We start from the raw sequence: 139,602 nt of genomic DNA on the forward strand, positions 1-139,602 counted from the left end.
CAGGCTTCATGTGTAGGGGTGGGGAAACCAACCCGATTCACCGGGTTCACCGATTCACCCCATCTTCCTCAGGCTCCACCCCAAAAACCTCCCGCCGGTTGTGAAGAGGTTCCTGGCTACCCTACACATTGTGGAACACTGCTCAGAAGAGCTACCAGTCACATGTCAAACATAAGAACATAAGAAAGGCCCTGCTGGATCAGACCAAGGCCCATCAAGCCCAGCAGTCTGTTCACACAGTGGCCAACCAGGGGCCTCTAGGAAGCCCCCAAACAAGACGACTTGGAGCTCCCAAGCCACTGAATCAGTACCTCTGTTCCAGGGGGACTGATTGCTGGAGATCAGCTACAATTCTGGGAGAGCCCTAGGTGCCAACTGGAGGTTGGCAACCCTCTATTGTGCTCCTGTCACAGAACCTGAGTGTATTGCAAAAGATTCTGGGGCAGATTCTGGGAGGCGTGTTCACTTCTTACTGAGTCTGCCTTTTGTCCAGTTTTGGGCTCCTCAATTTAAGAAGGATGTTGACAAGTTGGAGCGTGTCCAGAGGAGGGCGACCAGAATGATCAAAGGTCTGGAATCTATGCCCTATGAGGAGAGACTTAAGGAGCTGGGTTTGTTTAGTCAGGAGAAGAGAAGGTTAAGGGGTGCTATTATAGCCATGTTTAAATTTGAAGGGATGCCATGTTAATGAGGGAACTAGCTTGTTCTCGGCTACTTCAGAGACTAGGACACGGAGTAATGGATTTAAACTAAGAGAAAAACGATTCCACTTAAACATTAGGAAGAACTTTCTGATGGTGAGGGCGGTTCGACAGTGGAATGTGCTGCCTCGGGGTGGAGTCCCCGTCTTTGCAGGTCTTTAAGCAGAGGTTGGACTGGATGGCCCTTGTGGTCTCTTCCAGCCTTGTGTGATTTTGTGATTTGTGACCTAAACCAGGTTTATACATAGAGCAGAATGAGAGGGTGGTGAATTGGTAAAGGTGTGAAGTAACAGAATGGACTGTCAGTTTATTGCTGTCTACAGTTGGGGATTCCACCTTGGGGTTAACCATCCCAAGTAAAGATAAAATTAGCATAAGAGGGAGAAGGGTTCTATCCCCCTCTTTCTTCCCTCTGCAATGATCCTCAGGTCATTCTGTTGTTTGGAAACCATTCTGAAAGCCTTGGAGGAAGGGCCATGTAGCATATCAGATTAGCATTATGAACCCGGTTAGAGCAAAAACCGCTTCACGCCTCGCTTGGGAAAAGAGCCTTCCGCTTGCTCCCAAGAATTCACCTTTATCCTGATTCAAAACTGAGCCTCATGAGGGCCAGAAAGCTGCCCTGAAATGCATAGTTGGAGGAAGCTGGCAAGAGAAGATAAGAGCAGGCCAATTAAACATGATGAGTTTCCACCAAGGGAAAAAATTGGGCGGCGGGGGGGGGGGGGAATAAGAGGAGCTTTCACAAATGCTTGGGGAGGGGAAAAATCACAGAAAGCACTTATTTTAAAAAGTTTTTTTAAAAAGTATTTTAACAAATCACAGAAAGCACTGATTTAAAAAAGTGTAGGGATATTAAATTAATAATGGCTAAACATATCTGCAGCTACGGAAGTGCTTTTAAAAAAAATCTGTTTAAAACGAAAATAAAGTTGGGATAATGAGGGAGCAACAGGAGCCCCGTGGTGCAGAGTGGTAAGCTGCAGTACTGCAGTCCAAGCGTCGGTTTCAGGTAGCCGGCTCAAGGTTGACTCAGCCTTCCATCCTTCCGAGGTCGGTAAAATGAGGACCCAGCTTGCTGGGGGTAAAGGGAAGACGACTGGGGAAGGCACTGGCAAAGTCTGCCTTGGAAACGTCGGGACGTGACGTCACCCCATGGGTCAGGAATGACCCGGTGCTTGCACAGGGGACCTTTACCTTTTTAATGAGGGAGCAAAGAGAACTAGGGTGGTAGTGGTGGTACAGAAGAACCCATACGTACATGCAACATCTTCCATGGGCAATGGGCCATGGGAGCAGCAATCACAGAGAAATCTGCATGACCAGATCATGCGTGGCTCAAGACATGGGGAGGATGAATGAATGAATTCTCCAACAGACTTGCAATTCGCATCAAACAGGAGCAGCAAAGGAGTGGGGAAGAAAACTGTCCTGAGCCAACAATCCAGGCTGCAGCTTTATGACAAGTCCCATTAGGAAACCTATTAAGATAATGGAAAATATTGTAAGGGGAAGGCTTCAGAAGATAATACACATTATTCCAGGCTTATAAAGAGGTAAATCATTGCCTGCTCTGACAATAGCTTTTTGAGAGAGAGCCAGAGCATGCCAGTAGATGGATTACTGGACCAGAACTTAGCCCCTTTATATGGGAGAAGAGGCAGTGTGGGATATATTGTATGCACACAAGCCAAGGTGCAATATAAAGTATGAGGATCCACCAAAACTCAAAGTACATATGTGGCAGGATACAGTCTAGAATTAATATCTTGGGCTAGGCTGGAGTGTGTCAGATTTAAAAAAAAATTGGGATGCTCCTTTTTCTATTTGAATCATAGAGTTAGAAGGGACCATCATGATCATCGTCCAACATCCTGCATAATGCAGGAAATTCATAACTACCTCCCCCCCCACACCCCCAAATGACCCTACTCCATGCTCAGAAGAAGCCCCCCCCCCAAAAAAAAAACCCTTCAGGATCCCTGGCCAATCTGGCCTGGAGGAAAATTGCTTCCTGAACCCAAAGTGGCAATTAGCATTATCTTGGGCATGCAAGAAAGGGACTCCTCATCCAAATTTCAGCCTAAATTTTGGAACGTATGTAACAGAAATCTTATCTTCCATTGTTCCAGGTTGTATTTTTAAGTTTTACACGATCCATATGTATGCACGCTTTGCCACTGCTTAACAATTTCTTTAATTCATTTGCATACCTCCAAGTATAAACCACTGTACCCCCCTCCAAAAAAACCCCCTGTATTGTGAATACACATATAGCAGCATCCTTCAATTTGTTGGTTTACCAATACACAGGAGCAAATATGCACATCAGTAAAACAAGGCACAAAAGATTCTTGATATAACTATATGCACAATCCCATTAAGCGTGCATTTTGACAGTGTTTTACCAATTAACATATTTTGTTAGTCGTGTTTTTTTTAATAAAGACAAGCTGTTGAGGTACCCAGTGCAGCATGGTAAGGAAGATAGCTACAAGTGAACTAGGGTTGCCAACCTCCAGGCACTAGCTGGAGATCTGCTGATATTACGACTGATCTCCTGCCGATAGAGATCGGTTCCCCTGGAGAAAATGGCCACTTTGGCGATTGGACTCTATGGCATTGAAGTCCCTCCCCTCCCCAAACCCCACCCTCCTCAGGCTCCACCCCAAAAACCGCCTGTCGATAGTGAAGAGGGACCTGGCAACCCTCAAGTGAACCAAAGGAAACTGACAATGCGTAGAAGCCCTTTATCTCATCAGATTTTGGAAGATAAGCAGAATCAGCCCTGGTTAGTTCTTGGATGGGAGACCACCAAAGAACTCCAAGGTTGCTATGGGGAGGCAGGCAATGACCCCCCCCCCCAAAAAAAAAGCTGTGAGACTGATTGCGCATGACTGCAACCGTTTCTTTGAGCCTACCCCATCTCAGCTCTACTAGACTTTTAGCTCCTGCCTGTAAATGAGTATCGTTCTTACTCTGGGTTTTGTACCGGGGATTATTTGCCTGTTTGCTTTAGTTCATACAGAATTTGCACTATCGTTCTGCTGTGTGTTTGTTATTTGTGACATTTGAGTTGTTTCTGGTTTTTATTAGAGTGATAGCTAAGTTTCCTTTATATGTGTTTGATTGATATTCCTGAGCTTAACGTGCTGCTTTTTTGCTTTGCCTGTCTCATTTAGCACAGGGTTTTGTATTACTGTTATTGAGTACAGGGAGCCGGCTGGCAACACTATTCATGTGGAGGAGTGGGGAAACCAACCCAGTTCACCAGATTAGAGTTCACCACTCATGTGGAGGAGTGAAGAATCAAACCCGGCTCTCCAGATTACAGTCCACCACTCTTAACCACTACACTATGCTAGCTTTCAAACAGGTGGTTAACCATTGCCTGCCTTCACATAGCACCCCTGGACTTCCTTGGTGGTCTCCCATCCAAGGACTAACCAGGGCTGACCCTCCTTAGCTTCCAAGATCTGATGAGATCAGGCTAGCCTGGGCCATCCAGGTCAGAGCAAAGGTGACTCTAGGTTGCTATCAAAAAGGTTGAGTCATGGGGAAGGAGGAGATGTCCTCAGCCTGCAGCAGGAACCAAGGGTGTCTTCCTTGGACTATTCTGGGAGCTCATTTTAGATGTCAGATCCTTCACAAAGATGTCCAGGAGTCCTTCACTCTGATCAAGAGGGAGCTGTTGCCTGAAATCTCCATTAGTCATCCTCTAGGTGTAACTTTCCCAAATTGTGTAACTTCCTCTAGGTGTAACTTTCCCAACTCACTATTGCTTTCCTTCTGCTAGGTAGGGGAAGGGCTGCCACTAAAAACGCCTTAGATCTGCCGACAGTAAATGCACCTGCCCCAAGGAGGCAAGCAATATTGTGCTGATCTGAGCTGCTGGGTAGATCTATATGGGGAAAGTGGGGTCCCTCAAATAACTGGTTCCCAAGTCACAAGTAGCCAATATGGCATAGTGGTTAGAGTGTTGGGTTAGGATCTGGGAGGCTGTAGTTGGAATCCCCACTCTGCCATCAACACCTTCTGGGTGACCTTGTGCCAATCACACACTCTCATCCTAACCTCTCACAGGGTTGTTGTGAGGATAAAATAGAGAAGGGGAGAAAAGGGCCATGGCTCAGTGGTAGAGCATCTTCTTGGCATGCAGAAGGTCCCAGGTTCAATCCCCGGCATCTCCAGTTAAAGGGACTAGGCAAGTAGGTGATGTGAAAGACCTCTCTGCCTGAGACCCTGGAGAGCCGCTGCCAGTCTGAGTGGACAATACCGACTTCGATGGACCAAGGGTCTGATTCAGTACAAGGCACCTTCATGGGTTCACTTTGGTGCCCCTTTGTGGAGAAAACTGAGGTGTCGATGAAGCAAATTAATTAATTAAAGGACAACCCCTTTAATTGTTTTGGGAAACAAATAGGCAGCAAGGGCAGCTGATACAGAACTGGAGGTATCTGTACACTATGCCTTGTGTGTGTAAAGTGCCGTCAAGTCGCAGCTGACTTATGGTGGCCCCTTATGGGGCACCTTTGGTCATCATCAGATGTGAAATGGGATGACGAAGAAGAAGAGTTTGTTTTTATATGCTGACTTTTTCTACCATTTAAGGCAGAATGAAACCGGCTTACAATCACCTTTATACAGCCAGAAAAATATGTATATTTTCAGTGAGAACAGCTTGGAATTGTATCCTGCAATAAAGCAGACTCTCTCTCTCTCTCTTTTTTTTTGGTGGGTTGCAGCTGTTCTTTTTACAAGCCCCGCCGAAACCCTTCAATTCTGATGACAATTTGGAGGGAAAGCTGTAACTTTTTTTGTGTTTTACTTGGCTCATTTTTTCCCCTTGTTGCTGACACAAAGCAAAACAGAATCCCCATAAATGCCTTGAAAATATGTTATCAGGACCGTCAGGTAGGCAAAGCGGAAAGCCGTTTAATATCCTCAGATGCCCCTAAGTAAAACAGGGCACTTTGAATGATGTGGAGCTACTACAGATTTCCAAAAAGGGCATCTCAACGAGCTGTTACAACAGCCCCAAAGAATTTGTTCATCACTGGTGACTTTTTTTAACAGGAGCATTAATAGACATGACATGCCATTAATGAGCACATCTTAGCTAATTAAAGTGCTACTCTGCCTTTCTACACCCTTTCCTTATGAAGTACTGTTGGAACTGGCCCAGGGCCAATTCACACATTACACTGTTCCTCCTGGGTCTCCCCTGGGTCTTATTGACAGATATGTTCTAGGAGTTCTGTGCTCAGACCTGAATTTCCAGGCACGTGCAAGCCCAATTCAGATTGGAACTACAGTGGGACGGGTAGGGTTGCCAGGTCCCTTTTCGCCACCGGTGGGAGGTTTTGGGGGCTGAGCCTGAGAAGGGCGGGATTTGGAGAGGGGAGGGACTTCAATGCCGTAGAGTCCAGTTGCCAAAGTGGCCATTTTCTCCAGGTGATCTGATCTCTATCGGCTGGAGATCAGTTGTAATATCAGGAGATCTCCAGCTACTACCTGGAGTTTGGCAACCCTAGTGCAGGGAGAGGGGGCGTAAGCCTCCCACTCAGGCCATTTTCCCTACCAGGAGCTACTATTTTCCCCATAGGGGAAACTTGCATGTAGCTCACCCATTCATGTACGTTTCCTCAGTGAGGTAAGTAGTGGCTCTTCCCTGCTGTTTCAGGTTGAGGACATGGTATAAGAGAAAGGCTTGAGCCCTTGTGTCCATGGTCCCAATCCAAATTGAGCCTGTTCATGCCTGGGGATTATGTTCTGAGCCCGGAACCCCAGGGGACGTCTTGCCAACAGGACTGGCGGCAGACCCAGGGAGGGCGAGGCATGAATCAGCACCAAATGTCTTCAGCGATTGCACTTTGTTTTAGCTGAGATGGGGTCAGGGTAGAATTGCCAACCGCCAGGCGGGGGCTGGAGATCCCCCGGAATTACAACTGACTTCCAGACTACGTAAATCACCTATTTATTTATTTAAAGCATTTATTCCACTTCTCCTGGAGAAAATGGCAGCTTAGAAAATGGACTGCATGGCATTATATCCTACCAAGGTCTCTCCCCCCCGTCCCTAAAACCCACTCTGTACCCTCAAATCTCCAGGTGTTTCCAAACCTGGAGTTGGCAATCCTAGATCAGGGGATTCAGAAAGGGTTTTTTGTTGCTGCTGCACCCCTTTGTTGCAAGGGCTGTGGATAAGCAAGTTGGCAATTGAGGAGGAGGTGCCCAGAAAGACCAGCTCTTGCATCTGGTGGCTAAGTAGGCACAAGAGGCAAATCTGCTTGAAAACTACATTGACGTTTTTGGCTAACAGCCAGTTTTGGTTTTGTTTTGTTGTTTTTTGGGGGGATGCTTTGGACTTTGATTATCCAATCTGGACATCTCTATAGCATCTTTTTTTAGAGTCAGGGAGAGCCAAGAGCCAAGCAAGCTGTAATGATGGGATGACTCTTGCGCTACGATGTGGGGTTTTGCCCATTTACTAGAAAGTGGGGAATGGAAGACATCTATAGCCAAGCATGGAGGGGAGGGAAACCCTTCACCTGCCTGTGCTTCCTACCCAAATAGCTCTTCTCCAGGTTTTTTTCCCCTTTTCTTTTGGTAGGCAGCAGAACTAAGGATCCAGGTAGACATGAAAAAATCCTGGATCTCCATAAGATTTTAAAGGGAAATTGCAGGAGTCTGATTCAAATTGGGGCCTGTTGGGAAGGAGAGAGGAGATTCCATTTATTACTACTTTTAATCTTGCCCTCCTTCCAAGAAGATCAGGGTGGTATACTTCAGCCCCCCTTCCTCTGTTTTACCCTCAAAACAACTCTCTGGGTAGGTTAGGCTGAGAGGGAGAGACTCGCTAAGGTCACCCAGTGAGTTTCATGGCAGAGTGGAAATTCAAACCTGGGTCTCCCAGATCCTAGTCTGACTCTCAAACTATGACACCAATCTGATCTAACCCTTCCACCATCACCCTCCATGGGTCATTATGCCATTTAAAGGGGAAATGGGTTTTTTGGGGGTTGTTGTTTTCCTTCAAAGGGCTAGAAAAGCACAGAGATCCTGGTTTCCATCTGCAAAATGATGCAGAGTGAAATATAAACACCCTCGTCCCTTCCTGTGGGGCTGTGATCCAAACTGGCCTCCTGTAATGTCAGTTTAAAAGATCTGCTAGTATCTCATCTGTTTTGATCCCCCAGAGATTGTTCTGACCCCACCAGAACAAAACCAGAATGTGAGGATCTGTTTGGAGGAAAGTGCAGTTGGGGGAACAATTCAGCACACACACCCCTGGGTGCCACTACTTTAAGTAGCCCTTGACACCCTTTATAGGAAATTAGCATGATCCACATGATGACGGAGGGGTTGTGCTATCGTATCTAGGCGGGAGCAATAGCCAGAGGGTGTCTCTTTGCTTATATGCATGACTCTACTTATTGTGTCAGTGGAGATGTCCTGCAGCCACGGCTAAGTTCCAGCTTCCCCAGTGTGTGGGCTGACCCTCTGATGATCAGAAGAGCAGAAACCCTCTCATCCCAACCCTGAGTTTCAATGACTCCCCCCACCCCAATTCTATATATATTGTGCATACTTTTTCTGCATTGGCTCACTTGTCAAAGAACTTCTCTGCGTTGCACAAGATCCTGGGGAATGTTTTAGAGTGCAGTCGGTTCATGCAGGGCTCTGTCTGTGCTTTGAGAGGCAGCGTGGTGTAGTGGTTAAGAGCAATGGACTCTAATCTGGAGAACCAGGTTTGATTCCCTGCTCCTCCACATGAAGGCAGCTGGGCGACCTTGGGTTAGTCACAGCTCTCTTAGAGCTCTCTCGGCCCCACCTACCTCATAGGGTAGGGTAGGAGAAGGGGAGGAGATTGTAAGCCGGTTTGATTCTTCCTTAGGTGGGACAGAAAGTCAGCATATAAAAACAAACTTTTCTACTTCTTCTTCCTCTTCCTTCTCCATCTTCATCAAATTCCCAATATATTTCTGCCCGGACAGCTCAGCCATGGCAACAGGACAAGATGTCTTTCAGCATCCACTGTGATCTGCGGATAATGTTCCCCGCATCTAACTGAGTGGTCCCCGGCCCGCAATGGCTTACGCCATAACAAATTTGTTTGTCTTTAAGTGCCTGCAAGACTCTTCATTGTTTTTGTGGCTACAGACTAACAAGGCGACTCCTCTGGAAGCAACCTTATTACCTTGTAAAAGACCAGGTGTGGCTGTCAGAGAAGGGGAAAGTAATTTTGCTAAATCAATGTAGGGAGCACATAGACGATTCCTGCTTCTTCTTTTTTTGAGAAAAACAAATTCAGAATGACTCAGGTAGACGCTGTGTCGGGCTTTGCCTGCTATTCTATGATTGCTTTTATTTTTAATTGAATTCCCCTGACCATGCTGAGTGCAATGGAAGGGTGACTTTCAAACATGAATCGCAGCCCAGATTCTCATTTAGGCAGAAAATTCGTTGTTTGAGGAGTTATACATTTCCCCAGAATAAACAGTTTCTTTAAAAGGGACTCCCATCTGGTTAAAAATAATAGAATCTTTTAGCATCTTTCTCGTATCCTTAATGACGCCTTTGGGTATTAAAGCTGGAGCAGTGGAATGAATCCAATTCTTGTTCTCTGTGTTGTTTTCTTCATCTCTGCTCCTACAATGGAAACAGGGCAGGCTCCCGGTAAGGTTGCCAGCTGACTCGGGGGAAAAAGGAAAAAGAAGAATTGGTGTTTATATGCTGACTTTCTCTGCCACTTAAGGAAGAATCAAACTGGCTTACAATCACCTTCCCTTCCCCTCCCCACAACAGACACCCTGTGAGGTAGGTGAGGCTGAGTGTGTGTGACTAGCCCAAGGTGACCCAGCTGGGTTTGTGTGTAGGAGTGGGGAAACAAATCCAGTTCTCCAGATTAGCATCTGCTGCTCATGTGGAGGACTGGGGAATCAAACCGGGTTCTCCAGATCAGAGCCCACCGCTCCAAATCACCGCTCTTAACCGCTACACCATACTAACATCCTGACTTCCTCCTACATTTCTAAACAGGAGCTTTGGAAATCAGCAGGTGAAAAACATCACAGCCTGGAGACAAGCAAGATTATCTGATAATGTCTGCAGATCAAGTTGGTGCCAAAAATGGGGACCAACATAGTACAGAGTGGCGACCAAGGATCTGGGAGACACAGGTTCAAATCCAGACTATGCCATGGGAGCTCTGGGTGACCTTGGGCAGTCAGTCTCTCTCAGCCTAACCTACCTTGAAGGGTTGTTGTTCTGAGTGTAAAATGGGGGAGGGGAGAATGACATATATCTCTTTAAGCCCCCATTAAGGAGAAAAGCAAGCAATAAATATGTCCACAGAAACAAACTTTTGCAACCCCTCTCCAGGAGCTGTCTCTCTCTGTGTGTGTCCCCCTCCTCCCTATTTCATGAGATTATTTCTTAACCTCTCCTCAAACTGGAAAAGCTTTGCTTGGTACATTTCTGGATGTTGGGTGCTTGTTGAAATCCAAAGAGCTAGACCAGTAAAAAAAAGGGAAGCAGCCAGTCGCCAATCTGCCAGCACCTGCTCCAAGAGATGATCCTGCCTTCCGGGATGACCAGGCCAAAGGAGGCCAAGGAGGGGCTGTGGCTCAGTGGTAGAGCATGTGCTTGGCATGCAGAAGGTCCCAGGTTCAACCCCCAGAATCTCCAGTTAAAGGGATTAGGCAAGTAGGTGATGTGAGAGACCCCTGCCTCTGACCCTGGAGAGCTGCTGCCGGTCTGAGCAGACAATACTGACTTTGATGGACCAAGGGTCTGATTCAGTATAAGGCAGCTTCATGTGTTGGATCAAGTGTTTTTGATTAATGGGCAACTCCCATTCCCCATTCCCCTTTCCCCTTTACTATATACATCAAGTACTGGTAAATGTTCTAGAGAAATGTAGGGTGACAATTTTTAGTATTTGTTCCTTAAAAAAAAAAAACCAATCTGTAGTACCAGTCAAGAAACTCTTGTATAATAATCAACCTTTATTGCTCAACTAATGTTTTTTTCCCCCAAACACCACATGTACTGAAAAGACCTAGAACAGGCTTAATGAGAGGTGATGTGAAAGACCCCTGCCTGAAACCCTGGAGAGTCGCTGCCTGTCTGAGTAGACCAGTGGTTCCCAACCTTTTTTTGACCAGGGACCACTAGGATTTTTTTGTTTGGTGCAGGGACCCCAAGGCTCAAAATAAAAATTCTGAGAATTTGAAAATATACTTTAATCATAACTGTTAGTTAAACATTAAACTTAGAATAATATTTGCATATATATTTTTATAATAGAGAATGTTTAATTGAAAATATTAATTTATTATGGGTTTATAACTTTGTTTCGCGGACCTTAATTTAGTTCTCGCGGACCCCTGGGGGTCCACGGACCCCCGGTTGGGAACCAGTGGAGTAGACAATACTGACTTGGATGGACCAAGGGTCTGAGTCAGTAGAAGGCAGCTTCATGTGTTCATGTGTTCCTTTTTAGGGGAGGGGCTGTGGCTCAGTGGTAGAGCCTCCGCTTGGCATGCAGAAGATCCCAGGTTCACTCCCCGGCATCTCCAGTTAGGGACTAGGCAAATAGGTGATGTGAAAGACCTCAGCCTGAGTCCCTGGAGAGCCGCTGCCGGTCTGAGTAGACAATACTGACTTAGATGGACCAAGGGCCTGATTCAGTAGAAGGCAGCTTCACCTGTTCATGTGAAGGCAGTGAAAGGGGTGGCGGCTGGGCCATCCAGCAGGAAGGCGGCCGCAATTAATGAACAGCCCGAACAACAAAGTTAAACGAGCAGCGCATTAAATGAACATTAACTAAATGGATGCGAATCACGCGGCAGCCAATTTCTCAGCACCATCAAAGGCAACCCTCCGTGGAGTTTCGCTCTCACAGACAGCAAGAAGGCGGGGGAGCTGGGAAGACAGCCGGGAAGAGGGGGGAGAGAGGCCGGCGGGAAGGGGGGAGCTGCTGGGCCAGAGAAAGGGCTGGAGCGGAGGTCAGCCACTGGAAGCTCCCGGGCCAAATGAGGCCAAAACGTTTGGCGAAAACGCATGCGTTCGATCCTGGCTGAATCCTGGCTGAAACAGGGAAGAAAGGAGGCTAAAGCGACCATGCGTTTTCGCCCACGGCTGCAGAGATGAGGCTCTCTCCCTGCGGCAAAGTTAGAGGCAGTGGCCATTTATGCACGGGAGGTTTGGCCTTGGATTTGCCGCTCCCTGAATGCGCATTTTCCCCATCCGAATCCCCAAATCTCTACATGGGGGCTTCTTGTTGAGTTCTGAGAATTCGGATGGGGAAAATGTGCATCAAAAGAGTGGCAAATCCAAGGCAAAAGAACCCCCATGCATAAATGGCCAGTGGCGGACTGGGTCTAAAAATATTGGTTGCCAGGAGACAAAGGGGGCCCACCCACAACTATAAGGCAATCATTTAATTGTTAGAAGAAATAAATAATTTTTTCAAAAAATACATAAGTGGAAACAAGGTACAATTAAAAATGTTGCGAAATAATTTTTTTAAAAAGTAATTACAGTGAACATATATTGTACATATTGCTGGCAGTATACAGTAGATACTAAATGTAAATATAGATTGTTATAATTGAATTTTTGAAAAAAATAAAATTTTAAAGACATAATTTTAAATAAATCTATTATATTTTCAAACTAGTAAAAGGCCATTAACATTTTTAACATTGTCTAATGTTTAAGGGCCCTGACCTGGATGGCCCAGGCTAGCCTGATCTCGTCAGATCTCAGAAGCTAAGAAGGGTCAGCCCTGGTTAGTATTTGGATGGGAGACCACCAAGGAAGTCCAGGGTTGCTGTGCAGAGGAAGGCACTGGCAAACCACCTCTGTTAGTCTCTTGCCATGAAAACCCCAAAAAGGGATCACCATACGTCGGCTGCGACTTGACGGCACTTTACACGCACAATGTTTAAGGGGGCTCACTTTGTCAGGGGCCCACAGGGCCCACTTGCCATTGGGCAAGCTGACACCCTGGCCAGTCCACCACTGGTCAGAGAGACCTCCGTTCACTTTCCCTCCATCACCACCCCTAAGAGACCCTCTAATGGTCTTAGTTCCAGAGGGTTAGCCCAGTTGGTTTGTAGCGGAAGAGCTGGGTTCGAGTCCAGTGGCACCTTAGAAGAAGAGCTGGTTTTGATGCCCCATTTTCTGTACCTTAAGGAGCCTCAGATCAGTTTACAAGCACCTTCTCCCTCCCCACAACAGACACCTTGTGAGGTAGGTGGGGCTGAGAGAGTTCAGAGAGAACTGTGACTGGCCCAGGGTCACCCAGCAGGCTTCATGCGGAGGAGGAGAAACAAATCCAGTTCACCAGATTAGAGTCTGCCCTCATGTGGAGGGGTGGGGATCTCCAGATTAGAGTCCGACGCTCCTAACCACTACACCATGCTGATCTAGAGACCCACAAGATTTTGGGGATGTGAGCTTTCAAGAGTCAAAGCTCCCTAAGTCAGGTAGGATGAAGAGAGCTGTGACTCTTAAAAACTCATACCCGGCCTGAAACTCTCGTTGGTCTCTAAGATGCTACTGGACTCGGACCAAGCTGTCCTAATAATACTCGTTGCTGAGCTCAGGATGGGTCACAACCCAATCCTGAATAAATAATAATAAGAGCCCTTCTGGGGTGGGGAGCCAATGTGGTGTAACCTCAGAGGTTAGGAACTCGCTGGTTTAAGGAGGAGATGTCATGGCAGCTGAAGTAACTGCTAGCTGGAGTAAAAACATGAGAGCTAGTGACTTGAATCTCAAAGCCATATTCCGTTCCAGGAAGTATACATCTTCTCTAAGAGGAAGAACCGGCTCATCTGTTTACACCCTTATTTACACCCTATCTTGATTCAGCCGGTAGGGGGCAAAAATCCACCTCCCCCCCACCCGTCTCACTATTCCAACTTGAAAATAAAATATGCTCCGTCTACTGTATGGATTCCAACCAAACCTGGAAATCACAGGCACCCTGTTCCACCATAGATGTTCAGTGTCTTTCATAGGTCCAGGACAGGCAGAAATTCAGCTGGGTCAGCTTTCCCAGTTGCTGTATCTCCATGCTAGGGAAAGTGATGGATTTCCACCTGGCGAATTTCTAGCTGTCTGAAGCCCTTAAAGCCTGGGGGCGGGGGGTGAGGTTGCAACAGTATTCCATTGAAACTTTCCAATGGGGTTCAGTGGAACTAAAAGACTTCAGAAACGAAGGGCTTAGTAAGGCAGCGATGACCTACATAAAGGGAAGCCACATACCTATGCGCAGACAGTAGCTAAGGCTAGTTTCATCTCTCTACGTTGTGGCATAAGTCATTTCTATAACTTGCAACTTGGGGCTTGCTTGTGTGTGTGTATACACATCTATTTGCAACTTGCAAGTAACAGACGCAATGCAATGCTTACTCAATGCAGCTCTCTGTCTCCCTCTAGTGGCTGCAGTTTTGAGAGGTCAACCAGTGGGAATTATTTTCTCATTCAATCGGTCTGGTCCTCTCCCGAGAAAGAAAGGGATTCCTTCCCATCCACAACCGTTTCCAGTCATGTTATTTATAGGGGGGGGGGGGGGATGGCTGTTATTTCAAGAGTTCGCTGAATAAGACAAGGGAGGGGTTTTCAAAAAGCATTTAGTCATCAGTGTCACTGGTTTACATCGGTAGAAAAGGGCAAGAGTCCAGTAGCACCTTAAAGACTAACAAAAATATTTTCTGGTAGGGTATGAGCTTTCGTGAGCCACAGCTCACTTCTTCAGATAAGCTCATACCCTACCAGAAAATATTTTTGTTAGTCTTTAAGGTGCTACTGGACTCTTGCCCTTTTCTACTACTGCAGACAGACTAACACGGCTACCCACTGTGAACTGGTTTACATCGTGAGTCAGAGAGTGAGGAAATTATGAATGAAGTGGCAGGGATACATAGCCAGATCCAGCAGGGCACATTTTATGTTCTCATTGCTGCATTTCCAAGAACTGCTTAAATGGAGAGGGAAAATATTTTCAGCAGGTCTGACCAAGATCAGTTTCCATGGTGAAATCCCCTTTGCATGATATATTCCAAGCCAGCCTCTGTCACTCACATGCCTGCAACTGTCTGGGGAATGGAGACTGTGGTCCAGACTCAAGGTATAGCCACAACAAGCTGGTAACAATTTCCACAATCAACATTCCACAAATTGCTGCATTACCGAGGCTGCATTTCTGGACAGTATCCATGGGAATACATCTCCATGTGAATGAGCACAAGAATTACCCACTGGATCAGACCAAAGTCTGTTTAATTCAGTGCCATAATTTCAGTGGAAGCTGGCAAGACGCCTCTGCATCTCTGCAAGCAGGTTATCCCCTGCTGTGTGTTTCCAGTGCTGTGCATTTCCACCATTTAAAGATATAGTGCCTCTTAACATGGAGGTTCCTTTAATTATTATGGATAACAGCCATTTGAATAGATGCATCCTCCATAAATGCCACAGCAGAATTGAGGTGGCAATGGGGATGGAGCGTTTTGGGCAAGAGGACCAAGAAAGGAGATCTGCATCAATGTGGGCTTGCGCAGAGGCAGAGTTAATAGCAGGGAAAGGTATAAGAGGATGAGATCTAAGCTGAGGCAGCTGGGAAAGGATGCAGTGAAAAGCAGAAAAGTGGGTAGGTAAGGATAGCCCAGGCTAGCCTGATCTTGTCAGATCTCAGAAGCTAAGCAGGGTCAGCCCTGGTTAGTATTTGGATGGGAGACCACCAAGGAAGTCCAGGGTTGCTCTGCAGAGGAAGGCATTGGCAAACCACCTCTGTTAGTCTCTTGCCATGAAACCCCAAAAGTTGTCGCCATAAGTCGGCTGTGACTTGAGGGCACTTTACACACACACACAAGCAGAAGGTGGGGAGTAGCAGACTGAGAGGCCAAAGCCCCAGGAGGTGGGTTCCCAAGACTCGTATATTCCTGTTTTATGCTGCTGATCTTATTCACTGCTGGGAGGTGAATTCTTGGGACCATCCCTGCCAGCTATTACTTGGGCTGAGCCTGGTCATGGTCAGAGCCTTTTGCATTGAGTCAAAGGGCAAGTGTCAAAGGGCTCTTAGCCCTTAACTCTTTGCTCATGGCTTGCAGCCTGTTGGTTTGGGTGAGCCAGCCTTGTGGATCTATGATCAGTCCAGAAAGTGGTCCATTATATATTTTTGTAGTTTTCACTATCTTTATTATACTTTTAAATTGTAGTTTGTTGTACCCTTTTTTGTGTGTGCTTTTTTTGTCTTTTTGGTAACACACTTTGGGTCCCCAAGGAGGACAACATTGGGACAAAAAATATACATACTTAAAATTAGACCAGGATTATATATATATTTTAAAGCTGGGGATAAGTTTTAATGTTACTAAGCTGTTTTAGTGATGTATCAGTTTAAATGTGTATTATTTGCTGTACCATCCTAAGCCGTTATACCCTTCTAAGCCCATTAGCATAAACTGATTTAGAAGAGTATAGCTCTGCTTAGGATGACACTGTTATACTTTTAGTTCCGTTTCTTGTTATCCACCTCAGGCATGTATCTGCCAAGGAGGGATAGAATATCCTAAATAAATAAAGACCATGCCAGGCCTAGCACTGCTCTTTGAGAAGGAAGAAGACAACGAGTCGGTTTTTATACCCTGCTTTTCTCTACCTTTAAGGAGTCTCAAAGTGGCTTACAGTCACCTTCCCTTCCTCTCCTCACAACAGACACCTTGTGAGGTAGGTGAGGCTGAGAGAGTTCGGAGGGAACTGTGACTGGCCCAAGGTCACCCCGCAGGTTTCATGTGCAGGAGTGGGGAAACCAACCCGGTTCACCAGATTAGAGTCCGCTGCTCATGTGGAGGAGTGGGAAATCACCACTCTTAACCACTACACCATGCTGGTGTGCTGTCTCTTCTTCCTTCCCTTCCTCTGTGTTCTCAGCTCCTTGGACAGCTCCTTTGGCCCCAGCTTCCCAGCAAGTACGCAGTGCCCTGCCATTGACCTGATGAGCCTGAGATGGTCTTATACAGCAAAGAGGAGTTATTGATTCATAATAAGGATTTCAACAGCCTCCAATACGCCTCTGAGGACAGAAATTCTGTCTCGAAATGGCAGAGTGATGGAGCACCTAAGAGAGACCCGGGTAGGGCGGAAGGCGTGTAGGATCTAGTGGAAAGAACTCCACGCTCAGCAGGACAGAGGGCCAGCCGGCTCCCCCAGCCGAGTCAACACTTCCCGCTGCCCAGCCATAGCAAAGATGATTAATGTTTGCAAAGCACTTTACCTAGGAGAGGCACTGAATGGGGTTAAGACTGTAAGCTGAGGAGTTGGCTGTTGCAGCCCTACCAGCTTCGGGCTTCAGGAAAAGATGGTTAGATCCTTGTTGCATGAAAAATAAATAGGGGAAGGAAAACACTGTGACATTATTTATATCCTAGCTGGAGCATATTTATTTATTTACTTATCAGCTGGATTTCTGCGAGGCTCATTCCTGACCGAGGCAGGCTCTGAGCGGCTCAGAACAATTACAATGCAAATTTAAAACCCATAATTTACAGGATTAAAAAATATATATTATAAATTAAAAACCTGGCGCCCTCAGCTATGAGCAGCATAAAACGATATTGGGAAAAACCATACCGAGGAAGGGACTATATGATAAACAGAATAATTACTGATGGGGCGGAGGGAAGGGAAGGGGGGCCAGCAAGATGGAAACTGTCACTGTCCTCAACCATATGCCTGGTGGAACAGCTCAGTCTTGCAGGCCCTGTGGAACTGTTTCAAGTTCCGCAGGGCCCTGATCTCACTAGGCATGGCGTTCCACCAGGCCGGGGCCACAGCTGAAAAGGCCCTGGCCCTGGTTGAGGACAGCCGACACTCTTCGGACCAGGGATCACCAGTGAGTTCTTGCCAGCTGAGCAAAGTGCTCTTTGAGGGGTGTATTCAGTATAAGGGTTGGATGGCTTCAGTCTTTTGTGATCTACTTTTAACAAAAAACCTAAAATCTCCATGGACAACATAAACTATGTGAGTGACATTGGATTCCCATCATCAGACTTCCTAATAGATATTTGGGACCTAAAAAGCAACTGTGTGCAGGAGGGTAGAAATTGTGACAATTTTGAACAGGGAAACAGTGTGAGGAGGGGAAGTTAACTCCCCTTCCCCAATACTGCAGCCCTGATCCATATCCCTCCCACAGCACTGTGAGGCTAAATTATATCAACCACAGATTCCCTTCTCCACATTTTCTTTGCCATTAAGGGGCACCAAATCTGTGCTGAGTGATCTTGAATATGCATGCTCGGCTAAAAGCTTAAGAAATAGGGTGCTGCATTAGTAGGGTTGCCAACCTCCAGGTGGTGGCTGGAGATCTCCCACTATTACAACTGATCACCAGCCGTTTGAAATCAGTTCACCTGGAGAAAATGGCCACTTTGGCAATTGGACTCTATGGCATTGAAGTCCCTCCCCTCCCCAAACTCTGCCCTCCTCAGGTTCCGCCCCCAAAATCTCCAGGTTTCCCCCCAGCCTGGAGCTGGCAACCCTATGCATTAGATCTACATTCACCTAATCCTGACGATCTTCACAAGAATCCTAGCTAGTAATAGGTACAAGATGGTTTACCAGAAGTTATTTGGTGTTCCCCTGGTACAGCTGCACCATCTTGCTGAAGTTTTGTTTTTGCTCTTCTTGTTCAGTTGTCTACAAAACCTGGCCGAGGCCAGAGATATATGCCCCTAGGGTCTATGCTCTTGGCTTTTGGGATCTTGGCCCTTTGGCTCTTAGCCAGTGGCTTGTAGTCCAGACCTTCAGATAAGCCAGCATATGATTCCAAGCCCACCCCAAGATGTAGAAGAAGAGTTGGTTTTTATATGCCAACTTTCTCTGCCACTTAAGGAAGAATAAAACCATCTTACAATCACCTTCCTTTCCCCTCCCCACAACAGACAGAGGTAGGTGAGGCTGAGAGAGCTCTAAGAGAGCTGTGACTAGCCCAAGGTCACCCAGCTGGCTTCATGTGTAGAACAAATCCACTTCACCAGATTAGCTCTGCCGCTCATGGTGGAGGAGTGGGGAATCTCCAGATCAGAGTCCACCGCTCCAAACCACCGCTCTTAACCACCACACCACGCTGGCTCTCATCATGTAGGATGATGTTGTTCTGCCGTTTTTTTTGGATGTTGGTTTTGTGTATCCCCCCCTTTTTTGGGGGGAGGTTACAAGCTGCTTTTGGCCCCTTCAGAGAAAATAAAAGGATATGGATATTTACATTAAAAAAATTAATTAATTAAACATTCTACCTTTCCCTCAGCCCTGTAAAGGGAGACTTCTTCTGGAGAGGCCATATGGGCCTTGGCCTGTATGTAGAGGTGTGCAAAGAAATTGACTGGATATATTCTGTCTTCAAATGCTCACCTCGTGCACCTGGTGCAGAAGACCGCAGTGTACAGATCTTATTTTCCTTTTTAGATAATAATCAAAGTTAGTCTCTAAGTCCCACTTCATATACGATTGTTATGTTATGGTATGTTTATTTTAAGGCTTCTATCCTGCCTGGCAGCCCAAAGGGCCCTCAAAGCAGCTTGGAGATAAATTAAAAAGTCGTATGGTAAAACCGCAGTAAGCATTTTCCCCAGCCAACTAAAATACAGGCTAATGAAACCCAATCTCCCCAGCAGCCCATCTTACGCAGTGAATGACTGCAGCCTGTCTAAGCAGCCAGCTCTTTGCCGTAGCCTGGTGGGCCTCTTGAGGGAATGAATCTTGAGAGGCAATCCCACCAGACACCGCTTCTCATAGCCATCTACCTCACTTCAGGAGCAAGGGGTGCTTTGAACAAGGCCTTCTTTGGACAATCTTAAATCATTAGGGTTGCCAACTTCCAGGTGGTTGCAAGCAAAAAAAACAGCACAACAAAATATATTATATAAACATGAATAACTATAATTTAAAGCAGTGGTTCCCAACCTTTTTTTGACCAGGGACCACTAGGACTTTTTTGTTCGGTGCAGGGACCCCAAGGTTCAAAATAAAAATTCTGAGAATTTGAAAATAAACTTTAATCATAACTGTTAGTTAAACATTAAACTTAGAATAATATTTGAATATATATTTTTATAATAGAGAACTTTTAATTGAAAATATTAATTTATTATGGGTTTATAACTTTGTTTCGCGGACCTTAATTTAGTTCTCACGGACCCCTGGGGGTCCATGGACCCCTGGTTGGGAACCAGTGATTTAAAGTGACAGAAGTGAACAAGATAACAAGACAAAATACATACAAAGTGATACAATTAGGACTATATATACAATATGCACAAGTATAGAGAAGACAAGGAAAAGTGTCAGCCTGTGTACCAAATAAATAACAATGTATCAATCTTCACAATGATGTGTCAAACTTCACCATAGAAATTGATCAGAGTCAAAATAGTAAAAAGGATAATCCTTTTCTTTTTTTCTTTTTTTATATGTAGAGGATAATCACAGGCTTGAAAGGATATTCTCCAAGTTATACCATAGCCATGCAGAAAAAGGACGTGTCGTCTAGATCATGTGACCACGTCTCGCTGTGGGCCTCATCTGCTATACAATCATAAGAGAAGAAATAAGAATAACCTTAATAGGTGGACCGTATGGTTCCTCTCAGAAACCTTGAAAAGCAGAGTGTGGCTGGAGATCTCCCGCTATTACAACTGATCTCCAGCCAACAGAGATCAGTTCGCCTGGAGAAAATGGCCGCTTTGGCAATTGGACTCTATGGCGTTGACGTCCCTCCCCTCTCCAAACCCTGCCCTCCTCAGGCTCCGCCCCCAAAATCTCCAGGTATTTCCCAACCCGGAGCTGGCAACCCGATAAATCATGCTTGTATGGGAGGTGGGTTAGTCCCAAGCCATTTGGGGCTTTAAAACTCAGAATCAGTCATCCGAACTTCCAGTGTTACGTTTAAACTCTTCTGGAAGTGACTGATCGAGGCATTATGAATTTATCACAGAATCTCTCAGTAGCAGCTGGACCCATTATTGGAGTTACCTTTGACTCTAGTGATTATGGGATGGTTGATTAACGGCCTGTGAACCGCCAAGAAGGATAAACTGCTCAATACAGTTTGTTGAAGGAACGATCTGTCTGTTCCAGAAAATCTAGGAGGGAGATGGATCCTCTGTGTGTACTAGGTTTCTTGTTTTTGGGTTGTAAATATGCAAAGACATTTTTGTGGTAATTTATTTTATTTTTTATTTTGACATTTATATCCTGCTTTCCCCCCACCACCACCATGGGAACCCGAAGTGGCTTACATAATCATTCTCCTTGCCTCCACCCTGTGTGAGAGGTAGGTTAGGCTGAGAGAGAGTGACTGACCCAAGGTCACCCAGCAAGTAGAGCAGATATTTGAATCTGGGTCTCCCAGATCCTAATGCAGCCCTCTAACCACTATACCACGCTGGGAGTTGTAATGTGTAATGATAACATTTTTGTTGTCCCTGCTGCTGGGAGAAATGACACAAAATGTTTCCTCCCTTTGTGACTCTTGATGCAAACACTTGACAATTGCTGGCCGTCTGGGCAGAGAGCAGGGGGTCACTAGGGGAGTAGGTGGGAGGTAGTCATGAATTTCCTGCATTGTGCAGGGGGTTGGACTAGATGACCCTTGAGTTCCCTTCCAGCTCTGTGCATCTATGTTTTTACCAGCCCTTGGGTTTCTCACTTCGTATCAATATCATTTTGTTTTTTTTTCACTGTCTTGAACATGAAAATAGAAACATGGGGTACAATTTGGTAACAAAAAAATAACACCAGGGCCAAAAAGATTCAGCACTTTGTATTGAGCCAGGAAACTAGGGGCTGGCTTACACAACTGTGTTTGTCACTCAGTAATTTGAGATATAGGTACATATTCCTAGAATACACAAAAGAAGACCAGTATGACAGAAACTTAGGCCTAACCTGAAGGACTTTGTAGCCAGATTAAGGGCCAAGAAACATGTTACAAAGTCCTCATTCCCCCACCTTGCATCCAGTTGATGGACATGTTCTGGGAGTTTTCTGTTCAGAACTTAATTCCCAGGCACAAGGGGTCTAGTTTGAATTGGGACTGTGGCACATACAGGAATGGGGATTAGCCCTTTCCCCCTTACTGTCTTTGTGACCTAAAATGGCCTGGGGGAGCTGCTGCTTGCCTCACTTACCTTCAGCTGCCGTACACGGGCAGTTCCAAGGTGGGAAAATGGGGGAGGGCGTTAATCACCCTGCGTTAGGGTTGCCAATCCCACTTGGGGAAATTCCTGGAGATTGGGGGTGGTGCCAGGGAAGAGAAGGGCAGAGTTTGGGAAAAGAGGTCAACTAGGGGTTTACCAGCCTCCAAGTGGGACCTGGGAATCCCTCAGAATTACACCTCATCTCCAGACTACAGAGATCAGTTCCCCTGGAGAAAATAGATGCTTTGGAGGGTGGACTCCCCAGGATCCATCACCAAATCTCCAGGGGTTTCCCAACCAGGATTTGGCAACCCTACACCCCCATCCTCTACCAGTGGCCAGGAGGAACATGGGAACCCTAGGTTAACAGAGACGTGATGTCATAGAGTCTGCCTTCCAAAGCTGCCTTTTTCCTTCCAAAGGAGCTACTCTCTATAGTCTGGAACGCATCTGTAATTTTGGAAGAACTTGAGGTCCCACCTTGAGGTTGGCAACCCTGTTCACCCCTTCGCAACATGAATTAAGGGATTAAACTCCCACATGTACTTCCGATGCACAGGACCCAGAGGGGTGCCTGGATGCAGAGCCATGCTGGGGCTTGGGAAGACAACACCCCCTTGCTCTTCTACTCTGCTGCCTCAGATGGCTCAACAGGAGATGACTGAGAGGTGGTCGAAGAGATTCCTGGCCAATCTGGGCAACAGGCACAATTCTCCACCTGCACGCTCCAGCATCTTGTGTTATGAGGTGCCTCCTTTGAACGGAGGCTGGAATGATGCCGCTAGGGAACATCTACAGCTAAGCCCTTGGTCTGGCGCAGCCCCACCAAATCAGGGCTCCTGAAGAGGTTTAAACAAGGACAGAGAATTGACCACCCTGGCATGCTCTCTCGGGAACAAAAATGAACCAGAAGAGAAGGAAAACGGTGCAAAGCTGGAACAAAAGACACAGCTGTTGTGTTCTTGTCGAATGTAGAACATACAGCTGCAGCTTTTTGCGTTAGGGATGTAGGCGTGTGCAGGATCACAAGTTCCTGCTTTCAAAGCTCACGGCTGTAGACCTGTGAAGCACCTGCCTTTGAGCTAATTCAAGCTCCCTTCATATACAGCACTGTGGGATCCTTTGCCTTATGGTGTGCAAGCTCGAGGGCGGGGGGAGAGTAGTATTTATGTGACTGACAGAACCACATATGCAGGAACATTAATGCCCTCTCAGCCAGCTGCTTTCTGTCAGCATAACCTACCGGTACCTCACAGGGTTATTGTGAAGACCACATGTGGGGGGAAACCATACACCCTCAGCCTCTGCTCTTTGGAGGAAGTGCAAGATAAAAATGTACCGATAGAGCTACTTCTGTTTCTAGAGCTACAGTCTTCTGGTTGACTAAAAAGCCCCTGTGATTAGCTGGGCAACACATTTTCATTTGAATTTTTTTTAAAAAAAATATATAAGAACTTATAACAAGCTGTAGCTAGCTGTCATTTGGAAGGAATGCCTCTTCGTAAATGGCACCTGCTGCGACTCATATGCACATCTTTGGGTTGTTACTGCTGCTGGCCAGATTTCATGTGTATTCATTGCCTTGTTTTTTTAATCTGTTGTTTTATCATTATAGGGCTGTTTGTGTAATTGCATCTCTAGTAAGCTGCCTAGTGTTGTTAACTAAATAGAAAGGCAGGATCTAAATCCCCTAAATAAATAAAACTAAATGAAGTATTTTTTTTCTCTGTCTGGAAAACTATTGTTTTGTTTGCATGCAAATTTATACAAATTAAATCAATTAATGACCCAATCATTCAGTTAAGGTGCATATAAGAACATAAGAAAAGCCATGCTGGATCAGACCAAGGCCCATCAAGTCCAGTAGTCTGTTTACACAGTGGCCAACCAGGTGCCTCTAGGAAGCCCACAAACAAGACGACTGCAGCAGCATTGTCCTGCCTGTGTTCCACAGTGTGGTGTAGTGGTTAAGAGTGGAGGTTCGGAGCAGTGGATTCTGATCTGGAGAACCGGGTTTGATTCCCCACTCCTCCACATGAGTAGTGGATGTTAATCCGGTGAACTGGATTTGTTTCCCCACTCCTACACACGAAGCCAGCTGGGTGACCTTGGGCAAGTGACAGCTCTGTTACAGCTGTCTCAGCCCCACCTACCTCATAGGGTGTATGTTGTGGGGAGAGGAAGGGAAGGTGATTTTAAGCCGGTTTGAGTCTCCCTTAAGTGGCTGAGAAAGTCAGCATATAAAAACCAACTCTTCTTCTTCTTCTATATTCGGCATGCTCCTCTGATCCTGGAGAGAATAGGTATGCATCACGACTAGTATCCATTTTTACTAGTAGCCATGGATACCCCTCTCCTCCATGAACGTGTCCACTCCCCTCTTAAAGCTTTCCAAGTTGGCACCCATTACCACATCCTGGGTGATTGAGTGTATTTCCTAACTATTTCCCATTGGATAGTGTCATGGCTGGATGGTTTCCCACATGATAGCCCCCACCCCCCATGCTTGCGGTTCTGATTTTTATGGAATCATGCCATGGGGAAGTGGCAATTGCAGGCGTGCTCTAGCACAGCTGTTGTTCATGACGGTGAGACTTGCACAGGAGAACCTCCCAGTGGCTTATTGGCTTATTAATTTATGGGGCATCTTTCATGTCTTTCATATCCAGGGCACTTTACAGTGTGACCAAGAGAAAGATGGGTCCCAGCCCTGAAGAGCTGGCATAGGAGAGGCAAAACAGAGGAGGGGAGGGAGGGGATGATAAACTGGCACAGTTACAGTGATTTAGGCTTCGGCCATGAGGACTAGAAGCTTGCACTCCATGTTAATTAATGGAGGGCGAAGAACCTGTGCTTGACAAGGGTCGTCCCACTCTCAGTGATAACCTGTTACTTCCTTTAGGAGGGCTACAGTTGCTGCTTGGCACACCCTGTGAGCAGGATCAACGGGCAACCAGCTCCCCCTCTACTTTCACCAAGGGGCTTTCAAAAAACCTTCTGCTGATTCCTTCCATATGTAACTACACTTTGCTTTTTGCGTCTTAACTCCTCCATTTTTTTTTTAAGTGTTTTAATTCGGATTTTGATGCGACTTCAGTGCAGTAGACCAAGCGCCTGAAGCCTGCTTACATTTCGTTGCCTTGTTTTATGCAAAGTACTCCCAGGGACAACTGAGAGGGTTAAGGTGCAAGCTAAATAAAATAAGAATAATTATTGTTCTTTCAGCTTGTGTGTGTGTGCGTCCACCCTGCCCAGAGGTTAAAATCCCAGATCCTGGATTTGTCCCTTAGGCCCTTAAATAAGCAGCCCTCAGCAACATAGAAATCAAACAGGAATGCCCCCCACACACACACACACACAAAATTCCCCAGCAAAAACAATATTCTACTAGCCACGATCCTTTCCCTGTAGAAATGTGAATGATGGAGCAAAATCTCCCTACCTGAGTCGTGACTCTGCCTCCTGAATAGGAGTTTTCAAACAGGAACAAGATCTATTAGGATCTATCTATATCACTGTGAGGTATTCCTTTGGAAAGTTTTTTTCCCCCTTTCTCTTTACCCTGGCAGCCCAAGAATTACTGGATTAGATAGCAGTCTACTGCCTCCAGCTTTACCACTGAGACTAAATCTGGCAGGATAAAAAATGCTTTACAATAAATACACTAAAAATGTACTTATTCACTATGTTTTATACTGCCTTTCTTCCAAGCAGTTTAAGATAAGATACTCCATTCTCCTCCCTCTCTATTTTACCCACACAACAACCTTGTGGGGTAGGTTAGTCTGACAGAGACTGGCCTAAGGTCACCTAGTGAATTTCATGACAAGCAAGGATATGAACCTGGGTCTCCTCAGGTATAGTCCAACATTCTAACCATTATACCACACTGTCTACACAATCCACAACACATTAGTAATTCTTCCACAACCTACAAGTAAGGGTTTTTAAAAGCTACAAGGAGTGTTTTCTTTGGTTTAGAGATCTACTTGGCCAGCGTGGTGTAGTGGTTGAGAGCGGTGGTTTGGAGCGGTGGAGAACCAGGTTTGACTCCCCACTTCTCCACATGAGCAGTGGAGGCTAATTTAGTGAACTGGATTTGTTTCCCCACTCCTACACAGGAAGCCAGCTGGGTGACATTGGGCTAGTCACAGTTCTCTCAGTCCCACCTACCTCACAGGGTGTCCATTGTGGGGAGGGGGAGGGAAGGTGATTGTAAGTCAGTTTGATTCTTCCTTAAGTGGTAGAGAAAGCTGGCATATAAAACCGACGCTTCTTCTTATAGCTCTGCCAGCTTCTAGTCAGTAACTAGTCATTCCACCCCCAAATGCAGTTCTTAATAACTTGGCTGAAAGGTCAAAAGTATTAATGATAAGCATGTGATAAGCCTTCCAATCTGGGTTTACTTAACCATGAAGTTACGTTTAGACACACAAAACCAAGTTATAACTAGAGAATCTATTTTTAAAGCAAAGCCTTGTATTCAATTTAACAATAGGTGCATGGTTAGTTTACAGTTTGCTTTGACTCTCCAGTAACAAAACAATAGCTTCTGATTTGGAAATCTATGTCCCCCTCTGCCTCCTCAGTAGAAACTGCAGTGTGGGAGCCAGCAAAGGTAGTATTTGCTAAATCTAGATGGAAAGACCCATAACAGAGCAAAGGACCTGAGAGATCCGTAGTCAGTTAGTTCTTCCCAGTCAAATGGTAGCCATGTGGAGCTCCGGTTTGGATCTGGTTCAGATTGGGGCTGTAGGGGTGTCTGTCTATGGCGAGGAGGAGGGTTTAAGAAGAAGAAGAGTTGGTTTTTATATGCCCACTTTTCCTACCACTTAAGGAAGAATCAAACCGGCTTACAATCACCTCCCCTTCCCCTCCCCACAGCAGACACCCTGTGAGGTAGGTGGGGCTGAGAGAGTGTGACTAGCCCAAGGTCACCCAGCTGGCTTCATGTGTAGGAGTGGGGAAACAAATCCAGTTCACCAGATTAGCATCTGCCGGTCATGTGGTGGGGAATCAAACCCGGTTCTCCATATCAGACTCCACTGCTCCACTGCTTAGCCCTAAACACAGTTTTGCCGGTTGAAACCACAATCTCATGCACTGTTAATTTGCCCTCGAAGGGGGAAAGGGACTTTGTGCTTTGTAGCTTCCCAGCCATTCAGCTACACTGAGATTCTCTAGCTACATATTCAGTTAACCCAGGATAACAGCCACCCCCGGAGTCATGGTTTGCTGTCAGCCTAGAGCCCATTTATGTGATCTCTCTGTGAACCGTTTCTTTAGCCTTCCAGCCCTGGCTTACTGATGCCAGCAGAGCCTTTGTGGCTGTTTGGAACGCTACACAACAACTGATCCGTGGTCTGTGCCTGCCAAGAACGCTGCTAGCTTGGCACATGAGCAAAGCCATGCCGGAGCTAATTGTGCCTTTCAGCAGCAAGTCCTCCTTGGTCCCACTCCACATGGCCTGCCAAAGCCAGCCACACAGACTTCTTCCCACGATTGCCACTTCCATCCCAGGCAGGAGACCTTTCATCCTGAATGTCCAGGCCATTGGACTGGTGCTATGCAGAAGTTTCACAATGTCCGGTTTGGGGGTGCAAAAAGTCACCCATTTGAAGGTGCAGAATTTGAGGACAACCCTGGCCTGGATGGCCCCAGGCTAGCCTGAGCTTGTCAGATCCCTGGGTCGGCCCTGGTTAGTACTTGGATAGAAGACCACCAAAGAAGTTCAGGACTGTTTCACAGAGGCAGGCAATGGCAAACCACCTCTATTTGCCTGGTGCCTTGAAAATCCTATGAGATCACTGTAAGTGGAATGCGATTCGATGGCACTTTCCACCATCAATTTGTGGACAAATACATTAAAGGTAAAGGTTCCCTGTGCAAGCACCGGGTCATTCCTGACCCATGGGGTGACGTTACATCCTGACGTTTCCTAGGCAGACTTTGTTTACGGGGTGGTTTGCCAGTGCCTTCTCCAGTCATCTTCCCTTTACCCCCAGCAAGCTAGGTACTCATTTTACCAACCTTGGAAGGATGGAAGGCTGAGTCAACCTTGAGCAGGCTACCTGAAACCAACTTCTGTTGGGATCGAACTCAGGTTGTGAGCAGAGCTTGGACTTCAGTACTGCAGCTTACCACTCTGCACCACAGGGCTCATATGGACAAATAGATTGGGGTCTTTAAAATCATGTGTCAGGTCCAAAATGGTTGTTCTTGGTTCCATTGGTTGGTCCTCTGATTTGGGACCGCAGTTTTCATAATGCCCCAGTGAGTAATTTTTCTTACAAAGAGTGTTATCCAAATATGCCTTCTGTTTAAAGAATGTACAAAGTATGCTTCTTCTTCTTTTGCCCTTTTTGTTCTGTTGTGCATGCTCTAAACTCACATGAGTAATGTCATGTAATATCATTCAGCCGATAAGTTTCCATGCTGGGAATGTTACCTCCTGAAACACGGTACAGCTACATCCCTGGTTTCACTGCTGGCCAATTTCAAATGGACATAGATTCAAATATGCTAGAGGGGATTGTCCGTTACTTGCTCCACTGTGGACTGAATAATCAACTCGAAATTAGATTCTTGTCTTTCATTTGAAATAATGTGACCGAGGGGAAGTGCTAGTGTTGTTATCTGACAACTTCTAACCCGTTTGCTATTGCTGCTGGAAAAAAAATGTGATCAAAATGTTTCAGAGAGACTACAATTTCCTGCAACGGTGATCACTTAACCTAAATGGAAATGCCACCCAGACCATGATAGGAATTTCCACATTCATATCCTGAACTATTTATAATTTCAGGTTAGGAGCTACTCTTTGATCTGTCTAATCATGAAATTTTATGCTCGTGAAATTTGTAACTGCCTGTGATTTGTGATGACCAATGGTTTTTAGCAAAATAAACCTGACAATGTTTTTAAAATGTCCTAGAAGGGACCAGACTATCTTAGGCCGTTGATCTCCAGCTGCCTTGCGGGCATTTGGACTCTGGGCAAATACAGCATGTGAGCAAACGGCTCACTTGTACGAGGGCTGGCGGTGTCCTAGAGCAAGCCCCAGTCCTGCGGGTGTCTCGCTTATTTAGCAAAAAGGCTTACGGAGGGGAGTTGGATGAGAGGTGTTACTCTATCATTGACTAAAGAAACCACTGAAACGGAGAATCTAGAACCCATTTGGAGAGGTGCATCTTTTTATCCACTTCACCTTCTGGTTGGAAAGCCAAGTACTCCAGTATGAGCTGGGGAAGGATCAAACCATGGACATTCCCTTAGACAAGAAGGAAATAGTAGTCCGCTCACAGAATCATCTAAGCCCTGCACAAAAAGGGGCTTTAAGACCCAATGGCAAACTTATTTGTGGGAAATGAGGTTCATTTGTGGACATTCACCAGATAACCTTGTAATCAATCCCTTTTATAGACATAAATAACTAGGGGTGTTGCCTATCTGTAGCACTGCCCCGCCTTGCTCTGCCTGCTGACTCCCCCTTCCTCCTCCAAAGTAGGGTTGCCAGCCTCCAGGTGAGGCCTGGAGATCTCTCAGAATTATAGCTGATCTCCAGATGACAGTGAAATAAGCTGCTTTGGAGGGTGGACTCTAGGGTTGCCAGGTCCCTCTTTGCCACGAGTGGAAGCCTGAGGAAGGCAGGGGAGCCTTTTGGGGAGCCTGAGGAAGGCAGGATTTAGGGAGGGGAGGAACTTCAATGCCATAGAGTCCAATTGCCAAAGCGGCCTTTTTCTCCAGGTGAACTGATCTCTATCGGCTGGAGATCAGTTGTAATAGCAGGAGGTCTCCAGCTAGTACCTGGAGTTTGGCAACCCTAGTGGACTCTATGACCTTATACCTCACTGAGGCCCTCCCCTCTCCAAATGCTGCCCTCCTCAGGCTCCACTCCCAAATCCCCAGGAATTTCCCAACCTGGAGTTGGCAACCCTGCTCCAAACCTCTCCATCCTTGCAGGCCAAATCTCCCCATCACAGCCTCAGGGCCCCGGCATGATCACCTGCATCTCCTTCTGAGTGTGCAGAGCCACTATTAATCAATGGCAAAGTGAGGAATAAGAAGAAAATGTAATCAGTGCTTGGGATGAAGCTGGGAATAACTGAAATAAAAAAGGGTTTCTGAGCTGGGATGGTTTTAATCAGCAGCCCTTTCCTGCTCCTCTGGCTATTTTTCCCCCCACTGAGGATTACTGATTTCTAACAGCGATGCAGATTGGGAGCACAGGGTTGAGAGCCGACTATCTCAGACAGGGAGGAGAGGTTGGGGGAAAGAATTACCCTGCAGATTGAAGTGTTTATTTGGGTGTCTTTTTGCTTTCATAATTGACATGCCCAGCGCTAGTTCCGGCCTTCTTTCCCATGACTGCCATTCAAAAGTAACTCCACTCTCGCCAAGTGCCAATCCCCTTTGTCAAACAGATCCTCGCATTCAGAATTGCGAGGGCGAGATTTTTTAGCTCTGGTATTTCCAGAAAAGCAGGGAAATGGGGTTTCAAGAGACTAGAACGACGGGGCAGGCGGGGAGGAGGGAAGTCAACATTTCCACGTATTTGTGCATCCCTCTTGCCATCTTTGTGCCAACTTCTGGATAGGGTTGCCAACCTCCAGGTACTAGCTGGAGATCTCCTGCTATTACAACTGATCTCCAGTCGATAGAGATCCGTTCTTTGGTAGAAAATGGCTGCTTTGGCAATTGGACTCTATGGCATTGAAGTCCCTCCCCTCCCCAAACCCCACCCTCCTCAGTCCCCACTCCCAAAATTTCCAGATGTTTCCCAACCCGGAGCTGGCACCCTACCTCTGGAACATTGACTTTCTAAGCCATTGACCTACACCAGTTAACAGGGAATCATGTTTATCTCCTGCTATTACAACTGATCTCTAGCCGCTAGAGATCCGTTCACTGGTAGAAAATGGCTGCTTTGGCAATTGGACTCTATGGCATTGAAGTCCCTCCCCTCCCCAGGGGACTGGCAGGTACATTGGCTTCTCCTGCAATGGCCATCTGATGCTAAGTCCTCTACTAAGCAGGGGTCGTTCGAATGAAGTCCCAGCTGTGGTCTGATGTTCTGGAAGAACCTAGTATCTAAAAGCATCTCCTCCTGCTCTTCTTTAACTTCTCTCCCCCCCACCCCCAATCCTCAAGGACAGGAAGATTCAGTGGCCACTATGTTAGACACAGGCACATTTAAAAATACTGTGGCCAGCAAGCCGGATCCCATATGATATGTACTGCAAAAGTAATTCAGGACATAGGTAAAACTGGACTTGATTGGGGTTTGGTGTTTACAAAAAAAAAAAAAAAGTGTATGCATTGATTTACTTCTCTGTGTCCTTTGCATGTAAAGGACATTGAGAAGACCCCTTTATGTCGTCTGGACCAGCTCCTGCTATCTGGCAAGATCCCAAGTGTCCTTAAACATCTGCTGCCTGCAGGTTCCGCAAATGGGACATAAGCACTCACAGGTATTGCTGGGCAGGGAGAGGAACGGCGGCGGCTAATTCCCAGCACTGTGATCCCCACAACTGCCAATGCTGTTGCAGTGCTATTGTGTGTGGCGTGGGAGAAGAGGGAATTGGAGCAGAGGGTAAATGCCGTTCGGTTCTCCTTTCCTCTGCATGTGGCCGAGACATTCTTTCTCTCCTCCTATTGATTTAGATGTTCCGCCGCTCAGATGTTCATTTGGTTGGCAGTGGGGGGAGCATGTGTGTACTGTACGTGTGTGAGTGAGTGAGACCGAGGAAGAGAGGCAGCCAGCACTATACAGATTGGAGAGGCGGAGAGACTGCAAGGAAGAACGAGTCTGGCTCTGGACTCCGACTGGGGAAACTTACCCCCGGGGTGGCAGGAAGCCTCCCCCTTCCCACGGGCGACCTGAGGGAACTGGCCCAGAGCCATGCCGTACAGCAGCTACACGAGGGTCTCTGTTTCCGAATCAGGCTGAAAGATTAAGGAAGGATGCAGACCGATGTTCCCTTGCGTGCCTGAGCTACCAGACAGCCAAGCCAGAGAGACTGAGTTGCTGGAATGAGGAGCAATTGAGTTGGTACCTGGGAATAAGACTGGGGGGAAATATTTTGTCGTCTCCAATTTTGATGCGGAACCCAAACAAAGTCTCGCAGGGTGCAAGATCAAGGGGGACTCTTGCCAATGTGGCCATAGCTTCTTCTCCGGTGCTATCTTGAGACTACAACTGAGCCAGAGTGGCTCGGAATCTGCCATGCAAGGAACCCGTTGCGACTAAAGAAGACAGCCCAAAGCGAGAGGTGCGGAACCCCCTTCGTGGTGGGCAAGGAACGCGCTTTGGGATCGCAGGTAGCTCTGGCAGCAGGTGCCAGTCCCGTCTCACTTTCCTGGGTTCCGGTTCCAGCCAGGTTGCTTCCTATGAAATTGGGGGTTAAAGTTTGGGTTTTCCAGAGCTGCCGAAATGCCTTTCCATCCAGTGACCGCCGCGTTGATGTACCGGGGCATTTATACCATCCCCAACATCCTTGCGGAACAGCATCCTGTTGACATACCTGAAGATGAGCTGGAAGGTGAGTCTGTTTTGGCATCAGATGTCTCTTATGCTCCTAAACGGTCCTGGGAGACGAAGCACATACAGGAAGAGATGGTGCATCTTTGGGCTTGGGGGGTTTCTTCTGCTTCATTTATAACCAGGTTGCAGGAGAATGGAGGCAGGAAGCAGGACCAGATTTCAGTGCTGGGTGGGGGAGCTGAATCACATGCAAAATATATCACAGTGCAAAGTACACAAAATCCAGAGGGGCACAGAAGCATATGCTGGCTTGTGTCTTTGTGTATGTGTGTGTGTGTGTGCTTGTACCAACAGTGTCACTCGAGAGGACAAAGGAAGGAGCCCTGTAGAAGGAAAGGAAGGGAAATGAGGAGAGGTGGGACTGAGGCTGTGGGACAGAAAAAGGAGCAGAAGATTGACCAAGTCAGGACCAGGATAGAAAGTGAGGCAGAAACTACAGCAGCATAAGGGAAGGGGAAGAAGGAATGGGGTCTGAGGGGGGGGGGACGAAGGGGCAGGCAGGCATGATGTGGAACGACAGGGTGGCACAGAGCAGGGCAGGGGCTTCTTTTCCAGCCTCAGTTTGAGTGTTGGCAATGATCTCTCGGGGAAGAGAGATTTCCTGCAGTCTGTGTATGTGGAACAGGTAGTGGCGCGGGATTGCTCCAGGCAGCCATGGATGGTGCTGGGGTCCCCCATGCGTCGGTGAGTAAGAAAAACACCCACTGCAGGTGTCGACCTGGAGTTGTAACTTGGAAAAAAAATCCCCCTTCTCTAATCTCCTCCCCACTCCCGTTCTGAGTGCCCATGATCTTGTATTCCCTAATGGCAGACACACACACACACACACACACCGTGAAAACACCCACAGTTTCCAGAGTGCCTCTGGTACCAGTCTGGTCACGACAGGCGTGATATCAGTGTAGGGCCGGGGGGGGGGGGGACTGGCACAGCCAGGGTTGTGTGCTTGCTGTATCAGAGAGATGTGTGGGCTGAGGATGTGCAGAGGGAATCTCTCCTCAAACCCGCCCCCCACTCCCAAGAGCTTCCGACCATTCACTGCACTCCCCTATTGAAATTCCACTCGTGTCCCTTTAAGAATCCAATCTGTTTGGGTGAATGCGAGGCAGAGGAGATGCTTCTCTTGCTCTCTCTCCCCGACGAGCTGCCTCCCCTTCCGTCTCTCAGTCAATCTATCGATTTGCCAAAGTCATCCGAGAGTTGCATGGAGTGTGTGGCTTTTAGAGACTGTCTGAATAGAGATTGGTGGCATGGAAGGGACAGGGGACCAGTGGTCAACAATGTGGAAGGGGGGGTGCCTGCGTGGCTCGGCAGATCAACAGGTTTGCATCGGGCAAGCTGAAAACTTAGGATCCGTCCTCACAGCTTGTATGCCAGGTCAGTGTCCTGACCCCAGAGCCCAGACAGGGGGGCACTTGCCTCATGCTCAGGAGCGCCACTGAAGCATGACAAGGTCAGCTGTTCCCCCCTCCTGCATGGAAATCTCTGAAATGCTGCCCCTGTCCAGGCTGCCAGGCAGTGTGCTTGGCTGGTGCAAAACCAGTGTGGGCTGGTCATTCTGCACATGGCTAGCCCCCTGGCCTCCCAGCTGAGGTGTATGGAAGAGCTTCTGCTTTTCTCCAGAAATCCCCATGCTCACAGCTGTGGAACGACTGCGCCAAAGCAGCAGCACGAGAAGCCACTTCATGGACAAACCCCCTTCCCATGTGGCTATTGCTTACATGAATATAATTTCCGTGCTGGATATCTGCATGCAGACACCTGGTACCCTGCTGGACACATACATCTGCTTTGCCGCATGTGCGCGCACACTGATTAGCTGTGGCCAGTCAGGGCTTTCCTCGGCATGGACATACATTTATCTGTTAAGCAGGTGTCTATGATTAAGGTGGATGGTTATGTGGAAGAAGGGGTTGTGACTGGCGAGGTCCCCAGGAAAGGCGAACCAGTGGACGTTTTAGGGGGATCCTTGTCAACAAGGCCAACATCTGAGTGGCAGGGGCTGCAAGGCGGACTGTGACTTCGCCCAAGCGCAGGGCGGTACTTTTGCGCCATACGGCTAAACAAGACAACATGCATCCGTAAGTGAAAAAGTAAAAGGCTGTTATTGGGAGCACCACGGTGAGGGGCAAAACTTGCACACTGTCCTGTGGTGAAGCCAGTCAGTTCTTACCTGCATAGCACCATCCTGGTTTGTTTTCCTAGAACACACTAGAGCATGGCAGCATAACAGCAGCATGGGCCGGATGGTCGCGAACTGGGTTGTAGGGATATAGGTTTCATTTGCCAAATTGTCACACGTCACATGCGCTGGAAGAGAAGGGGCTCACTCGTCATGTATGACTTGTGCTTGCATTGAATCCCACACCAAAGTGATATTTGTTTGGGAAATGACAACCTGCATTTTTAAAAAAAACAGTCCGCTACCACACAGTATCTCAGACTCACTACCAAACAAGAGCCCTACCGGATCTGTAAAGCCAGGACCCTTTCCCCCAGAATGGCCAACAAGATGCCCTAGGGCATGAAGGCTCCTGCTTTGCCATTGCCAAGCTTTGTTGTGGGTATTTAGAGGTGTTCTGTCTCAGAGCACAGATGTTCGTAATCATGATGGATAATAGATGCTGACTGGCGTCTCATCCATGGGTTTGTTGAAACCCCTTTACAATCAATCAAACATGACATATCGCCATCCACTGTTGGGCCACTGTATAGGTATGTGTGCACTGAAGTTGCTTCTCCCCCCCCCCCCAAAAAAAAAGATATCAGGAGCCAGCAGGGTGTAGTGGTTAAGAACGGTGGTTTGGAGCAGTGAAGTCTGATCTGGAGAACCGGGTTTGATTCCCCACTCCTCCGTGTGAGCTGCGGATGCTAATCTGGTGAACTGGGTTGGTTTCCCCACTCCTACACATGAAGCCAGCTGCGTGACCTTGGGCTAGTCACACACTCTCAGCCCCACCTACCTCACAGGGGGACTGTTGTGGGGAGAGGAAGGGAAGGAGGTTCTAAGCCGGTTTGATTCTTCCTTAAGTGGCAGAGAAAGTCAGCATATAAAAACCAACTCTTCTTCTTGTTGTTGTTCTTTGTCTAACCCATTCACTTCACAAGCCCTTTTCGCATCCATACACCCATCGTACACCTGTCCACTTAGGATGTTTGGAGGCAAAAGGAGAAAGGAGTGTTGCAGTTGCACAACACTGCACCATACCTTTTCTCCCAGGTACATTTCCCTGCCCTTCCAATTGACTGATCCAGTTACTGGCGCTGACAGCACCCAACCAAGAGTGGTCAACATGTATTATGATGATCGTTTCATCTTTGAAGCACTTGGATGGCCAGATTGTTCACTGGGAGGGGCAGTATGCTTAAGCACTGAGTTGTTTGACGACTGGTGTAGCGATACTTTCCATCTGGGTCACAGACATTCCATGGGAGCCCATGGCTCAGTGTAGGTAGGGGGAGGTTAATCACTCGTAGGGTTGCCAGCTCCGGATTGGGACTTACCTGGAGAATTTGGGGGTGGAGCCTGAGGAAAGAGGGGCTTGGAGGGGGGAGGGACTTCAGTGCCATAGAGTCCAATGGCCAAAGCGGCCATTTTCTCCAGGGGAACTGATCTCTGTCGCCTGGAGATCAGTTGCAATAGCAGGAGATCTCCAGCCACCACCTGGAGGTTGGCAACCCTATTCACTCAGGTTGTTGGGGACAATGAGGTGTCGCTGGAAGGGAGGGAGGCAGGTGAGCAATTTGACAGCATGGTGTAGCTGTTAAGAGTGCCAGACCAGGACCTGGGGGCGGGTGTCCCAGATTCGAATCCCCACTCGGCTGTTGAAGCTCGTTGGGTGACTTTGGGCCAGTCACTCACTCTCAGTCTAAGCTACCTTGTGGGGTTCTTGTGTGAATAAAATGGAGAAGGGAATAATGACGTAAGCCACTTTGGGTCTCCATCAGGGAGAAAAGCAAGGTATAGAGCTGGTTGCTTTTGCTAGGGGAGGGGCCGTGGCTCGGTGGTAGAGCATCTGCTTGGTATGCAGAAGGCCCCATGTTCAATTCCCAGCATCTCCAGTTAAAGGGTTTAGGCAAGTAGGTGATGTGAAGACCTCTGTCTGAGCTGCGGCCAGTCTGAGTAGACAATACTGACTTTGATGGACCAAGGGTTCAGTATAAGGCAGGGTCACGTGTTCAAATATCCAAATAAACAAGTTTCCCTATTAGGGAGCCAATTAAATATTACTCAGAATTCCCCCAAAACTCTTGTGGCTTGGGAAAAGAATGCATCATGGGGCATGGGTTCAGTTCATAGGCAGCCAACAGTCCATGCTTGCCCTATGATAAGGTCACGTCACATGCAGCCACATGGTTGATGCACACTATGGCAGCCATGTGCTCCAAGGTCACAAGCAATGTCACAGGGAATGCTGGGTGGCAGGGCTGCCAAGTAAAGGTTTCTTCTGGCTCTGGTTCACATTCAGAAGCACACATGCACAATGTGTGATTGCTGGCAGGATAATGCTGCTGCAGTCGTCTTGTTTGTGGGCTTTCTAGAAGCACCTGGTTGGCCACTGTGTGAACAGACTGCTGGACTTGATAAGCCTGGGTCTGATCCAGCAGGGCTTTTCCTATGTTCTTATGTGATTAAGACAGGGAAGCTGCTGTTATTCCCCGGCAGCCCCTTAAGTAGTTCTCTGGGCCTTCGGGTGGCCTTCCTAGGGGCACAACTTCCAAGCCGCATGCTGACCGTGTGCCTAGGCGCCCTCTGCAACATCGCCAGAGATCCTGCAGTTCATCTCCAATCAGGCACGGTGTCACTGATACCCCTAAACAACTGTTTGGATTGCTTATGCCACGGGGTCAGGCCTGATCAGGACACAACGTTGACTGCCGCCATCTATGCTCATGCGCCCTTTCTCTGGGTGCAATATGAAGCATTGGTGTGAACTGGCCCCAAGTCGGGGCAGAGTCTGCAGGAAGCTCCCGACACGAAGGTTGCGGAGCCGTCAGCTGTGACTTTGTTGTGGTCTAATGGCAGCAAATAGTTATGCCGTCGCGATATGGAAGCGGGCGTTTTTCTGTCTCCAGCTGCCGGAACAATGCAATACAGGGGCAAGAGTTTCTTTTTCTCACAGTATATTGTTGCAGTCATATGAGGCAGGAGGGAGCTAATAACCTGGGCAATGTTTTGCTGATTGTGGTGCTCTTCTGTGCGGATCGACGTCCCAAGCCAGCGTTTGTGTTTTATGTTATTGTGAGACCCCACGGGAAGATGCGGGGCTTTCCTGGTCTCTGTTCAAGTGGCACCGTTTCTTCTTTCTGGGGGTATGTGTGACTGGAGGGGGAAGACTCTTAGCTAGGTTTATAATCCTGATCTTGGATATATGTAAGATCCAGACTGCAAAAAAAGAGAGTGCCATCTAAGAGCATTTGTTGTGGCTGGTTTTTTTAAATATAAGAACTACCGGACGGTATCAACACTGAGCAGTCAGCCTTGAAAAATGCTTTTGTTTTTGGGGAGGAAGAAAATGGATTTGTGCCCGCAGCATGCATTACTCGTTTGGAAACCCATTTAATTGTTTCTTGGACCCTTAGGGAGCACGCTTAAGCAGGTCTACTCAGAGGTAAGTCCCATTTCACTCAATGGGACTTACTCCAAGGATCTTAGGACTGCAGCCTTGAGGCATAGATCCGAAGAGGTGGAAATTGCAAGGTACATCGTGCACATGTGTGCAATGAAGCCACAGGTTTTTCTTTTCTTTTTAAAAAAATGAAAAGTAGCCCTGAAGCGGCAATTCCAAGAAGTGGGGCAATACAGATAGGGGAGTGCTTATTCCTTTCTCTACCAGGCATTTTTCTGCTAAAAATTCTTCCCCTCCTGATTTTCTGAGTAGGGTTTGTCTCTATAGGCATCTTGAACCCAGAGGGTTGAAGCACTTGGAGTGAGCATTTTGGAGGGGGGAAAGAGCCCCTGGGGGATAAGGTTAAGCATCGCCTGCCCTGCTTGCTCCCTCCCCCCCCCTCTGCTCAGAACAACAGTCTTCTGAGGCTGCTTTTCTTTTTTTTTAAAGGCGCCATGCTTGCTAGAAATATAGATGCCCCTGAGGAATAATCATTTGGGACTGAGACCCGAGAGGGTGTGCAGAAGAGTCGTATCCATTTCTTCTCCAAACGGCAACACTGAGGAGCATTTAATAAGCGTTCCATACTCTGTTGTGCACTAAATGCAAATTCTCCTGCTCCACCATGTGATAAAAGACTTTCCCGTGGCTCTCTATCGTGCCACGACTACATTTTAAGTTTCTATCAAGGTGTGGATGACCTGGCATGGTTTCTCTTCCAAAAGGCCTCCCTCAGACAAAACGAGATGTATCCGATTTCCATTTCTAAAAAATCTTCCCTGTCAATCGGATGTCAGATTTTTGCAGGCAGCGCTGGCTCTACCCACAGGCATTACAGAAAGCAGGCCTGGAGTTCCAGGGCACCAAGTTAATTGGGAAAAACCTGCAGGGGAAACACAATCCCCCTTCTCCCCAGTCATTGCAATAATATGGTCTGAAGAAGTTTGCTCAACTGTGCCCCTGCCTCATGGTTTTCCCCCTTCCTGTTTGTTCCAGACAAATGTCTGGAATTGGAGCCCCTTCTTTTTTTTCTCCATTTATTTTTATGAAACATGGAAAAGAGGCCTGATGATGGGGTGGGTGCAAAATAGTTTGAGCCAGCCCTGTCCATTAGGGTTCCCGTGTCTCTCTTCACCACCGGTGGGGTTTTTTGGGGGGGCGGGGCCTGAGGAGGGCAGGGTTTGGGGAGGGGAGAGACTTCAATGTAGGGTTGCCAGGTCCTTCTTTACCACCGGTGGGAGGTTTTGGGGGCGGAGCCTGAGGAGGGTGGGGTTTGGGGAGGGGAGAGACTTCAATACCATAGAGTCCAATGGCCAAAGCGGCCATTTTCTCCAGGTGAACTGGTGTCTATCGGCTGGAGATCAGTTGTAATAGCAGGAGATCTCCAGCTAGTACCTGGAGGTTTTTTTAAGAAATTGGCAGCACGAAGGCTCACATGTAACTGATAAGCAATGCTAGAAGTTCAAAAAAATATTTTTTTACTGAGAGGCATTAACTTCATGCCGTGGCAAAACAAACCTGCTGCAATACACAATTTAACAAGCAATACTAATACAAACAATACTGTAACAGTCAGGCATCTACAAAGGAAAAAACAAAGGCAGCAGTCCAATTTCAAAGTCTGCCCCAAAGTCATGTAGAATACCCGTAGGTAAAAGTCCAGGGCAGGGTCACTGTCTTGGCAATGTTGAATTGTAAGAACAAAGAAATACACAAGTCATAAGGTCCAAATATAAACAATTAGGAGATAACAAGGAGGACGTGTGACCAGTCTTGCACGTTTCGAAAAGCTTCATCAGCTCATTCCATAATTAATAGGGACCAGCAAACATTGAACCCAGATTGAGTCGTGTATAGCTGGTAAATGACCGTCATGCCAGGGAATTGCGTTCTATGCACCAATTGTTTAGTTACGCATTCCTTCCTTCTAAAGGAATGCGTAACTAAACAATTGGTGCATAGAACGCAATTGGTGCATAGAACCCTACTGTCCATAGGAATCACTGCTGGGATGCAAATTGCCAACACCAGCCTACAGAGCTTCCAGTATCTCATTTCTCTTCTAAAATGAAAGCAAGTTTCTATTTGCGTCTTCTCCTTGCATCTTCAAAAATAGCCATCCAAAACATACTTGTTAGCATATCATGAATATGTCCGGGCAAAGGCCACTGTAGCCCTTTTAGCTCATTCTGACCATGAGATGCTGTCATCCAAAGCAGGAACTGTTCCAGATCTGGCAAGGTGGGGGGCTAGAACAAAATGGCTCTCTTAGCATACCACCCCCTTGCGTGCACATATATAATGCTCTTTCACGCTCTTTTAAACCTGTCGGGGCTGGCAGGGCTCAAAACGAAGCAACGGGGCTTTAAGGAGTGCAGAACGGTTACGTTCTACTCCTTCCTCTAGCCACCACTCAGAACAGGGAAAATGGGCAGTATTCAGAGGCCTCTATGCCATCACAGGGACCTCTGAGCCAAGTGTCCAGTTGGCACTGAACTCCCTGCCAGGCCTTGGACCTAGAATCATAGAATCATTGAGTTGGAAGGGACCACCAGGGTCATCTAGTCCTACCCCCTTGTTAATTTCCAAACCATGCAGTTATTTGATACCAGCCCTGATCCAAAAGCTGCTTGCTTTAGTGCAGTTGCTAGTCATGTGATAACCTGCCTGGCAGACTTGGCAAAAACGCTGGATGGCATGGATACCAAAGAGCTTCTAGAGGGCAAGTGCTGTGTGCCAGCCACTAGCTCAGATTTTGTTTTTTTGCCATCAAGTCACAGCTGACTTATAGCGACCCTATAAGGTTTTCCAGGCAAGAGACGTTCATAGGTGGTTTGCCATTGCCTGCCTCCACATCACAACCCTGGTATTCCTAGGAGGTCTCCCATCCATACTAGCCAGGGCTGACCCTGCTTAGCTTCTGAAATCTGATGAGATCAGGCTAGCCTAGCCTAGTTGAGATACCTACTTCCAAAGGATTCAACAGTTCTGTGAAGGATTGGCCAGTTGACAACTACTAGCCATGATAACTGGAATCCTGGGGATTAGAGGCAGTCTACCTGAAATGCTGGGGAAGGCTGTTGCTTCACATGTTGTTTGCCCAGAGTTATCTGGTGGACCTAGGGTTGCCAGGTCCCTCTTCGCCACCAACGGGAGGTTTTTGGGGCAGAGCCTGAGAAGGGGGGGTTGGGGAGGGGAGGGACTTCAATGCCATAGAGTCCAATTGCCAAAGCAGCCATTTTCTCCAGGTGAACTGATCTCTATTGGCTGGAAATCAGTTGTAATAGCAGAAGATCCCCAGCTAATACCTGGAGGTTGGCAACACTAGGTGGACCACTGTTGCAAACAAAGTGCTGGGTAGGATGAATATTTGTCCTCAAAACGGTAATACAATTCTGGTCTTCATATAGGAGTAGGCTTGCCAGGTCCCTCTTTGCCATTGGCGGGAGGTTTTGGGGGCGGAGCCTGAGAAGGGTGGGGTTTGGGAGGGGCTTCAATGCCATAGATTCCAATGGCCAAAGCAGCCATTTTCTCCAGGTGAACGAATCTCTATTGACAAGAGATCAGTTGTAATAGCAGGAGATCCACAGCTAGTTCCTGGAGGTTGGCAACCCTATATAGGAGCGCTCCTTTCAGTGTGATTTTTATCTGAGGTTGTGTCTTGCATGGCTCCCAGCTGTAGGGCTAATACATTTGCCCTATTGGGTATGCTGTATGTGCAACCCTCAGTGCATGTGCAGCCCTCTCATGGGGCATGTAACACCCCCTGAGCCATTTCGGTTCAGGAAACAATGTAGGGGGGAGGCTAAAGCGCCCCTTCCTCATGCACTGTGTCTCAATGAGAATTGGGCCCTTGCAGCATTTGGGCAATTAGTTCCCTGCAGCTGTCGTTTGGATGCAGGGAATGCGCACTTGGGTAAGGGGAATCCAGACCTTACTTGTTAAAAAAGCAAACAAACCTAGTTTGGCTCTTATTTAGAACCATTCTTTTCCCTTCCTCAATGATTTCCACCCAGCCAAAAATTAAGAAGAATTTTCTAATAGTCAGAGCGGTTCCTCAGTGGAACAGGCTTCCTCGGGAGGTGGTAAGTGCTCCTTCCCTGGAAGTTTTTAAGCAGAGGCTAGATGGCCATCTGTCAGCAATGCTGTGACCTTAGGCAGTTCATGAGAGGGAGGGCATCTTGGCTATCTTCTGGGCATGGAATAGGGTGTGTGGGGGAGGTAGTTTTGAAATTCCTACATTGTGCAGGGGGTTGGACTAGATGACCCTGGTGGTCCCTTCCAACTCTAGGACTCTATGATTCTAATGCACCATCAGAAAATACCACCTGAATGGCAGAAATGGAATCTTGGATCATTTCATTCATCTCAATAATAAAGTTATGGAAGCCACACACACAGGACTACCTCTAACCAACAGTTTTAAAATTTAGGTTTCTAAGCAGATTTAATTCCTAGGCTGTTGTATGGGCTTTTAGTCAGACTATCTTTCCTCCCCAACGTTCAAAAATCTGTGCAAAGAAAGTCCGCTCCTTCCATTACACCAGATGGATGTGCTCAGAATAGCTTCTAAAGGCCTTTCCTGCAAGAAGCACTCACTGGGAAAGTTTTTAAAATTATATTTATGTTTGCCTTTCAGGGTGTAATGGTGGACAAAGTTGTATCTGATAGACTCACATTTTATAGTGTACTGAAGTGGTTCATGATCTTGAAATACCATGCAGCTATTATCAAAAGAAAATCTCTGTTAATACCATCTTATATATTAAGTATATTTCATTTAACAGCATGAGAATTCCCAATTGAATCAGATCAAGAATAAATAAAGAGCCTTCTTAGGGTAGGCATGGCTGTTTCACTCGCCATTGCCCCTCCAACGATTATGCAAGTCGTTTCCGAATGTCAGAGGTCACCTCACTCTCCCCTACCTTTCCCTGCCTTCTGTCCGCATTTTCAAATTCGAAATAAAACAGGTCTCTGAAAACACGGGCAAAATGCGGGGAAATGCAGGGGGAGAGCGAGGCGACATCTGACGGTGGGAAGCGGCAAGCATAATCAACACAAACACTCAAAGTCGTAAAAGGGGTGACGGCGAGTGAAACAGCCATGCATAAAAGACTAAAAGAGCTATGTAGTCCAGTTAGGGTTGCCAACCTCCAGGTACTAGCTGGAGAACTCCCGCTATTACAACTGATCTCCAGCTGATAGAGATCAGTTCCCCTAGAGAATGTTGCCGCTTTGGCAATTGGACTCTATGGCATTGAAATCTCTCCCCACCTCCCTGCCCTCCTCAGGCTTCGCCCTGAAAACCTCCCACCGGTGGCGAAGAGGGACCTGGCAACCCTAAGTCCTGTTTACAACAATGACCAGCAAGATGTGTTTGGGAAGCTGACAGGCAGGGCATTAAAGCAACCGTCATCCCTCCCTGGTTATGTTCAACATCTGCTACTCAGATCCGGAGGCTCCATTTTGCTCTCATGGCCACTGATGGACCTTTCCTCTTCAATAACTTCTCCAAGTACGACATGAAAAACCAATTTGCGGCGGAATATTTGCTAGCTGTATTATTTGACTTTGACATTGATTTAATTACCCCCATTTTTGTTTTTTTGTAAAAAAAAAAAAAAAGTGTCCCTGACACGTAGATATCAAAAGTAAACTCTCGCGGTGTTTGAAATTCAAAAACGGAACCTAGAAATTTCACCACATTTAAAAACACAATCTTTTCTGGCACCATCAAATCCCACTTGCAGAGAAATATTTGTAGGGAAGGCAGTGGTTGCAAAACGGCAGCAGGCAGGTGAACCGGCAGGAGGCCGTTTCTCCTGGCTTGTGTAACGAAGCTTGTGAAAGCCAGCCTCGGCTCTCCCATTTTGCTTTAATCAGCCACCTGTGCGGCAAGATGGGAGACATCTGGCAGCTGTCCCAGGACAGCAGATGTAGTGAGTTTGGGAGGCCTCAGTCTCTCTTCCCCGATATGCCCCTTCCCAAATATAAAATCAGTGGTCACAGACCCTCCAATTGTCTGTATGTACCAGGGACAATCCCTAATTTTCTGGCATTCATCCATGATAAATCGCTATCCCTATATTTTGTATGCTCCAACTGATAATTACCAGGGACAATCTCGGTTTTCTGGTACATGTCCCTAAAAAATCATGTATCTCATGTTCGGGAGGTGCTATGGGTCAGCAAAGGTCTTAGGTTTAGTTCCTGGCACCTCCAGTTAAGGGACTGTTGCGAAAGACCTCCCTTGGCCTGAAGAAGAATAAGAAAAGTTGGTTTTTATATGACAACATTCTCTACCACTTAAGGGAGTCTCAAACCAGCTAACAATCACCTTCCCTTCCGCTCCCCACAACAGACACCCTGTGAGGTGGGTGGGGCTGAGAGAGTGTGACTAGCCCAAGGTTACCCAGCTGGCTTCCTGTGGAGGAGTGGGGAAACAAATCCAGTTCACCAGATTAGCCTCCACCGCTCATGTGGAGGAGTGGGGAATCAAACCCGGTTCTCCAGATCAGACTCCACTGCTCCAAACCACCGCGCTTAACCACAACGCCACTCTGGTTGGTTTTTATACCCCAATTTTCTCCACCTTTAAGGAGTCTCAAACCACCTTACAATCACCTTCACTTCCTCTCCCCACAACAGACACCTTGTGAGGTAGGTGGGGGTGAGAGAGTTTGGAGAGAACTGTGACTAGCCCAAGGCCACCCAGCTGGCTTCATGTGGAGGAGTGGGGAAGCAAACCCGGTACTCCAGGTTAGAGTCCTCTTCTCTTAACCACTAAACTACGCTGGCTGAAATCCTGAAGAGCTGTTGCCGGTAGGAACACTATATTAATAGATATTTTTCTCTATCTGATGGAAAGTCCTCACTAGTCATTCAACAAACATGAGCACCTTGGCCCTGTGAGTGGCCCAAGGTCGCCCAGCAAGCTTCATGGTGGATCAAGGATTTGAACCCAGGTCTCCCCAGTTCAATATGCTAACCAGTGCACCACCATCTTCAAGTACTTGAAGGGCTGTCATATAGAGGATGGTGCCGAGTTGTTTTCTGTTGCCCCAGGAGGTTGGACCAAAACCAGCGGGTTAAAATTAAATCAAAAGAGTTTCCGTCTAGACATTAGGAAGAATTTTCTAACAGTCAGAGCGGTTCCTCAGTGGAACAGGCTTCCTCGGGAGGTGGTAAGCTCTCCTTCCATGGAGGTTTTTAAGCAGAGGCTAAATGGCCATCTGACAGCAATGCTGGTTCTATGACCTTAGGCAGATGATGAGAGGGAGGGCATCTTGGCCCTCTTCTGGGCATGGAGTAGGAGGGGTCACTGGGGGTGTGGGGGGGAGGTAGTTGTGAAATTCCTGCATTGTGCAGGGGGTTGGACTAGATTACCCTGGTGGTGCCTTCAAACTCTATGATTCTATGTCCAAGAGTAGGCACTATTGAGCTTGATGGGTCCATCATATGACTTTGTATAAGGCACCTTTCCCTTACTCGTCTTACATGTTGTTGTTACCCACGCCCCATTTCTCTGAGTGGTGAAAAGTTCCAGGGACTAGCACTTATCTGGGTCAGTTACTTTTGGAAAGGAAAGCACTGGAGACATATTTTATCTTTGTAGTATTTACTTTATTTTCATATATGCAGGTAGAACATAGGTGGAGGCACAGAAGCACTGGTGCAGGGAAGCAGATCCACCACCCAGACAGAGGGAGAGATCCTCCACCCCTAACATGCTTTAGCTAACTTCAATCAGTCTGTCTCCCTATCTGTGGGCCAAACTAGATGTTACGGCATCCACCGGTCAGGCCCATGGACACTGCTGCCATTTTAGAGCTAAACTCGGACCATTTAAAAAGGCCCTGAGGGCCCAATTGGGCCCATAGAGCAGCGGCACCCGGCAACAGCATATCACCCTGCTACAGTTGCCATTGCCAACCTCCATTTGGTGGCTGGAGATCTCTCGCCATTACAACTGATCTCCAGCTAGGGTTACCAGGTCCGGCGGGATATTTTTGGGGTAGAGCCTGAGGAGGGCAGGGTTTGGGGAGGGACTTCAATGCTATAGAGTCCAATTGCCAAAGTGGCCATTTTCCTCAAATGAACTGATCTCTATCGGCTGGAGATCAGTTGTAATAGCGGGAGGTCTCCAGCTAGTACGTGGAGGTTGGCAACCCTATCTCCAGCCGATAGAGATCAGTTCCACTGGGGGAAATGGCTGCTTGGTGATTGGACTCTATGGCATTGAAGTCCCTCCCCTCTCCAAACACCGCCCTCCTCTGGCTTTGCCTTCAAAATCTCCAGGTATTTCCCAACCTAGAGCTGGCAACCTTACACCCTGCCCCCATGTGCCTTTTCAAGTGCTGAAACAGCCCCTCAAATGGTTTGGCATTTGGAAAAGCATGGGGAGGGGAAACAAGCTGGCCTGCTCCTGCTGAAAGCCAGCGTGGTGTAGTGGTTAAGAGCGGTGGTTAGGAGTGGTGGACTCTAATCTGGAGATCTGGGTTTGATTCCCCACTCCTCCACATGAGCGGTGGACGTTAATCTGGTGAACTGGATTTGTTTCCCCACTCCTCCACTTGAAGCCAGCTGGGTGACCTTGGGCTAGCCACAACTCTCTTCGAGCTCTCTCAGCCTCACCTACCTCACAGGATGTCTGTTGTGGGGAGGGGAAGGGAAGGCGATTGTAAGCTGGTTTGATTCTTCCTTAAGTGGTAGAGAAAGTCGGCATATAAAAACCAACTCTTCTTCTTCTGTGCTGCTGCCTCATGAAATTTTTAAATGGCCCGGGTTCAGCTGTGAAATGGCAGCAGCGTCCTTGTTCTAACCCGTGGTGGCTCTACCATCTAGTTTGGCCCTGTTTCTCCCAGCATCAGAACTGCACTTCCTTGTCTCTGTCTCTCCTCACTCACGCGCACACACATGCCCTTCAGCCAAGATGGGGCATCATTTCCCCTAAGTCCTGATGGGCAAGAACAGAAACAAGAATAAAATTCGTGTAATTGCTTTTATTGGACCAACCAAATTAGCACAGAACTTCGAGCATGACCAGAGCCCTTAACGTCCATTGATAGGGATGTAGGCGATTGCTCAGAAGCATCACCATTCCTTTTATCATGGACTCTGATTTCCCCAAGGCATACCTCTTTAGGACAAGCTTATAAGTCAGAATCATTCACAAATTCCAAGCTCATTATAATGTATTTCTAAAACAATTGGCATTACAATATGGTAAAGTTATCATACTTTAGAATCCAGCTGTGTCCCTCAAATTGCTAGAGTATGTATCTTTGAGTGGTGGCAGGATGCATTTTCTCTTTGTTTCACCTATGGGGATTTGTGCACATGTTGCAATTAAGGTTTCAGGCAATCTCCACTGTCTTGTACCATGGAAGCTTGCTGGGTTACCTTGAGCCAGTCAAACACTCTCAGCCCTGACCTTGGCGAGTATTTGCAGGTCCAAAGAACACCAGAGTCATGTCTTGGAGGCGGATAATGGCAAATCGCCTTTGAACATCTCTTGCCTTGAAAACCCAACAGGGTCACCACAAGTCAGCTCTGACTTCATGGCTCAAGAAAAGGATTATCAGGCAATTATGTTTTTCTCGTACATCTTGAAAACCAAAAATAATCACTATATTGGTTTTTTAAATGAGTTGAGGAGAAACCGTTGCAGCGTCAGTGAATACTGAATACTGTTAGAGAGTAGAGAAGTGCAGTCCGACACAGCTATCCTCTGAAACTCATGAATAAGTATGACTGGGTCCATTGTGAGATTAAACATTCCATTTAAGCATCTTTAGGGTGTAAAAAAATTAGGGATTCTTATTTACTTTCCATTTTTTCCATTCCGTCTTTCTCACTGAGACTCGAAGGGGATGACACAATTAAAAATAATGCAATTAGAGCAGTATAATACATGTAACCAACACCACCATAAAACGGAATTACAATACAGACCCAAATAGTGTAATACAGACAACGTGGCCAGTTCACTAGCCCTCCTCTTTCAGAAGTCAGTGCAAGATAGCGTACTGCAGAGAAAATGAATACAGTACGCAGAGTTCAGAATGCAACAAGCATTCAGCAGTGAATACAGGGGAGTTCAGGCAATATCTTTAGTGTGAGAAGTGGGGTATTAATTTACAAGCATACAAAAGGGTCCCTATTTAAGAAAATTCTGGCAGGCAGAAGCTGTTCCTAGGATTCATTTTTAAAATGAGTGGATATATCCTATCGGAACCATAAAAAGACATCTGAATTCTCCATTCAGGCTGCACTCATCTCGCTTGTGCATTTTAACACCAGAAATCAGATTTTTTTTTTACCACTTTATCCTAACAAGCCCCCTTTGATGACCTTCTACCTCTCTATTAGAGAATGAACCAATACATCTGCCATAGAACAACTTCCGCAAAGGAAAGTCCTGCCTCACCAAACTGTTGGGAGTTCTTTGCAAAAGTTAACACGCTAGTAGGGAATGGTGGGAGGAAAGGCAACATGGTATAGCCTGATCTTGTCAGATCTTGGAAGCTAAGCAGGGTCAGCCCCGGTTAGTATTTGGATGGGGGACCACCAAGGAATACCAGGGCTGATATGCAGAGGAAGGCACTGGCAAGCCACCTCTGTTCATCTCTTGCCTTGAAAACCCCATAAGGGGTTGCCATAAATTGGCTGCGACTTGACGGCACTTTACACACACACAGGTAATGGTGACCAGAGTGACTTTCAAAAGGCTTTTGACCAGGTACCTCCCCAAAGACCCCCAGGTAAACTTAGCAGTATGTGATGAGAGCATGGGTTCTCTTATGGGTTAAAAACTGGTTAAACAACAGGAAGCAAAGAGTAGGAATAAATGGACAGTTCTCCGAATGGAGGAAAAGTGGGCTATAAATGTTTTAATTAATAAATTATTATAAAAAGAGAATTAAGTAGTGGGGTACCCCAAGGATTGGTACTGGGGCTGCTACTATTTGCTTTGTGCATAAATTGTTTATTTTATTTTTTATTTTATATACATTATTTATAGTCCGCCTTTCTCACTGGGACTCACGGCAGATTACACAGAGCGAGTCAATACAATCAACAGGATGGGACATTCAATAAACAGTGCAATAGGATTTGGGTTGTAGAACCAACCAGAAGTCTAAAAAAACAGAGACTGAAGCAAAACCCAAGAGTTAATAGCTGATGTGAAAGACCTCTGCCTGAGACCCTGGAGAGCCGCTGCCAGTCTGAGTAGATAAAACAATGGCTCAGTGGGTAGAGCCTCTGCTTGGCGTGCAGAAGGTCCCAGGTTCAATCCCCAGCATCTCCAGTTAAAGGGTCTAGGCAGGTAGGTGATGTGAAAGACCTCAGCCTGAGACCCTGGAGAGCGGCTGCCGGTCTGAGTAGACTGTACTGACTTTGATGGACGGAGGGTCTGATTCAGTATAAGGCAGCGTCATGTGTTCATGACACATTAAACGATGCAAAATTACACAGTGAAGAAGATAACAGCGGTTACCCAGGCCTCAATGCTGGTGGGAAGGGGCTCACTGTATGGCCCATTTTCAAGGACTCCACCCCACCACCCTTTTCTCCACCATTTGAGCCTCGAGGTCCTTGCAAGGGCAGCAAGGCCCTTTGGATCTTGTTGGATGTTGCCCTATTGTTGCTGGTTGTGAAGGGGCCCCCATAACAGTTCAGGCTTTAGGGTCCCAAAAATGTAGGTCCTCCACTGCTAAGCAATACACTATTTCCAGGTTCCCACCTCCATTTGCAGTATAGGAATAATAGGACTGGCCTGCCTTAGTAATACCGGCCTACCTGACAGGACTTTTGAAAAGACTGCAGAAAAATAAATGCATGTGAAGAGGGCTTTGAGAATCACAAGCTTGCCATCAGTGCCGTGAATTAAATATTGCTTGCGATCTGCTCAACCTGCACCCCTGTGAGCTAACAACACATCACACACAATTATCTCCTTGAAGTTCTCTCCTCTCGTAATTATAATATTTCAGTTTTACAGAGATCTGAGGCTGAAAATTAGGGTGAATAACTTGCCGTGTCTAGGCCCTCAGTGATATATCTTAGAGATTGGTCTGGATTCCAAAGGCTGAAGTCCCAACCCTGGCTGGCACTAATCTCTTTTGCTTTCGACTCTCCTTCTGCCAGGCCACAGAAATGCAAGAAGTTGGAAATAAAGAAGGGACCATTTCCAAGAACAAAGAGTCATTTATAAGTACAATTGAGATGGGAGCTAGGGAATCCTATGTCTTCCCTCATCAGGCATTGCATTGCTTCCCTCTGCTGATAAAGAGGAAAGCTCTCAATTAATACGTTCAACAGATTCAAGGGGACCGTGCAATTTTGAGCTACAAGTGGCAGGGCTGGTGGCGTTTCATCTTTGAATGCTCCCTTTGCACAAGGAAAAACAACTTCTTATGCATAAAAACAAGCCACCTGTGATGGCAAAGTTAGTAATGAGCCCTTCTATCAGACACGCAAATTTTCTATGTGAAAAGGAGCTTTTTAAAAAACAATGGGGTAGTGGTCAAACAGCATTTCCCTATGCCCACAGTCTGAAATGGCATGGTCTAGGAAAAGCTTGGCCATTGACTCTGCTGTCTGTATAAACCAGCCCTCAGTTTTTTCTCTTGTAAGACAGAAAAAGAGGAGATGTAAAGGGCAGAGGAAAGGAGAGGCTTGTGCGATCATTCAAAGAGACCTAAAAGGAAGCAGGATTGTGTTCACTAGTAGCTCCTAGACTACTGTGCACACAGTAGGGTTGCCAGCTCCATGTTGGGAAATACCTGGAAATTTTGTGGTGGAGTCTGAAAAGGGCAGGTGGTCATCAGGGAACTGATTTCTATTGCCTGGAGATCAGTTGTAATAGCAGGAGATCTCCAGCCACGACCTGGAGGTTACTATGTAGAGAAGCAGCACGTGGCTCTATTAGTAAAAATAATAATAATATCAACACCGAAAATATCTTAGTGCAAGAAATATATTCATTTAGAAACACCAACCTAACCAGATAAATAAATAAATTGAAAATGTGTTAATTCACACAGATAGCCTCGCAGGGCTTTTAACTAAAGACAATATTGCACTATACAATCACGAAGAGTAGCATAATCAAATGACATAAAAAAAGAAGGTCCGTGATCAGGTCCGTCGCAAGAACGCGTTTCGATATCTTCTTCAGCTTACCGAACCTAGAGCATTTAAAGGTACCATCAATGATAACAAAATTTCGTCGCAGCAAATTTCTAAATGTACAAACTGAATATGAGGGCTAGTTCTGCATTTTCTGAATAAGCTCAGATAATTACCAAACTTGAGATAGCTTACCCACTGTTTCAAAGGAGAGAGTGGTCACTACCACGGAACTTCACAAGGATGTAGTAATCCTACAATATAATAAAGTGAATTGTTTAACTTACTACAAGATTATTATTATTGGAATTATGATGGACTATCCTACTGCTGAGCATGTCTTACCCATCTTACAATATGAAGTGTGGAATAATTCAGGGGAGAAATAATTCAAAGTGGAGAGAACATTGCTCCCTCTTCAGTCTTTGCCACCTTGGACGTGACAGCATTGTATACAAACATTCCCTTGGATGAAGCTCGCACCATCATCCAAACCTGCCTTTCAACCCGTTCCTCTTCCAATCCACCTACTCATTTTCTGCTCTCGTTGATTGATATTATTTTTGAACACAATTTCTTTCGATACGGTCGACAATTTTTCCTTCAAACAAAAGGGGTGTCAATGGGTGCAGCGTGTGCCCCTTCAGTAGCAAACCTATATATGGTACATTTTGAAAATGAACACCTTTTTCCTGCATCTTCAATTTTCCATACTCATGTAATTTTTTTACCGTAGGTTTGTTGATGATTTATATCTAATTTGCAAATCTCAGGAATCCTTTTACATCATACTTGATTGGATCAACACCTTGAATCCCCATCTAAAATTTACCGGCAAATCACATGATACTACAATCCCCTTTCTGGGCGTATTGACAACCAGGTCCAGTCAGAATACCAATGCCATAAAACCATATCGAAAGCCCACTGACAAGGGTGGAGGCTTACACTTTACCTCCCATCATCCTGAACATTTACTGAGGAATCTGCCCTACAGTCAGTATTTGTGGTTAATAAGCAACTCTACAACATCCGATGACTTTATTCCAGCAGCTAAACTCCTTACACAGGATCTCCGTTCCAGATCCTATCCTGAATCGATACTATCATCTGCTTACACGAAGGCAGTATCATCTAACCATACTGAACTTCTCAATCCCAAATCCAAACAGGGACCTCAGAATTTGACAGCTTCTCTTACATACACTCATCTCTCTTATGACATCAAAAAAATCCTACAATGTCATTGGAATGTCATTGAACATATACCCGGGTGCGATTTACCACCTCTCCTAGGATTAAGGAAAACTTTCTCTTTAAGGGACCAACTCATCAAGACAGACCTATTGCCTGAGAAATCCCATATTTCTGCTCTCGGCCACTTCAGATGCAACGGGTGTACAGCTTGCGCTTTCAGCTTGCCCGTAAAACAGGTTAGGCTATGGATGGCAAATTTACTTATACTCTCAAGCAATTTTCCAACTGTGCTTCAACTTGCATAGTCTACGCCCTCCTTTGTTCTTGTCCAGTGCCAAAAATGTACATTGGTTGCACAATACACCAGATTAGACTTCGCATCGGTGAACACCGTACGAGAATCAGAATGAAAACAATGGAGGCGCCAGTAGTTAGCCATTTTGTAAGCCATGGCCACAGTGACCAAGACCTTAAATTTTTCGTCATCTGGCAATATCAGCCCCGATCCTTTCAAGTCCAAGACGTAAAGAAGATTTTAAATTGCCAAGAGAGACGCTTCATCTTTCTCTTTAAGACCATGGCCCCTTGCGGTTTGAATACTGAGTTTGATTTATCCTGTTTCCTGTAAGGGTAATATTTCTTTAACAGCCCTTTCCGCATCAATCCTACAGCTATGGGTATTTTAACACGGAGTTATTCTTCTCCGTCATTCCAAAGGAGCATAGGCTGACCGCCTGAGGTTCTCTCCACTTTGAATTATTTCTACCCTGAATTATTCTACACTTCATATTGTAAGATGGGTAAGACGTGCTCAGCAGTACGATAGTCCACCGTAATTCCGTAAAATAGAAAAGAGGGAAAGTAATGGGGTGAAAAGAGAAAAAGCTCTTGGAATCACTTTCTGGAGGAGGAGGAAGACCAAAGCGGGGAGTGGAAACTCCCTCTCTTTCATATTTTTAGCAGACCCCCAGAACTCATACCTTTGGCTGACATGAAGATCTGGAAATAATCTAACCTCCCCCACCCTGTACTTGCTCCAAGAACAAAACTCTGAATGCAAGATGATGAATTTAGTTCACATTTTAAAGGACCATCTCTCCTGGTATGAACCCGTGTGAAATCTTAGGTGACCCCAGCAGAAATGTTTTGTCATGCCCTTGCTTGCAGGAAGCTCACATCCCCTCCTCTGGAACACTGCCAGGGAAGGTGCCAAGATCTGCCTCTCTGGCCTCTTTTCCAAGGGCGTGCAAAACATTTCGGCTTCAGGAAGGCTTTGGAGTGAGTTGCTTTTGCGGGGCTCGAGTGGTCATTTGAATTGTTTTTGTACCACTGATCTAAGTTGAGTTTTATTGTTGATTGTGTATTGCAAATAATATTGTAAACCATCCTAAATTTATGGAAGGTGTGGAATGTTTACTTTCCCAATAAATGAATACATTTTGAATGTAAAATTTCACACATCTCCATACTTTAGACATTATCACTTCCTTATTTATTTAATGTCACTATTTATTCTCCACTTTTCACCCTAATGGGGATCCAAAGTTGGCAGGGGTGTCAAACATAAGGCCCGAGGACCGGATCCAGCCCCTTGAGAGCTCTTTTTGGGTGAAAACGCACTGTCGCTTTAGCCTCCTTTCTTCCCTGTTCCAGCCAGGATTCAGCCAGAATCGAACGCACATTTGTGCGTTCGATCCTGGCTGAATCCTGGCTGAAACAGGGAAGAAAAGAGGCTAAAGCGACCGTGCGTTTTCGCCCATTTAGTCCACAAGCCAGCCGAGGTAGCCGTGCCCCCTCCCTCAATCTGGGCTGGCGAGGCATGGCCCGGCCAGACCAAGTGACATTTATGTCATATCCAGCCCTCGTAACAATTGAGTCCGACACTCCTGGCATACAACATTGTTCTCCATTTTATCCTCACAGAGGGTTGCCAACCTCCAGGTACTGCAAGCAAACAAACAGCACGCTGGCTCAACTTAACAACAATTTATTAACTATTCAATGCTAACACACAATTCCACTCTGGGTCCTAATGCCTAAACTGATTTCTAATCCTAATTAGTAAACCTATTCTACTCCTATGTGTTATGCAATAATCCCACCACACAAAATACAGTGCATTCAATAATATATTACAATTTTACCACGAAAAACATACACTAAACAACTCACTGGAAAAACAAAGGCAAAGTCTCTCAAGTTGGAGTAGCAACATTCGTGGGGGAAGAACACCACCCACCACTCACCGTGGCAGAAACCAGAACTGGAGAAGGAAAGTTCAAATTTCAAGTTCCAGGTAGAATACCGCAGGACGATGCCCCCTCCGGAAACCCTATCCTCACAACAACAACCCAGTGAGGTGGTTTAGGCAGAGAAGAAGTGACTGACCCAAGATCACTCTGCGAGCCTTCATAGCTGAGTGGGGATTTGAACCTGGGTCTCTTAGATCCTAGCCCAACACACTAACCACTGTACCATGCTAACTCTGGAGTGTTTTTAATTTGGATTGGTACTAAATACTTGACATGCCATAAACCATCAGCAAACACTAAATCCCATAATCTCAAAGATTAGCCGTTGAAGTCAAAAGGTACAGATATCAAATATTTGCTGAAAATGCAATAGATATTCAAATAAGGGTTTGACCAATATTAAACCCTGACATTGGCAGAGGAAATGTTTGAAGAGAGTTGTTCACCTCCATGACTGTCCCTACCGGGCCACCAATTCAGCACCTTTCTGCCAATCCCCAACGGTCCCTATTAAAAGCTTTTCAGTGCTCAGTAAAGAAAAGTACTTTGTTACGCATTTTGTTGGTCCTGCCAAAGTGATTTACAGCTCCCGGCACCACAGGAGATAAAAGAAGATCGAAGCCCAATATATCACAGCCAAGTAAATAGAAATTTAGCTTCGCTTGTAATCAAGATGGAACTCGCAGGGTGGGATGCACAGAGGCAAGCCGTGTTGGCCAATGGCCGTGGTGGTTGTTGTGTCGAATACGCCGCGAGGCGCTGCGCAAATTATAAACGAACACAAGCCCTTGTCAATGGTGTAAAGCCGAACGTAACAAGATGCAAAAGGGATAAGGCCCTCTCTTCCCAGGCAGCAAACTGAGGTGGCAGAATCTAGAGTAGGGCGGCCAGCTCCGGGTTGGGAAATACCTGGAGATTTTGGAGGAGGAGCCTGAGGAGGGTGGGGTTTGGAGAGGGAAGGACTTCAGTGCCATAGAGTCCAATGGCCAAAGTGGCCATTTACTCCAGGGGAACTGATTGCTATCGGCTGGAGATCAGTTGTAATAGCAGGAGACCCCCCAGCTAATGCCTGGAAGTTGGTAACCCTAGGCCCTTTGCATCCTTCCCTTTGGGAAGTGAAGCAGAGTTAGGAGTGCCAGGTCCCTCTTCGCCACCAGCGGGAGGTTTTGGGGGTGGAGCCTGAGGAGGGTGGGGTTTGGTGAGGGGAAGGACTTCAATGCCATAGAGTCCAACTGCCAAAGCAGCCATTTTCTCCAGAGGAACTGATCTCTGTTGGCCGGAGATCAGTTGCAATAGCAGATCTCCAGCCACCACCTGGAGGTTGGCAACCCTAATCTAGAGGTGGTAGAATGGGCTGTACCACTTTAGAATGCAGGGGAGGAAGGTCATGTTTGTAATGTTCCCCACGTAAAAGAAAGTTCCCTATGAATAGATGTTTAGCACATCAGGGGAAAAGGTCCTAGCGCAGCTTGTCACATGCAGCGCTAGTTTTCCACTTATGGAGAATTATTAAAGTGTGTGAAGTGATGCGAATTATTCTCCTGCCCCCGGCCACCTCAGTACCACCTCATTCCGCTGCATGTCTAGACCAAACTAAAGGTCGTCATATAAGAGGGGTCTTGGCAATGGAAAGGCAGAGGAGTCAATTGTTGGCTTCGGGAAACTGCCAAGCCCTATAGCAGATGGATTAGCCATAGCTATTTATTGTAAAAATCGCTAAGATTTGTAACAAAGGTGTGCCACATTCAAATGCTGCACCCCAGCCCATTTTTCAAATTTTACAAGTTCATAAACTATCAATTCAACAATGCTTAGCATTGATATAATGTTCAAAGTACTACATTAGCATTATTTGGTTACCATCAACCACAACCTTGTGGACTCTGATCTGGAGAACTGGGTTTGATTCCCTGCTCCTCCACATGAGCGGCGGAGGCCAATCTGGTGAACTGGATTTGGTTCCCCACTCCTCCACATGAAGCCAGCTGGGTGACCTTGGGCTAGTCTCATTCTCTCAGCCGCACCTACCCCACAGTGTGTCTGTAGTGGAGAGGGGAAGGGAATAGGGTTGGCAACCTCCAGGTATTAGCAGGAGGTTATAACTGATCTCCAGCCAATAGAGATCAGTTCACCTGGAGAAAATGGCCGCTTTGGCAATTGGACTCTATGGCATTGAAGCCCCTTCCCAAACCCCACCCTCCACAGGCTCCGCCCCAAAAACCTCCTGCCGGTGGCAAAGAGGGACCTGGAAACCCTAGAAGGGAAAGTGATTGTAATCCAGGTTGATTCTTCCTTAAGTGGTAGAGATAGTCGGCATATAAAAACCAGCTCTTCTTCTTCTAAGGTACAACGGTGGCATTCCTCATTGCAGATTGGGGAAACGACACGTAAATTTCTCCAGTGGTGCAAATAGTGGCTTCCAGGGCTGTTTCAGGTTGAGAAAATGACATGGGGAGGCTTAAGGCTCCTCTCCCCATGATCCTGATCCAAATCAGACCCTTGCCCTCCTGGGAATTAAGTTCCAAGCAGAGAACTCCTTGTGCAAGTTTGATCAGAAGTCTTCATGACTGCCACATGGGAGACAGGAGGATTTTGTAATGTGACTGGGCCCTGAAGAGGTTTGCCCAAGGCCTCTGTTGTGTATGTAATTGGTAGACAAGTAAGCAGGGGGGAAACCTAGGAGCTTGAGTCCCCGACGAAGGCTCCTAAACCCTGCACGCGCTATTGGCCCTAGCCGGCGCACCCCATTGGCCCTAAGCCGGGACGCGCCATTGGCAACCCGAGGGTTGTTCCCCCCCTATCATGGATCAGGGGGGGAGTGACCGCAGGCGGCCAGGGGGGCATATAAACGGGGCCGGTTTTCACAGTTCCCCAGTTCTGTTCTTCACTACAATAAAGTGTTGTTGTTGGAACTCCGTATCGACCTCGTGTGTCCTCCCCACACGGACTTAACAGCCTCCTAGGAAGTTTTTGGCTGAGATGAGCTTTGACGATGACGAAGGAACAATTGGTGCAAGGTGAATGATACTTTAATTGGTGCAAGGTGAATGATACACACACACATACACACATACAAACAAGCACGGGGTTACAAAACATATTAAAGTATCATTTCCCTTGCACCAATTGTTTCTTCGTTTTGCTTTGGTGCGCCCCCCCCTTTTCTTCATGAGATGAGCTTTGAACCTACAGATTCCATCTCATGCCTCTGAGTAACCACTCAGCTGCACAATTTCCTTTACAGCTGCCACTGAAATTTTGCCAAAAGTGACATTTGAAGCAATTTGGTGGGAAAGGGATGTTCTTCCCTAGATGGAATATCTGGGGGGGGGGGGAGGATTTTGATAAATCTCTCAAGGATAAGGGGTGACCTGCATCCAAGCCAGCACTGGAAAATGGTGCTTCCTCTGCCTCTTCCCCAGCCATGCTTCATCTGACAGACAGCCAGGGCCAGTGGTTCAAAGCTGCAGCCTAGGGTTGCCAAACTCCAGGTAACAGCTGGAGATCTGCTATTACAACTGATCTCTATGGCATTGAAGTCCCTCCAAACCCCATTCGCTCCACCCCAAAAACCTCCTGCTGGTGGCAAAGAGGGACCTGGCAACCCTACTGCAGCCGCTTGCATGCCTCGGTAACTCCTTGCCCAATTACCCCTTCAGCAGTTGCCCATAACTGGCACAGCTGGGGCCAACCACTGATGAGTCCAGCCAGCCAAGGGCAAGATGGCAGCAATGGGACCAGGCAGGGGGTGGCGAGGCCAGGCAGAACACCACCCACCTTAGCATCCTCTCTGGCTAGTTCACCTCCCAGATTGGGTGGAAGGGCTCAGGAGATGTTCCAGCCACTGGCCCACTGGGATTTTTCCTGGTAGCCATAATGGCCAACCCACTCCTGCTCAGCGAGGTTCTGCCATCCCTAATTCCTAGTGGCTCATTTAGAATCCTGTGTCTGGTTTATTGGGGTCGAATTGTGCAGGGACTATGTTATTTGAATGAATGTATTAATTAGAAATGGTCACAGATCACAATCAGTTGCTTGCTAGAGAAGCAAACCAGTCCAACTTAATTAACGAAGTATGTATATATACCCAAATGTAATGAAATCTGGCTGGAAAGTCATTACTAGAAATTAATTTTTAATTTTTTAAAATGGATATTTTGAACTCTCTTTGCCCTAATTTTTTCAGGGATCTCAAAGATGCCTAGAGAAATGGCAAGATGGTTTACTCTGAGAGTAAACCTATTGATTGAAGTGGGGCTCCTGATGAAGTAAGTAAGTCACAGGGTCAGATAAGCGCATTGAAAAAAAAGAAATATGCCTAAGGCAACAGAAAGCAAAACAGATAAGAAGATTCTTGGAAACCTCAAAGGAGGGGCTATCTTTCACAGATCTTCACTGGCAGAAGCATTCAGCACAGTACGCAGACTATACCCTTCACACGGCAAAATGTCTGTAGCTAGAGGGCAAAAGGGAATTAAATGCATTCCCAGAAATACAGCCCTTCTCAATTTTTCTTAGAATATTTGTAATGCTGCGTTGATATTTTGTTAGGATACTTGCAAAGTTTCTCTGCTTAAGGTCATGCACCTGAGCTCTGGCAACCCCCTGGATCTAGAACTGCACAGCAGCAATAAATAAGTAGTAAATAAGGGGGCTTCCTCATACCACTGCTTAGGAATAAAGGTAACAAGAAGGCAGCCCCCCCCCCTAGTCCATCCCTCATTAAAGAGAAGAGTTGATTTTTATATGCCGACTTTCTCTACCACTTAAGAAAGAATCAAACCAGCTTACAATCGCCTTCCCTTCCCCTCCCCACAACAGACACCCTGTGAGGTAGGTGGGGATGAGAGAGTTCTGAGAGAGCTGTGACTAGCCCAAGGTCACCCAGCTGGCTTCATGTGCAGGAGAGGAGAAACAAATCCAGTTCACCAGATTAGCCTCCGCAGCTCATGTGGAGGAGTGGGGAATCTAACCCAGTTCTCCAGATCAGAAGCTGAGTACCCTGCTAGATGCTTGCATGGATAGAATCCGTGCACTTCTCCAAATCCAGGATGCTTTGTTCAGCAAGATTATGCCTTTCGGCCTCACTTACTAAAGCAGCTGCTTTACCAGAACCCTGTTCTCTGGGTGAAATGAGGTGTCAATTTCATTGAGGTGTTATCTTCTAATGAGGTGTTATCTTCTAACAGTCCTAAAAGCTCAGGGTGGCACACAGTGGTCTCCCCTCTGCTTTTTTTAGCTTCCTACACAGTGGTCTCCCCTCTGCTTGTGGTCTCCCTTCTGCTTTTTTTAGCTTCCTAATCCTAATCCGATGAGGTAAATTAGGATGAGAAAGTGAGCAGCTCAAGGTCACCCAGCCAATTTCAGGCCACAGTGGGGGATTTGAACCTGGGTCTCCCATATCCAAGTCCAACACTTTAACCACTAAACCAAGCTCTATGCATGTTTAAAAATTCAGTTATTAGGTATGGCCTGATTTGGATTGAGACCATGGCACAAGGGTTTAGCCTTCTCGTGCAACCTTTCCCCAATTTAGAACAGCCTGTTGGACCTGTTTGCCCTGTTGGTACAAACATACAGGATCAGAGTAGCATGACTATTATATTAGGTGCTGTGGAACACAGGCAGGATGGTGCTGCTGCAGTCGTCTTGTTTGCGGGCTTCCTAGAAGCACCTGGTTGGCCACTGTGTGAACAGACTGCTTGACTTGATGGGCCTTGGTCTGATCCAGCATGGTCTTTTTTATGTTCTTATGTACTGATGCCAGGATTTACATGTCTCCTCGACAGGGCAAATAGAGGCTCCCTGTGGGCCATTTCAGGTCTGAAAATGGCTCAGGGGAAATTGTTAAATTCCCATTCCCCTTGGTCCCAATCCAAATCTCCCCACCCCACTCCCCCACCTGTGGCACTGATAATTGAATGTTTAAAAACACCAGCCATAGAACTTCCAGCATCTCATCTGGTTTGTCCTTTACCTGGCCAAACTAGCAATGATAACTGCTTGGAGCAGCAGATGTTGCCAACCAGAGAGAGAAGACAGGCAAATGAACAAGGAGCCTCTAATCCTGGCAGCAACAGCTGCTCATTCACCGTCCTAGGGCGATGGGCAAGAAGCAATGGTAACTTGCAGTGACATTCACTCACCTGCCTTCTCTGTCTGTGTCACAAGACCATGCTTTGGAAGGAGGAGGGGCCCTATGAGGGAAGGCTGAAGGAGTTGGGAATGTTTAGTCTGGAGAAGAGGAGGTTGAGGGGGAACATGATTGCTCTCTTTAAGTATTTGAAGGGCTGTCACTTAGAGGAAGGCAGGGAGCTGTTCCTATTGGCAGCAGAAAATAGGACTCACAATAATGGGTTTAAATGGTGGGCGGAAAGGTACCAGCTGGTTATTAGGAAAAAAATTGTACAGTAAGAGTTGTTTGACAGTGGAATCAGCTACCTAGGGAGGTGGTGAGCTCCTCCTCACTGGCAGTCTTTAAGCAGAGGCTGGACAAGCACTTGTCAGGGATGCTCTAGGCTGATCCTGCATTAAGCAGGGGGTTGGACTACATGGCCTGAATGCCCCCTTCCAACTCTATGATTCTATAATTCCAGCTCTATGATTCTATAATTCTATGATCAAGGCCCCCCAAAGCCTTGTCAGTTCCGTGGTTATAGGAACGACTCATTTGCTGCAAAACCCAACCTGCTTTCAGCAGGATCTTGCTGCAGATCCCAGGCGTTGTTCACAGCACATGCTATTCCGCGGCAGGCATTTCAAAAGTCCCACCACCAGAAAATGTTGAGTGCATCCTGGCAAATCTCTCTCATCCCTCAGGCCTTGCAGAGGGTGGCAGAAAACTGCTGTTGAGTTATTCCTGAGTAAGGGAGTGCCAGATCGGAGTTGGGGGGGGAGTTCTTGAGGGATCAGTCACACGACCGATCTCTGCACTGCTCAAAGTTCAGTCCAGGCTGGGTCTCTGCCCATCTGCATTGCAGGAGACCATGGCAGGGCTAGAGAATAATAAAGCTTTATAAATCTGGTTGTATTTTTAAGAATACCCAAGTTAAATGTTGCAATGACTGACATATGTTTCTTTTCATAAAATGTGGGGGAAGGGTCCTTTCTGTAACAGACAAAAGGTGCACGGGAAAGTAGCATTTAACCACCCCTTTCTGTACCAGATGTGAGAACACAAGAGCAGCTGAGCTGGATCACACCAGTGGTCCATCTAGTTCAGCATCTTGTTTCACACTGTAGCCAACCAGATGCACATGGAAAGCGTACAAGCAGTTCACAGAGGTCAAGGCAACTACTGTTGTTCTTCCTTCCCATCCTCTGCAGTAAGCCTCTAAACATGGAAGTCTCATTTTGCCATCATGGCTAAAAGTCATTGATGCACCTGTTCTCCATGAGTACGTATAATCATCCGTTAAAGATAAGGTAGTCCCCTGTGCAAGCACCAGATCATTACTGATCCATGGGGTGACGTCACATCCCGACATTTACTAGGCAGGCTATCTTTACAGGGTGGTTTGCCATTGCCTTCCCCAGTCATCTACACTTTACCCCCAGCAACCCCCATCATTTTACCATCCTCAGAAGGATAGAAGGGAGTCAACCTTGAGCTGGCTACCTGAAATTGACTTTCGCCAGGATCAAAGTCAGATCATGAGCAGAGCTTTGACTGCAGTACTGCAGCTATCATACTTTGGTCACACCAAAGACAAGAATCACTGGAAAAGACAATCATGCTTGGAAAAGTCAAAGCCAGCAGGAAAAGAGGAAGACCCAACAAGAGATGGATTGACTCTATAAAGGAAGCCACGGCCCTCAATTTGCAAGATCTGGACAAGGCTGTCAAATATAGGACGTTTTGGAGGACACTGATTCATAGGGTTGCCATGAGTCAGAAGCCACTTGATGGCACTTAACACACACACACTGCAGCTTACCACTCTGTGCCACGGGGCTCTTCTTTTACATTTTACAGTCATCTAAACGGTCTTTTATAATTGGCTGTTTCACTCACCATCACCCCCGCCATGACTTCGGGTCGTTGTGTTGATTGTGCATGCCGTTTCCAACTGTCAGAGGTCACCTCGCTCTCCCCCCTATGTTTCCCCGCGTTTTGCCTGTGTTTTCAGAGACCTGTTTTATCTTGAATTGGAAAACATGGACAAAATGCAGGGAAACGCAGGGGGAGAGCGAGGCGATCACTGATGGTCGAAAACAGCATGCATAATCAACACAAAGACCCGAAGCCATCGGAGGGGCGATGGCGAGTGAAACAGCCATGCATAAAAGACCTACATTATGCAGTAGTGAGCCCCACATGTTCCACATGTAGCCATTGAATAAACCTTAATGCCCTTCAGCTCGCTGCTCCAGCCCCTTTTCTCCATTACTAGCTAAATTATGGTACCATAACCAGGAGGAAAGGAGTCCAGGGAGGTAAATCAAGGCACTGGGGAGGATTCAGTACCCCCTCTCTTGTATGGTCCTTTTACAGTTCAACAACTGCCAGTGAAGTGTAGTGGTTAAGAGCGGTGGTTTGGAGAGGTGGACTCTGATCTGGAGAACCGGGTTTGATTCCCCACTCCTCCACATGAGCGGCAGAGGCTAATCTGGTGAACTGGATTTGTTTCCCCACTCCTACACATGAAGCCAGCTGGGAGACCTTGGGCTAGTCACAGCTCTATTAAGAGCTCTGTCAGCCCCACCTACCTCACAGGATGTCTGTTGTGGGGAGGGGAAGGGAAGGTGATTGTAAGCCGGTTTGAGTCTCCCTGAAATGGTAGAGAAAGTCGGCATATAAAAACCAACTCTCCTTCTTCTTCTGATGGGACTCTCAGAGACACGGGTTTAGATTTAGGATGTGTGGACTGGGGACCTCCTGCAACAGTGACATTACAAAAGGGCCAGGCATCTCAGACCCTCTCTAAACACCAGACAGCCAGGAAGGACAGCAAGGAGGAGCAACCATGGCCAGAAGTTCCTGTATGTTCCCTGCCTCTCTGCAGGTTAGCAATGCAGTTTGGAGAGCTGCAGTGCTAAAACCTGGGCACCTCCAGGGAAAAAGTTTCTCTGGCTGTGCCAGCTGCAGAATACCTTCATTCCCCAGAGCTGTAAGAAGTAAAGGCAGTTTTGAATTTTTCATCCTCACTGTTTTAGTCCTCCTCAAGCCCTCCCTCTCTTGTACAAATCAAATCTGTGCTTTAAAAATTTTTTGCACCATTTTCAGTTTCTTTTCATGGAATGTTTCCTGTAAAATGCATATATTTTCAGCATTATTTGTTAACCAGTAAGTAAGCATTACATATGTAAATGATGCACATTCTATGTATAATTTGTATGTAGAAACTGCATAATTTGCATGCACAACACAAAGGAATCTACAAAACCAAGGGTGCAACTAAGCGATTGATGGAAATATAAATTAATATAACAAGAAGTGAAAGGGGAACATGTGCCTATTCCATTAAGAGACTGTAAAATAAAACCTGCTGGATCAAAGGAACATCCAGTTCAGTATCCTGTTTCCCACAGTGGACTCCATAAGCCCACAAGTGGGGCACATGGCCAAAGCCTCCTCTTGTTGCTGCTGTCCAACAATTGGTTTACAGGGGTATACTGCTTGTGAACATGGAGGTTCCATTTAGCCATTATGGCTGATAGCCATTGATAGACTTATCCTTCATACGAATGACGCCTAAAGGTGAAGCCTACCTCTCCCCTGGGCAGAGAAGATGGGATGGTTTGAATCAGTTATATTTATGTTATAGCACAGGAAGGAACTTCTTCCCAAGCTGTTCCATGCCTGCTGTTAATTTTATATCCCTGTATACTCCAGGTGTTGTGCTTATCTAGGAGGCTGCATAGTTTGAGGATCAGAACCCAAGATGCAGAGCTTTTTTACATACAAGGCTTAAAATGAGTGCCGTGCTTAGGCCTGATTTAAATATGACGGTAGCAGGTAAGAAGAGCTTACCTGTTGTGGTGTTTTACACATTCAGTGTTCAAACCGAGCACTGACCTGCTTCGCATGTGAATCTAGCTTGCCAGAGATTTATATCCCAGGTGGGCATCATGCTGGGTGCTAATGTTGCATGGCTAAGAGCACAGTTTCAATGAGGCGCTTGGACTGTGCAAGGTCACACAGGTATCTTTTTGCACACCAGTGTCATCCTTAAGCGAGGCATCTCTCCCTCTCCCTCTAGGATGATGGGGGCACTCATGGTTTAGGAATGAGAGGAAAAGACAGGCAGATCTGCAGGCATGCCAATATTGAGTTGGATTGCTGCGTTTAGTCCACGGCAGGCTTGATCTAATGAAACCATTAATAATGTTTTCATTGTTATAAACTGCCTCGTGGTCCGGCAAAAAGGTACAGCAACGGAGTTCCTGGCAGCAATGAGTCTCCCTGCTGGGATGAGGTGTGGAGAGATGTAGCCAGATATTTCTCTGCCATCTTGCACAGCCTGGCCATCCTACATCTGGGTACGTGGACCCTAACCACAGCTGCTTCCACATGGGGGGCACAAAAATGTATCTCTGCCATGACAGCAACAGCAGCAGGCGGGGCAGGAACATCTGGGAATGGCATCCCTACACATCCACCCCCCCATGCTCACTGCCACCGCTGCCCCCCCCCCTCTCTCCCTTTTCTGAGTTGAATCGACATAAAACCATAAATGGAGTAGATTTCAGTACTCCCACCCCACAGCCTGGAACCCTCACTCCCCTGCTTTCTCTTTCCCTGCCAAGCCACGCTGTAATGCTATAGCTAGAGTTGCCCAGTCCCTCTTTGCCACCAGTGGGAGGTTTTGGGGGGCGGAGCCTGAGGAGGACAGGGTTTGGGGAGGGGAGGGCTTCAATGCCATAGAGTCCAATTGCCAAAGCGGCCATTTTCTCCAGGTGAACTGATCTCTATCGGCTGGAGATCAGTTGTAATACCCCCAGCAAGCTGAGTGCTCATTTGACCGACCTCGGAAGGATGGAAGGCTGAGTCAACCTTGAGCCGGCTACCTGAAACTGACTTCCGTGGGGATCGAACTCAGGTCGTGAGCAGAGCTTTTGACTGCAGTACTGCAGTTTACCAGTCTGCACCACGGGGCTCCCTTTGAGATGGATTACAGTAGGTTTATTTGTAATCTGCCTCAAAGAGGGAAAAGATTAGGGACAAACTAATCATGTCCATATTGGGCATTTCATTGTCTGGATGATTCCAAATGCTGCAGGATTTCCCACTGCCAAATCAGGGTAAAACGCCTGGTGGGAGCGATCGAAAAGAGGCATTTGGGCACTGCCGCCTCCATTCCCTCCTCTTCCATACGATGTTTCCTTCCCCCCAACCATAAATGACCCAGCCACTCTTAGCGTCCTGTAGCCTTCGGTGGCCCAGAGTCCAGACACTCAGCAGATTGGCTTTCAGCAGCAGAACCAGCGTCTAGATTGCTCCCTTTGTAATCCCATTACAAAGAACAAATATCTCCATTGCCCGATGCCCAAGGGAGCTCTTTCTGCTGTCAGCAATCACTTTGAATAAGGGCAAGATAGACTGAGGCCAGTTCAAAAGTGTTTTGCTACATCTGGTGTTCACGGTGAGGAACTGCAGGTTCCAGAAGTCCGCAGATAGCGGGAGCCAATGGATGGAAACGGAGCCTTGTTTTCAGTTAAGTTGTCAAATTTCACCCCAGCTCTGTTGCCTTTAAATGCACAAAAAATTGCCACCACCTGTACCAGAAACATCACATAGGAAGTTAAGGCTTCCTTATGGACACTTACTGGGAAGTAAACCAGCTGCCATCCATACATTCAGGGCTTGGCTGCAAATAAGCCATGCTTCCATTGTGGCAAATTCAAATCTTTACAAACACATGTGATGAAGATCACGACCTGGAAAAGGTAAATTGTGCAGGCACGTGAGGCAGATTTGGTCACAGGACTGCACCAAGAGATAATGCTGAATCCTTCAACCCGGCTCTGCTTCATTTATTAAAATCAGGCTCCCCGCACTGTTACAGCATTTTAAAGGGAAAAAGATGTGCCCATTAAAAAACCCTTCTTTCCTTCTTTAAATCACTAATTACACTGAAAAGATCTTGGCCTTCAATTAGCCAAGGCTATAACTCCCCTCTCCCCTCTCTCCTTGTACCCCCTGAATGTGACTTGGGACTGCATGCATGGGCAATAATTTGCTGTTTATCATGTATGTTTCTGATAATGCCCAAAGAGTTTCATATTAGAGTGCTCTTTAGAAACACTGTGGTGTGGTAGTTGATGCATTTGGCTAATGCAGCACATGCAGGTCCAAATCCCTGCTCTGCCATGAAGCTTACTAGGTTACCTTGGGTCATCTCTCATCCTACCCTATTTCACAAGGTTATTATGAACAGAAGGGAACCATATATGCTTTCTTGCGGCCTTTGGAGAAAGGTCAGGATTTAAAAAAATTAGGTGAGTGAACATTATTATCCCCATATTAAGGATGCCCTTAGGGTTGCCAGGTCCCTCTTCGCCACCGACGGGAGGTTTTGGGGGCGGAGCCTGAGGAGGGTGGGGTTTGGGGAGAGAAGGGACTTCAATGTCATAGTGTCCAATTGCCAAAGCGGCCATTTTATCCAGGTGAACTGATCTCTATCGGCTGGAGATCAGTTGTAACAGTGGGAGATCTCCAGCTAATGACTGGAGGTTGGCAACCCTACTAATGTGATGCCCAGTAAGTTTGACAAGGAATCTTGGTAGGTTTCCTAGAGCATATCCCACAACACTTTACAGCAGGAAGCTCGTCCTGAGAAAGATGATCAGAGCCTTTGAAAACCACAGCATTACTTTCACTGGTACTTCAGAGGACACATATCAGGCCAGGTCCGCACATGCCTGTCTCCGAATGAGGTGATAAAATGGACTGTGCCACGGGGGGAGAATGACACTTTGAAATAAACCTGGAAATGGGAAAACAGCACAGAGGGTGGGTAGAATCTTTCTCCCTGCTGTGCTAGTTTTCTATTTCCAGGGACTTTGGAATAAATATTTGATGGAACGTGCAGACCGGGGATCCACCATCCGTAGGCTGAAGAAGTACAATCCATGCGACCCGCTCAGGGCTGTGTCCCCCTCATTATCACCTTGCTCTTTCCTGCATGTGTGAACTAGGTCTCCGACAGTTGCCATGGCACCAAGGGAAAAGGACAACTTTTGGGGGAGGCAAGAGAATCATCCTTCATTAGAGTTGCCACCTTTTTTCACACAAACACACACACCCCGTTAAAGAATTCTACTTCTGCAGCATCTCATTCAGACTTTGGGGAACAAAAAAGAAAGAAACAAACCCCAGGATATCCTTAAGGTAAAGCAATCCTAGGACCTGCCATTTTGACGGAAAGAGGCATCTCTCCTCTCCACTCTCCCTTTCCTTTCCACCAAAACAGGGCTTAGAAAATTCAAGCCAAGTACTTGTAAAACAAGGGCAGGAACTGAGCCATATCAAAGCGACAACGAAAAGCACTCCCCGGCAGATTTGTTTTCCCTGTGCACAGAATGAGCTTTCTCCATCCTTCCACCGAGTCAAAGGCAGCAAGGAAAAGCACTTTACCATTTGAAAGAAGACACATCCTGCTTTGCTTTCTTTCCTGCAAACGGAAGGTCAAGGACTGCACTTGTACATTTGGCACAACTAGGGTTGCCAACCTCCTGGTGGTGGCTGGATGTCTCCCACTATTACAACTATTACAACAATCTCAAGGTAGGGTTGCCAACCTCCAGGTGGTAGGGTTGCCAGGTCCCTCTTTGCAACCGGCGGGAGGTTTTTGGGGTGGACCCTGAGGACAGTGGGGTTTGGGGAGGGGAGGGACTTCAATGCTGTAGAGTCCAACTGCCAAAGTGGCCATTTTCTCCAGGGGAGCTGATCTCTATCGGCTGGAGATCAGTTGTAATAGCAGGAGAGCTCCAGCTAGTACCTGGAGGTTGGCAACCCTACATGAAAACCATAAATAAACTAGGGAAATTCTCATCCAAATATCTCCCTGGAGTTTGGAGTACCAGATTACCTGGTTTTGTTTCTGAAGTGGAACGGATGCATTAGAAATCCTCCCTGGTTTGGTTTTTTGTTTGTTTGTTTTTTTACTTCTGAGTTTTGTACAGAGCCTTATGCACATGCCACGTGCCACAGTTTTCCATTCCTTTCATTCCCTTGCATCTTTTTTGCCTCCTGCATTAGTAATGCACACATGCTCGTTGAGCAAATGCTGCATAAAGGTCATCTTGATAGGGCTGTTTCAATATTATTTTTTTCTGCAGTGTTTTATGTATGATCGCATCAAGATGGCTTGTTGCTTTTCCGCCTGTTTTTTTGCAGTGCTCAACATGCACCTGTGCGTTGGTAGCACAGAACAAGGAAACACTGCATATGACCGAAAGAACGGCACGTAATATTTGTCCTACTTCCACTGAAATTAAGGGCAAGTATACAGAGAGGGGAATGGAACACGGAATATCTGCTCATCCTTCGTTTGAATTTCTGGGAGGAAGAGCAGAGCATGAACCAAACGACACACCATTAAGAATAATGGCCTACTCTGCAAAGCTTTGGTGATGGCTGAGATTTATGACCTTTCAGAAGTAAAACAGGAATTTGTCTTCCATTGCTCAGTAGGTTGGATGCATGGGAAGTAGGGCTGTCAACCTCGAGATACTAGCTGGTAATCTTCTGCCGATAGAGATCAGTTCACCAGGAGAAACTGGCCGCTTTGGCAATTGGACTCTATGGCATTGAAGTCCCTCCCCTCCTCAAACTTCTCCCTATTCAGGCTCTGCCCCCAAAACCTCCTGCCGGTGGTGAAGAGGGACCTGGCAACCCTAATGGGAAGGTTTGGGGAAGGAGGCATATTACGAGTTGGTCCCATTTCCAGAGAAATGGTTCTTGGGCCCTAATCACAGCCAGCTCAGTCCTCCACATTGTATATGTGAATTTTGCCCCATTGGGTACCACTTATAGACATTGAACCATATCTGCCATGTTCTTATCCATTCCTCTAGGTTGGCAAGAACCTTTTGGAGCTCTTCGCACTCTGTGTCAGCTCTCACTTTGAGGGTCATCCATAGACTCAGTTCCCACCCTCCCTGTTCATTTCCGACATTTGTGAATGAGACTTTTGACCTATGCTAACTGGATATTTCTTGCTGCATAATAAGTGGAAGTAAACAAAGACCATATGGAATATTTGAAAACTGTACAATGAAGCAGAGTCTGAATTAGAGAATTTAATGGAAGAGGGCGATCAACAGCTGTTAGCCATAGTGGCTAAATGAAGTCTTCAAACACATGTGTGGTATATGGTTAGAGTTTTGGACCAGGATCTGGCAAAACCAGGTTCGAATTCCCACTCTGCCCTGTAAGCTTGCTGGGTTATCTTGGGCCAGACACACACTCAGCCTAAGCTATCTCACAGGGTTGTGGTGAGGATAAAATGGAGACGCCTCATTGGGTCCCCAATCAGGGAGAAAGGTGGGGTATAAATGAAGTTAAATAAGTAATATGAAGAAGTACCATACCTCTGAATGCAAAATGCTGGCTGGAAAAAAACAGGGGAGGAGGACTTCATTTCTGCCTGTATGTTTTCTAGAGGTCTGTGTTAGAAACAGGATACTGGGCTAGAAGGATTCTTGGTCTGATCCAGTACATCTGACTTTATGTTGTACAACTCCACTCCCTGACCTTTCCAAAGGATCTGAGCCAGGGCCATCAATTAGCCTGTATACATTCTGGAGCGCTGAGAAAGTGGGGTGATCACCACTTGGATTTTCGGTCTAGGCTGTCAAAAGGTTTGGCAGGAATTGGAAGTAAGCCTCAAAAGCAATTGCATGAATTGCCTTCAGGTTCAGAGTTGGGGGAGGGGAGAGAAAGAGAGCTGAAGAAAGCATCCACTTTTCTCTGCAGCTCCAGCCACCAAGCGGCTGATTCCTATTTGTTTTGCAACGGCATCCAAAAGAATCCCAGGAAAAATCCCACACTCTGTACCTCAACAGGATCGTCATCTTTTGAGCATCTCTGACAATAAACAATAAACATTTGGGAGCCAGTGTGGTGTAGTGGTTTGTGTTAGACTAGGATCTGGAAGACCCAGGTTCGAATCCCCACTTTGCCACGGAAGCTCAGTTGGTAACCTTGGGCCAGTCACACACTCTCAGTCTAACCTACCCCACAGGATTGTTGTGAGGATAAAAGGGAAGAGAAGAGAATGGTGTTGGAAGCCACTTTGGGTTCCCATTGGGGAGAAAAGCAGGATATAAATATCAGCATTGGAATGTCAGATCTGATTCACCTAACTATCACAAGAATGTGAAATGCTTCTTTCTTGTGGTTGCCCCAAAGACATAGACATAAACCTTACCTTTCCTATGGTACTTCCAAAGGTTGTATTTCTTGGCTGGCTGAGCATATCAATATTACAACTGTATTTACTGATGTATCTCCTAGGGCCTATGCAAAATAATGTTCTTTAATGAGTGTGGATGTTTCCTCTGATGGATATTAATCATTGGGTAATGGGGTTGAAAGTCCCCTGTGCAAGCACCAGGTCATGCCTGACCGTGGCGCAGAGTGGTAAGCTGCAGTACTGCAGTCAAAAGCTCTGCTCACAACCTGAGTTCGATCCCGACAGAAGTCGGTTTCAGGTAGCCGGCTCAAGGTTGACTCAGCCTTCCATCATTCCGAGGTCGGTAAAATGAGTACCCAGCTTGCTGGAGGTAAAGGGAAGATGACTGGGGAAGGCACTAGCAAACCACCCCGTAAACAAAGTCTGCCAAGGAAACTTCGGGATGTGACGTCACCCCATGGGTCAGGAATGACCCAGTGCTTGCACAGGGGGCCTTTACCTTTTTAATGGGGTTGAATCCAACCAGCTTTTCCACTTTTCCATCACTTCCATCCCAAGAAAACACACTGAAGCACAAGATCTCTTCCTGAACTGGACCATATTCCTCCCTGTTTGTCCTGGCATCTTTCTTTCTCTTTCCCCTCCCTTCCTCTGTTGTCTCCCCTACTACCATAATCTAGATTGTAAATTTCTTGGGGCAAGGATCTGTCTTTTTTTGTTTGTGGATTTGGAAAGCACCATGTAGATCAAGGTGTTATAAAAAAAAAAAAACATTGCTGCTGACCAAGGGGGCGGGGGAGCTGAATGAATGAGACAAAATGAGACTGAAGGCAAAAAGCCAAAGGAAAAAGCCACCAATCAGTGTCAACATTTGGCAATTGGTCACCTGGCAGGGAACACACGGCGCATCAATACCCAGCCAGAAGTCATCTGAAAGTGACTTTGTTTTTCCCACTCTACCAAGAAAGCAGCCTTTCTCCTCCATGCTGGTAGGAAAGCAAGACGAGGAAGAACTAGAGCCCTGCCAGGAAGGGAGGAAGGGAGAGAAAGAGGCTCCCTAGAAATGTAAGGATCACCTTCCTGGACCAGATCAAAGGTCATTGTATCAAGCATCTCCTTTCCAGCTGTAGTCAGTCTAGGGTTGCCCTAAAAACCTCCTGCTGGTGGCAAAGAGGGTTCTGGCAACCCTAAGTCAGCCAGATGGGGTAGGAAGCTGTCCCTTTCATTTGTCTCCAACCTCTGGTCTTCTGAGGTAGATGGTGCTGCCTCTGTCCACAGAGGTTTCATACCCTGAGCAGTAAGATGTTACATAGTTTTAAGAGCTCTTTCCTTGTAAGTACTTGAGATACCTGCTTATTTACAAATTGCAAGGTGAGCATGGGAGACCAAGCAAGTAGACAGGCAGACAATACTAGTCATCAAAGCAACATCAGTTCCCATCCACCCCCAAAGTAAACAACGTTCCTTTGAAGCTCCATAGGAATTGCTAATACTTTCTCCTTTATTGGCTGCATGGTGTAGGAGCCAGCATGGTGTAGTGGTTAAGAGCGGTGGTTTGGAGCGGTGGAGTCTGATCTGGAGAACCGGGTTTGATTCCCCACTCCTCCACATGAGCGGCAGAGGCTAATCTGGTGAACTGGATTTGTTTCCCCACTCCTACACACAAAGCCAAGTGGGTGATCTTGGGCAAGTCATTCTCTCTCACCCTCACCTACCTCACAGGGTGTCTGTTGTGGGGAGGGGAAGGGGAGGTGATTGTAAGCTGGTTTGATTCTCCCTTAAGTGGCAGAGAAAGTCGGCATATAAAAACCAACTCTTCTTCTGCATTCCAGCTAGCTAGTAGCCACCAGCCAACCAAGGCCATTGAGCAAGCATCTTCAAAACACTGATCCTCATGGAGTAAATAGCTAAATAAAAGCCTACTAGAAGGGTTACTTCCTCATTCTGCAAAGCCAGGGGTTTTTCCAGTGTGTGTTTGCACTTGACTAATGTGTTCAAATCCTGAACTGTTGTCGTAGCTGTTCATAAAAATGTGCGTTTCACATTGGAACATAAGCATCGGGGATTATCTAAAGGTAAAATGATGAGCCACAGGAACCCCCCAAAGGCAGCGACGACACTCTCCCAGTCCCCACAATCTCTGGCTCCTTTGCTGGCAGAATGTATTATGCATGCCTTTTTATGCGTCAGATGCTTGGAGGCCCTGCAGCCCGTTTCTGTAACCAGCTTTGGGGATGTGGTCCAGTTCATTCTAGATGCTTGATTGACTTCTGTCAGCAGGTGGTGATTGTTCCTTTGCTCTCTGCAAGGCAGTTGGCAGAATGCCCTGCAGACTTCAGCTGTGGGAGATCAGAGTTTTTAATCTTGCCTTTGGATTGCTGAGGGATTTAGGGAAGAACAGTGGCTGGGATCGGTGGCGAAGCGCAGTGGATTTCAAACTGTTCCAGGAACCCCGGAGTTCCTCAGAAGCTTATTGCATGTTTCTCAACAAGAAAATCAGGAATGGGAGGCAAGCTTCCCTGAAAGATGGCTTGTTCTGCATTGCTAACCTTTTTCCTGAAATGGGCAGCTGGAACGCTGTGGCAGCAACATGCTCAAAGGTGCTCTCTCAGATCAAAATCACACGTGGCAAGGATGCAGCAAGAAGCTGCAGGATGGTGGTGCTGCAGTCGTCTTGCTTGTGGGCTTCCTAGAGGCACCTGGTTGGCCACTGTGTGAACAGGCTGCTGGACTTGATGGGCCTTGGTCTGATCCAGCAGGGCCTTTCTTATGTTCTTATGTGGCACCCAAATTGCTTTTCAGTCCTTCTCTTGCAGAAAGGAAGTTCTAAATGTGCCTGTGCTGGGTTTTTGGATCAGTGTGTGGCCTCGTGAGAGCTCAAACAGGCGAAATGCTTGCCCTTTAACCCTTTCCTTCTTTGCTCCTATGACCCATAGGTCCTGAGCAGTTATTTCTTAGAGGAAAATATGATGGAGAGATATTTGACCACAGCCAATGTTATGGTTGGATCTCTATCCATCAGCAAAAAGGGGACTATTTTGTCTCTTGTTATGGGGGCAGGAATTCTCGCCAGTATGGGGGTGATCCATTTATCTCGGTGGTGTTTAAAGAGGGGGCATTCCATCATCTCATGAGATAATGTGTCAATTTTCTTTGAATTGCATGAGCAAAGTCTGTCCAAGTATGGTAGACTTCCATATTTTCCATTTAATACTGCTGGGTGCAGCATTTAAACGGACGAGCATAAAGGCAAAATGCTTGGGATTCTGTGAATGGAACTCCCCATGGGTTTTCTCCCTCTAAAAATCAAGTGTTGGGGGGACCTAATTTAGATCAGCACTAAAGCGGGGGTGGGGGGTAAGCCTTCTGTCTGAATCACCTGCCTAGTCTGAATCAGCTCTGAAAAACTAATTGCTCTGTTGAGAAAACATACCATGCCTAAGTTGTGAAGCTGTCTTATACTGAGTCAGGTCATTGGTCTACTGAGATCTACTCTGTCTGGCAGTGTCTTTTTCATTTTTTTGCTGTCAAGCCACAGCTGATTTATGGCGACCCCATAGGGTTTTCAAGGCAAGACGTTGGGAGGTGGTTTGCCATTGCCTGCCTCCACATCACAGCCTGGTATCCCTTGGAGGCCTCCCATCCAAATACAAGCCAGGGTCAGGGGTGAGAGTGTGTGACTGGCCCAAGGTCACCCAGCAAGTTTCTGCGGCGCAAGTGGGGATTTGAACCTGGTTTCCCAGGTCCTGGCCTGACACCTTAACCACACTGTGTCTCTGGCAGTGGCTCTACAGGGTCTTAAGTGGAGGTCTTTCACATTACCTGCTATCTAATCCTTTTACATCTCTTGTCTTGAAATCCCTACACGGTCGACACAAGTTGGCTGTGACTTGATGGCATACACACACTCACAATCCTTTTAACTGGAGATGCTGGGGATTGAACCTGGAACCCAGATGCTCTACCCCTGAGCCATGCCCTCTCCCCTAGTATCTGTGCTTCCCAAATGGCAACTCTTGAGGCCTGGTCCAGATCAGGAAAATGGTGCAGGGCAGAAGTTTTAAACACCCCCCCATAGTCCCTGATTTGGGGGAGGGGGGAACTGAAAGCTCTGTTCATGGAACTCCCGACATCTCATCTGTTTGTGTTCTCAAATAGTTGATTTTACCGTTCCATTTCAAACTGCCTATGCTCTACAACGTACATGCGGGTTTGATCTTTTGGGTTTACAGGCCTGGCTTGTGCCCTAAGTGAACCGAATGTGCATCTAAAATGTGCCCCAGAACCCACAGTAGCTCATTGAGATTCCATGAGAGATGCCCAGGGGTGGGGTGAGGGGGTCCTTTTTGAGACAAACCAATTTGCAAAGAGTTTAAATGTGGGGGAAGTTTGGACCACTCTGAGACTGCGTTCAAACCACAGTACGGCAGAATCTCTGTAGTACGAGGGTTACACAGCTGTCCCAGTGTACTCAAAGGATTGCATTATCCCTTATTTTTAAAAAGGTAAAGGTAGTCCCCTGTGCAAGCACCGGGTCATTCCTGACCCATGGGGTGACATCACATCCCGACATTTACTAGGCAGACTTTCTGTACAGGGTGGTTTGCCAGTGCCTTCCCCAGTCATCTTTTCTTTACCCCCAGCAAGCTAAGTCCTAATTTTACCAACCTCGGAAGGATGGAGGGCTGAGTCAACCTTGAGCCGGCTACCTGAAACCAACGTCCCTTGGGATCGAACCCTTATTATCCCTTATTAACCTCCCCCCCCCCAATTTAAGACTGACTAATGGAATCCTCCTCCTTCCTCCCCCACCCCAAATTTGGGAAATTAAATTCAGGCGGGAGTTGAAGCGCAGCATTTTCTGTAATTATGCCCCATTTCTAAGGAATTCTCTGACAAAAGAAATCCACCTGCCCCTTCTTCTGTATTCATTCAGGAGAGCTGCGAAGGCTTTATTTGCATTTGGTGGAAGGAGGCTGCTTTTGGGCTGGTGTAGTGAATTCTGATTTTTGCCATTGTCTTGGGGGGTGGGTAGTTTAATGGTTTGAATTGCACCCACCAGTCTCTCGTTAATTTTAATGTTTTACATATGAATGCTTTTGCAAGCTGCTGTAGGCATGTGGCTGAAAGGTGCGGGTATACATCAGATGAATCAATATATACATAAATACATGAAAGGTGAGGATTTGTGCCAGCATCAGGGCTCTGATGGGCAAGTCATGTTCCTCCCAGTCCTACAGGTGCATGGAATCAGCACCCAGGAGGTGTGAGGGGACTCTTCTTCCCTCTTCTGAAGCCTGTGGTATAAAAATGACATAACAAAGATTATCTGTTTTTGGTCTTTCTGGTGATCTAGTTGGTAAACTTAACTTTTGATAAGGCCCTTCTTGTTCTAGGCTTTATTTTTATTTATTTATTTCCCCCTTCAAGTCACAGCTGACGCCTGGCGACCCTGTAGGGTTTTCAAGGCAAGAGAAGTTCAGGGGTGGTTTGCCGTTGCTTGCCTCTGCTCCACACCCCTGGTGTTCCCATCCAAATACTTGCCAAGGTCAAAGCTGAGAGTGTGTAACTGGCCCAAGGTCACTCCATGGCAGAGTGGGGATTCGAACCTGAGTTTCCCAGATCCTAGTCTGGCACCTTAACCACTACACCATGCTGGCTCTCTGTTCTAGGCTTAGCCATGACTGATTAAAAAGGAGGAAACCGAAAGTAGGTTATGAATGGTCATAGGTTATGAATGGTTTTCGCAGTGAGAAAGGCAGAATGAAAGTAGGTTATGAATGGTCATAAGTTATGAGTGGTTCTTTGCACTGAGAAAGGCAGAACTAGCAATATCTTCCATGCATCTGTTATGGGGAGCAGGAGGGCAGCAGCTGTGGGGGAAGTGGCTTGCCAAAGACTGCCGCAAAGTGAATTCATGGCAAAGGCAAAATGTGAACCCAAGCCTTCCCACCTGACAGACCACCTTCATAGCTACTGCCAGGGCTGTAGCTGGAGGGGGGGTAAGGAGGGCAGCCACTGCCCCGTGGCATGCAGAGAGCATGGCAGAACTGCCTCTCCTACCCGGCACAGAGGCATCTACAGGAGAGACAGTTCTGCTGCCCTCTCTGCCTGCCACAGGTGCGGCAGCTGCCCTCCTCACACACACACACCAGTTCAGCCCTGGCCACTGCATCAAAACTGAGCAGTTCCCCTTCTGCACAAACACAGGTACTTTCAGGTAACAGTCCAGGGAGATAAATATATTATTGTCATAAGAATCGGGCACACCCAGAAATAAAGTACAGGCAAATGTTTTCATGTGCACCCCACGACTTGAGCATGCAAAGCATTGTGCAGGTTATCTGAGGATATGCAGCAACCATTCATGGATTTAGACAAAGACGGAGACTGTGGCGAACATCTCAGAGGCTGGCCGTGCTCCAGCGTCCACATTGATTCTCTCATTAATTCCTCTGTTGTCCCATCTCTTTGCCTCTCCTGCTTGGCCTTGCAGTCTGCTCCCTGCCACCTGCTTCTCTTGCACTGCGGAAAGCCAGCTCCAGCTGATTTGTGAGTGGGACTGTCCTCGGCCAGAGAAGCCTGAAGGTGCCCCCCTGCCGGTTGTGTGTCCTTGTACACAAGAGCTTTGATACCTTTAAGAATGCCGGGAATATAAGGAGAGCCACGTTAAATCCATTTCACATCCTGTTTCTCACATTGGCCTGGCATATGCCGACCAGGAAGTCCACATGCAGTGCATGAAGGCAACATCCTTCCCCTTGTTGTTGCCCCACCGCCCAGCAACTAGTAGAGGCATGTTGCCTCTGGACATAGAAGTTCCATTTTGCCACCATGGCTATTATAGCCATTAATATAGGGATGCAGCAAGGTGCCTTATCCTGAGTCAGGCCATTACCCTGTTAAGGTCAGTATTGTCCAGTCTGACAGGCAGCAGCTTTCCGTGGTGGTGGTGGTGATGGAGGAGGAGGAAGAAGAAGGAGGAGGAGAAGGAGGAGGAGTTGGTTTTTATATGCCAACTTTCTCTACCACTTAAGGAAGGATCAAACTGGCTTACAATCACCGTCTCTCCCCCTCCCCACAAAAGACACCCTGTGAGGTAGATGAGGCTGGGAGAGCTCAAAGATAGCTGTGACTAGCCCTGGGTCACCCAGCTGGCTTCATGTGTAGGGGTGGGGAAACCAACCCAGTTCACCAGATTAGCGTGGAGGAGCGGAGAATCAAACCCGGTTCTCCAGATTAGACTCCACCGCTCCAAACCACCACTCTTAACCACTACACCACACTGGCTCTTAGGTCTTTCACATCATCAGCTATCTGATCCTTTTTCAAATGGAGATCCCAGGGATTGAACCTGGGACCTTCTACATGCAAAACACATGTTCTTTTACTGAGCCATAGCCCCTCCTAAGCTGTAGGCAGGCCAGAGAGTCATAAGTGTGGAATCTAAAGTGATGTGCAAAAAGTTAGCCAAGGATCTTCTGGGCATGGAGTAGGGATCACTGGAGGTGTGTGTGGGGGGAGGTAGTTGTGAATTTCCTGCATTATGCAGGGGGTTGGACTAGATGACACTGGTGGACTCTTTCAACTCTATGGTTCTATGACTCTATTCTATGATTCTATGATTGAAAAAGGTGACATGTATCCAGCCATGCAGTTCTTCCAGTGGAATGGCATTTCCATTTGTGGAAAAGACACCTGATTTCTACGGATTCCTTTCCACTGCAGACCCCCACTTTGCCCCGGTGCTGGCCCTGAGGATTCCCTGACTCCAGGGAACAGCATTTCAGGTTGCTACTGGACTCAAATCTAACATTTCAGGGGACTCAGAGGGCAGGAAGGGAAGTGGAGAAAGTCCGTGGGTGGCATATAGTACCCACAGTCAAACTGGCCACTCAGGCTCACACACTCTGGGTGAAATTTTCCAAAGACTGTCTGGTAGCATGAGTAAGTCTGGTAGCATGAGTAAGACAGACAGGAAGCAACAAGCAGCAGTTGCCAGTAACTATGACACAACAGTGGGGCAGATGACAGACAGATGGGATGGCCATAATGGAAGGAACAAGCAGCAAAGACAATCTGGTTTAGAAACAGGCTGGAACAGATCGTGGAAGGCTCCAAGGTACTGAACAGGTTTGCTCCAGCAAATTGCAGAGCTCACCTGCAGCGGTCCCTGAGGGCTTTTCCAAGCTCACCCCAACCTCAGTGGCCAGCTCTTAAAGGGGCCACACTGTGTTCTGGAGCCTTACACGCTGGTGGCACTCTGCAACTTTTCACTAGGTCTGTGGATGGTTCAGTTCATGGGACTGTAGGTTCTTGAATCTTTGATTAATAGGGCACTCAAAAGGCTCAGTCCCTAGTCACTCAGTCGGTCTTGATCTATTGGTTTCAGGATCGAATAATGGGTCTTTTTCCATACAAGGGTACATTGTCTAGCCTCCTGAGATGCAGCACAACATGAGTTCAGAAAAATAACCTACAGTTTAATGGCAAGTCAGTATTACCCGCATATTGCAGACACGACAGTCTGAGAGAGCAGTTTTCTCAAGACCATATTGTGAGTTCACTGGGGACATAATATTTGAATCTTGGGCACTTTCACACATCCTGAATAATGCACTTTCAATGCACTTTAACAACCGTTATTGCAAGTAGATTTTGCCATTTCACACAGTAAAATCCAGCTGCAAAGTGCATTGAAAGTGGATTGAAAGTGCATTATTCAGGATGTGTGAAAGTGCCCTGAATCACATTATGGTAGACTATCTATCTAGATGACTAAGATGCAGTATTTTGGGAAAACAGCTAAGTGTGGGCTCAAAAATGCTAAGCTCGATTCAAACTGATTTTGAACCAAGGCCAACAAGCAAGTGAGGGAACACTGGGAGCCCTATAAGATACTTTATCCAAAATTAACAGTCTCTGATTTGCATATACATTCAAGAAATAAATCTTGAAGAGTTGAAAGTCAGCAACTTTGACTCTCCCTCCATTTCATCCCAGCATGAATAATCACATAATTATTTCAAATAGGGTTGATATCTCAGAAGAAAGGAGTTCACTGTTCCATAGAGAAGCACAGAGGATTTCATAAGAAAGTAAACACTGTCTCAGTCTTTTCTCTTCATAGGTAATAGTAAAAGCCTACATTACAGGATTATTGTAAGCATTATTAATAAGGTTGCCAGTTCTGGGTTGAGAAATACCTGGAGATTTGGGGGAGGGAGGAGCGTGGGGAGGGTGGGGTTTGGGGAGAGACCTCAGAGTGATGCCATAGAGTCCACCCTCCAAATTTGCTCCAAATTTGCTCCAGGGGAATGGATCTTGGTCATCTGGAGATCAATTGTAATAGCGGGAGATCTCCAGGTGCCACCTGGAAGTTGGCAAGCCAACTTCATATATTCATATATTCATATATGTTCATATATTGAGCTTATATGAACAGTTTTGTAAACTCCAAGGGCATACTTACACTGCAAACTGATATTATGAAGTGTTTTAAGAGGCCTGTCTGTATTCACTCTACAAAACTGAGTTGTGAACCAGGAAATGCCTGTTTCAAATGTAATCTCTCACACTAACACACACACCTGATAACATAGAGAGGGTTCCCATTTACAGCTGCTAAAGAACACTCGAACACAACAGTGGTCCTTTATGCATGGGTACTTTCACTCACGTTTGCCCCCAGACTGACACAGTTGTTTCTTGGAGTTATGCATAAGTTTTCCGTCCATTAGAGATGACCTTGTGCCCAGCCCCCACAAATCCTAGGGGTTCCCGTTCCTGTTAAAACCTGATTCTTTTATCTCCCCTGAGATCAGCCAGGGTGATATTGTCCTAATCTCCATGCATAAGCCAAAGGGCGGGACAGGAGAGCTGGGGAGGGGTAACGGTTTTCTCGGTTTTCTCACAGTAAGCATTACAGCCAGTTACAAAGTAGTGTTTTCAACGGGCGGGGACTCAGATGCTTCCAGATTTGAGCTTGGTGACTTTGCTGGTGCATAGCAATTTTTGGATTCGCAACAGAAAAGTGCGGGTCGAGCGAGCATCGAACCCCAGGTAAAACTCCCATGCTTAAACAGCCAATAACTGACTACTCTGACACCAGCCAGCACATCCCTGGCACAGAATTCTCAAACAAGCATAACAAACAATAAGGAAAGTCATAATGCTTTGGGCTCAGTAATGAGTCCCCTGATGGCCAGTGGGACCCCTAGCAAATGCTTGAGTCGCTTAATAATAGAAATGTTTCTGTCGACACGTTCAGCAAAATGAGGTGAGAATGAAATAAGGGAGTTCTGAGGAGGTAGAACTGATCGTTACCACTTCAGATTGTAAATGGTGCTCATATTTTTGAAGGCTCCTCCCTGCAAGCAGAAAATGAGCACAGCAGGGAGCAGACTGAGCCAGAACCTTTCTGCCTGGTATGATTGTCTTCTTATGTGACATTTTTATATGGAGCTCTATGAAATAGTATCCCCCACCTGCATTCTTAAGTGGTTTCATGCACTGGCTGAAGCCGTGGCTGCTACGGAGGGCAGATGACTGGAGCTTGGATTGAGGCAGCAATCCTTGGAATGGCAGAAGCAGAGGCAGAGGATCCTGCTGATGACCTAATGCTTTTCTTTCTCAGGAGATGCTAGCTAGCAGTTCTCTCCATGGGCAGTCATGTACCTGGCACTCAGTTTGAGAATGGCCGAGTTTAGCAGCACCAGAACTGAGCAAGAGAGCAAAAAAAACCTTCTCTCCCCACTGTTCTGTCCTAGAATCAAAGAGTTGGAAGGTACCACCAGGGTCATCTAGTCCAACCCCCTGCACAATGCAGGAAATTCACAACTACCTCTCCCCCATACCCTCAGTGGCCCTTACTCCATGCCCAGAAGATGGCCAAGATGCCCTCCCTCTCATGATCTGCCTAAGGTCATAGAATCAGCATTGCTGACAGATGGCCATTTAGCCTCTGCTTAGAAACCTCCAGGGAAGGAGAGCTTACTACCTCCCGAGGCCTTACCACCTCCCCAGGCTTACCACCTCTTGAGAACTCCTTGCGCCTAACTTCTGCTCCTACAGTTCTACCACTCATAGCTACCTGAAGGTCTTCCATGAATGACTCAACTCTTTCCCCCCTTGCTGCCTCTTATGCCTGGAACTGCCTTCTAGCTAGGGTTGCCAGCTCTGGGTTGGAAAATACCTGGAGATTTTGGAGGCAGAGCCTGAGGAGGGTGGGGTTTGGGGAGGGGAGGGACTTCAATGCCATAGAGTCCAATTGCCAAAGTGGCCATTTTCTCCAGGTGAACAGGTCTCTATCAGCTGGAGATCAGTTGTAACAGCAGGAGATCTCCAGCTTAATACCTGGAGGTTGGCAACCCAGCACACCTGCATGATGCCACCTTGCTTCAGATCCTTCCTTAAAACCCTCCTTTTTTCGCAAAGGGTGCAATGCCTTAGTCCCCCTTCCTTTACTTGAAACAGCACCCAAGGATGTGAAATTGGAAAACATATTCTTCCTTTGCTTTCCTCCCTCACCCCCACCCCCACCCACCCCCCACCGTTGCCTTCCTTGTGTCAGATGTTACATTGCACACTTCTTGGAGCAGGAAACTGTCATGATGTTACTCTAAAGTGCTGTCTACATTGATGGCAATGTATAAATGAAAGCCTTCAAAAATTACAGGTCTGAGAATGCTGCTATTCTTTGTCTCTATGAGTGAAGCTGCAGGAACCGCTGGAGCACTTTCCCATTTCCTGATGGGAGGAATGCTTGGCAGCAACAGAACACAAATTTGCTGTGTACTCCTGGGCTCTTTTTTGTACCGATGGCATTGATGGGGCATCCCTCCTCTAGGCAAATGGAGGTCGCCTCTGAGATGGGAGATTGTCCCTGCAATTTGAAGAGCCCATGGAGGCAAGCAGAGCAATGGCTGTTTTGTCCTTCTTTTAGCCTTAAGGGTCAACTCTTTACTGCCTGCAGCACTTTTCCTTTGAAGGGCTGTCATATAGAGGAGGGTGCCCGAGTTGTTTTCTGTTGCCCCAGAAGGTCGGACCAGAACCAATGGGTTGAAATGAAATCAAAAGAGTTTCCATCTAGACATTAGGAAGAATTTTCTAACAGTTAGAGCAGTTCCTCAGTGGAACAAGCTTCCTCGGGAGGTGGTAAGCTCTCCTTCCCTGGAAGTTTTAAAGAAGAGGTTAGATGGCCGTCTGTCAGCAATGCTGATTCTATGATGATGAGAGGGAGGGCATCTTGGCCATCTTCTGGGCATGGAGTAGGGGGTCACTGGGGATGTGGGGGGAAGGTAGTTGTGAATTTCCTGCATTGTGCAGGGGGTTGGACTAGATGACCCTGGTGGTCCCTTCCAATTCTTATGATTCTATGATCTATGATTCTATTATTCCTACCAGGAAGTGGGAGATCAACCCAGAAGACCCTGCAAGGTTGTAGCTAGGGTTGCTAACCTCAGGTAGTGTCTGGAGATCTCCCGCTATTACAACTGATCTCTAGGTAGGGTTGCCAGTTCCCCCCTCTCCACTGGCAGGAGGTTTTTGGGGTGGGGTTGGCATGGCAATCCCATGTGTGTGGCTGCGTGATGCAATTATGTCACTTCTGGGTTTACCCCAGAAGCGCTGCATCGTGACAGGACTCTTTATAAGTAAAACCCCCCAAAAAACAATAGTGTTTTGGGGGTTTGAGTGATAAAGTGTCTCGTCATGACGCAGCACTTCTTGGGGTAAACCCAATGTAATCGCGTCATGTGCAGCCATGCGCGCATGAAATTGCCACTCCGAGGAGCCCAGTGGATCCCAGCAACCTGGCAACCCTATCTCCAGGTGACAGAGTTCACCGGAAGAAAACGATCACTTTAGAAGGTGGACTTTATGGCATTATACCCCACTGAAGTTCCTCCTCTCACCAAACCTTGCCCTTCTCAGATCACACCCCTAAAATCTCCAGGTATTTCCCAACACAGAGCTGGCCACTCTGTTTGCAGCCATCTTTGAAGTGATCTCCCATTTCTAATGGGATACAGAGGCACATGGAAGAGACCCCAGCACACAATTAGATGTCATCCATAGTCACCAGGTACTTCTTCCACAGGAAGACGGGGGAAATGTTGGCAGTGGGCCCTCTGTGTGCTTGTGGGTCTTGGTAGGTGTCCAACTATGCTAGCCCGGACAACACCAGCTTTAAATTTGTCTTTCCTCCCTCCAGTTCTTCTCCCTCCCTGTATCCTTTCCCTGTCTTCCAGCAGGGGTTTGTGCAGGTCGCAGCTCTTCAGGAGACCAGGGGAAATCACAGAATGTGGAATTGGTGCAGGAGACCCAGCGTGGTGAAGTGGTTAAGAGCGGTGGTTTGGAGCAGTGGACTTCAATCTGGAGAACAGGATTTGATTCCCCACTCCTCCACATGAAGCCAGCTGGGTGACCTTGGGCTAGTTACAGCTCTTAGAGCTCTCTCAGTCTCACCTACCTTACAGGGTGTTTGTTGTGGGGAGTGGAAGGGAAGGTGATTGTAAGCCGGTTTGATTCTCCCATAAATGGTGGAGAAAGTTAGCATATAAAAACCAACTCTTCTTCTTCAGCTTTCTGAAAATCAGATTTCTAAAAAAAAAAGTTTCTACTTCTACTTCTGGCTACTAATTCTTCGAAGTGTATAGACATTGCCTGCTTAAATAACAGAAACCAGGGGTGCAAGTACAATATTTCCAGTGGCCAGGCTGCAATGTCCTGAAGAGATTCTTCTTTCTTTCCTATCACCAGCAAAACCCAAGTAAATTATCCAACACTGGCTCAGTGGCTGTGGCTCTGTGGTAGAGCATCTGCTTGGAATGCAGAAAATCCCAGGTTCAATCTCTGGCATCTCCAGTTAAAGGGTCTAGGCAAGTAGGTGATGTAAAAGACCTCTGCCTGAGACCCTGGAGAGCCGCTACTGGTCTGAGTAGACAATACTGACTTTGATGGACCACGGGTCTGATTCAATATAAGGCATCTTCATGAGTTCAAATCATGCCACCTAATTCAATTCACATAATTTAGACAAGTCACAGATTTCAGGTCTTCTTGGCACAGAATTTGGATTGGGGGTTGGTTTGTTTTTAGTAGGAGGGAAGAAGATACCCCAGTCTTGCTTACCAGGTGCCATTCCTTCGCAGAATGATCTCTTGGCTTCCTCCCCCCCTCCCACACACACACACCTTGCTAGAACTTGCCACATTTTGTCCCTCTGATCTGCTATTTAGTGCTGCAGGTTCTTCTAGACCCCATAACACAGCTAGCTCCTCACTGAGTATGCTTTCTCAACAGTCCCACCCGCCAACCCATCAGCAATAACACCCCAGCCTTCTGCCTACAGAGATACAGTAGTTCTCCCACACACACACACCATAAGCCTCTCTTTCCAGCTAGGGCCCCTGTGTTTTCACCCATCACCGCTGTTGTGTATGTATTTAGTAGGGTAGTAAGCAAGGGGAGGTTTAGGAGCTTGAGTTCCGCACGAAGGATCCTAAACCCTGCTCGCCCTATTGGCTAAGCCACTGGTTCCCAACCGGGGGTCCGTGGACCCCTAGGGGTCCACGAGAACTAAATTAAGGTCCGCGAAACAAAGTTATAAACCCATAATAAATTAATATTTTCAATTAAAATAAATTATTTATTATTATTATTTTATTATTATTATAAAAATATATATTCAAATATTATTCTAAGTTTAATGTTTAATTAACAGTTATGATTAAAGTTTATTTTCAGATTCTCGGAATTTTTATTTTGAACCTTGGGGTCCCTGCACCGAACAAAAAGTCCTAGTGGTCCTTGGTTAAAAAAGGTTGGGAACCACTGGGCTAAGCAAACGGATCCTATTGGCCCTAAGCCAGCATGTCCCATTGGTCACCGAGAGGGTATTCCCCCCCTATCACGGATCAGGGGGGAAGTGGCAGCAGGCGGCCAGGGGGGCATATACCGTAAGCAGGGCACGTTCAGTGTGTAAGTTAGTTCTGTGCTGAAATCAAATAAAGCTGTGTTGTTGAACTCCATCTCTGATCTCGTGAATCCTTCCCTCGCGGACTTAACAACCGCCAAGTGAAATTAATCTTACAGAGAGGATTTCATGAAACACTTGCTGGGTAGAACACTTTCCTAAATGTGGAGCTGTATTATGTGCCACAGGATTTGCCTTGTCTATTAATTTCACAACTCTAATTTAACAAGCCACCAATCAAGCTTCCTTGGCAACGGCTGTACTTTATCAGCCATGATGCTTAATTACTCGTAACTCCCCTCTTTCCAAGACTTTGGAGATAGGCCTCTCTGTTAATATTCAAACCAGGGACTGAAATCAGACGCAGCAATCGAATCGTGAAGTTATACAAATCTCTTTTCTTGCCTTGGCTAGAAACGTCTCCTGCACAATTTTAGGGCTGCCCTACAACCTTGTTGACTTCCAAAAAAATAATGGCTTGGAAATTGGATCATCATTTTTGGCTAATTTCCCTGCCTCATTGACAACAATGATAGCAGTGCATGGAGAACAGCAGATGTTAGTCCTTTGTCATAGTTAGCTTTGGCTTGTCAAAGTCAGGATGGGGAGCAGAGCAATACAAAAGGACCTTTTCCAATTGTGTCACCAAAGCGTACATGCTTAAACCAGCTAACCAGTTAGAGCTGCTACTTCATTAAGGAAATTTCATTGATGTTTATGTGTTATCCGTTCTTTAAATCCACATGAACTTGGATGACTAAAACACTGGTTCTGAGTGAGAAATGTGTGTGTTAAGTGCTGTCAAGTCGCTTCCGACTCATGGCGACCCTATGAATGAAATTCCTCCAAAATGTCCTATCTTTGACAGCCTTGCTCTGATCTTGCAAATTGAGGGCTGTGGCTTCCTTTATTGAGTCAGTCCATCTCTTGTTGGGTCTTCCTCTTTTCCTTCTAAATGCAATGTTTTGAGATGATTTGCGCAAATATCTCAGCAACACCATCTCAGAAGAGGCATTCTCCTTCTGTATGTGAGAGAAAGAGGGATGCTTCTTCTAAGAAGGCATCTACCACTTTCAGATTTCCAAGTACTTGCTTTTCAAAATAATTTGGAATTCATTTAAAAACCTGCTGCCCAATTAATCAGGGGCACCTTTTGAATTGATCAAAAGAACATTAATTGATTCATAATTGATTAATAAACTATAATATTGTAGCTCTAAAACCAATCGGTATTCCCAGTGAGGGGGAAATTTGATTATTTGATTATTCAAATAAGATACTTTGGGAAAAGGAAAGGGGAGATGTAAGAAAGTGCTGTTGTAGAGATGTCCTCTCTTCCCTTTTAAACAGTGATATGCTGATATTTTTCTCTTTTGTTGTCTTTCCCAAATGGAAGTTTTCTGTTAATAAATATCCCCCAAATAAGTCAAAAAGGTTTTTGTTTTTTTGACCCAGCAAAGATGTAAGAAAGGAGCCCTTAGCCAAAAAGTCAGCAGCACTGAACCTGGCCCTTTCTGTCTCCAGACTGAAGTCTTCCTTCCTGCTCTCAGTCATGGTTAAGCACTCATAACCAGCTTCAAACCCTGGTTTCAAGATCCTGGTCAACTGAGAACCCTCGTCAGCCTTGCTTAACTGCTCTTAGCCCTTTGTCACATCTGTTCTAGGTCAAAACAACCTTTCTGGCTGATTTGAGGATCAATTATAATCAAAAGTGTTCAATTTGAAAAGTTGCAACCAGGAAAATGTCAGTTCAGTTTTCATGTTCTTTCCAAGAGGGAGGGGGGAAATAAACATTATTGCACTTTTCCCTCCCATGAAAATCTGACCTGTTCTCATTCTCCTGTCTGCTTTGGAAAGAGGTGAATAGCCATATTTTTCACATGGTGATTGCATTTATCATGCATGTTGTCAACTAACACAGCAGAAGGAAAGATTTAAGAGTCAACCGGTGGAATCCTAAGTAGCATCACACCCTTCTAAGTCAATTGACTTCACTGAATTGAGAAGGGTGTACGGTAACTTTGCTTAGGACTGTGACTGGACATCTCTCTGATATGTTAGTCTATTGCAAGCAGAGAGCTTCTTTACGGGTGGAGGGATGTTTCCAAAATGTGATGCCTTACCAGCAATCAGAACTCCACATCTTCCAAACTATTATAGATGGAAATGCTTGTAGCACCCCTATTCTAATTCCAGTCAATGCTTTGTCAACTCTCATGCCTCCACTATATGTTATATCCCATTTATTCTGCAATAGCCCTTTCTTACATTCAATTAAAAGCCAGGAGGGTGATGGTTCTTCTGGTTAAAGATGTGCTAGAAAAACATAATATTTATCAGCATTTTAGAACATAACTTCTGCAGCTGAAGTGTGTGAAATGGAAGGCTGTGCATTACATGGTGCCTTGGTGTTCATGCCCAGGCATGTATCTATCTACTGAGCACAAGAGATGATGCATCCATGTCCCCACTTAGAAATTTAACTTCTAGAAGCCTTGGAAGGGAGCTGAACCTTGAAGAATGGCAGCATTTTAATAAGACATCAGTACAAAAAAAAAGGGCAAAACTAGGGCCAGTCATTTGCCAGATATTAGGGGGGTGGGGGTGGAGAGTGTTCATTTTTAGAACATTTGGCTCAGTGCCCTAAGATAAATATACACTTACAACCTTCACTGTTGTCAAAAAGGGCAAGAGTAAAGTAGCACCTTAAAGACTAACAAAAATATTTTCTGGTAGGGTATGAGCTTTCGTGAGCCACAGCTCACTTCTTCAGATACAGCTAGAATGTGAATCCATCGGTCTTTAAGTAGAGGAACAGTATGTAAATGTGAATAGCAGGCTTGATGGGATTAGGTGTGATATGCAGAAGAGTCTGTGATGTCCAGGGGAGAGATGGGTGTGGAGAAATCAGCATTGGTAATGGGCCATGAATGCAAGGTCTTTATTCAGCCCAGATAAATGCATTGACTTTAGTTTGAATATCAAACTACCTTCACTGTTGATGCGGAACTCTGTGTTTTGTACTCAGGTCTGCAGAGCTGCATACAAAAATTAAGGAGCAGCCAATGCTGACTGAAAACACTTTATGAATAGGGTTGCCATGTCCCTCTTTACCACCGGCGGGAGGTTTTGGGGGTGGAGCCTGAGGAGGGTGGGGTTTGGGGATCAGGTTGCCAACTTCCAGGTGCTGGCTGGAGATCTCCTGCTATTATAATGGATCTCCAGCCGATAGAGATCAGTTCCCCTGGAGGAAATGGCCGCTTTGGCAATTGGACTCTATGGCATTGAAGTCCTTCCCCTACCCAAACCACAAGCCAGTGCTGCAGGGGCCACCGAGATCTGTGATGAAAACAGCCTTGTTTCTTCCTGAAAACTGGCACTAGAGCAGAAAAGGAGGGTTGGTGAACTGACACTAGTTGTCATTACCATTAAACGGGCTGAGCGAAGTAGCTCCTGAAGCTCTGGCAGAGTTGCTGGACCTTGGTTATTAGGGTTGCCAGCTCCAGGTTAGGAAATACCTGGAGATTTGGGGTATAGCCAGAGGAGGCAGGGTTTGGGGAAGGGAGGGGCTTCAATGGGGTATAATGCCATAGTCCACCTTCCAAAGCGGCCATTTTCTCTAGGTGATCTGATCTCTGTCGGCTGGAGATAGGATTGCCAGGTCCCTCTTCGACACCGGCAGGAGGTTTTTGGGGTGGAGCCTGAAGAAGGCAGGGTTTGTGGAGGGGAGGGACTTCAATGCCATAGAGTCCAGTTGCCAAAGCGGCCATTTTCCTCCAGATGAACTGATCTCTATCGGCAAGAGATCAGTTGTAATAGCAGGAGATCTCCAGCTAGTACCTGGAGGTTGGCAACCCTATTGGTTATGCTTGCTCCTGGCCACCAATGCCCCCCGAGGGCAGTGACCCACCAAAACAATTCCCTGTAAGTTAAATGGCCATCCGCCCGTTTCCTACATTTTGTGATTTCTGAATTAAATTGTTGCCACTGCTTTGTTTTATGGTGATTTTGTTAGCCTCCTGGAGCCTGCCAACAAAAAGGAAGGGTGTCAATCAATTTACGAATCTGTCAAATACGTAATCAAACACATAAATAAAAAATCATCAAAGGAAGAACCGCACTAGGAACATCTCCTGTGCAAGCGCCATGGAAACCAAAAGGAGCGGCGCAAGAAACACTGATGGCGCTCAGTTGCAGTTCATGACAGTGGTGCATGTGCAGGATGCGCTCCCAACTGAAAGGTCTCCAAGCAATTAAGCGACCGGTGCAAGGTTGTCCTGGAGGCCAGGGTAGGACAAGGATCTTCTCTGTCCCAGCCTGGGGCTTGAACTATGTCACATTCTATTTTATCATTTCTTTTGTTGAAGAAACAAGCTTCCTTTAAAAAACAAAAAAAGCAAGAATAAATGAAAGGAAGAAAAAGAATGTATTAAGCAGTGGAGAAATTGGCCATTTGAACGAAATAGGAACATTAAACCTGAAACAGAATCACTGCAATGGGAGGGATTTTGCTGTACTGCTCAAAAGCAAAATCAGGAGCATTAAGAAAATACTTTTGAGTGGGTGTGTTTTACTAACCAGCGCCAGTCCCAGGAATTTGGCACCCTTCAGCAACCATCCATGGTGAGACCAGGACGAAGCAAGGTGTGCAAGCCAATATTTATTTGCTCGTTCATTTGTTATTGCGAGATTTCTACCCTACAAAGCTCAGGACAGCTTGCAATACAACAAAATATCATTTGCACAGCCAACTGTAACCACCTTAAAAACACGAGCAAACCAGACATGTTTGCATACGGAACACAGCTGCCAAACAAACAATTATGAGTCCAGGTCCTCAGAGAAAAGCCTTTTCAAACAGAACAGCTTTGCAGGCCTTCTGGACTTCTTTTGGAAGCCAATTCCAAAGGATGGCCCAACAATGGAAAAAAACTCTCAAGTGGGCAGCGGCAGAATGTGCCAGCTGCAACGAGGGCAAATGCAAAGTAAGGGCAGGGTAGAACCAGGTTAGTGCCTGGTAGGTAGGGTTGCCAACTGCCAGGTAGTAGCAGGAGATCTCCTGTTAATTCAGCTGATCTCCAGCCGATAGAGATCAGATCACCTGGAGAAAAATGGCCACTTTGGCAATTGAACTCAATGGCATTGAAGTCCCTCCCCTCCCCAAACCCCGCCCTCTTCAGGCTCCACCCCCAAAATCTCCCTCCGGTTGAGAAGAGGGACCTGGTAACCCTACTGGTAGGGTTTCCAAGTGCCAGGAGATCTCCTGCTAATACAACTGATCTCCAGCCGATAGTGATCAGATCACCTGGAGAAAAATGGCCGCTTTGGCCATTGGACTCTATGGCATTGAAGTCCCTCCCCTCCCCAAACCCTCCTCAGGCCCCACCCCAAAAACCTCCTGCCGATGGCGAAGAGGGACCTGGCAACCTTACTGCTGGACTTCATGGACCTTGGTCTGATCCAGCATGGCCTCTCTTACATTCTTATGTTCCTTAAGCTCTGCTTTCAAAATGGCACAAGAAAGCTTTTTGAGGATCTAATTTGATTTTAAGCCTGTGAGCTGCCTTTTTGCATCTTAAACATGGGATGACCGCAAGAAAAAAATTATGCATGATCCAGCCAAAGTTACATGCCTGTAAATTCCATTAATCTCAGAGGGAGACATGTAAACAGGTGCTTCAATTTCCTGTCGCAATAAGGGGGACTGCGCTGTATAAAAACTCTCGTCTTTGAAAAGTATTTTCCCTTTTGTAAAGACAGGGCAATAACTAGGGTTTTGAGTAAGATAAACAAAATCTGTCCCTAGGAAAGGCAAATTCTTAAATCCTTATTAATTATGTAAATTGAAAAGGGTTGCGTGATTTCGTTTTCACGATTTATTGTTGTACTGGTTTGTGGAATGTATTCTGCGACAGCCTCACCCTTGGAATAATGGAAATCTGATTGATTTCTCTGGCCTCCTGAGATTTCATTAAGCACCACCAAACTCTCTTAACCTAACGTCAAAACCCATAAGAGCTAGAAATTTGTTTGTAAAAAGAAAGAAAGCTGAGATATGTAAGCAATCCAACTGCTCCTTTAGCAGGTGGCAACTGTGTCCAGGAGTACCTTTTACCAGCTTCAACTAGTTAGCCAGCTGTAGCCTTACCTGTACAAATAAGAGCTGTGGAACACAGGCAGGTGATGTGGAACACAGGCAGGACGGTGCTGCTGCAGTCGTCTTGTTTGGGGGCTTCCTAGAGGCACCTGGTTGGCCACTGTGTGAACAGACTGCTGGACTTGATGGGCCTTGGTCTGATCCAGCAGGGCTTTTCTTATGTTCTTCTCTGGCCACAGATGCATGCCATGGTTACATACAGATTAGATTACTGCAGTGTGCTCTGCTTACGGCTGCTCTTGAAAAGTGTTTCAATTGGTGCAGAATGCTGCTGGGTACCCAGGGTTGGGTGAGAAGAAAATTTATGTAAGTCTATGTGGAAATATTACAAATATATTTTATTAGAAGCGCTATACAGATTTTAAAATTCTTTAAAAGCATTAAAATGGCACTTTCCTCTCACCCAACCACGGGTACCCAGCTTTTGTTTTTAGGTTGGGCTTCATTTCCCTCATTTTTCTTCCGCAGAATGCTGCTGCCAGGATGTTGACTGGAATGGGTCATAAGGACCATATCACCCCAGTTTTGTCCCATCTACACTTGCTCCCTTTTATGTTATTTTAATGTTTTGTATGATAGATTGTGATGGCCTTTGGCCACAAACAACAAACTTTATCATATCATATCACTTGCTCCCAATTTGTTTCTGGGCACAATTCAAAGGTGTTGACCTTTAGCAGTAGGAAAAGAGGAAGACCCGGCATGAGATGGATTGACTCAATTAAAGAAGCCACAGCCCTCAGTTTACAAAACCTGAGCAAGGCTGTTAATGAGAGGGTGTCTTGGAGGCATTAATTCATAGGGTTGCCATTAGGGTTGCCAGCTCTGGGTTAGGAAATACCTGGAGATTTGGGAGGTGGACCCTGAAGACTGTGGGGTTTGGGGAGGGGAGAGACTTCATTGGGGTATAATGCCATAGAGTCCCCCTTCCAAAGTGGCCATTTTCTCCAGGTGAACTGATCTCTGTCACCTGGAGATTAGTTGTGATAGCGAGATATCTCCAGCTACCACCTGGAGGTTGGCAACCCTAGTCACCATAAGTCAGAAGTGACTTGACTACACTGAACACACACATGTATGCAGCTTGGGACCAGCATACCCAATGGACCACCTACTCTACTCCGAACCCACCTGATTGCTATAGACCTCTTCCAAGGCCCTGCTTTGGGCACCTCTGCCTTCTAACATTAGGCTGGTGACAACCCAGGAGACGGCCTTCTTAAGTGTGGCACCAAAACACTGTAATTCCCCAGGGAGCCTCGCCTATCCCCTTCTGTTGCAATCTTCTGCCAACGCCTAAATACTTTTTTTTTGTTTCATCTGGCGTACCCTCATTCCATCTTTCCTGCCCTATAAACTGTTGCTTTTATGTTTTTGTATGTGTTTTTTATCTTGGTTTTAATTGCTTTAATGATGCATTTTGTTTGGTTTTAATGGTTTTAAAGAGGCGTTTTTATTATTTAATATTATTTAATATTATGTAATATGTTAGCCACCTTGGTGGCCTTCAGGAGGGCAGAAAGGCAGGGTATATATTTTGTAAATAAAGAAATTAGAATAAATTTTGCTACTTACATTTTTAAATGCAAAATTTCAAATTCAAGCTTTACGCTTGGAATTTGAAACTTTACCTCAAAATCAGAGTGCTTTAGACTTACCGACATCCCTCGATGGTTTTTGAGAGGCATCAAAATCTTCTAAACTGTCAGCTCTCAAATTTTGCAAAATACATCTTTGTGTCAACTATTACTATCATATATCATAGGCTACCAGTATCAGATATCCAGTCTATATTTAGCAAATACTTGAGTAGTCTGTGCTCACAGTGGAGAATTTTGAGGCACAAATTCACTCAAGCTTTTGCTTATAGCAAAACAGGAGGGCAAGAGTTAAGGCAAAGACCTTGTGGCGTAGGTTGGCCTGTTCCTCAGGAGCCAGGTACAATTTTTCTTATCGACATTTATGGTTATGGAAACAGTAATTGAGGGGAGTTATAGCGACATGTTCAGTGGCCATGCCTGCATGTGCTACTCTCCACGTGCCCGGGGTTCCAAGCAGCTAGCACAAACCACTGGCGGGGGTAGGGGTGGTGGGAGATCCTCAGGGTACATCTCCTCTGGTCCTTGGAGAGGCTCCCCTTCTTTCCTCAACACTTTGACACATGAGGAATGGAGGGAAGCTGGAAGCAGGTTGCTGAAAGAGGTGTGGTGAGCGAAATAGCAATCACCTCTCAAGGTCTCAGACAACAGTTACAGGTATGGCCAGGGGGAAAAAATCTGGAAGGGGGAAGAGAAGGCAGTTTTTGTGTGTTAGAGGATGCAAATGGTAGCTTGGATTAGAATAATCCAGTGCTGTAGATGTTTCAATTTGCAAAGTGGCCTTCTAGGGTTCCCAGTTCCCTCTTGGCAACCGGTGGGAGGTTTTAGGGGCAGAGCCAGAGGAGGGTGGGGTTTGGGGAGGGGAGGGACTTCAATCCCATAGACTCCAATTGCCCAAGCGGCCATTTTCTCCAGGTGAACTGAGCTCTATCTGCTGGAGATCAGTTGTAATAGCAGGAGATCTCCTGCTACTACCTGGCAGTTGGCAACCCTATGGCCTTCCAGTCCCTTGCCCAGCACCTCCCTATGGCTTTGGAACCAGTACAAAAGCTGATTAAGGATAGCTGTGAACTCTTAAGAGCGCATGCGTGTGTTAAGTGGCGTTAAGTCACTTCCGACTCATGGTGACCTTGTGAATCAATGTCCTCCAAAACATCCTATCGTTTGCAAACTGAGGGTCATGGCTTCCTTTAGAGTCAATCCATCTCATGTTGGGTCTTCCTCTTTTCCTGCTGCCTTCAACTTCTTCACACAATGTGTAGTTAGTGGAACTCCCTGCTCCAGGATGTGGTGATGGCTGCCAACTCGGAAGACTTTAAGAGGGAAGTGGACATGTTCATGGAGGATAGGGCTATCCATTACTAGTCAAAATGAATACTAGTCATGATGCATACCTCTTCTCTCTAGTATCAGCGGAACATGCCTATTGTATTAGGTGCTATGGAACACAGGCAGGATGCTGCTGCAGTCCTCTCGTTTGTGAGCTTCCTAGAGGCACCGGGTTGGCCACTGTGTGAACAGACTGTTGGACTTGACGGGCTTTGGTCTGATCCAGCAATGGTTTTTCTTATGTTCTTACATTCTTAACTTTTCCTAGCACTATGAACTGCATTGCATTTTGAACTGCATTCCTAGCACCGCTGCACTGGTGTGCATATGGCGGTCTTTCACCCACACAGAGGTCTTTTAGCTGTGGGGAGGAATTGACCGAGAGTTGAATGTGTGTGTGATGCAAAAAGGAACATTCCTAGGGGGAATCCACCCCCTGCAGTCTGAAGGGGTGCTGTCCATTCCATCTCAGCATGGGCTGGGGTCCTTCCTTGTTCTCACTTCATTCTTATGCACGTGCGGAAGTAGGGTTGCCAGCTCCAGATTGGGAAATTCTTGAAGATTTAGGGTTGGAGCCTGGGGAGGGCAGGGAGGGACTTCAGCAGGGTATAATCCCACACAGACCACACCCCAAAGCAGCTGTTTTCTCCAGGGGAACTGATCTGCGTCATCTGGAGATCAGCTGTAATTCCTGGAGATGTCCAGGCTCCACGTGGAGGTTGGGAACCCTAGAATCAGGTCTAAGGCTTGCTCTTAAATGCCTAGCCTGGTGTGAAACTGACTGATAACATTTTGGATGGCTGACTGATCCATTGAGGTAGGGAGGGGAAAAAATATGAAGAAAAAAGACCTGGCAACTTGTTTTCAGTTTCTCTGTGTGTAAGACTAAACAAGGAGGATAAAGTATAGGAATTAATTTTCCTTCGCGTGGAGTAAGTTGGGGTGACAGAAGACTAGGAAAGGTCTCTTAAAATGCTCCAAACTGCCTGGAGTTTTAAAAATAGGACAGAATGGATATGAATATATAAGACCCAGCTTGTCACTTTGCCCTGGGTGGCTTTATATTCTTAAGCTGCTTTCTAACAGTGAGGCGAAAAATTTGTTTCTTACTTCTGACTTGATCTCATTGCCAATTTCCTGGAGAGAAATTGAGAGCAACAAGTTTTACTGCCTATAAATTTAAACTGATGTTTAGTAGACGCCAGGAACAAAATTTGGGGATGGGCATCACCTTAACAACCTCCTTGCCAAACTCCGGAGCATCTGCTGCAGAAATGGGGTGATGGATCTGATCCGATCGTAGGAGACGAGCAAAACGAGGTGAAACTGCATCTTTTTTACTGGGCTAACTCATCACCCCAAACTGTTACGAGCTTTCAAAACCGACTTCTCGACAGTATTGAATCTGGGCCAAATAACCTGTGCAGAAACAGTCCATTTCAGAAATAGGCACTCAGAGCAAAAGGACAATTAATTAATACTGGACAAATGGGGGGTAAGATATCGCAGGAGGGGTGATCTCATCCCCATTTTTCCAAATTTCCACTTCCCGGATTCTCTCGTCTCCTCTTTCCAACCTTTAACTGATCCTCAGCGGCTCTCAGCATTATGTGGCTAACAGCTCATTCCTGAGCCCTGCAGCAGCCAGGGATGGCACGGCTGAGACGCCGCGGCAGCACCTCCAAAGAGGATTCTCGGCTGCTGAAGGGTGGAATGCCGAAATGTGGAAAATAACCCCATTAAAAACAGTGATGCTGCGCCAACAAAAAGCTGGAGCAGCACCGCTGTTTCTGAAGGGGGCATTATTGGGCTGAAAGGGGTTAGGAGGCAGCCTACCAGCAGCCCCAGCCCCCAGAACGCCCTAGGAATGCCTCCCAGGACGCTGGCGCCAGCACTTGCACCTGTAGAACACCAGCAGGAGGTCAAGCCGGTGTCCAAGGGCCATGCTGCAGCGGCAGTCCTGGGGGGGCAGTAGGATTGCCAGGTCCCTCTTTGCCACGGGCGGGAGGTTTTTGAGGCAGAGCCTGAGGAGGGGAGGGGAGGGACTTTGATGCCATAGAGTCCAGTTGCCAAAGTGGCCATTTTCTCCAAATGAACTGATGTCTATCGGCTGGAGATCAGTTGTAATAGCGGAAGATCTCCAGCCAGTATCTGGAGGTTCAGTACAGGAGCGAAGAATACTTATAAGTGCAAACAAATATTTATATGCTACCGTGACTAATACAATACGCACTTCATAAATATACAAAAAGAACCATTCATACAGTTGTAACACACATACACAAAATCATCTCTAGGATGGTGGTGAATGGAAACAGTTCAATAAAAAGGTGCAGTTTCTCTCAAGATATGCTCAACAGTCTTCTGTATTCATCCCATGCAGGTAAGTAGAGGTAATAAATATTAATTCAGAAGGAATAACTTCATGGAGGATACGGCAGTTTCAAATTCTTGACAATTTGAATTCTTCATCAGTCCTTCAAGCATTTTCCTCTTATATTGCACATCTTGATAATAAATTACAAAGTGCTGGATATAGTTCAATTCCCACGAAGGGTAACACTTGTGAATGTATTGTATTAGACACGGTAGCATATAAATATTTGTTTGCACTTATAAGTATTCTTCGCTCCTGTACTGAATTTCTTATCCTTTGATACTATTACAGTGGTGTCTATTTTCTCCTCCAGTACCTGGAGGTTGGCAACCCTAGGTGGCCGGCACAAGTGGAACTACGCTGGCGTCCATGCCAGTTTGTGCGGTGCAAGTAGCACGGATGCCGGCGTTGGGTTCCCATCGCCTCCTAAGCCCATTCAGCCCCCAGGCTCAGGAATGAGCTGATAGTCAGCCCTTGCTGTGGCAGTTGTTTGAGGAAGGGAGGGGCATTTAAAATTGATTAACAAAGTCATATATTTTTCTGCATGCTTAAGGAATCTCCCGATATGTAGCAGTAGCTCACTGTGACTCATGAAAGCTCATACCCTACCAGAAACTGTGTTAGTCTTTAAGGTGCTACTGGACTCTTGCTATTTTCTACTGCTACAGACTAACATGGTTACTAGGGTTGCCAGGTCCCTCTTCGCCATCAGTGGAAGGTTTTAGGGGTGGAGCCTGAGGAGGGCGGGGTTTGGGGAGGGGAGGGACTTCAATGCCATAGAATCCAATAGCCAAAGCGGCCATTTTCTTCAGGTGAACTGATCTCTATTGGCTGATCAGTTGTAGTAGCAGGGGATCTCCAGCTACTACCTGAAAGTTGGCAACCCTAATGGCTACCCATCGTGATCTATCCCGATATGTACAAAGCCTCCCCTTATCTGTGAGTGGTCTGGTTTTGCTGCTTTTGTGGTTGGCACTTGGGCCAGCTGCTTTACTTTTAGATATGGCCATACTGGAAAGGGTTTGGGGGTGCTAGGGAGGTCATGAGGTACACAGTATGGGCTGTTCAAGCTTGGTTATTAGCAGCTCGTTCCAGGCTGAAGTGCCCCGCATATTTTTTTTTATTTCTTCCCACTGAACCGTCATTCCAGCCGTCACCGGGAAGCCGGGCGCATTCCTGCTTCACGTTTCTTAAGAATCCTTTTGAGGCAACCTTTTGTATTTGTTCCGCCCCGGCATCGAAGCTTTTACTGAAAGAACCATGAAAAATCACAGCCAAAGGATACTCTTTGATTTAATCCCTCACATTTAATTGGTATAGTGATAATATTAGGATGATTACAGGTATATTAACTAGATAAAATAAGATACTTATAAAATAACTGAGTAGAGGGGGATTATACTGTTAGCAAAAGTATATACAATTTAATTTTGAACAAAAGAGAGTGAAGGGGAAGTCAATTTTTTATGTTATCTTTTAGATTAGAAATTTTTATAGATTCTATTTTATATTGTTAAAGTATTAATGGAAATTGATTTATGATGTATAAAATGAGAAAACAATAAAAATTTTATTATAAAAAAAAAAGAAAAATCACAGCCACGGCGTAGCTTTGCAAATGACCATTGCTAATGGCTCTACAAACGAAGGAACGAAGGAGCAGGCTACTGGAGGGGGTGGAATTTGTTTGACTTTCTCCTCTTGCATCAGGACTGTGAATAGTCATTTCGAAGGGCGGATTTAAAAAAGCAGCTTTGAGCGAGCATTGACGTTTGCCCCCAAGACAGATATTCGGCTGTAGCTGGGGGAATTAAGAAGACTTGCAATCAGGGGTTTCGCCACTTTTCCCAATCGGCAGAATTTTTGCCGTCCTTCTCCCCAGTTGTCTGGATCCTCTACTCCTCCTTGCTTTGATCTTGTTTTGTTTTGTTTACCTGCATCAACAAGATCTGAGGCATTCGTGTTTACGAAGCGAAGAATCATTTTATGAGCAACTCTCAGTCAGCAGAGCTTGCTGCTGCGGGGAAAGTCCAGTCCATATCTGAGAGGCTTCAAAGGCAATTACATCCTGTTTTACAGCCAATTATATTAACATGGGCAATAAAGAATTAGCCAGTATATATTCATTGTTGCATCTTCTGTTAGCCGTGTAAACTTACCCAATTAACCAACAAAATCCAGGTTGATGTATGGAAAATAGAGTGTGTGTGTTTTTTACTTCTCTCAGGATAGGGTTTCCAGGTCCCTCTTCACCACTGGCGGGAGACCCTTGATTTAGGGCTTTAAAGGTAAAAAACAACAACATCATATCTTAAATTGTGACTAGAAACATATGTAAATAGTATAATTCTCAAGGCAAAGTGTAATAATTCCTGCTTATTCTCAGAACAGCATTTTGAACCACCAACGTTTTGGGAGAATCTTCAGGGGCAATCTCATGTGACCAAAGGGTTGCCAGGTCCCTGGGGAGGGGAGGGACTTCAATGCCATAGAGTCCAATTGCCAAAGCGGCCATTTTCTCCAGGGGAACTGATCTATATTGGCTGGAGATCAGTTGTAATAGCAGGAAATCTCCTGCTAGTACCCGGAGGTTGGCAACCCTATCTCAGGAACATGGATAGACAGGTAAGACCATCAAAAAGATGTTTTCACAGTTTATGCCTTGGGGAGAAAGACTTATGTAAAAAACAACAATGTACACAGAAGAATGTAAACAGCATAATTTGGGACATGCAGCTGTTCTATAGATGTTCCAGTTCCATAAGGCAAGTTCATAGGCAAGGGCTTTTCATGGTATATTGTCACCCCAAGCAAGGTACAACTTGGCGTGGTGTAGTGGTTAAGAGTGGTGGTTTGGAGCAGTGCACTCTGATCTGGAGAACCGGCTTGGATTCCCCACTCCTCCACATGAATGAATGAATGAATTTATTTTTAAGGCATTAGCCAGAACACATCGACCAAATTATGAACCTGTAAGTAAATAAAATAATCTTTGTAATAGGAAATATCCAAAGAATTAAAAACAATAATTTACCAGTTAAAATTAGCCAGAGTCATTATTAACATTATTAATCTTTTCCACACGGATCTTAATTACCGCGGAACAGAATTTGGCTACTTGAGAAAGGCAGAACGAGTCCTCCCTCCCATAAAAGAAATTTCATATCCTCTTCCACTTCCTCCGAGCCAAACGCCATTGAATTAATAAGGGGATAAATCAACTTCTGATGAATGCCCTCATAATAACCGCACCTGAGAAAGACATGGCTAATATTTTCAATGTCTCCTGCCCCACAGGGTAAAATGAGTACCCAGCTTGCTGGGGGTAAAGGGAAGATGACTGGGGAAGGCACTGGCAAACCACCCCGCAAACAAAGTCTGCCTAGGAAACGTTGGGATGCGACGTCACCCCATGGGTCAAGAATGACCCGGTGCTTGCACAGGGGACCTTTACCTTACCTTACAGGGGCATTCCCACTGTGCTCTTGGAAGCTTCCTAAATTTTCCCTCCAATAATGCTGAGGGTAAAACTCCTCCACGTGAGTGTCGGAAGCTAATCTGGTGAATTGGATTTGTTTTCCCACTCCTCCACGTGAAGCCAGCTCATGGTTCTCTCAGAACCACGCGGAGGCAGGCAATGGCAAACCACCTCCAAACATCTCTTGCCTTGAAAACCCTACAGGGTTGCTATAATTCAGCTGTGACTTGACCACAACCCTAGCAGAGACCTGGGGCTTCAGAGGGGCCGAATCTCTGCCCTTGATTTCATGAGCTTGCTTTATTTATTTATTGGGGTGGGGGTTACTGTCATTGGTCAAAAAAGCCCGTAAGGCCGCTAAGAATAAAACCAAAAATCTACAATAATATATTAACATTAAAATAAAAGTTTAACAAAATATTTACTAGTAACTTATATATATAAAAAAGAACAACAGTGTTGGAATAAGTCATGTTTCCCACCTAACAGTGATATATAGCATTTATATAAGCACTGGTGATAGTTAATAGACCCAAGATTTCAGAATTTATGTTTATATATGATACTGGTATTTTTGCATCCTGAGCACCCCTTCCCCCCCCCATGGTAAACATTACTGTGTTTTTTCCCTTTTGTTGGCTACTGTACTCTTTGTTTATGCCTATCCTACATTACCTTCCGCAGTATGTAAGTACATTAACTATAATAGTTTTCTTGCTTACCCTTCCCCCATGAATGTTTAATAGAATCTTTAATCTCACATTAGATCTGGAAGTACATATTATAGAACAGCTGACTCAGATACAGATTTACTGTCTGCAGAGGGTAGCTATGGGGAGCCAGAAGGGAAGCGAAGGTACAGGTAGGTTTGCCAACCTCCAGGTAGTAGCTGGAAATCTCCCGCTATTACAACTGGTCTCCAGCCAATAGAAATCAGTTCACCTGGAGAAACTGGCTGCTTTGGCAATTGGACTCTATGGCATTGAAGTCCCTCCCCTCCCCAAACCCCCCCTCCTCAGGCTCCATCCCAAAAATCTCCAGGTAATCTCCAGGTATTTCCCAACCTGCCCTGACCTGGATGGCCCAGGCTAGCCTGATCTCGTCAGATCTCAGACACTAAGCAGGGTCAGCCCTGGTTAGTATTTGGATGGGAGACCACCAAGGAATACCAGGGTTGCTATGCAGAAGAAGGCACTGCTGGCAAACCACCTCTCTTAGTCTCTTGCCATGAAAACCCCAAAAGAGGTTGCCATAAGTCAGCTGCGACTTGACGGCACTTTACACACACATTTCCCAACCTGGAACTGGCAACCCAAGGTACAGGCATTATGCAATCTCCTCCAAACACAAAGTAGGGACAGCATTATTTTTACCAAGATTATGCCTGGTAAATATTTTATTTTATTTAAACTTTTTAGTGCCACCTTTCCATCCAATTTAGGACCTTTGACATGGTGAGCAATCAAAAACATCCAGCTATATAACAATTAAAACAACACTTAAACAAAACACATAAACAAGAAGGAGGGTCAATGAGAGAATGTCAGACCAAAAGGAAAAGGCTTCCCTTGCTGGTGGAAGATACTGATAGAGGGGGACAGATTAGGGATACCAGCCTCCAGGTGGGACCTAGGGAACCCCTGGAATTACAGCTCCTCTCCAGACTACAGAGATCAGTTCCCCTGGATAAAATTGAGGTTTTGGGGGGTGGACTCTATGGCATTGTACCCCACTGAGGTCCTTGTACTCCCCAGGCTTCATCCCCAAATCTCCAGGAGTTTCACAACCTGGATCTGGCAACCCTACCCCCCCCCATCCCTCCCAGTGGCCAGGGGGCCCAGGCAACCCTAGGACAGATGGATCTCCCTAGGGAGAAAATAGAGACAGCTGGGATCCAGAAAGCAATCATCACACATCCCTTCAGCCTGCCAAGACCGGATGAACCCTGTTGTTCCCCCAAATCAGCTAAAATAACCAAATGTCCAATTTCCCTTCTCTTGGGATTCACCCAATGCCAGCCATAAGCAAATACTTCTTAGGACTGTCCTAAGGACTGGAAAACCAAATGCTTTCAGCATACCATCATCTGCAAAGTTTGGACTGCCTCTGTTAGGACCCTAGTTGATGCCCAAACTAATCCAAGATTAGTGGACAGTCTCTGGCTTGTCATGGATTGAGAATCTCAAGCCCCAGTTGCCTAAATAACTCCTTCTTTCTCCCCACAGAAATACGTGAGGCATTCAAAGTCTTTGACCGGGATGGCAACGGCTTCATCTCCAAGCAGGAGCTAGGCACGGCAATGAGGTCCCTTGGCTACATGCCTAATGAGGTAGAGCTGGAAGTCATAATCCAGAGACTGGACATGGATGGTAAGATTCTGGGCTCTCCTTTTCCCTATTGTCTTCTTCAAATCATGCCCCAATCCCCCTTGTTGCATTTATTGCTGACTATGAAGCAGGTCAGATTGGTTTGTGACACTGACTGGGTGTGTTTTGCCTCCTTTTGCAGCCTGGCTTACTTGCTTGAGCCGTCTGGACTGCTGCATACTCTACAAGGCACCTTAGTGTGGTTCCAGTTCTACTGAGCCATGAAGGTCACTGGGTAATCTTGGGCCAATTGCTCTCTGTTTAGCCTGAACTACCTGTTGCGTGGATAAAAGGCTACTGCTTCTGAATGGGTGCTCCATAAAGATGCAAAGGCAATATCTTGTGGGCTCTTCAACAGTTGCCAACTGCCTGGAAAAAAAACTGTCTGACACCTGCCCCTTTACTAGAGGCTTAATGGGATGCTCTGTACTAGGTGATGCTATTGACCTCCATGCCACGAAAAGCTTCAGCTGCACATTTCACATATTAAACTTCTATTAAAGGAGCTTTTATTGCCAAGACTCGAGAAGCAAGTGGGAGGAGTCATGTGAGCCCTCACCTGCATTTTGAAGTGGTACTGTCCAGACCCAGAGGTACCACTAGCAAGATGTAGGCTTGGGTGTAGAATTCAGGAATTCAGGTGGACTGGGTTGTCAGCATGGTCAGGGTTATGGCAAAGGCTGAATCAATAGCAGAAGAGAGCTGTGGTAGGATCTGACTGGGCTTCCTTACGGATGTCCCAGGCTCATAAATAGGGTTGCCAACCTCCAGGTAGTTACAATCCGAAAAAGAGGCACCTCCGTGCTTATACTGGTTGGGTTAGGAAAACAGCACTGGAGAACAAGTCTTTTCTTCAGCCCCAAATCCATTCAACTTTGTGTTTCCAAACAAATTTCTGCCCAATATATCGTCAAATTGATTCACTAGTTCCCCGAGGGATACTCCGAAGTGTAGCAGTGAACTATCCTCGTCCTCTACATACTCAATATAAAAAGATATAAAGTTGAATATATAATATATAAAGATATAAAGCACAGAGACTACATCAAATGTGTTGTATATAATGTATATATTTCTGATATGTTTCGATTTATGTATTCCACTGTTGTTTGTCATTTAAGCACAAAATAGAATTTTGCTACTTTTGTACACTTGTTCTCCAGTGCTGTTTTCCTAACCTCCAGGTAGTAGATGGAGATCTACTGCTATTACAGCTGATCTCCAGCCGATAGAGATCAGTTCACCTGGAGAAAATGGCAATTGGACTCTATGGCATTGAAGTCCCTCTCCTCCCCAAACCCCACCCTCCTAGGCTCCACCCCAAAAACCTCCCACCGGTGGCAAAGAGGGACCTGGCAACCCTACTCATAAAGGAATGGTATACATCATAATAATGATGATTAGGAACATAAAGAACATAGAAGTCATTATTATTGTCATTTGTAAAGCAGCTGCTGGTTACAAAAGTAGCAAAACCCAAAGATAAAGAAATGATTGTTGGCATGCTTGTGTTTCTCCCAGATAAGTAGGAAAGTACAGATTTTGCGGATTAACCAAAAGAAATAGACACCTCAACCTCAAAAAACAGTCTGTTGAGGATGGAGCATGCTCTGGGACCAGGAGGCAAAGAATGTTGACAGCAGCTGAGATTCAGTTAAAGGGGGGAAAGGATGGGAAGAGAAATCAGTCTCAATCCCATGATAGTTTACGGAAAAAATAGGAGTTTCCTTGCAGACTTCCAACCTGTAACGTTAATAATAATATACCATCTGTAGAATGCTTTTTGGTGCTCAGTGGAGCACTTCACACACTTTATTTCAGTAATAAATCAATAACATAGGACAGCACTACACATGTGCAAAACCCATCTCTTTATTTCCATTTAATTTTCTCTCTAAGGCCACCTGGAAAGTGTCGGGAAAATCCTAAACAGGTCTGTTTGGAAGTAGGTCCCATTTTACCCCGTGGGGCTTACCCCCTGCACTAAAACAACCTTTGTGGCGGAGGCAGGACTTGAATTCAGGACAACTCAGCCACAAGGAGAGGTGGCACACCTGACCACTACATGGTACCAGCTCTTAGTCAGCCATGTACACAGTCTTACTGTAAGCCTTCAGGTTGTATCCGGTGTGGTTTGTGGTTCAAAATTCAGAGGATAAAAAGACCGAGTATATACAACAGAGCAGGGAAGTGGTGAGTGGAGGGTTTGTTAGAGGATCAGGGCCTTTTTTTTCCTGGAGAGTCACTCTTGATCAAGGTTGGATCCCAAGGTGTGTAACATCTGATGATACGTTTTGTACTTTGGTTGTGGCCTACAAGTTCTCAGAAGCGTGGAACAGTAACCAGAAAATGAATAGCTGTGGTCAGAATAGAAACAGTCCTTTCCATTTGTCTGTAACTTTCAAGGGAAGCATGCTTTCACAAACACATTTAACAAACTCTTCATATGTGCTTTAGGCAACCTACTGTGGTTGCTTACACTAAATAATTGTCATGGCTTTTCTGCAAGGCATTCTCTATGAGAAATACTTAGCCTTCTTTCAAAACTACAATTCCCAGGATTCCCTGAGGAGAGAAAATGCCTGTTCGATCAATTTAAGTCGTCAGAGTAGATGCACTTTTAAGTGTCCTGCTGTCACCAGAGAGGAACTGAAAAAGAACCAAGAGAACATGTTCTTGTTTAAAAGTCTTGCTGAACATATTATGCTAGAGACATCAAAACTGTGACAGGGGACTCTCTGGCAATTTATACCAAAACATTAAAAAAAAAAACCAGTGGCATGTTCCAGCGTTCTATGGAGCTTTATGTTAATAGGAACAATAGCTCTGCCTAAATCGTCATTGCACTCTTAAGCACCATGACTAGGGTTGCCAACCGCCAGGTACTAGCTGGAGATCTCCTGCTATTACAGCTGCTCCCCAGACGGTAGAGATCAGTTCACCTGGAGAAAATGGTCACTTTGGCAATTGGACTCTATGGCATTGAAGTCCCTCCCCTCCCCCAAACCCCGCCCTCCTCAGGCTCCGCCCCAAAAATCTCCCACCAGTGGCGAAGAGGGACCTGGCAACCCTAATCATGACCAAAGAACATCACCATCATCTGAGTTAATAACAGCCATTCATAGAACTGGGTAAAGCTGGAACAAAACTGGAATCCAAATACTGCAATTCAGATAAAACAGAGCTAACCAATAGTAATAAATATAGAATAAATATGTAAATATTCAAAATTCACTGAAAGTTTTTATAGAAAGTTGAATGGCTCTGTGTTGCTCTGCCAAAATTCCATATAGGATTCTGCAAACCGCTCCAGGCAAGCATAGAGAGTCCTACTTCTTTGCCATGCTTTTCTGTATCAAGGTAGTGCCCACATTCCTTATGTGTTAGTGGCATCTTGGCAGATGACAAAAGGCTTAATGCAGTCCAGGGATATCACCCAAGTCACTCTTAGGTTTTCCCTTGCCTGCTTCAAAGCAAGCAGCAGGAAGGTTACCAGTTCTGGGTTAGGATATACCTGGAGATTTGGGAGGGCGGAACCTGGGAGGGCAGGATTTGGGGAGAGGAGGAACCTCAGCAGAGTATAATGTCATAGAGTCAACCCTCCAAAACAGCCAATTTCCAGGGCAACTGATCTCTGTCACCTGGAGATCAATTGTAATAGCAGGAGATCTCCAGGTGCCACCTGGTGGTTGGCAACCCTAAGCAGGATGTGCAGGTGGCAGTATTACCCTCCCCCCACCCAACACACATACCATGCCCCAAAGGCCATGCACAGGAGGCGCTTCCCAGGTTAAACAAAACTCACCTTTCATGTATGTCCAGAATGGACCCAGAACCTGAGCAAACAGCCAACCGAAGAACCATAAAATGGTGTATTAACAATAATGTTGATTAAATGTAAAAGGACATTATCAACAAATACAAACCACAATTATCATCAAGTGCAAATACAATCACACTCTCAACAATGAATATAATGATAATCTGATTGACAATATAATGATGATAACCTGGGCATACACTTTTTTCATATCTCTTCATCAAACTATTGTGGAAAAGACCTTGTAGATCATCAGGGCACAATATATCAAAAACTAGGAGGGAACTGCGCCTCCCTGAAAATGTGACCCATTCCAAAGCAGACAAAGAAAAGGATTCTATTCACATATCCATCCATATGGATGTCTCTATCTTCTGTCATAATAACCGTAGCTGTAATAACGTCTGCCCCAGAAATCAGTTCATGGATAATCAACATTATTATTGTTAATAGACCATTTTTAAGTCCTTTGGTTGGTTGTTCAAGTGGTTTATTTAGATAGTCATACCCCACTTGTCACCATAAGGGGACTCAAAGTTCTATACTCCCCTCCTCCATCCTCACAACAATCCTGTGAGGTAGGTTAGGCTGAGTGAGGATTCAAACCTGGGTCTCCTAGATCCTAGTCCAGTTCTAAATATTACACCTCAGAGATTGAGGAACGTCTTTGGTTCATGCTTCCAGACTAGGGTTGCCAACCTCTAGGTGAGGGCTGGAGATCTCCCAGAATTACAACTGATCTCTAGACTACATGTGTCACTTATTTATTTATTTATTTATTTAAACCATTTATTCCACTTCTCCTAGAGAAAGTGGCTGCCTTGGAAAGGTAGACTACATGGCATTATACCCTGCCAAGGTCCCTCCCTTTCCTAGAGAGCCAGTGTGGCATAGTGGTTCAGAGTGGCGGACTCTAATCTGGAGAACTGGATTTGATTCCCTGCTCCTCCACCTGAAATCTGCTGTGTGACCTTGAGCCCGTCACGGTTCTCTCGGAACTCTTTCAGTCCCACCTACCTCACAAGGTGTTTGTTGAGGGGAGAGGAAGGGAAGGTGAATCCACTTTGAAACTCCTTAAAGATAGGCCTTTTATGCTGGGAAGTTTCCCCGCAGTCACCCCTCCCACTGCGTTGGGGCTTCCTTTTGATTATGCATGCCTTTTCCACCCGTCAGAGGTCGCCTCGCTCTCCCCAGGCATTTTGTCTGCATTTTCCAGTTCCTGGCTAAAACAGCATCTGGAAAACACAGGCAAAATGTGCGGGGAGAGCGAGGCAACCTCTGACAGTCAAAAAAGGCATGCATAATCAAAAGGAAGCCCCAAAGCAGTCACAAGGGTGACCGCAGGGAAACGTCCCTGTGTACAAGGTCGTAGAGAAAGAGGGGTAAAAAACCAACTCTTCTTCTTCTAAATCCCACTCTTCCAGGCTCCACCCTCAAATCTTTAGGTATTTCTGAACCTGGAGTCGGCAACCCTATTCTGCACCTTGAACCTGTCAGAAAGCAGCAGATGGTTGGCCCAGTTCAGAAATGCTTCTACCCCTGCTGGAAGCCATGTCTCCGGCCAACATTATAATTGGGGCAGCGGTTTGCTTGATCCTTCTTAAATCCCAATACATATGTATCAAATGCCAACATGACAGTGCTGTGGAATGTCAAATACTGAAATCAAATACCATCCAATATCCAGTATTCTGCAAACATTCAAGCATGTGGAGAATAGTTTAAAATTACAAATTCCCTTTTTGAACAGAATTTTTAAGAGCAAGCTCGTTTTTGCTTTAATATGTGACAACGTCTGCATGGGCTTTTTTAAAGGGTACCTATAGCGAACTGAGGGGTGCTCCGTAGAAAAAAGGCTACTTGCCTTTCCCTCAATTAATTCCCACACCAGATATACATCTTCTTAATCTTCCCCGATTTATTTCAGGGGAGTTGTACAGGCAGGCTTCCAAGTCTTGATCTGCCTTCCTATTTATTCATTTAATTTATCGTCCGCCTTTCTCATTGAGAGTCAAGGTGGATAACAACTAAAAACGATGCAGTAAGAACAGTATTATGCGTACAACCAACAATTACTCCATAATTATTGAAAACAAGGTTAGGGAGCATCACACTAAAAACACAGTAAAGTACAGACAATAAAGCAGAAATTACAAGATTGGAGAACAGCGCGGCGAAACATTATACTACATACAATAAACAACATAATGCTGGGTTACAGAATTAGAAAACAAAGCAATAAACACTACATAATATATACAGTGATAACTGCTTTAAATTCCACTGACATTAACTACAACTTTATTCACTTTATAAATATGCCCTTCTAAAAAATTCCATTTTAAACATTCTGCGGAACAATAGGACTGCGGGAGCCTTCCTAATGGAGCCAGAGTGGTGGCCTATTAGATTTGGGCCCTGGGCTCTCAAAAGAGGAGGGGAAGGGCCCATTCCCAATGGCAGGTAGCACAGGTCTCAGTATAGAAGCTCGCCAGACAAGGAGGTGATTGGAAGGGATTTTTAAATTAGCGATTCTTCCAAAACTATCATTTCCCCACACCTTTTCCAACGTGAGAGTTTTGAATGACCTGGTTTCCAAAGTAATTAGGGTTTTTCAAAAAAAAAAATTCAAATGTGCAGAGCATTAAAGGTAAAGGTAGTCCCCTGTGCAAGCACTGGGTCATTACTGACCCAGGGGGTGATGTCACATCACGATATTTACTAGGCAGACTGTGTTTACGGGGTGGTTTGCTACTGCTTTCCCCAGTCATCTACACTTTATCCCCAGCAAGCTGGGTACTCATTTTACCGACCTCGGAAGGATGGAAGGCTGAGTCAACCATGCACACGTACAATTTGCTACACCTCTTGATTCCTTCTGTTCCAGTATATATCTACTTTACTCCCCCCCCCTTTTGCCCTAAAAGATTGGCTCTCAAAGCAGTTGACAGCAATTAAAAGGTAATGCAAATACTCATTAAAATAAACCATTAGTGAAGTCTTGGTTCAGTCACCGTGGAATGGTGCCTGGCTGCTGCCTGCTCTGCTCTCCTTCTGGCTTAAATGATTGCAGCTGGGAGCTGGGAAGAGAGGAACTGTCAGCCGCAGCTAGATCCAGGCATGATTGAAGCATACCTGGCTGCTGCCTCTGTGATTTTCTATTATCTTGTTTTATTTTAAAACCTCAAAATCAAGAGGGGAAAAATTCCACCATAACTGAGAATGTTGGGAAGCAGTCGCTTTAGGAAAATAAAGCAACTTCAGTTTAAAGGAAGGCAGATTTTTTTTTCTCCCTCCAAAATTGGTTTCAGTTACAACTGAGACCTGTCGCCTTTTGAACATCTGGAGGGCTGAGATTCAGGAAGCAATTCTAAGCAGGCCTTCTCAGAAGTGAGTTCCATTTTATTCAGTGGGGTTGTGGTGGTGGAAAGTGCTGTCAAGTATTATGGAGATCCTGTAGGGTTTTCAAGGCCAGAGACGTTGGGAGGTGGTTTGCCACTGCCTGCCTCCATGTGGGCTGAGAGAGTTCTGAGAGAACTGTGACTGGCCCAAGGTCACCCAGCAGGCTTTGTGTGGAGGAGTGGGTAATTGAACCCAGTTCTCCAGATTAGAGTCTGCCACTCTTAACCACTTCACCATGCTGGCTCTCTCAGTGGGGTTACTCCCAGGCAAGTGTTCTTAGGATTGTAGCCAATCCCTTGGATCTTGAAGTCTATACCCTGAGTTGGCCTTGCTGTGAACAGTGGTTCCTCTGTTGTGGAATCTGAACCTGTGGCCTCCAGGGAAGGAGTGAAGCATCAAATCTTCCTGCAAGTATGTATGTCACTGACTGTTCTACTGGGGCCTCAAGCCGTTTTGGAGTCTCTGAAACAGGCTTCTGGTGATTGATTCCTAAAGAACTAATGGAGCTGCCACATTGAGTCCAACCATTGGTCTCTCAAGGTTAGTACTGTCTACTCTCTCTGGCAGAGATCTTCCATATCACCTACCACCTGATCCTTTTAACTGGAGAAGCCAGGAATTGAACCTGGGACTTTATGAATGTAAAGCAGATGCTCTACCACTGAGCCACTGTCCCTTCCTAGGGAGGCCTATGCAGCCTCTGGCTTGTCATCCCAAGCATTTGGGAACTGAGAATATGACATCTAGTACTCTATGGGAACCTATTCCTTGACTTGCGCTGACCCTGGATGGCCCAGGCTAGCCTGATCTCATCAGATCTCAGAAGCTAAGCAGGGTCAGCCCTGGTCAGAACTTGGATGAGAGACCACCAAGGAAGTCCAGGGTTGCTACGCAGAGAAAGGCAATAGCAAACAACCTCCGAAAGTCTCTTGCCTTGAAAAACCTCCAGGGTTGCCATAAGTTAGCTGCAACAGGACGGCAAAGAACAAAAAAGCCACCCTTGACTCTTTAAAAAAAGAAGCTCGAATGAAAGCGAAACTGCTGTGAGCAGCAGCAAAAGTTATTAGCTTTCAAAGGGGACCATCACCTTTGCAACTGCGTGTCTCCCACTCAAACTGGGAGAGTAAATAGGTCTACGAGTGCTGGTTGAGCCCCACTGAACTCCATCCTGAACCAGGATAGTGACAGCATGTTGTATAATCAGTTGTTGCTGCTGCTGCTGCCGCCGCCTCTGGGAAAGCCTCACTCTCAGTGACAGATGAACAAAGCGATGATCCACGTAACAGAGATAATTAACTCCGGCATCCCCCAGTAATTATCCGGAGGCCATGCTGGCTCATCTGATATGCTTGCTGGATCACATGGGTAGATATACGTTTCCCAGAGGGAGTCTGCGGCCCCATTTGATTTCCCAAGTTATTGACTTCCTTCCCAAATGGTAATCTGTGAGCTGTTTCCCCTAATGGGCTCCTTAACCCCTGAAACCTGTTCCTTTGAGGAGTGATTTGGGGGGAGGCGTTTTCCCGAGTACCAGGTTGTGAGCATCTCTGGCTGTCTGTGTGTCCTAATACATGTTTATTTCTTTCAAACGACTCGCCCACTGCCTTTATTCAGGTTCAAACAGGATTGTAGTTGGGCAGCCCATTCCTAAAGGTGGGGACCAAAGCTCCTGAGGAGCTGGTGCGGGGACAAACACGGAGGCATCCGAAAGCCGCTGGCCCCTGCTTAGGGTTGCCAGGTCCCTCTTCACCACCGGCAGGAGGTTTTTGAGGCGGAGCCTGAAGAGGGAGGGGTTTGGGGAGGGGAGGGACTTCAAAGCCATAGAGTCCAATGGCCAAGGCGGCCGTTTTCTCCAGGGGAACTGATGTCTATCGGCTGGAGATCAGTTGTAATAGCGGGAGATTGGCAACTACTACCTGGAGGTTGGCAACCCTACCTGCATGGCTTTCGTAAGTATGTGGGTTCATCTTTTCAGAAATTGTTAACATTTTTCATTGCCCCTGATTAATGGAGGGTTCCCTTTTCAATCAATTAGAAAGCTTTAATCAATAGTCTAACCAATCTTTCAATCAAAGGTTAGTAACCCCAGTTTGTATAGAATACCTATGTCATTACTAGGGTTGCCAACCTCCAGGTAGTAGCTGGAGATCTCCTGCTATTACAACCGATCTCCAGCCGATAGAGATCAGTTCACCTGGAGAAAATGGCCGCTTTGGCAATTGGACTCTATGGCATTGAAGTCCCTCCCCTCCCCAAACCCCGCCCTCCTCAGGCTCCGCCCCAAAAACCTCCCACCGGTGGCAAAGAAGGACCTGGCAACCCTAGTCGTTACCATAGAATGGTGCTCCAGAACTGAAAACCCTATCCAGCAGATGAATCGCTCAAATTGCATTCTGCTTGTGTCCATTACCGAGCCTTTTCACTCAATGTCATATTATGAAATGGATTGCCTGAGGCAGTTCAGAAAGCACCAGCACTGATAGCTTTTTTGTAAGGCCTGTTAAAACCCTTCTTTTCTAGCAGGCTTTCTCATACAGGACAGATTCTAAGCTGCCAAGTTTATTAACTTCTGTTGACAGGCGATCAATTTGATGTTGTTTTCTTTGCAAGCTTTTTCTTTGCAAGCTGGGGGGGATTGGGTTTTTCTTTGCAAGCTGGGGGGGTTGGGTGTGTGTTGTTGTTTTTTTAGCATGGCTCAGTATTGTATTTTAAGTGTGTTATTTGGCTCTCGGTTACATTGGTAAGCCATCTTGGGCTAAACAGGAAAGGCAGGACATGAATATTTTAAATCAAGAAACAATGATACAACTATTCAAACTATTTGGGTAACTATAGATTTATTTTAAAAACTTGACTCTAGTTAATAGTCTATTACTAATTAGCAAGTCAGTCCGCAACACAATTCCAACACTGGTGGATCGACTGCTAAGAAAAGCAGGAATAAGTCATACTCATGCTGAAAACCCCTGAGTATGGGGTCCCAAGGGTTAAATATATCTGTGTTTTCCCAGGATAGTTTCTGTTGCATGCCAAATTGCAGTGCTGAGAATGTGGGAAAGCATCATTTAGATTTGCCTTTACACACCAAGATTACTCTAGCAAGCTGCTTCAGGTAAACTGCCCAAAATAGAGTGAAATTGTCAATAAGCTCAAGTGAACCTTGCTTCAGAGGTATGTACCTTAGCACCATGGAATCTAGAATCCTAACATTGCCTTCCAGAAAGCTTTTATTTTCACATATATATTAGCAAGTCAGTTACATCCGCTCCATGCAACACTTCACTAAATACACTTTTATTGCCTGCCATAACGAACAGTACTAACCTAAGCAGAGTTGTTCCCTTCTAACTCGGCTGCAGTGAATGGGCATGGAAAAGTATAATACTGCTTTAAATGGCACTGCAAACGGCTTGTAATGTATTTATCTGTATTGCAACCCTGACATTCTTTCACTGTTAGTTGTGTCAATTATTTCCAGGGGATGGACAGGTGGACTTCGAGGAGTTTGTGACGTTACTTGGCCCCAAGCTTTCTGCGTCCGGCATCCCTGAGAAGTTCCATGGCACTGACTTTGACACTGTGTTCTGGAAGGTAAGGAGGCACAAGTCCCTTTTCCAGAAGCCATTTATGCTTGGTAATTAGCAGTGCGTTCCAGGCCAAATTGCCCCGCATATTTTTTTTTGTTTTTTTCACGCTGAACCGTCATTCAGGAAGTAACTGCGAAGCCAGCGCATACCTACTTCGCATTTCTTAAGAGCCCCTTTAACACAACCTTTTGTGTTTGTTCCGCCCCTGCCACAAAGAATCCCCTCAAGGAACCATGCAAAATCACAGCTGCGAGTTAGCTATGGAAATGCAAACAAAGGAACGAAGGAGCAGGCGAATGGGTGGGGTGGAATTTCTCCTTTTGCATCAGGACCGTGAATAGGCATTTTAAAGGTCATATTTTAAAAAAGAACTTTGAGCGAGCATCAAAATTGACCCTGCATAAATGGCCTAAAAGTCTTGCTCTCTTCTAGGTTTTGCCGTGGATGCGTAGGGGACAAGCATGGGCACTCTTCATGGAATGGGGGAAAGCAATTGCTCCTCCACTTTGGGTTTTCCACTATGTGTGATAATTCCTTAAACATGCATCTGTATTTCTGTCCAACCAGCTCACTGGTTCTAGTTTGTGACTATTGTTGCAAACAATTAAATGGAACGTGTGTACACAGTGCATGAACAGAATGGTTACGGCCAGCAAAGGTTTTGATGGGACCCTTTGGTTTTTTAGAGATCGTTTACCAAAAGAGAAATGATAGAGATGATAAGTTGTCAGTAATCCAAGTGCAAACTGTGCATAGATTCAAGCCAGTGCACTAAAACTAGGGTTGTCGGGTCCCTCTTCACCACCGGCAGGAGGTTTTTGGGGCGGAGCCTGAGGAGGGCGGGGTTTGGGGAGGGGAGGGACTTCAATGCCATAGAGTCCAATTGCCAAAGCGGCCATTTTGTCCACGGGAACTGATCTCTATTGGCTGGAGATCAGCTGTAAGAGCAAGAGATCTCCAGCTAGTACCTGGTGGTTGGCAACTCTAACTAAAACAATCATATAGGTGCTCCAGTGTTACTTACTGTGAGACCTCGTGTGCGCCACCTTCCTAATAAAGGACTCACAACAACTATTGTTTGGGCTGTAGATACTTTATGGTTTATTAATGGACGGGTCAATTATCAGTAATATTAAGTTGTATAGTTTCAGTAATGCAAATGGGCTTTCTTAATCCTGGTTCTTTGTTGATCTCTTCCACCGATCTCTGGCTCTTTAATTATGAAAGGTTGCTGACCCCTGCCCTAAATTGTGTGTGAGCCTAAATATGGCCCATGATGAATTTTCCTATAGAAATATTTTTACTACTTAAGATGTGCCAATCAGCATCCCATCTTGGAAGAATGCAAGATTGGCACCTGCCAATTACAGGGCCTTTTCAGTGGAATTCGCTCCTTGTTGCTCTCTTCCTTTCCTTCTTTCCGTGGGCAGATAAAGATGTCCTTTGTGCTAGACGTTAAACAAGTAATAAAGTCTAATTTTTTTAAAGATTAAAAAGTTAAATTAATTCAATTTTAAATTAAAAGCACATCTAAAGATCCCAATTAGCATCTGAATCAGAGCAGCATCTGTCTCCTTCCTGCCTGGCTCTAAAAACATTAAAACTCTCCAGTCCTGGGAGGAAGCGCCAAAGAGAACACCACCCAGAAACTGTCGCTCAGCAACTGTCAGCAGGAGCTAATATCCTGGAAATGGGCAGATATGGAAGTCTGAATATTTAATACTGCATTTTAGAAATGCTTCTTTAGGGACCACATATCCAAAAAGCTACATCTAATCTAAATCATGAGGGTTAGAATTTTTCTCCTTTCTGTTTCTCGGAGTTTACTGTGCTTCAATTATGTTATTACTATTGTTGCTGTTTTATATCTGTGAACAGCTTTAATAAAGAAATTGTGTTCAGTACAATAAAAGAGAGATGCATGCTGAAGGTACAAATGGAAGAAAAGGAAATAAGGGAGATAGCTGAAGCAATAATTGAATAACTGGTTGGCCACTGTGTAAGACAGGATGCTGGACTTAGGGTTGCCAGCTCTGGGTTGGGAAATACCTGGAGATTTTTGGGGTGGAGCCTGAGGAGGTTGGGGTTTGGGGAAGGGAGGGACTTCAATGCCATAGAGTCCAATTGCCAAAGCAGCCATTTTCTCCGGGTGAACTGATCTCTATCGGCTGGAGATCAGTTGTAATAGCAGGAGATCTCCAGTTAGTACCTGGAGGGTGGCAATTGCAGCTGGACCACTGGTCTGATCCAGCAAGGCTCTTCTTGTGTAAAGGAGGGTGACTTAAATTTGTGGTGAAAAAACACTGCAATGATTATATGACCTATGACATTACCAAGCATAAATGGCCTAAGTGACTGTAAGCATGCGCATCCTGGGGCTCAGTTGAACTCCTGTATTATGACATCAAACCACCTGACACACACACACCCCGCATGGGTTCTTCCTCCTGTGCAGTGTGACATGCAAAAGCTGACAGTGGATGAGTTGAAGCGGCTGCTTTATGACACCTTCTGCGAACACCTCTCCATGAAAGACATCGAGAACATCATAATGACCGAGGAAGAAAGCCACATGGGGACCGCCGAGGAGTGTCCGGTGGATGTCGAAAGTAAGTGAACCTTTCTTCAATCTCACTGAAATCAAAAGCGTGAGACTGAGGGTTGCCAACCTCCAGGTGTCGGCTGGAGATCTCCTGAGGACTGTTATGAGGATCATTTGAGCTGCCAAATGTTTTATGTTTCTAGGTTGATTGGCTGGTTTTTAATGGTGGTTAATTTTAACGTTTTTGTTATTTTTGTTATTTGTTTTTTGAGCCTCCTCAAGCAGATCTCTGAAGAGGCGATAGATAGATAGATAGATAGATAGATAGATAGATAGATAGATAGATAGATAGATAGATAGATAGATAGATAGATAGATAGATAGATAGATAGATAGATAGATAGACAGACAGATAGACAGATAGACAGAACCTACAAATGCTTTGGTTGGAATGTACCCAATATTCAATTAACTGGACTGTAAATGTGACCAAACCATCTCTTCTTGCCTTCTCTTACATATTCATTTGTGTAAAATATTTGTCCCCTGCCTTTTGACCTAAGTCTTTAAAGTGGCTTGCAACTTACCATCAAAATCTAACCATATCAGCAAAAGGTAGCTATGAAATGACATGAAAACTCTAAAATATATTGATAAAAACAAACCACAGAGGTAACATGTCCAGTTTATCAGTCTCTTTCAAATGCCCCTAAAAGCCAAGGCAAATTTTCAAGAATTTTTTTTCCTGGTGCCTGGGAACTGTTAAAAAGTGAGTACATATGGTTCAACAAGGAAAGGGAGTTCCATAGACAGAAGACCATCATCCATGCAAGGTAGGGTTGCCAACTGCCAGGTAGCAGCAGGAGATATCCTGCTAATTCAATTGATCTCCAGCCGATAGAGATCAGATCACCTGGAGAAAAATGACCGCTTTGGCAATTGAACTCTATGGCATTGAAGTCCCTCCCCTCCCCAAACCCCGCCCTCCTCAGGCTCCACCCCAAAAATCTCCCAAGAGGGACCTGGCAACCCTAATGCAAGGGAATAATTTCGTCATCTAGCCAGCCCATGGTGATTGCTTCTACGGGCAATGTGAAGGAGGGAGGGAGGTATGTCGGCTTCAAAGGGGCTGACATAGGGTTGCCAATCTCCAGGTGGTGGCTGGGGAACTCCTTATATTACAACTGATTTCCAGGTGACAGAGATCAATTCACCTGGAGAAAATGGCTGCTTTGGAAGGTGGACTTTATGGCATTATATCCCATGGAAGTCCCTCTCCAAACCCTGCCCTCCTCAGGCTCCACCCCCAAAATCTTCAGGTATTTCCCAGTCTAGAGCTGGCAGTCCTAGCCCTACGTGAGAACCTGCAACAGATCCAGTTCATTGCTGAGACAGGAGCAGAAAAGTATGGCATGTCACCTGAAGAAAGGACAGTGGGGACAAATGTTGTCTTTCTTCCACGCAAAAAGGACCCTGGTCCTGGCACGGCCACAATGGCAACAAGAGCTATTTGTTCCTACATCCTTGTTCTCGCTCTCTCTCTTTTACTGCTTAATTATGAAAGTGGCAGTTCTATTTAGACTGTGGTTTGCTTTGAATGTTAATGTCAGAAAAGGCCGCATGGGGCCAGGCGGAGAAAGTGCTGCTTGGTATGCCATGCCACTAGGCTGGGGGTTTGGCAGTCAATGAACAGCAGAGAGGAAATCCCAGGAGTTACATCTTTCACGGGCAGTGGATCCTGAGCGTAGCACGGAGGGCAGAAGCCACCATTGGGTGTGCCACCATATCAGGCTTACCATAGGAGCTTGCCTGCCCAAGCATTCCATTACATCCCAACTGGCTTCTGTTAATAAAATGGTATCTTTCAAAGCATTCAAGATTTAATTGCCCTTTTTCAATGGTTTTGCTGGGCTGTATGGTAAGGATCCCTTTTTCAGTCTGGCTGTGTCCCTGCCCCCTTCAGTCAGTGGACTCCTTGGTACAAATCCTTTTGCATTGTCCTTAAGTGTACCAACTTAGGCTAAAATGGATTGTACCATGTTTTAAAAGAATGGTCTGCATTTTCTCGAGCAACTTTGGAGCAAAAGATTCAGTTCCTCTTAGAGGACTCTGACCCTCAGCGTACTTATTTTGTTGCTTGTTTTTTGTAGGCTGCAGAGAAGAGTCTAAGGGAAGTGTTTTTAGGGTCTTATTTAAGTTTTATTGTTCAAGACCTCTGTCTAAGAACAGGGGAAAACAAAGAAAGGTATCTTTCAAAGCAGGAACAGTGTGGCAAGGGCACTGTGCACTAAAAACTAAACACTGTGCAAAGGTAACCCAAATTCCACACCAAGAAGTGCTGCGTTCTGCAAACCAGTATTTATTATGCAAATTTGTCTGGTCTTATTTTGCATAAGGTATTGTGCATTTTGTACAGTTTTGCATAGCTTATTTTAGTTTTTTTCTAATCATGGGTAGGAATGCAAAATAAGTGTTTGAAGACAGTGTCTGGACTACCTTTGTCTGCTAGTTTAAGAAAAAAACATCCATGCTTATCAAACAATAGCCATCTCTAGCTGGTTATATATTGCCTTGTTCAAATATCTCCAGTGTGTACGAAAGGGACTGTTCTCTGCCGAAATGTCTTCCTAACAGAAGGTGCAACCTTCAGGGTGGGGTCTTCATAGGGTTTCCAGCTCTGGGTTTGGAAATACCGGGAGGTTTTTGGGGTGGAGCCTGAGGAGGGCGGGGTTTGGGAAGGTGAGGGACTTCAATGCCATAGAGTCCAATTACCAAGGCAGCCATTTTCTCCAGGGGAACTGATCTCTGTCAGCTGGAGATCAATTGTAATAGCAGGAGATCTCCAGCTAGAATCTGGAGATTCAACAAAAATCCAGCACAGATAGGCAATACTACCTTAATTCCTATATATTATACAAAACCAGTATCCAGTTCTTTATATAAGAGAATCTGGTCATAGGACCATACATGAGGGAAAACAGTTTTAAACCAATATGAGTTTCAAAGCTCAGCATCTATTGGAGTTTACAGTCCCAACAGTTCATTAAAGCAACTTGTCTGTTTAGGACAATAGATGCTGAGCTTTGAAACTCATATTGGTGTAAAACTGTTTTCCCTCATGTATGGTCCTATGACCAGATTCTCTTATATGAAGAATTGCTATGCTGGATACTGGTTTTGTATAATATATAGGATTAAGGTAGTATTCCCTATCTGTGCTGCATTTTTGTTGAGACTTTGGCTATTAACACAGAGGTGCTAGAATCTGGAGATTGGCAACCCTAGGTCTTGTTGACTCTACAGATTGGAAAGAAGATCTGTCATATCTTCCCAGACATTCAGCCCAAAGTTATATCACTAACTTCTACTTTCTCTTTCTCTTTGTTTTTCCGCTTCATTTCACCTGCAACCCCCCAAATCTCCTCCTAACACACATACCCCCCTACCTTCCTCCTCAGCTTGTTCAAACCAGCAGATAAGACAGACGTGTGTCCGGAAAAGCCTCATTTGTGCGTTTGCCATTGCGTTCATCATCAGCGTGATGCTGATTGCCGCCAACCAGGTGCTGCGAAGTGGGATGAAGTAGCCTGGGCAGATGGATGGATGGATGGATGGACTTCTTTGAAGAACAAACAGAGAAAACAAACTATAAATATCTATAAATACCTATAGCCACGAGGGTCAGGGGTGGGGGAGGGGGAAATTGTAATTCCTCCATGGCAAAACTCCTGCACACACCCGTAAATTTACTTTCCTTCCCTCCTGTCTTCGAGGGGGGGTCCTCCCCCTTCCTGGAGGTGCAGCTGTCTTCTCAGCAGATAGCATGGCTTCCCCGGGGCGGGTCCAACTCAGCCCAGCTGGGGGAGTCACCGGGATCCGCATGGTGGAATTTTTAAACTAAACTTTAAAAGCATGTAAAAGTGCATGGAGATCTCCCCCCGTTCCCCCCCCAGCCCCACCCCACCTCTCAATCTGAGTGATGCAATACTGTGTGCTTTTATAATCGGATATTAGAATCCTACGAAATATATTTAAAAAGATATTATATATATATATAATATATATATTTATGATAAACCGAATAATCAGTTAAGCAATACACACGCGTCGGGATTTTCTATCCAAGATTCGGGCGTTGCATGGACATCAACACAACAAGGGCTGGACACAAATCACTCGCTGTTTGTATCGTCATCCAACCCTCCTCCTTGCAGGCTCTCTCCGGCATCTATGCACTTTTTCTCACCCCGTCCAGGAGGGACGGGCTTATTAGAGCCTGCTTTGTGTGGATGTGGGGTTGTTCGGACTGACGGCACCGGGAAAGGGTGGATTGCCTGGAGGAGGCACTTCTTTGGTACGCTCTCAGTGGCTGTCCGCATCACTGTTGGAAACCTTGCATGTGAATATTCCAAGGCAGGCCACTGCGGACGCAGAGTATTCCTCTCCTCCTCAAGGGGACGCTGGGCCAGAATGTTCCAGGAGACGAAAGAGACTCCATCTTCTTTGTGCCATGTACCATCTTCCTCATAATGTCACCATACTGTATATAAAGGTCAGAGGGCACCACTGAAACCATCAGGCCCACCATCTTTAAAAATGCAGATTTCCCTTCCACCAAGCTCAGTATCATGTATCTGGCTAGAGTGTCTCTTGGGCAACGTAACCTTGTCTTGAGGTGGGGATTTTTGAGTGATGGAGAATTCGTCCCTTTCTGGGGTAGCCTGTTCCAGCAGTTAGCCGTTTTCCCTAATCTGTTTTAAAAAATACTGTGCCTTATTTCTAATTTGAATTTGCCCAAATTCTAACTTGCAAGCTGTTGCTACTTGTTATTCTATGGCTAGATCAAAGAAACTTTTACTATCCCCAATCTTTCTTTCCATTATACTCCATGGGTATATTTCAAACATTTTTAAAAGGTTCTGCTTATGTTGGTGGCCCTTCTTCACTTCCTGCAAGTCATTTTCAAAACGTGGGGACTAGAGGGGGATCCAGTCATGTTCTCATCATCAGAGAGGTATGATCTCTTCTCTACCTCTGCTTATTCTTCCTCTGTTAATACCCGCATTAAAACCACATTAGGAGCTTTTTTAATACCTGCTTTAGAACCACATTGGGAGCTTTTTTGGTAGTTACTTTTCAAATGCTTGACAGAATCAACATCCTCACATTCATTGCCCCAGCACAGCCTATTCAGAAGACTAGGCTGTCAGTCTGTTAACTGACCAAAGGTACTCATAAGCCATTCTCCTGTGCAAAGCTACACAGATGTATGCATATTCATTTAAATGTGCATATGTCCACCTGACGTTGGGTTGCTATCAGAGGATGCTGGCAAAGACTGCTCTTCCCCTGGCAGCCCCTATGAGAGCCAAACAAGGTGATGCCAGGGAGGAGGACCCACACAGTCGAAAAGCCATGCAACTCATTCCAGAGTTTCAAACCTCATTGGCTGATCAGTAAGAGAACAAGGAGGGGGGAATTGGGGATATCAATCACTTCTTTGATGCAGTTTGTTGCCCAAATGGAATAACAAGCTTGGGTTATAAGGTCGCCATTTGTTTGGATTAAATTCCAGGGGGAAACATAGGCCATTAATGCATGGCCGTTTTATCCCGTTTTATCCCCTGTTTCTCCCGGGAATGTACCAAGGGTAAGCACGCATGGCCGTCGCCCGGCTCCTAGTTCACCCCTCCCATTTCCGAGACTTCCGCAGGTTTTCCTGATCCTGCATTGTCCTGATATAAATGGAAGGAGCGAAGCGAGCGCGGGAGTTTGCCGGTGAGTTTCCGAACAACGGTAAACTCCCCACCGGGAAAAGCCACCGCCCAGCCCTAGCCCCAGCAGCAGTGGGGGCTCCTTCCCCCCCCAACCTGCGTCTCTGTCTCCCCCTCTCCCCCCGCCCTCCGCTCCCCGACCCATGCCTCTCTTTTCCCCGCCCTCCCCCCCCCAGATTTCCCTTCTGCCACCAGATTAGAGAAATCTTCCAAACTTTGGTACAAGCCAAACTGAGAAATAAAATACAAAGGATGCATAGCCCTTCTGGGGGATTGGTGAAGGGATCCCAGCTATGTACTTAAGCGCTGATCTGAGAGCCTGTTCATGGGGTAATACCCCCCCTTCAGTGCAGCCACCTGAGTTGCATGGGGGGCTTTTGGCCACATAGGTCCCCTAACTCCTGGCATCACCTTTGTGGCCCTCATGCAGGGCTGCTGAAGGAAGGGGAAAGCAGGTAAGATCTGCCTCTATCGGCAATTTCTGCTGGCTGTGTATAGGACCCAACCCATTATACTGAGTTATTGCTGAAGTTGGTTCTTGTAGGTTATCCGGGCTGTGTAACCGTGGTCTTCCAAGACCACGGTTACACAGCCCGGATAACCTACAAGAACCAATGAACTCTGACCGTGAAAGCCTTCGACAATATATTGCTGAAGTGTTTTTCAAGCCCCTGAACAGCAAGGAAATTCAGTTTGGGTCTTTCTCATTTGGTCATATCTGGACCGCTAATTTATATTTATTTTATACCTACTTAACTGTCATGGCCTGCTTCTCCAAAAGTATCCTGGGAATTGTTGTTTGGTGAGGGTTATGAGACTTCTTTTGGTAGAAATCACTAGCCCCACCCCAGAAAAAACTACAATTCCCTAAGGAAAAGGAATGACAATTAAACCAGATTAAGCAGATATCCCTGGGGTGTACTGCAGGTACCGCTGGAAATCGATCTTTGTGGTTTATGCGTGGCTTTATGGGCTGGAGAATGAATACCCAGCACTAACTTCTCATCATAACATTAACTACCTGCATAAAGCCCACGTTTCTGTCCTTGCAAACTGCTTCTCACTCTTCTAAGCCCTTTACTTTTTGGGGGTAGGGGAAGATCATACTGCAGAATGGATGCCTTCACCAGAGGCCACACAATTGGGAAGCATATCCAGACCAGCAACCCTTAGGGCTTTGTGTCCTGTTCTTCACAGTCCCAGACCAATCCTCATGTTCCCTTTCCCCCATTCCTGTTTTCTCCTGATTTTTCCCCCTAATAAGTGCTAGATTTGCACAGTAGCACACACACAGCCATACAACACCTGAGAAATTTACAATCAGGTTCTCAAAGTGAAGGAGGCTTGAGAAGAGAGACCTGAAGAAGCCCGGTTTAGATTTTGATGAAAGGAAGTGATTGGGTGAAATTAACAAATGGGCCAGGTAAATGATGCAAATTGTTCAATTAAAAAAATTAGAACCCTAAAACTCTGATAAAGAAAGAGGAAAGACACTTCTGTCTGGCAAACTATACTTCTGCAGTGAGGATGTTGCAAACACAGAGGGCTGGTTCAATCACGGATGACTGAACCAGCCTGATTTCTTTGCAATTTATTACTTATTTACCTGAGTCTGGTTCGTATATGCCTGTCCATACCCTGATGGTTGCTGTATAAAACAACTTGCATGTGTGGATGGGCTACCGCTGATATACTACGCTCATATTGTACCAGAGGCAATGATTTTCAGTTAAGTCCGTTCACACATTCAGCTGCTAGTCAACAGGTATGCGATAAGAAAACATGCAGGAATTAAGGGATGCATGTGTGTATCCACCCTTGATGACCAACAGCTGAACTAGCCACATTTAAAGCATTGCACTCCAGGTATTATGAAAGTTCTACTTCTGTCTGTGGTATTTATATCTGCAAAAGCTCATTCATACAAACAAGCCATCAGATGATGTTGCAGGCACTAAAGGTTGATTCACACATGTATGGATATCACTTGATCACTAGGGTTGCCAACCTCCAGGTGGTGGCTGGAGATCTCCTGCTATTACAACGGATCTCCAGGTGACAGAGATCAGTTCACCTGAAGAAAATGGCCACTTTGGAAGGTGAACTCTGTGGCATTATACCCCATTGAAGACCCTCCCAAAATCCCACTCTTCTCAGGCTCCACCCCCCAAATCTCCAGGTATTTCTCAAGCCAGAGTTGGCAACCCTATTGGTCACTGCAATTGGTCACATTCAGCAATGATTTGCACATGTGAATGGCTGGTCCCAGATGTTAACAACACAGATAGAACTTCAGTGTCACCTGAACCTCCAGAGCTTTTCAGCAGAGGCTGTTCACACATTTGGCTATCATTCTGAGTGTGTGAATAAACTTAGAACTGATTAGTGAAATTATGTACTTGAAGCACTTTGAAATTTCAGAGATTATATAGATATATATCTACATTTTGTATTATTGTGTATAGTAAAGTCAATCAATATAGATGCAGGCTCAAGTGTAGGACCTGCATGTGTGAATCAGTTTCCCACGTATACAAACTGGGAGTACAAAAAAAAGGCCAGATCCTGGGACATGGCGTGGACTGCAGACTTTTCTGTAGCAGATGGGGGGAGGGAATGCTGATTTGAGTGCTCTCTTGGGCCTTCTTCCCATATTCCTTTTCAGCATGGTAATCCCCTAAGTAACGTACATCATCAGTTACGGGAAGTAAATATGCCCTCACATGGCGACAGCTGGCATTTACCAATATTCTTTCTGAAAGTGGGCTTTGTGCATTGTTGAGAACATCTACAGTACAACGAAAACCGTGAGATCTATTTTGGGCTCTTCATGTCAGCTCCTTTCAAACTTTAAAAAACCGGGGAGGGGGGGACCTGTCGACACAAATGCTCAGATCCAACAAGAGCAGCAATCCATATGCCCAAACCATATTGGGCATGAAAAAACCCAACTGCAGGGAACAGTGTCAAAACTTGCATCCAGCAATCAGCATTTACATCTGCAGGGCCAGCCCAGACTTGAGCACGAGGCAGCCTGTTTTCAGTGGCAGTGGGGGTAGGGTTGCCAGCTCCGGGTTGGGAAATACCTGAGATTTCGGGGGTGGAGCCTGAGGAGGGCAGGGTTTGGGGAGGGGAGGGACTTCAATGCCATAAAGTCCAATTGCCAAAGTGGCCATTTTCTCCAGGGGAACTGATCTCTATCCGCTGGAGATCAGTTGTAATAGCAGGGGATTTCCCGCTAGTACCTGGAGGTTGGCAACCCTAGGTGGGGGTTGTCATTAAATAGCAAATTGTCACCTTTCTAGTTTATTATGATCTTTTCACCCCTGGGACTGGAGGGATAAGGCAATATTTAGATTTTCTGCATCCTTTGGCCATCCTTGTGCACCTTGCACATCTGTTGGACAAGGGGCTCTTATTTTTTTTTATGTATTTATAGCCTGCCTTTCTCCCCAATGGGAACCCAAAGCAGCTTACATCATTCTTCTCTCCTCCATTTATCCTCACAACAACCGTGTGAGGTTAGGCTGAGAGTGTGTGACCGACCCAAGGTCACCCAGCAAGCTACCATGGCAGATGTGAGCCTTTCCTGCTCAGTGATGTTATAAGTGTTATGAGAGTCTTCAGGCTGAGAGGGGAAAAGTCGGTTTCTGAATGACCAGGGTGCTTCTTTTGTCTAGACCTCCAAGCCTGCCGGCCCCCACCAGAACTCATGGATACAAAAGGCTTCTGCCTAGCAGATCCAAGTGCTACTGGAGAACTCAGCAGTTGAGTGTGTGCTTCTGGATTGGGTCCTAAAGCATATAGAAAATTGCAAAACCCTGCAGAGTACCTTGTATAGGTACCTAGCCCTCCGGATTTCCAGCCAACCAACCATTCAAAAATTGACCATCCCTATAGAACAAAATGAACTTTTCCATTGGGCCTGATTTTTACAAATGGGGAAGAGAAGGCTAATTTGCCCATTGGACCCAATCTACAGAATGGCAAATGAAGTAGAAAGCTGCACACTCACATGAATTAAGAGATCCTAGCTGTGTAGGCTGCCAAATCAACCTCTCGGTTAGATTCGAGTCCAGGAGCACCTTAGAGACCAACAAGATTTTCAAGGTATGAGCTTTCGAAAGTCAAAGCTCCCTTTTTTCAGATACCATCTTTTTCGGGATAAACGCTGGGCTTGCTGGATGCAGTCTTTGATTCCTCCATACTTAACACACCTTCCCTATGGGAACCGTGTGTGAAAAACCTGTTTCTCCATGCAAATTGGATTTGGTGGATTGGTTTTTTGTGAGGCTGTATGGGGGGGATCTGTACCAAAGTATGTCAGGCCCAAGTCCAAAAACTATCCACTAGCCCCAGGATGGCCAACTAGCAGCCATGAAGGTGGAGGAGGTTCCCCAAGATATTGAATCTGGCTGCTGGCAACTTTATCATATCCTGATCAAGGGAATGATCAGATCTTTGCCCATAGTTTCGCTGTTAAGGGTTGGGGCCTTTTTGAGTTACAGGAAGTAGAGATATTCTATGTTACCCATTTTTAGATTTTGTGTGGAATGACTAGTTATGCCTCCATAATGGTGAAATCCTTCTGCTAGCTGGCTTTAAGTTTGTTAGGAAGAATGAGTACTCACGTACACACATAGGTTTGTATGGCCAAACTCACTTCCTGGTCCACAGTCTGGAAAAGAGAGTGCCCCCATAACCATCCTGAGAATGCTGAAGTTGCTGTCCATGATCAAGAGTACCATGGACTTCCACACAGGGTACCTTTTCTTCATGCCTGCCAGTCTCTAAACATTCCCCTCATTCCTTCCCCCTCCGCCATCCCATTGTCTTTCAAATAGGAGGACAGAGTGCCTAAGCTACGATGACAGAAACCCAGCTGAAGCAATTACCAAGATGTTTAAAATAATATGTACATCCCCAAGATTAATTGAACATGTAAGCTAGTAAGGGTGTTTTTTTTTTTTTGTTCTGATTTATTTTTAAATCTTGGTTCTGCTTAAAATGTTCCTGACAGAGGAAATATGTTCTACTGTTGCAGTCGGCAGAGGGAATTGCTCACTATCATTTCTAATAAAAGGAATAAATCATACGCTTATTTCTAAATACAAAGCTCGGGATGTTTTTTTTCCCCTCCCTATTTTTATTAAACAACCCAACCTGCTGCGCATTATTAACAATTTTCCATGGTGATGGCAGTAATCCTACTGTTTCTGATCTGCATTAGCAAGATGCCAGTCATTATGATAGGCAGTTGTACAGGGCTTGCGTGCTTCAAGAACCCTCTCTTGTACGTGTGTTTCAGGGTCAATGCATACACGATTCTGGAAGATCCATGAACAGATCTCCAGTGGAGCTTGTATTGCTATATTGTATTTTATGGCAGCCATAGGAGAGTGGAGAATAGTGGCTTGTGGCACGGGTATGGGGGGGTAATCCCCCAGTGCCATTTCTCAACCTCCCATGGTCCTACTAGAGCTGCTATTTGCCCCTCTTGGGGATGGCGGGGGGACATACAGATTGCCTTATGTTGCCTGCATATTTTTCCCACGGGGCAAACAACAGGTCTGGAAGGCCATTTGAAGCTAAGAAGACGACATGGGGGGCAATGTTAATCCCCCCTACGCACACAAATTCTTCTGTGTTGTGGCCCTGATCCAAATCAGCTCGCCCCATGGCTGCTATTTAACACAACATACACTGAAGGAATGTGCACGGCTCTTCCAGCATTTGGTTTGTTACTCAGATTTGCATTGCATCTCTCTGTGGGATAGAATGTATGGCTAATCTCTATGCACCCATCTAATCCATAGGCTGTGCACAATTTATGGATTGCCCAACTGAACCCAGTAGTGTGGGGAGGCCTGCCAGGCATTTCAGCAGCATCATCCCTTTTTATTGTCCTAAGTAGGCAGCGTAGAAACATAAAAGCAGCTGTACAGGATCAAACCAATGGGCAGTCTAGTCCATAGGGTTGCCAGGTCCCGCTTTGTCACCAGTGGGAGGTTTTTGGGGTGGAGCCTGAGGAGGGCACGGTTTTGGGAGGGGAGGGACTACAATGCCATAGAGTCCAATTGCCAAAGCAGACATTTTCTCCAGGTGAACTGATCTCTATTGGCTGGAGATCAGTTGTAATAGCGGGAGATCTCCAGCTAGTACCTGGAGGTTAGCAACCCTGCTAGTCCAGTATCCTGTTTCCAACAGTGGTCAGTCACAAGCAGGGCCCGCGTGCAACAGCCCTCATCTGCTGACTGCTCCCCAGAATCTGAAAAATTAGGGAAGAATGTCTCTGAATCTGGTGACCCCATTCACCTATCAGGGTGAATGACAGACCTCTCCTCCATAAATCCAACCCACCACCTTTTAAATCTATCTGAGTGAGTGGTGGCCCTGACCTGCATAGCCCAGGCTAGCCCAATCTCACCAGGTCTCAGAAGCTAAGCAGGGTCAGCCCTGGTTAGTACTTGGAGGGGAGACCACCAAGGAATACCAGGGTTTCTACACAGAGGCAGACAATGGCAAACCACCTCTGCCCATCCCTTGCCTTGAAAACCCTACAGGGTCGCCATAAGTCAACAACTTGATGGCCATCACCATATCTATTGGTAGTGAGTTCTACAAGTCAGCTGCCCACTGTATGAAGTGGTACATCCTTTTGTCTGTCTTGAATCTACTGCCCATCAGTTTCATAGGGTGACCATGAGTTCTAGTATTATGGGAGAAAAGTTTCTCTCTATACACTCTTTCTCTAATTATGGAAATTCATCAAATCCTGGTGGGCCGCTGTACACAGCAGGTGCATTCAGTGCAGTGGGAAGCAAATCATTTAGCCCTGGGCTACTCAGTGGTAAGAAAATGCCACTTTGCACATGCGTACTTCTCAACACTTCTCAGATGGAAACAGGGACATGCTTGTGACCCCCCCATTCTCCTACCAAGGCCTACAGCCCGAGCCCCTCTTCCCCCCCTCCCCCAATTACACATTACAGAAAGCTCTGAAGCCCAGGAGGTGTTTGTTCTGTAGATTAAAGATATGCTGGGGGGAGAGACCTGTAATTGTTCTGCAATCTGTTAACAATCGTTCAAAATTAGCCTCATCGGGGTGTGAACTGGCAAATGAGATGTTTTACTTGTGTGCATTTTAGAGACAAGATATGGCTCAGAGATTTCACTTCTGTAGGTGCCTGGGAGGAAGCTGAGCCCTGAAGAATGACAAAGCTAGCAACTCTCACGGATGAAAGTTTAGCAAGAGACTCAAAAAAGGCTAACATATGGACAAGATGAAGAAGAGTGATTTATCAGGAACAGGTACAAGAAAATAGGAGCTGTTCCTGAAAAATCAGAAGTTTGGGCATATGCATCTAGTCAAGGTCGTCTGTGTCCCACCCCACCCCCTGGCATTCAAGACAAGGGGTTTGGAGAGGTGCTTATCTAATCCTGCAGAGCCCTGGCTCCGAAAATCCTTCTCCTAAATTCTTCCAAGTGGAAAACTGGGGACACTGCAAGTCAAGAAAGGACGGCGTCTTTTGTGGGTTGCTGGGCTTCAAAGAAAAAAATATCCAAGACAGCAAGTTTTCTTTCTTTTTTCTCTCTCTTGGCCATCAAGTCACAACTGAACCCCGTAGGGTTTTCAAGGCATGAGATGTTCAGAGGTGGTTTTCCATTGCCTGCCTCTGTGTCGCAACCCTGGACTTCCTTGATGGTCTCCCATCCAAATATTGACTAGGGCCAACTCTGCTTAGCAGCCAAGATCTGACAAGATCGGGCTGGCCTGGGCTATGCAGGTCAGGGCAAGTTTTCTTTTTGGTAACAGAATTTATCATAAACTTGACACAGAACAGCTTACAACGATGTGTATAATTAAGACAAACTTGGTACAACCATAGCAGCCTTTGTAAATGCAGGGTCGTAGACACCCTCTAGGAAGGGCAGTTCGAAAAGAGGCAAATGCTCACAAGTGGTGCCCAGTCAGGAAGTTCCCAACCCCCAGTGGGGCCTGGAGATGTCCCAGAATTACAACTCTTTTCCAGACTACAGAGATCAGCTCCCCTGCAGAAAATGGCTGCTTCGGAGGGTAGACTCCACGGCATTATATCCCACAGAGGTCCCTCCCCAAACCCCACCCTCCCAGACTCCACCTCTAAATCTCCAGGAATTTCTCAACCTACAGTAGGCAGCCCTACAAAAGTCCAAAGTATTGACCTGAGGACAGGCAGGGCCTCTTCTTCCCCTGTTTAGGGTTGCCAACCTCCAGGTACTAGCTGGAGATCTCCTGCTATTACAATTGATCTCCAGCCGGCGGAGATCAGTTCACCTGGAGAAAAGGGCCGCTTTGGCAACTGGACTCAACAGCACTGAAGTCCCTCCCCAAACCCTGCCCTCTTCAGGCTCTGCCCCAAAAACCTTCTGCTGGTGGAAAAGAGGGACCTGGCAACCCTACCCCTCTTCAGTGACTCCCCTTACTGCTAAGTGCTGGATGCTTTCTTTTTGGCTTGGGCCTGCAAATAAATTAGCAGTTCCCTCCCAGTCTCCACTGCTCATCCCCAATCATTGCCCATACTGGCTGAGGGGGGATGCCTTTACAGCTCATAATACAACATTTATTAACTGCTCATGCTCCACGACCTTTTGTTCCTGAGGTGTAGCCTGATTGGAGCTATTTCCCCAGCTAAAGAAAATATCATAAAATGTCTTAAAACAAAAACAGCATGGCTCACAAAGTGCCTTTCTTGCAAATGCCTGCACATGCCCTACTGAAGACTTTCCCCATCTTAGATCAACCAATATTGGGACAATTTTACAGGGTGCCATAAGAAACAATTTCTGTGTACGCTGGCACAATCACAACCATTTCAAAACACGAACTCATTATGAAACTGGTTTATATCAATGAGGGAAGAACCTCTCAGCCCAGCTGTGATTTGGAATAGGGGGTGGGGAGTGGGGTTGCCAACCTCCAGTTAGTGGCTGGAGATCTCCTGTTAGTACAGCTGATCTCCAGCCGCTAGAGATCAGTTCACCTGGAGAAAATGGCCACTTTGGCAATCGGACTCTATGGCATTGAAGTCCCTCCCCTCCCGAAACCCCGCCCTCCTCACGCTCCGCCCCAAAAACCTCCTGAGAAGAGAGGCCTGGCAACCCTAGTGGGGAGGCGCCCTGGGAGTCTTCTCAGACCTTTTATGCCTGGCTGTTTCCCTCGTGGTCACCCCCCCAATGACTTTGGGTCTTTGTTTTGATTATGCATGCCATTTCCGACCATCAGAAGTCGCCTCGTTCTCCCCCTGTGTTTCCCCCATGTTTTGCCCGGGTTTTCAAGGACCTGTTTTATTACGAATTTGAAGACGCGGGCAAAACACAAGGTCACGTTGGAGGGGCGACCGTGAGGGAAACGGCTATGCATAAAAGCCTTCAGTCTCCAGCAAGAGTCAAAGGTGGGGTCAGAAGTCAAAGGTTTGACCAGCAGAGGCATTTTGGCACGCTTTCAGTACATCTCTGAATGCAAATAATTCTGCCTCTGCAGTCTGTGGACTCCTCCTTTGACCAGATGCATATCTTTGTAATTACATTTTAAAGTGGGTCCAAGCATCATTTCTCTGGCCTCCGGTACAAAGACCCTCTCGCAAATAGTGATTTTAGCTAGTTTTTTTAAAATAAAGCTTTCCTGTTTAAATTGCCATCCCCCCCCCTTTCGTTGCTGTCGTGGAGTCTCCAAACCCAACCTTCTGCTTCTCAATAACCAGCAAGTAGGGGTGACCTGGGCACAATCTTCCAGACTAGGCTGCAATTCAATTAACTCAGCTAAGTACTGCTTCTTTTCTAAGTGAGAAGCATGTCTCTGCCTCCCCGTGGCGCGCTAATTACTCCAGCCTGACAAGGATGGCAGTAATTTTCTCTCTTACTTGATAAGGAGGTTCACACAATTTCTACCATTCCTGGAACTCCTAGATACATTGACAGCTCTGACAGCACTTGGCAAGGGGGTTCCAGTGCGCCATAGGAAGACCTGCTTTTTGCACAGGCTCTGTCCAAAGGCTGATCCCGTTTCATCCCACTTTGTGAGTGTGAAATGCCGTCAACTCGCAGCCGACTTATCACCAGTAGAGTTTTCAAGGCAAGAGATGAACAGAGGTGATTTGCCAGTGCCTTCCTCTGCACAGCAGCCCTGGTATTTCTTGGTGGCCTCTCATCCAAGTACTAACCAAGGCCGACCCTGCTTAGCTTCTGAGATCTGATGAGATCAGGCTAGCTGGGCCATTCAAGGCAGGGCTCATCCCACTTTACCACTGGAAAAAAAATCTTACAGTAGACCACCACAATCCAGGAAAGCGACTTTCTCTTCATCCCCCTGGGAGCTGATTGAACGTGAGTCCTGACCAGCCCCTTTCCTTGGGTCCCTACACTCCATAATAAGTAGATATTCCTCCCCAAAGATGTCAGCTGACTCAAATAAAAAATAACAAACAATACATGTAACACCTTTAAATTAGGAACAAACCAATGGCATGTGCCCAATGATAAAATGTCTGTCTATGCCTAGAAAATTATGACTCAGTCTTTTAAGTCTGCCTTAAGAATTAGAACTCCATAAACAAGACAGAAATAATGCTTTGATTTTATTTCATTTTCTGTTCCTCTTCCCTGTTTACTCTGTAACTTTAAATCAATCTTTTGTGGGGGGGGGGTCCGCATCTCTGCATGATAAGTCTGCAAGCTCAAGATCTTGCCTCAGTGTCTGACCATTCTCCCACATTCCCAAGGGTCCAAGGAAAGCTGGTCAGGGAGGGGAGGGGTCGTGGCTCAGTGGTAGAGCATCTGCTTGGCATGCAGAAGGTCCCAGGTTTAATCCCCGGCATCTCCAGTTAAAGGGACTAGGCGAGTAGGTGATGTGAAAGACCTCCACCAGAGATCCTGGACAGCTGCTGCCAGTTTGAGTAGGCAATACTGACTTTGATGGAGCAAGGTTCTGATTCAGTATAAGGCAGCTTCATGTGTCCATGTGTCACCCAAAGACTTGGTCAGTCAAGGCTGCCTCACTCAAGAGAATCCCCTTCCCCCAAAAAAGCAGCCCTAGGTCTCCCATGGCTTCCTCCTGTCCAGAAAAAAAGGAGACAGTGGCAGCATCTCTATATCCAAAGGCATATCACATAGTGGTAGACCCAGCCACAGCAATGACAGTAAACCCACCTCTCTATCCAGAGAACCACACGGGATGGGACCAACATGGAGAGAAACAAGGGAGAGATCCCAGCTGACCTGCTTGGACCACTTCATCGTTGCTTGTGATTTAAGCCAGCAGCTTCACTCCAGTTTCTACAGCTCCTTGGCTCAACGAAGTTCTTAATAGTATGCTTAGGTTTAAGTGTGTCGTTTGTTTTTTACATCTCAGTTCCACAGGCAGTAGAAACTGTGGAGACGGGTCAGTTTCCTTGTGAGGAAAGAGTACCGGAGACATCTTATTTTTTAATAACTCTAAAACGATAACCAAACAGATCTTATAAACGGAGCGTGGGGGGATAGGACCAAACAGACTGTGCTAGACTTTAAGACAGCATCAGTTCAAAGCAACAGTGTGTCCTTGGAATCCCCTCCCACACACAAGCCAAGTATCTATTGCAAGCCAAGCAGAAAAACAGAGACTTTGGACTCCTTCAGTGGCTCCGTACCAACTGCCAAAGTGTTTTCCTCCAGCTGTAGCCCAAGCTGGTACGGTGGGTCTAGTAGCTGGTACCTGCCCGCTGCCAAAGCACACTTCAGCAAACATCATCTTCAATATCCTTTAAAGAAGCCCCTTTAGTGATTCAGCTATACAAAATTCAAAGTAATCGCCCCCCCCTTTGCATAGCAGCACACTATGAATAATCCTGCCTTATCTCAACATAGTGCATTAAAGCTATAAAGTTGTGTTTTTAAGTTCCACAAGATTCCAGGAGTGCCCTATACAGATTTGCTTAATTGCTTCATCGATAGCTATTCGAGCTTCCTTACAACACCCCTCCCTCCTTCTGAATGGGATATAAAGACTCAAGAGATCTCCATTCCTACTCATATCTGATGAAGAGAGCTTTGACTCTTGAAAGCTTATACCCTAAAAATCTTGTCGGTCTCTAAGGTGCTACTGGGCTCGAGCCAGCACCATTTAGTGGTTAAGAGCGGCGGTTTGGAGTGGTCACTCTGATCTGGAGAACCAGGTTTGATTCCTCACTCCGCCGCATGAGCAGCGGAGGCTAATCTGGTGAACTGGATTTGTTTCCGCACTCCTGCACATGAAGCGAGCTGAGTGATCTTGGGCTAGTCACACTCTCTCAGCCCCACCTTCTTCACTGGGTGTCTGTTGTGGGGAGGGGAAGGTGATTGTATGCCGGTTTGATTCTTCCTTCAGTGGTAGAGAAACTCGGCATACAAAACCAACTCCTCCTCCTTCTTCTATTAGAACATAATTTCTGGAATTGGCCCGTAGTAACCAGTACCATTACTCCAGCATAACCAAGTTCAGAGAATTGTCCCCTGCCCATACCCTTCATCCCTGGCTCACTTGTACTCTGAGCCCTACAAAGATGAACATGGAAACCAACTCCTCAGGAAAATAATGTCTTGTTTATGTAAAAGACTTCCTTAAAAAAAAAAAAAAGCATCTTTACATGTTCTCTAGGCAGAGGCCTCCCACTCCTGCCTAATGAATGATCTCCCCTTAATTTCCTCAATGATGCATTTTTAATGGGAAACAGATTAAAAGAATAAATAAAAACAGGGTAAACTCCAAGAATCCTTAGCACGTCTTCGAGGGATGGCATTGCTTTCTCTGCATTGGCTCTCCCCTGCTCTCCATGTGTATTTCATTCCCAGGGCTGCTCTTCTGGGGCAGGCTGCTGCTTCTCTGGGGGGTGGGGGGCTGTCTGGCCCTTCTCTTCTCACTGAATCCACAGCCATTCGATTCTGGAGACATCCCGGCCCCAGGAGGCAAAAGAAGAAAGTGCAGCTGTGTCCTAATGAAGGCTCACTCCTTGTCATAAAGGCTTCTTAATTTATTTTAAAGGTCTTGATCTAACCTTTCCAAGTTTTAGGTCTTCAGAGCAGCTTACAAATATATCTGACCAAAAGTATTTTCACTCGCAGCTGGAGAAGTAGGGTTGCCAGGTCCCTCCTCGCAATCGGCGGGAGGTTTTCTGGGCGGAGTCTAAGGAGGATGGGGTTTCGGGAGGGGAGGGACTTCAATGCCATAGAGTCCAATTGCCAAAGTGGCCATTTTCTCCAGGTGAACTGATCTCTATCGGCTGGAGTCTGGAGATCAGTTGTAATAGCAGGAGATCTTCTGCTATTACCTGGAGGTTGGCAACCCTATGGAGAAGACTTCCACATATTGATTTTTCCCTCTAGAACAAACCATTTAAACTAGTCCCTGTAACTGTTTAACTGATCTGCAGCAAATAATAATAATAGGAAGAGTTGGTTTTTATATGCTGATTTTCTCTACCTTTGAAGGAGAATCAAACCGGTTTACAATCTCCTTCCCTTCCTCTCCCCACAACAAACACTTTGTGAGGTAGGTGAGGCTGAGAGAGCTCAAAGAGAACTGTGACTAGCCCAAGGTCACCCAGCTGGGATCATGTGTAGGAGTTAGGGTTACCAACCTCCAGGTACTAGCTGGAGACCTCCTGCTTTACAACTGACCTCCAGCCAATAGAGATCAACTCACCTGGAGAAAATGGCCACTTTGGCAATTGGACTCCATGGCATTGAAGTCCCTCCCCTCCTCAAACGCCGCCCTTCTTAGGCTCCACCCCAAAAACCTCCTGCTGGTGGTGAGGAGGCACCTGGCAACCCTAGGAGTGGAGAAACTGATATGCCTCAATTACCTTCAATTGCCCAATAAAGTAATTCAGGAGAGGTTATCAGGATTAAACGATTCTTTTACTGGACCAATAAAAGAGATTTGGGGATGGAGGCTGAGGAGGACCTCAGTGGGGTATGATGCCATAGAGTCCACCCCCCACTCCCCAGCATCCATTTTCTCCAGGGGAACTGACATCTGGAGATCAGTTGTAATAGCAGGAAATCTCTAGCTAGTACCTGGAGGTTGGCAACCCTACTGGCGTCCCATGATTTTTATGCCTTTGTTGTGTTTTTCATACCTATTGGCATTTTGCTAGCCACTCTGAATCTTTGAAGCAAGGCAGGATAGAAATATTGTGATCAATAAATCGGCACACCACACAAAAACTTTCAAACCAGGGCAATTGCTCCTTAATATGGTAGCTTTCCCATGAATAAATGGTCCGTTGTCACCCTCTCCTCCCATTTACAGCCTCTGCAACTTCTCTGTGACAACCACAGTAACCACTGATATGGAGAAGCTGAACCGGGAGGGTGGAGGAGATGCATAATGCATTTTTAACAGGCTCTTAATGCAAGCCAACAGCTGGAAGCCATCCCGGGGTGACGACCCACAAGCTTCCTCCAGGCGACTACCAAATGCTCCCTGATCCGTGGCCCACTGTCCGAGCACCTCCAACGCGAGGGCTGACACCTTGATTAATACCCCCGTCTGGTCTCAAGCTGTACAAACTGTCCCCAACCAACCTGCGGGTTCCTTTTCTTCCAATGCTTTTTAAAGAACTTTGTCCCAAGCAGCTGGCACATTGATGATACATCGATTCATTACAATTTCCCACTCAGCAGCCCCATAAAAAACACACACACATGGCTATAAAAAGCTTGTAATTTATAGCTCACGACAGGTAACGGAGCTTCATGGGCTCTGTTTACTGCTCAGTGACTTGAGGACTCTCCCCGCTCAATGGTGTGTTTCCCTGCTGGGTTAGACCAAAGGCTTGCCGTTCCAAAGATTGCAAGCTGTGCTGTGACTGGCCACAGAGCTTGTCAGTATCCTATTTGGCTGTGCAACAAGGTTGCCAGCTCCTGGTTGGGAAATACCTGGAGATATTTGGGACGGAGCCTGAGGAAAGTGGGGTTTGGGGAGGGGAGGGACTTCCATAGAGTCTAATGGCATTGATGGAGCCAGAATCTAAGCTACAAGGACCTAAGATGGGTTGTGTGATGGATAAGGTAAAGTTGAAATCAATGGACTTACAAGGGTATAGCTCTGCTTAGGGTAACTAATTCAAGTCCAGTAGCAGCTTAGAGACCAATAAGATTTTTTGGGTATAAGCTTTCGAGAGTCAAAGCTCCCTTTCTCAGATCTGCTGACAAGAGCTTTGGCTCTCAAAAGTTTTACCCAAAAATTCTTGTTGGTCTCTAAGCTGCTACTGGACTTAAATCCATCTGTCCTATTGCAGACCAACACGGCAACCCTCTCAAACTGAGCACCCCATGCTATTATTAGTATTTTAAAGCAGTGGGGACACACACACGCATATTAAAAGATGTGTCTGATTTTCTTTAAAATGCTAATAAGGGAAGCCCTGTTTCAGTTAGCCACATGGAACAGAGATGGAAGGGTTAAACTTCCCCCTCTGGTTGCTGCAGAGCAAGGTCTCTTGGATTTTTTGCTCTTAACATTCACTGCTTCTCAAGCCTCAGGAAGCTGAATTCTGGTCTTCAGTTCTTTGATGCAGTTGTAGCAATCAGCCTAGGAGCAGAAGGAATGAGGTGGGGGGAGCAGGGACCCCCATGTTCCAAATGTACCTTAGCCAACCTGCTGTTTTATTGGTTCTCTGCAGTATTTTTTAAGACTACCAGACATCCGTTATTTACTGGCATTAAATTCCTCTCTCATCTGTTAGAAAAGGTACAGGTGGCAACCCAATCTTTTCCGACATGCCTAACAAAGCTTTTAACCCTGCTGGCATTTCCTCATTCATTCTGGAACATAAATAGTTGCATTGATTTTTAAACATTTTTACTGCCCCACAAATAAAACATTTTCTGAGCCTATTATGAATCATCCGTGCACCCGTTCGCTTGTAAACATCCATTCTTTCTCCACCTTCATCCCTTTCTCCAATAATGACCACATGCAAATAATTGGTGTGGAACACTGGCTGGGGGTAGAAGCTGTGATTTTGGCAGGTCCCTGGTTCCAGTCTCCCCTCTGCCACAAACTCACTTGGTAGCCTTGGGCAAGCCACTCTGCTTCAGCTCCCTCCATCTGCAGTATGGGAATAATACTGGGCTACCTTGCAGAGCTGTTGTAAGGATTACTGGGATAATATATATGAAGCGCTTGACAGTACTACAGAAATGTTCATTATTAGATGGAAATGTTGTACAAGAAAGAGGAGAAGCAGGTTCTCCCTAATTCCTCATCAAATTGCAACTGCTGAAATAAAAATCTTGATATCTGCCTGAAACCAAATACAGTGGTTATCAGTAACAATCACCCCTAGAATTTATTTGGTTAGTATAGCCAGAGATGTGCTGGAGATGACCTTGGGGTCTATCAATAAGGCCGCAATATGGATTCACCTGCCGAAGACTTAGGGGTCAGAGCCCTCACACAGTTAACCTGGAAATGGGAAGGGATGAACTAGGATTGGAGGATCCACACCATAAGGTACACATTCACCAACCCCAACTTTCCAAGGCAGGCCAGGGATGAAGAGGTAAAAATATTCCCCTCCTGTCCTGTGCTGTTCAGCTTCAAACAACCAGCCTGCTTCTCACCCAACCCTAAAAGTTGGCAATCTGGACTCTTGCCCTATATATGGAGAGCCAGCATGGTGTAGTGGATAAGAGCGGTGGTTTGGAGCAGTGGACTCTAATTTGGAGAACCAGTTTTGATTCCCCACTCCTCCACGTGTGGTGGATGTTAATCTGGTGAACCGGGTTGGTTTTCCCACTCCTACATATGAAGCCAGCTGGGTGACCTTGGGCTAGTCACAGCCCTATTAGAGCTCTCTCAGCCCCACCTACCTCACAAGGTGTCTGTTGTGGGGAGGGGAAGGGAAGGTGATTGTAAGCCAGTTGGATTCTTCCTTAAGTGGTAGACAGCTGGCATATAAACACCAACTCTTCTTTGTCTATACGCCTAGCCTTCTGAGACTTAAGGGTAGGTGAACACTAAGCTGCTAGCTTAGCCTCAGAACTGAGAAATGTCATTATATTGCACTGAAGGGGGCAGGGTTTTCCCCTCATTATTTATATCCCCACTCCCCTCAATTCTTCATGGATCCCAACATTCTCCTTCTAACAGCAAAGTTAGTGCCAGACAAAGCATCTCT

The 139,602-nt window shown here is 46.1% G+C and overlaps 1 protein-coding gene across 1 annotated transcript; it reads left to right on the forward strand.

Annotated features, from left to right (window-relative positions):
• Positions 1–32,190: 32,190 nt before the first annotated feature.
• On the forward strand, positions 32,191–120,276 carry CABP7 (calcium binding protein 7). Its single transcript, XM_056859616.1, has 5 exons — positions 32,191–32,457; positions 103,157–103,300; positions 113,998–114,110; positions 116,562–116,715; positions 120,107–120,276. The coding sequence occupies exons 1-5, from the start codon at positions 32,349–32,351 to the stop codon at positions 120,232–120,234; spliced, it is 648 nt and encodes a 215-aa protein (XP_056715594.1). The 5' UTR covers positions 32,191–32,348; the 3' UTR covers positions 120,235–120,276.
• The last annotated feature ends 19,326 nt before the right edge of the window (positions 120,277–139,602 follow it).

Source organism: Euleptes europaea, chromosome 13, assembly GCF_029931775.1.
Source record: "Euleptes europaea isolate rEulEur1 chromosome 13, rEulEur1.hap1, whole genome shotgun sequence".
NCBI lineage: Eukaryota > Metazoa > Chordata > Lepidosauria > Squamata > Sphaerodactylidae > Euleptes > Euleptes europaea.

Coding starts and splice junctions, on each gene's coding strand:
- CABP7 (XM_056859616.1), top strand. CDS start 32,349: ATGCCTTTCCATCCAGTGACCGCCGCGTTGATGTACCGGGGCATTTAT. Junction 32,458..103,156: donor ACCTGAAGATGAGCTGGAAG/GTGAGTCTGTTT, acceptor TTCTCCCCACAG/AAATACGTGAGGCATTCAAA. Junction 114,111..116,561: donor TTGACACTGTGTTCTGGAAG/GTAAGGAGGCAC, acceptor CCTCCTGTGCAG/TGTGACATGCAAAAGCTGAC.